General features: G+C 47.8%; 4 protein-coding genes across 19 annotated transcripts; 2 read left to right on the top strand and 2 right to left on the bottom strand.

Moving 5' to 3' along the window:
• Window positions 1-40,425: 40,425 nt before the first annotated feature.
• Window positions 40,426-53,021, top strand: VWA5B2 (von Willebrand factor A domain containing 5B2). Of its 8 annotated transcripts, none has more exons than XM_044004784.1 (21): window positions 40,860-40,987; window positions 42,068-42,239; window positions 42,377-42,550; window positions 43,324-43,534; window positions 43,812-43,969; window positions 46,847-46,978; window positions 47,157-47,281; window positions 48,113-48,268; window positions 48,432-48,542; window positions 48,892-49,100; window positions 49,183-49,294; window positions 49,477-49,662; window positions 50,161-50,329; window positions 50,405-50,724; window positions 50,798-50,987; window positions 51,210-51,554; window positions 51,633-51,770; window positions 51,853-51,921; window positions 52,006-52,063; window positions 52,150-52,261; window positions 52,347-53,021. In XM_044004784.1, the coding sequence occupies exons 2-21, from the start codon at window positions 42,101-42,103 to the stop codon at window positions 52,887-52,889; spliced, it is 3,657 nt and encodes a 1,218-aa protein (XP_043860719.1). In that variant the 5' UTR covers window positions 40,860-40,987; window positions 42,068-42,100; the 3' UTR covers window positions 52,890-53,021. The 8 variants fall into 8 exon arrangements, with proteins under 8 accessions (XP_043860712.1, XP_043860713.1, XP_043860719.1 ...); XM_044004782.1 differs by having other exon boundaries at window positions 50,402-50,724; XM_044004781.1 differs by having other exon boundaries at window positions 43,324-43,546.
• A 187-nt stretch (window positions 53,022-53,208) lies between these two features.
• On the bottom strand, window positions 53,209-56,577 carry ALG3 (ALG3 alpha-1,3- mannosyltransferase). Of its 3 annotated transcripts, none has more exons than XM_044004791.1 (9): window positions 56,348-56,577; window positions 55,548-55,647; window positions 55,292-55,439; window positions 54,839-54,999; window positions 54,379-54,499; window positions 53,973-54,178; window positions 53,798-53,874; window positions 53,564-53,708; window positions 53,209-53,468 (listed from the first exon to the last, which is right to left on the bottom strand). In XM_044004791.1, the coding sequence occupies exons 1-9, from the start codon at window positions 56,556-56,558 to the stop codon at window positions 53,297-53,299; spliced, it is 1,341 nt and encodes a 446-aa protein (XP_043860726.1). In that variant the 5' UTR covers window positions 56,559-56,577; the 3' UTR covers window positions 53,209-53,296. The 3 variants fall into 3 exon arrangements, with proteins under 3 accessions (XP_043860726.1, XP_043860727.1, XP_043860729.1); XM_044004792.1 differs by having other exon boundaries at window positions 55,548-55,685; window positions 56,348-56,476; XM_044004794.1 differs by having other exon boundaries at window positions 55,548-55,685; window positions 56,385-56,475.
• Window positions 56,578-59,314: 2,737 nt separating this feature from the next.
• LOC122755870 (endothelin-converting enzyme 2) lies at window positions 59,315-112,505 on the top strand. 6 transcript variants are annotated; one of them, XM_044004790.1, is made up of 20 exons: window positions 59,315-59,498; window positions 65,118-65,401; window positions 79,375-79,461; window positions 82,009-82,144; window positions 85,694-85,915; window positions 90,040-90,164; window positions 90,335-90,481; window positions 90,647-90,712; window positions 100,904-101,092; window positions 101,589-101,731; window positions 102,557-102,671; window positions 103,215-103,325; window positions 103,468-103,566; window positions 104,620-104,697; window positions 105,280-105,383; window positions 105,537-105,647; window positions 105,807-105,874; window positions 106,636-106,826; window positions 106,978-107,073; window positions 111,498-112,505. In XM_044004790.1, exons 1-20 carry the CDS (start codon window positions 59,321-59,323, stop codon window positions 111,672-111,674), a joined length of 2,727 nt encoding a protein of 908 aa, XP_043860725.1. In that variant the 5' UTR covers window positions 59,315-59,320; the 3' UTR covers window positions 111,675-112,505. The 6 variants fall into 6 exon arrangements, with proteins under 6 accessions (XP_043860725.1, XP_043860724.1, XP_043860721.1 ...); XM_044004786.1 differs by lacking the exons at window positions 59,315-59,498; window positions 65,118-65,401 and adding an exon at window positions 77,056-77,450 and having other exon boundaries at window positions 111,498-112,504; XM_044004788.1 differs by lacking the exons at window positions 59,315-59,498; window positions 65,118-65,401 and adding an exon at window positions 77,058-77,404 and having other exon boundaries at window positions 111,498-112,504.
• CAMK2N2 (calcium/calmodulin dependent protein kinase II inhibitor 2) lies at window positions 67,096-70,379 on the bottom strand. 2 transcript variants are annotated; one of them, XM_044004796.1, is made up of 3 exons: window positions 70,223-70,379; window positions 68,734-69,183; window positions 67,096-68,180 (listed from the first exon to the last, which is right to left on the bottom strand). In XM_044004796.1, the coding sequence occupies exons 2-3, from the start codon at window positions 68,900-68,902 to the stop codon at window positions 68,110-68,112; spliced, it is 240 nt and encodes a 79-aa protein (XP_043860731.1). In that variant the 5' UTR covers window positions 68,903-69,183; window positions 70,223-70,379; the 3' UTR covers window positions 67,096-68,109. The 2 variants fall into 2 exon arrangements, with proteins under 2 accessions (XP_043860731.1, XP_043860730.1); XM_044004795.1 differs by lacking the exon at window positions 70,223-70,379 and having other exon boundaries at window positions 68,734-69,343.
• Window positions 112,506-112,772: the final 267 nt, after the last annotated feature.

Raw genomic sequence — 112,772 nt, 5'->3', positions numbered from 1 at the left:
ATTGTAATTGATCCCACAGGAATCAATGTGATCACCAAAGAACAAAGCTCAGCGAGAAGAGGGCCTGGGACAGAACCTGGAGGTAGATCGCCACTTAAGAGGGTAGAAGGGTGATGAGCCAGGAGAGGAGACTTAGGTAGGAGGAAAGCGAGGAGACTGTGGTGTCATGGACAAAGGCAGTGGGTCAGAATCCAGGAGGGAGGGCATAGTGACAGGTGAAGGTGGATGAGGATGGAGGAAAATGAAGGGTATTTGGAATTAACAGCTGAGAGATCATTGGTAACTTGTGGGGACAAATAGAGGGGTCAGAGTCACGAAGATTTGGATTCAGGCCCTGCCTCTTCCACATCCTGGATTTCGACCCTGGAAAAGTCACTTAACCTTTCTCAGGATCCCCAGAGAACTTTAAGATGAGAGCCAAGATAAATGAGGAAGTAGATCATGAAGGAGGGGTGGGTTTGGAGTGCAAAGGCCCTTTGTTTATATAACCTAAGGCTCAGCTTTCACCTAAGACCAGACCTAACCTTAAGAGACTGACCTCTTAAAAGGTCACGTTTTATTCTCCGAAATCTCCAAATATACTTGTGTCTGTTTCTACAAACATGGGTAATAAGGTAACCAGTTGCCATCGAAAGCATTCAAAGAAACACGAATTGGGAAGAAGCCAAGTTCATGCAGACTCATAGGAACCCATAGATTGAGACAGGAAACTCATAAAGCATAACAGCACTTTATAAGAAGGGGATGGAGCTGGGAGTCGCCAAAGTGGGAACACTGACATTCTAGTGAATTTGTGGTTGTACACAGGCAGCAGGCTCATTGTTTCACCCTCTGGTACTGACTCTCCTTGGGAGGCAAACACTTGGGTGCTCCTAGAAAGACAACCCTCTTCCTACTGAAACTGCACAGCCTAGCCACTGGCAGGGGGGACAAAGCAGTACACACCTTCTCTGCCCTTTTATGCTTATTCCTTCCCTGATCCCCATCTGCAAGGGTCACATGGATCTTTTCCCATGGGGCAAACTGCTCAGGAAACACTTCTTTTGCCTAAGATGGCCAGACTCCTGATCTTTTTAGACATTAAAATTGTCATTTGATAAAAATCTGTTTTTTCCCCAACTTCCCTCATTGAAAAAGGAAGAAAAACAAACCCTTGTAACAAATATGCATAGTCAAGCAAAATAAATTCCCACATAGGCCATATCCAAAACCTTTTATGTCCCAATCTGCACCTGAGTCCATCCATCACCTCTGTGAGGAGGTGGGTAGCATGTATCATCATGAAACCTCATTGCATCGACTGGGGTTTTTTAAATCTTTCAGAGCTGTTTGTTTACCTTTTACAGTATGGTTATTATATTGAATTGTTCTCCTGAACATGTTCACTTCACTCTGAATCAGTTCATTTAAATTTTTTTCTAGATTTCTCTGAAACTGTCCCCTTATGTCTTTTTTTAACAGCACAGTAATATTAAATTACGTGAATATACCATATTTTGTTCAGCCATTCCCCAATGGATGGACACCCCCTTGGTTTCCAGTTCTGTGTCACTTGCTATAAATATTTGTGTGCCTGTAGATCCTCTTACTTTGATTTCTTTTTGTGGGGGAGGGAGATAATAGAACTGGTAGTTGTATGGCTGGGTCAAAGGTTACATATTGGGGTCAGAGTTCCATACTGCTTTCCAGAATGACTGGACCTTTTCACAGCTTCACCCAACAGCTTTCCCATACCCACTCCAGCATTTGGTATTGTCCTTTTCATCAATCGGATGCATGTGATAGTACCTCAGAGACGCTTTAACTTTCATTTCCCTGAATAGTGATTTGGACGGGTTTTTTTGTTATCGATAGTTTGGATTTACTCCTTTGAAAACTGCCTGTTCAGGGACAGCTGGGTGGCACAGAGGATAAAGCACCAGTCCTGGATTCAGAGGACCTGAGTTCAAATCCAGCCTCAGACACTTGACACTTACTAGCTGTGTGACCCTGGGCAAGTCACTTAACCCTCATTGCCCCACAAAAAAAGAAAACTGCCTGTTCATATACTTTGCCTGGGGCAGCTAGATGGCACAGTGGATAAAGCCCTGAAGTCAGGAAGGCCTGAGTTCTAATTTGACCTCAGACAGTAGCTATATGACCCTGGGCAAGTCACTTCACCCCATTTGCCTCAGTTTCCTCATTTGTAAAAGGAGCCGGAGAAGGAAATGGCAAACCACTCTAGTATCTTTACTAAGAAAACTTCAAAGTGTATCACAAAGAGTAAAAAGCAACAATCCTTTGACTATTTCTTGGGAAACAGCTCTTAGTCTTACAAATTTGTTTTGTTTTATTTTTGTTTCTTAGTGAGGCAATTGGGGTTAAGTGACTTGCCCAGGGTCACATAGCTAGTAAGTGTTAAGTGTCTGAGGCTGGATTTGAATTCAGGTACTCCTGACTCCAGGGCCGGTGCTCTATCCACTTCACCGCCTAGCTGCCCCAGTCTTATAAATTTGAATCAATTCTTTTTTTTTTTTTTTAGTGAGGCAGTTGGGGTTAAGTGGCTTGCCCAGGGTCACATAGCTTGTAAGTGTTAAGTGTCTGAAGTTGGATTTGAACTCAGGTACTCCTGACTCCAGGGCCGGTGCTCTATCCACTGTGCCACTTAGCCACCCTGAATCAGTTCTTTTTAATGTTTTGGAAATGAGATTTTTATTCAGAGAAACTGCTGTGGGGGCAGCTAGGTGGTGCAGTGGGTAAAGCACCGGCCCTAGATGCAGGAGGACCTGAGTTCAAATCCTACCTCAGACACTTGACACTTACTAGCTGTGTGATTTGGGGCAAGTCACTTAACCCTCATTGCCCTGTAAAAAAAAGAAAAAAGAGAAACTGCTGAAATATTTTAACCTTCTGGATTGATTTTGTTTGTGCAAAATACTTTAAATTTCTTTTATTTTTGAAATTGTCCTTTTGAATTTTCTGTTATCCTGTGACCTGGCCTTGCTTTTATCTTCTGTACATTTCTTTTTTCAAAAGAAGAATTCTAAGCTATCAGCAGTTTAGGGGGAAAAAATAGATAAAAGCAAGTTAAAGCATTCTGAGGTTCTATCTGACACCAATTAGATTAGCACAGCACCTGGCATATAGTTAGAGCTTAATAAATACCTGTTTCCTTGTCTTGCCCCTCTATCCCTAAACTTTTTTTGTGTGGGGGGCAGTGAAGGTGAAGTGACTTGCCCAGGGTCACACAGCTAGTACTTGTCAAGTGTCTGAGGTCAGATTTGAATTCAGATCTTTCTGAATCCAGGGCTGGTGCTCTATCCACTGCACCACCTAGCTGCCCCTGAACAATACAAGGCTAGCCAGGTGTGGTTACAATCTAATTAGCTTTAAGTAGGCTAATCAGTAAAATCAATCACTTTCACTTAATTTAATCAGTTTAGATTAATCTCCAGGTGGGGCCTTCGAGTATCTGCCAAATCCCATTATTATTTTCTAGCAGAATTTAGGTCTTCCTGAATCCAGGGCCAGTGCTTTATCCACTCTGCCACCTAGCTACCCCCATCCCTAAATTTTTGAACTTGATATATGACCAAAGGCTAGAGGCTACCAGGGAAATTGAGATTGCTGTCCCAATCTTCCATAAAGTAGGCTATGATTCAAGAACATTGTCCATGAACTCCCTTCTAGGGTCAAGTAGGTAAGCACATATGTACTACAATTCTATGTTTCTGCAAGATAATCCTCAGCTACTACTACCTCTTGAGCTAGGAAAACCCACTCTTAGCTATCTGGGTTTTGACCTATGCTCAAAAAGTAGTAGGTAAGCACATGTAACTCTGATGAGCTTCTTCCCCAAGGCATCCAGTAATCTCCCCATCCCCAGCCAGGGGGAAGGAAAAGATTGTGCACATTTACAGACTTCTCCCCTGACCACAACTGCCAAACTCAGGAAACAGATACATTCTGCTGATCACAACCCTTCCATATCTCATCCTGTGGAAATCTTGTTTATATCCTTCCAGAAAAGCTCCATAGAGGCTCTACCCCATGTGCTGAAGGCTTTCCTCTAGTTCTTTTTTTAAAAATTGGCATATTTCATCCCCCTTCTTCCTCTCAGAGGCCATCCCTTGTAAAAGGAAAAATTAAATAATTCAGCAAAACTCATCAAGACATCCAAAAAAAAAAATCTGATGTTCCATGAATTGCTCCACAGTCATGGATATGGACCTCTGTAAAGGAGCAGGAGGAAGGGTCTTTTCTTATCTCTTCTTTGGGTTTAAGTTTATTCTTGGGGCCAGTAGATGGTAGAGTAGATAGAGCGCCAGGTCTGGAGTCAGGAAGACTCGTCTTCCTGAATTCGAATCCAGCCTCAGACACTTACTGGCTATGTGACCCTGGGCAAGTCATTTCACCCTGCTTGCCTCAGTTCCTCATCTGTAAAACGAGCTGGAGAAGCAAGTGGCAAACTGTTCCAGTGTCTCTGCCAAGAAAACCCCCAATGGAGTCATGAAGAGTCCAACATAACTGAAAAGTGACTGAAGAGCAAACTTCTTTATAATTTTACAGCATCCGGTTTCCATTGTTTTTCTTTCCATCCACATTGTCCTGGTTAGTCATTGTGAATATTGTTTCCTTGGCTTGGCTGACTTCATTTTGCTTCAGTTCATGCAAGTCCATGTTTTGCCATAGTTACGTTTGCCTTGTCTGATTGCCCCATATTATTCCAATATATTTGTGTACTCAGGTTTATTTAGTCATTCCTCGATTGATGGCCATCTACTTATTTCCAGTCCTTTGTTCTGCCTCTCTCCTTTTTCTCTGTCTCTGTGTGTCTCTCTGTTTCTCTCCATGTATCTCTGTCTCTGTCTCTTTCTGTCTCTGTCTCTGTCTCTCACACACACACACACACACACACATACACATAGCCTTTCTTTTTTGTCAGGGTCCTCCTTAGGGTGTATGACTAGCAACAGGATCTCTGGGTCAAAGGGCATGGATGTTTTGGTTACTCTAGCTCTGTTAATATTTCATGGGCACTCTGCCTTTCCATCTGTTACTTTCTGCTTCCACTATATGACCAACTCATCTTTTTTTTTTTTAACGTCACTTTTTGTGTACAAGTCATCATTAACACTTTAAACAGGCGGGGCAGCTAGGTGGCACAGTGGATAAAGCACCAGCCCTGGATTCAGGAGGACCTGAGTTCAAATTCGGCCTCAGACACTTGATACTTACTAGCTGTGTGACCCTGGGAAAGTCACTTAACCCCAATTGTCTTGCCAAAAAACAAAAAAAACCCACTTAAAACAGGAAATGTGATGGTGTTCAAAGAGTTATTACAGTAGTTCTCAGACAATTTGCTTTATGAACAAGAATGACAAAGGACAGAGGATCTTGCTTCCAGAAAATATGAAGAACAAGGATAGAGTGAGTCTTTATGTCATGGCCAAATAATTGTTGTTGTTGTTCAGTTATGTCTGACTCTCTATGACCTCATTTGGGGTTTTCTTGGCAGAGATATTGAAGTGCTTTGTCATTTTCTTCTCCAGCTCATTTGACAAATGGGAAAACTGAGGCAAACAGGGTTAAGTGACTTGACCAGGGAAATCGATTCAGTAAGTGTCTAAGACTGGATTTGAACTCATGAAGTCTGAATCTTCTTGACTTGAGGCCTGGTGATGCTCTCTCTACTGATTATCTGTGCACAGAGCTCAGGCTGATTTCCCTTCTCAAAGAGGAAGTAAAAGAGCTGAAGGAACCTTTTCTACTTACGAGGTTATCAAGGAGAATAAAGTGGATTCTTTTTTTTTAGTGGATTCTTTAAAAAATAAAAAGCTTTTGATAAAATGTGATGTTGATGTATTACAACTGTCCCAGTGTACTGCTAGCTGAAGCTTTCCCAACGTATCACTCTGTAAGGGCTAAAATTCTAGCTATACTGTCTATAATATCTAATAAGTGGTTGCCAATAAATTATAAGCTTTAGCAAGAGTTAGACTTTTAAGCATTTATTAAGGAGAATAAGAATTTGGTGAAGAGAAAGAGAAAGGCCTAGATTCATCTATCTATTAAAGGGAGAGTGCATTTCTAGCTCCGCTCTCCACCAGAGTCCACACGAAAGAGAGTGAGTCAGAGCGCCAGCCTCCCCCTTCTTCCTCCCACAAGCCAACATCACTTCCTGACACCAAAGAAAGCCGAATGGTCCTGCCCTCAGAGGCCCTCTCCTCATGTTGGAGCTTTCCTACTATAAGTCTCCAGCAGGTGGCGTCGTTCCAATGGTTACAACTCTCAAAAAACAGTTAAGTAAAATAACCTCAAAGAGCGACTGCACCAAATGGGTTTGGAGCCGGAGGCAGCAGGTTGAAATCCAGATGCAGCCATTTCCTACTGTCATGATCTTGGCAGTTTCTTCTCTCTGGGCCTCTGTTTCCTCACCTGTAAAGTGGGGTGGTTGGATTAGATGACTTCTGATGTCCCTTCTAGCCTTAAATCTATGGTAAGCCTGTGATAATACAGGCAACCTCACACAAGAATAGTTTCATATTTGCTCAAAGATAGGATAGGTATAGGGGCAGCTAGGTGGTGCAGTGGACAGAGCACCAGCCCTGGAGTCAGGAGGACTTGAGTTCAAATCCAGCCTCAGACACTTGACACGTACTAGCTGTGTGACCCTGGGCAAGTCACTTAACCCCAATTGCCTCACTAAAAAAAATAAAATAAAATCACAAAATTTGCTAGATCTACATGACTTCCTGCCATCTACTCCAGACGATAGCAGAAAGGAACCACTACAGGAGAGCAGACAAGCTGTCACCCAGTCTCCAAGGAGGAGGAAGCCATCACCATCACTCAAAGCAAACCATTCTTCTCTGAGCTTAAAGTTTTAGAAAATGTTTCCTGGCACTGAGTAGAAATAGGATGCTTTATCGGGCAGCTAGGTGGTTCAGTGGATAGAGCACCAGCCCTGGAGTCAGGAGTACCTGAGTTCAAATCCGGCCTCAGACACTTAACACTTACTAGCTGTGTGACCCTGGGCAAGTCACTTAACCCCAATTGCCTCACTAAAAAAAAAAAGAAAGAAAGAAATAGGATGCTTTGAAACATCCACACCACTGTCCTGAGGTCTTCTGGGCCCAAATAGAATAAGGCTGAACCTCCTTCAGAGACTTGAAGAGAGCTCGCATGTTCTTCCTAAGTATTCTCCAGACTGAAACATGCCCAATTCCTTCAACTGGCCATCGAATGTGAATGCAAGTCCATTCACCATGCTGGTTGCTTTCCCCTAGACATCCTCCAGTTTAACAACATTCTCCTTTAATCACAGTATCTAGAATGGAACACAATACTCCAGATGAGTCCAGTAAAGGTGGAGGAGCATTGTACTATCACCTCCCTATTCCTGAAGTCCATGCCTCTCCATGCCACCCAAGATTTCATTAGCTTTGGTGGCTACATTATATCCCCAAATCAGATGGAACTTGTAGTCCCCTAAAACCTCCAGATCTTTTTCAAAATAGCTGTTGATCAGTCATACCTCTCCTATCTTATGTTTGTGAAATAATTGATTTTTTTAGGGGTACCAAAGTGTAAGACTGTATTCTTATTGTAGTTGGGTGGTGCAGTAGATAAAGTGCTAGGGCTACAGTAAGGAAGACCTGAGTTCAAATCCTGCCTGAGCTACTTACTAGCTGTGTGACCCTGGGCAAGTCATTTGACCTCCGTCTGCCTCAGCTTCCTCAACTAGAAAATAGCGACAATAACAGCACCTGCCTCCAAGGGTGGTTGTGAGGATCAAATGGGATGATATTTGTGAACTGCTCAGCACAATGCCTGGCACATAGTAGGTGTTTAATAAGGGTTTCTTCCCCTCCTCTCTTTCCACTGTTCAAACCTGTTAAGCTCCTTTGGATCCTGCTTCTGCCATTCTCCATCTTAACTCTCCATCCTTGCTTTGTGCCATCTGCGTGTCTGAGAAGCCTGACAACTCCAGGTTCTTGATAAAAATGTCCAGCAGGGGGCGGCTAGGTGGCACAGTGGATAGAGCACCAGCCCTGGATGCAGGAGGACCTGAGTTCAAATCCGGCCTCAGACATTTAACACTTACTAGCTGTGTGACCCTGGGCAAGTCACTTAACCCCAATTGCCTCACTAAAAAAAAAAAAATGTCCAGCAGCACAGGGCCAAACGCAGATGGACAGGATACGCTGCTGGAGACTCCCTGTCACACTGACATGGAACCACTGACCACTCTGCTTGGAGTCCAGCCGTTGAATCAGTTCTGAATACATGTAATAGTGTTATCATCTAATCCTTGTCTCTTCACCTTCCTCGCAAGAAGGGTGAACTATATTATCAAAAGCTTAGTTAAAATTTAGGCAAACTGGCCCCATAGCATTCCGTTTATCTCCTCCATGGCTCAGTGGATAGGAAGCAGATCTGGAGTCAGGAAGACCTGAGTTCCAATCTACCCTCCAACCCTTACTAGCTGTCTTGATTGTTTGCCATCTTTTCCAGTTTTATAAGTTTAAAGTGATCATTACAGTTGCTTTCATTGATATATTTTCCGTTTAATTGTGACTTTTCATGCATTTTAGGTAGCTGTTGATAGTTTGCATTTCTTTTTATGAGAAGTAATTTGTCCTTTTGACTGTTCATCTGTTAGGGAATAAATCATAACCTTAGAGACTTGCAACAATCTCCTATTAATTTTGACTATATGATATGGGTTTTTTGGAGATATTTTGTGCAACACCTTTTTTCAGGGCCTATTTCTTCTTCTCTTAGCTGAACTTGTTTTATGCATTCAAAAGCAAATACAAAATCTTATATATTTTAAATAAAGATAGAAATAGAATGTTTATATAATTTTCTGTGCTTATAATTTGTATAATATAATTTTATGTAACTACAATTATAATATTTACATAATTTAAGTAAAGATAAAAATGGCACTGAAGTGAGCAAAAATGGGAAAAGGCAGCTAAAATAGGTCTGGTGTTTATGAGAAAGGTCTATGCTTAAGATGACACAATTGTGAGAACATTGAAGAATCGAGGCATAATGTACCTGAAGGAAGAGAAATTACCAAAAAATAGAAAAAAGTATCAAATCCTCCTGATACCAAAAAAAGGCAACGAGAGAATATCAGGAATTACTGAACTGGACAGGCAGCAGGCCAGCACACAGATAGAGCCCTGGCCCTGGAGTCAAGAGTACCTGAGTTCAAATTCAGTCTTAGACAATTACTAGCTGTGTGACTCCAGGCAAGTCAATGAACCCCTTTTGCCTCAGTTTACTCATCTGTTAAATGACCTGGAGAAAGAAATGGCAAATTACTCCAGTATCTTTGCCAAGGAAATCCCAAATGGAGGCACAGAGAGTAGGACATGACCAAAGTAACTCAACAATTGACCTGAAAAGGTCTCCTTTCCCATTTACACATAATTGTATTGAAAATCACCTGTTCTCGGGGCAGTTAGGTGGCGCAGTGGATAAAGCACTGGCCTTGGATTCAGGAGGACCTGAGTTCAAATCCAGCCTCAGACACTTGACACTTAAGTAGCTGTGTGACCCTGGGCAAGTCACTTAACCCTCATTGCCCTGCAAAAACAAAACAAAAAACAAAAATCATCTGTTCTCCTATTAAGGGCATCCTCAATGGGGAACAGGCAGGCTTTCACAAGTGATAGTCTACAATGGACTATATATTTACCATCTTCCAATTGGCTGAAAGATTTAGAGGATACAAGATGTCGAGGCAGCCGTGGATAGAACACCTGGCCTGCAGTCAGGAAGACCTAAGTTCAAATCTGGCCTCAGACATTTCCTAGCTGTCTGAACCTGGGGGAGTTACCTATCCTCTTCCTGCCTCAGTTTCCTCCATTGTAAAATGAAGATGATGATAATAACACCAACCTCACAGGGCATTGTAAGGACCAAATGAGATGATATTAAAATATAAATATTGAAAAAATAAGTAAGAAACAGCACTGTTCCTGGCACATAATCGATGCTTTTTTTTTTTTGTAGTGAGGCAATTGGGGTTAAGTGACTTGCCCAGGGTCACACGGCTAGTAAGTGTTAAGTGTCTGAGGCCAGATTTGAACTCAGGTACTCCTGACTCCAGGACCGGTGCTCTATCTGCTGTGCCACCTAGCTGCCCCCATAATCAATGCTTAATAAATGCTTGTGTGTTCATGATTCGGTCACACAAAATGTAGCCTTAAAGACTCTCTTTCGGGAAGGTGTTTACCATCCACAGATCAAAGCCATCCAAGCATCCTGGACTGAGTCTAACAATGGATATAATCTTGTTGAGTAACTATAACACGGGGTGAAGTGTAAAATAGGACACCATAAATGTCCAAGCTCTTCACGACTTTAATGGATGAGATCCAGTGAAGAGTCCAAATTGACCAGGGATTCCCTGTGGATGAAAGGACCTCCAGATGTTCCTCTTTTCAGTACCATTGGCATTAAGCCTCACAACATTGCAGAACCTTCTGAACAAAAGATCTAAAACCTCTTAGAAGAGATTGACCTGACCATGCACACAGGAAAAAACAAGTAGATGGACTTTGGGTATGTGCCCAGCAGCAGACTAAATCTGCTGTCCAAAGACCAGCCTAAACCAAGAGTGAATGGTATTCTCACCAGGTGTTGAACTATTTGGCCACTGCAACTCAGGAAGCACAAGTACAAGACATCTCCGTCTTATGCTTGCAGTGCCCGTGTTAGCTTGGTGGAAAAGAGGGCAGAGGAGACTAAGAATCAGAGTTTCTTCTCTAAGCATGAACATAATTGTTTGGGGCACTTTAAAGATCCAGTGACCAATGCAGGACTAGAGAAATAGAAAACACCCGATTTGTGTATTCTAGCTATATATGGAGCCAAGAGATAAAAAGGCAAGTGAGCTCAATAAATGGATGCCTCACGAGCAAATAAAGGAGTTATTGGAGTTGATTTTTATCGTGCATCCCAGGGCAACAAGAAATTATTTTCTTGGGACATCTGGTCATCTCACATTTCAGGACTCATGATAAGCATCTGCAAGAAGAACACCATGAAAATAACTGCAGTGTAAGCTCAAACCTTTGTTACAAAGAATGAGAAGGCAGAGAAATTCTCTGAAGCATTTGATAAAATGGTCCAAATGAAACACAATCATTACTCTTTGGGGCCAATCTTTCAGCCACTTGGGAATGCACTTGATCGTTCTATTATCTAGCTCATATCTTTCTATTTTGTCCATAAGGATAGCATGAGAAATACCATCAAATTCTTTACTGAAATCTGGCACTGTCTTCTCTCTAGTCTTTTGACCTAAAAACCTATCATTATGAAGGTGGGTACAGTGTAGGAGCCACAGCAGCTTCCCCTTGCCTTTTTGTATTGCTCAGTCCAGGGATCAGGCCTGGTAGTAGACAATCACTTGTGTAAACAGCACTTGGCACCTGTTGCTCAAGCCAAATGTTTTCTATAAATGATCATTGGTCTAAAATAAAGCCACAAATCCCCACAAGGGGGCAGAGCACTCACCTCTAATGGGGACCCTAACTTACAGGAAGTAAACTGCTGGTACCAGCAATTGCATCCTTGGAATTCCAGAAATTTATGGGCAGGGGAAGCAGCTGCTGTTGCTTCTGGCCATCTTGAGAAAGCTAACTTCACCATGTGTGTGTGTCCTAAAATAAAACCTATGCAAGCAAATGGCGTCCACTCCCCTCGTCAGACCAGGACAATCCTGCAAATCTAGTAACTCATACTCAAATATCTATTAACCTTATCTAAAAGCAAAATGAGATCAGATCTGATCTGGCATTTAGTGATCACCACATTCCTTTCTAAGGATCCCTTTAATGTTACTGTCTAGCATATTACCAGAAAGAGAAGTGAAAATCGCTCACCTATAATTTGAAGATACTAACTTTTTTTAAAAAAGTATTTACTGTTATCTTTTATTTAATATACCATGATATCTCATACATCCTTCCTCATTCTCCTCCCCCTGCCAGAGAGCCATCCCATAGGACAAATAGTGTTTTTAGAGAAAAAAAAAATCAGTACAACTGATCAATACATTGAAAACATACTATGTGTAACACTTACAGACCTTTCACCTCCATGAAGGGCTGGACTGGCGGTGTCCTCTCCTATCCATTTGAGTCCCATTTGATCTTTATAATTTTGTTACATTTACTTATGATTTTTTGGTGCATCAGTGCTTTTCCCATTTACATTGTTGCAGTCTAATACATATAGACATATACACATACATATATTGTTTTTTTATTCTGCTCACTTCTCTATATCAGTTCATATAGATCTTTCCATGATTTTCTATATTATATACATTGTTTCTTTTTTTTTTTTTTTTTGCGGGGCAATGAGGGTTAAATGACTTACCCAGGTCACACAGCTAGTAAGTGTTGTAAGGGCCTAAAATTCTAGCTATGATGTCTAAAATCTAATGAGTGGTCACCTTAAATTAGAAGCTTTAGCAAGAATTTAGACTTTTAAGTATTTATTAAGGTACATCAGAAGTTGGTGAGGAGAGAGAGAGAGAGGTAAAAGGCAAACTTCCTCTATCTTTTTTTTTTTTAAGTGAGGCAATTGGGGTTAAGTGACTTGCCCAGGGTCACACAGCTAGTAAGTGTCAAGTGTCTGAGGCCGGATTTGAACTCAGGTGCTCCTGACTCCAGGGCCGGTGCTCTATCCTCTGTGCCACCTAGCTGCCCCTTCCTCTAACTATCTAATAAACCCCAGCATCCGACCCACCAATTCGAGGTCAGGAACCCCAAAGACCCCTCCTCAGGGGCTTCTCCCAGAATCCCCCTTGTGAAACCAGAAACAGGGCCATCCACACACACACAACTCCAAGCTAATTGGTTGGTAGCTCTGATTGACAGGTCCCACGGGTGGTTCTATAGATGTAACTTCCAGACGCTGGGCAACTTCCGGACAGTAAAGTCACATGGTTTCTCTTCATGGCAGAGCTTCCCTGCAAGATCTCTCCCAGCAGGGGGTGTCATTCCAATTCTCACAGTGTCAAGTGTCTGAGATCAAATTTGAACTCAGATCCTCCTGAATCCAGGGCTGGTGCTTTATCCTCTGTTCCACCTACCTGCCCTCCACACATTGTTTCTTACAGCACAGTATTATTTCATTACATTGATGTAGTACTATCTATTTAGCCATTGACTAATTGGCATCTACTTTGTTTCTGATTCTTAGCTAACAAAGAAAGTGCTGCTATAAATTTTTGGAGTAATCAGGGGGTTTTATGTTTTCTTTTGTTTTTTTAAATCAATGGCTTCCTTGGGATATAGGACCAATAAAGGACCAGAAAAAGTTCAAAGGATATGGACATTTTAATCATATAATTTTCATAATCCCAAATTGCTTTTTTAAATGGCAGCTCCACTAACAATGTATTGCTATCATTCCATAACCCTCCACAATTCCTCCAACATTGGCTTTGATATTTTTTTTTGGTCATTTTTGCAAATTTTCAGGGTATAAGGTGAAACCTCAGGGTTGTTTGATTTGTATTTCTCATATTTGGAGTGCTCTTTCACGTGGTTGTGAATACTTTGTGTTCTTTTGAGGACTCTTTGCTCATATCCTTTGGCCATTTATCTACTGAGGAAAGGCTACTGGTCTCATATATATGTATTGGCTATATATCTTGGATTGTTGTTATTGTTTAGTCTCTTGAAGTTTGTCCATGCTCATGTTCTTTGCTTCCATGACACTGTCTGTCTATCTCATCCTCTGCCGTCCCCTTCTCCTTTTGCCTTCAATCTTTCCCAACACCAGGGGATTTTCCAATGAATTTCATCTTCTCATCATTAAAGTTTCAGCTTTAGTGTTTGACCTTTTGTTGAACAGCCTGAATTAATTTCTTTACTATTGGCTGATTTGATCTCCTTGCTGTCCAAGGGACTCTCAAAAATCTTCCTCAGCATCAAAATTTGAAAGTGTTGATTCTGCAGTTCTCAACATTCCTCATGGTCCAGCTCTCACAGCCATACATTGCTACTGGCAAAACCATAGCTTTGACTATGCAGACCTTTGTTGACAAGGTGATGTCTCTGCTTTTTAGTATGTTATCTAGATTTGCCTTGGCTTTCCTTCCAAGGAGCAAGCATCTTTTAATTTCATGGCTGCAGTCACCATCTGCAATGATCTTTGGGCCCAAGAATATAAAATCTGACACTGCTTCCATTTCTTCTCCCTCTGTTTGCCAGGAAGTGATAGGACCAATTGCCTAGATCTTAGTTTTTTTGATGTTAAGCTTCAAGCCAACTTTTACACTCTTCTCTTTCACCCTCAACAAGTGACCTCTTAATTCTCCACTTTCTGCCATCAGAGTGGCATCGTCTACATATTTGAGGTTGTTGATATTTCTCTCAGAAACTATAATTCTGACTTTTGATTCCTCCATGCTGGCATTTCACATGATGTATGATGCATAGAAGTTAAATAAATAAGGTGACAATATATAGCATTATTGTATTCCTTTACCTGTTTTAAACCAATCAGTTGTTCCATATTTGATTCTAACTGCTGCTTCTTGACCCACATATGAGTTCCTCAGGAGACAAGTAAGATGATCTGGTACTCCCATCTCTTTGAGGACTCACCACACTTATCAGATTGGCAAATATAACAAAAAAGGAAAATATTGGATTTTGGGGAAACTAGGATGCTAATCCACTGTTGGTGGACTTGTGAACTGATTCAACCATTCTGGAAAGCAATTTGGAACTATGCCAAATGGGCTATAGAACCATGCATATTTTGATCCAGCAATACCCCTGCTAGGTTTACATCCCAAAGACATCCCCCAAAAGAGAAAAAGACCTATTTGTGGTATATGATTGTGATGGAATATTTATGTGCTACAAGAAATGACAAGCAGGAAGATTTCAGAAAGACCTGGAAAGATTTATATGAACTGGTGTATAGTGAAGTAAGCAGAACTAGGAGAACACTGTGTACAGTAACAGCAATATTGATTGATGAAAAATGGTGAATGACTTAACAATGATCCAAGACAATCCCAAAGGATTAATGATGAAGCATACTATCTTCCTCCCAAAAAAAAATTATGTTCTTTTTCCCCCAATCTTAATAATATTTAAATTTTTCCAGTTACATGTAAAGATGATTTTCAACATTTGTTTTTATATCATCTTGAGTTTCTAATTTTTCTCCCTCCCTCCCTTCTGTTCCCCCTCCCCAAGACAGAAAGAAATCTGAAATAGGTTATATATGTACAGTCACATTAAACATATTTCCAAATTAGTCATGTTGTGAAAGAAGAATTAGAACAAAATGATACTATTTCTACTTTTTTGGGTTTTTTTCCTTTTTTGTGGTTTTTCCCTTTTATTCTAAAAAACTGATGTTGATTGAACACAGACTGAGGCATGCTATTTTTCACTTTCATTTTTTTATTCAAATTTTCTTGTACAAAATGACTAATATAGTAATGTTTTACATAACTACACGTGTATAACCTATATCTGATTGTTTACCACCTCAGGGAGGTAGGAAGGGAGGGAAGGAAGAAGGGATAGAATTTGGAACTCAAAACTTTAAATAAAAATGTTCATTTTAAAAATTAACTATAGAATACTTATTCTAGCATAATCTACTTTTACCATACCCACCAGTGTTGCCATGGAAATTTAGGTAGTGAGAAAGAACCTGCCTATTCTTGAGCAGATTGCCCAGAGTACCTGAGGTTCCTATATTTTTGGCCCTTAAAACAGACATCTGGGGGCAGCTAGGTGGCACAGTGGATAAAGCACCAGCCCTGGATTCAGGAGGACCTGAGTTCAAATCCGGCCTAAGACACTTGACACTTACTAGCTGTGTGACCCTGGGCAAGTCACTTAACCTCAATTGCCTCATCAAAAAAACCCAGACATCTGGGAAGGAGAACACCATGATGGGTAACTTCAGGGAAGTCACCATGTGCATCTGATCAAGAAACAGAACAGAGTAGTCAGTCAATAAGCATTTATTAAGTGCCTACTATGTGCCAAGCACTGTGCTAAGCTCTGGGGATGCAGAGAAAGGCAAAAAACAATCCCTGCCCATTAGGAGCTCACATTCTAATTCCAGTGGGAAGGTCGGCATGATGTACCACAGAGGTGATTGTTTCAGGAGCTAAAGACAAATTGGGACTTTGGTTGGGGACCAGGTATGAGCTGGGAAGCCCGGCCAGTGAGTGACTCCTCTACTCTTCCTCCCACCATAAAGAAGACTAGTGTCTGGAGGCACCTAGGTGGCACAGTAGATAAAGCACTGGCCTCCGGTTCAGGAGGACCTGAGTTCAAATCCAGCCTCAGACACTTGACACTTACTAGCTGTATGACTGGGCAAGTCACTTAACCCTCATTATCCCCCTCGCCCCCCCAAAAAAGAAGAAGAAGCTTAGTGTCTGCAGCTGCCAGGTCTACTTTTCACTATTCTCGATTGTCCTTTCTTGGCTACATCAATTGGCATTTCAAGTTTTTGTTTCCCTCCCTTATTGCATTTTATGTTTATGCTATTTAATTAGTTACTATAAGTAATATCAGCTTCAATTGTCTTTCCCACAGAGACAAATGATACTCTTATCCTAAAGAGGTTTGGGAATCTAGAAGACTTACAAGTTTGTCATTTGATGAAGAATGTGTGAGCACTTAACAATGATTGTAATGAATCACCTCCCATGGCTAAAGTAAGACACAAAGAGAAAGAGAATGAAGGGAATTTCTTTGCTAAGATGACTTTGTATCTTACAAAGAGACATCAAGAGAATTCTTGAGAAGAGGCTTTAATTGGTATCCTAAGAAAACCAAATGGTGAATCTACTCCTTAATTGAGGGGAAGCCAGAAGCTATAGAGATTGTTAAATATGAATTCACCTGCGCATTTTCCCCAATAAGAGAACACACTGTGAGTAATCATTCATGTGTCTGTTTTATCATTGATAAACCCTCAATAACATTGTAGAGGCATTAACCTTGATGTTTATTTAAGCCTAGGAGATCAGAAACAGAGACAGATTGAACAAGATGGGGGAGAGGGAAGGAGGGAGAGAGAGAGAGAGAGAGAGAGAGAGAGAGAGAGAGAGAGAGAGAGAGAGAGAGAGAGAGAGAGAGAGAGAGAAATGAGCAAAGACATGGAAAATAAGGTGTGGTTATGGGGAAAAGGTATGGGAGTCCTTGGGTATTCTTCTGTAAAGAATTATACTCTCACACACAGTCTAATTAGGATTAAAATGGTCTTTTATTTGGCACTAGAGAAAGTGCCTGAGAGGTAAGTCAGACTTCACCCCTGGGGAGGAGATGGCTTAGAAACATCTTCCTCCCAGAACAGAAGGAAGGCAAAAGCTTTTATAGAGGATAGATGGGGTCATCACCTGAAAGTGGAAAGTTCCTTTTGGGGGTGGGGTGGGGAAAGCTTAGATGCTTTAAGAAAGATGGTCCTGGGGGCGGCTAGGTGGCGCAGTGGATAAAGCACCAGCCCTGGATTCAGGAGTACCTGAGTTCGGGTCGGCCTCAGACACTTGACACTTACTAGCTGTGTGACCCTGGGCAAGTCACTTAACCCCCATTGCCCAGCAAAAAACAAAAACAAAACAAAACAAAACAAAACAAAACAAAACAAAACAAAACAAAACAAAAAAAGAATGATGATCCTGACCTCTAGAATTAACTCTGTCTCCTGACTCCAGTCAGGTATTAGCCACGCCTAACTGACTCTCCCGCTATAGAATGTTATCTCCCCAAACTTCTTAGGTGTGTCCTTCCTGATATCTAGTTGGCCAGCTTAAACCTTAATAGTCCCTTAACTCCTTGTTATGTCTTTCCTGTTATCTGGTCATCCTAAACCCCATGTCAGTTATTAAATAAATAAAATTAAATGAACTGGGATAGAAGTTCACAGCTAAATTATTAGGAAGAAAGATTTTGCAATTTAAGTAACTAATTGAAAACACCAGAACATGTCCTTTGATTGTCTTAGAACTTTGAATGAGAATAAAAAAGAAAAAAATAGGGGGTGGCTAGGTGGCACAGTGGATAAAGCACTGGCCCTGGATTCAGGAGTACCTGGGTTCAAATCTGGCATCAGACACTTGACACTTACTAGCTGTGTGACCCTGGGCAAGTCACTTAATCCCCATTGCCCTGCCCCCCCCCACCCCGAAAAAGAAAAAATATCTAAAGTAAGGCAAGTGAGAGGAACATACTTTTTTTTTTTTTGGTTGCAGGGCAATGGGGGTTAAGTGACTTGCCCAGGGTCACACAGCTAGTAAGTGTCAAGTGTCTGAGGCTGGATTTGAACTCAGGTACTCCTGAATCCAGGGCCGGTGCTTTATCCACTGTGCCACCTAGCCACCCCGAGGAACATACTTTGTCTAAGTTACACATGGAAAGGCTGGATCCTAAATTCCTGTTACATATTAAAATCCCCAACCTATTGGCCAAAAACAAAAACAGAAAAACTAAGTTCTTCATTATTGAATTGCATAGAGAAGGACAGAGAGAAGAAAAATCCCCTCCCCTTAATGTTTTAAAAGTTTTTTTTTTAAATTTTAAACTTAAACACCAAATAAAAGAAGAACATAGTAGAGCAGAAAGAGAGGGGTGTATGGAAAACCACAAATCAAAGTACAGCTTGCCTGTCTTTTCTGAATGTGTAATAAATTCAACATGGCACTGGCAAAGCTGGCCTTATCTTTAATTCTTTCTGGTCTTCCTTCTGTTCTCTTCTGTGCATGTAAAAATGCTTCAGTGATCCTCTTTGTTTTCTTCTTTCCTCTCTTTCTTCCTTTTCCTTCCCTTCTTTTCTTCCTTCCTCTCTCTCTCTCTCTCCTCTGTCACCCTTCCATCCTGGTCTGATCTATTTTTTTTTTTGTGGGTCAATGGGGGTTAAGTGATTTGCCCAGGGTCACACAGCTAGTAACTATCAAATGTCTGAAGCTGGATTTGAACTCAGGTCCTCCTGAATCCACGGCCAGTGCCTTATCTATTGTGCCACCTAGATGCCCCCCTTCCATCCTTCATTAGGGAAAAAAGTGCTCTTTGAACAAATATGCAATCGAGAAAAACAAATTCCAAGCCTACTAGGTGGCACAGTGGATAAAGCACTGGCCCTGGATTCAGGAGGACCTGAGGTAAAATTTGACCTCAGACACTTGACACTAGCTATGTGACCCTGGGCAAATCACTTAACCCCAATTGCCTCACAAAAAGAAAAAGAAAGAAAGAAAGAAAGAAAGAAAGAAAGAAAGAAAGAAAGAAAGAAAGAAAGAAAGAAAGAAAGAAAGAAAGAAAGAAAGAAAGAAAGAAAGAAAGAAGCAAAACAAATTCCCACATTGGCCACATAAAAAATGTTTGTCTCATTCTGCATCCCAAGTCTACCACCTTTCTTTCAGGAAATATGGTATGTTTCATCATTGGTCCTCTGAAAATCTTTCTGGTCACTATATTTATTGATCAAAATTCTTGTCTTTCATATTTTTCAGGGGGCAGATAGGTGGCGCAGTGGATAAAGCACTGGGCTTGGGTTCAGGAGGACCTGAGTTCAAATCCAGCCTCAACCACTTGACACTTAACTAGCTGTGTGACCCTGGGCAAGTCAACCCTCATTGCCCTGCAAAAAAAAAAAAAACAAAAAACGTAACAAAGTTATTTTTCTTTACAGTGTTGTTGTTATTGTATAAATTATTTTCCTGGTTCTGCTCACTTCACTCAGCATTAGTTCATACACTGCTTCCATTTCTTGTGTCAAAATAATATTCTATTGATGTAGGAGGCAAAAACCAGGTTAACAGAAAAACCTAAGACCGAAGTTCTAATTTAGATCTGAGTTCTAAGAAGGATTCAGACCCCAATTAATGGATAACTTAAGATTTGAGTCTTCATTAATACAAGTCCCACATTAATCAGTACCCATAACAAGAACATACAGAGACAGGTCATAAAGACCTTAACTATAACAATGATACATAGACAGGGCATAGAAATTCTACTGATAAATGAAAATATTTTGAAACTAGAAATGGGAATCAAAAAGTGACATGTGCAGAAAAGGCCAAATTTGTCCCCAGATTCACATTATGGGTATAAACCCCCAAAACACACCTCCAGGGAAAAGGTACCCACCTTGGGGGTTGGCTTAGGATCCCAGGAACTCCAAATTAGGATAGGTCCTCCCCTGTACCTCCCTAAGGTGGAGATGATTATAATGAAACTGATAATCAATTTATCCATACTATAAATATAGCTATCTTTTCTTTGCTTATTTGAGAGATACCTTTCTACTTTTTTTGGTTCTCTCCCTGTGGTCACTCACAGTATTGCAATAAAACTTGGGAAACTGAGTCACTGAGTCTTTTTTTTTTTTTGGTGAGGCAATTGGGGTTAAATGACTTGCCCAGGGTCACACAGCTAGTAAGTGTTAAGAGTCTGAGGCCGGATTTGAACTCAGGTCCTCCTGACTCCAGGGATGGTGCTCTATCCACTATGCCACCTAGCTGCCCCCGAGTCACTTTTGGGATGACTTATGAACAATTTGAGCCTAATTCCATCCCACATCACTATTACATTCCTATCCCATGATATATCCAGCCATCCTCTAGCTGGTAGACACTCCCTTTGTTTCCATTTCTTTGCTATAGCAGAAAGAGCTATCATAAATCATTTTGTACACATGGACGCTTTTCTTATTTCTTTGATCTGTTTGGAATATAAGGCTAATACTGATGTTTGACTGGGGTCGAAGGGGATGCATAGTTTAGTGACTTTGAGAGCATAGTTCTGAATTGTTTTCCAGAATGGCTGGATCCTGTCACAGCTCTACCCACAATACATTGGTATGCCTATTTTCCCAAAGCCTTGTCAACATTTTGGTCATATTTGTCAATCTAATATATGTGAAGTAGAACTTCAGAGTTGCTCTAATTTGTGTTTCTCTAAGTATTAGTTATTTGGCTCATCTTTTCATATGGCTGTTGCTTGGATTTTTTCCCTCAAAAACTGCCTGTTCCTATCATTTGACCATTTATCTAGAGACTCCACCTGTTTAAAGGGGAAAGGGGAGGCTGCTTTTCTCTCAGCAGAATGTGGGGGGATTGGAGTGGGGGGGGGCAGGGAGCAATGCTCCTTCAAAGTCAGCTGAGAAGAGGGCAGTATTCAGGGAAGCCAAGGGAGAGAAGAGTATCCAGGAGGAAGGGGTGGTTAATGGTACCAAATGTTACAGAGAGGTCAAGGAGTATGAGGGCTGAGAAAAGATAGTGAAGAGAGGTAATTGGCAACCTTGGAGAGAGCAGTGTCAAGAGTGGTGAGATCAGAAACAAACATGGGAGGTTGAAGAGGGGTGAGAAAGTGGAGGTGCAAGAGTAGATAGTGGTACTGTCTGCTGGATATTTTGCTTTTGCTATGACTTTTTTCAGCTCAGGCAAAGGAGAGAAGAAATGCTATCTATCCCCAGACACTTTAGTGATGACTGGTGGTGGCGCCAGCGTGAAGGTCAATGAGGTCACATCTCACTAATCATCTTAGGTAGAATGTAGAGAGGTGCAAGTCTAAAGATCTGTGACAAGATGGAGTCTATTTTGGCAGCCAGGGAGGAGTCTTCTTTTAACTCTCCCTTTTGCATTTGCTTTGTTATGATTTAATCTTGCTCTTGCTGTTTTCTCAATTTCTTTCCAGGGCTCCCTCCAGTCCCTGATTACAGACATCAGCAATGTCACCTGAATGTTCTTTTTTTAAAAAAATTGTATTAATGTCCTTTAGAAATGCATTTTGTTGATTGGGTTTTTTTGTCTTTACAAATGTCTGCCACCATTTCCACCCACCTCCTTCCAGATTGAATATTCCTGTTTGACAAAGAAACACCATTAAGCAAACATCTGATACAGTCTAGAAATATCTGCAATCTTCTGCCCTTTTAAAACAGGAGCTTATTTCACCATTTGTTCTCCATAAACTTCAGTGATTTTCAATTTCATAAGAATTCCACTTCCTTTTTGTTGAATCTTTTCATTTACGTTGTTGCAGTCATTATTATTGTCTTGTTTTCTCCATATCTGCATCAATTCATACAATCTACCCACATTTCTCTCAATCCCTCATATGGGTCATTTTTATTGCACAATAATATGCCGTCAGATTCACCCATCTTAGTATGTTCCCTAATCACTGGGGACCCACTTTGGTTAAAGTTTTTTGCTCCCATGAGGATCACCACTGTGAATATTTCGGTATTACTCTACTGGATGGTTGTTCTGTCTTTGACCTTCATAGCAGCCAGTATTAACTCAGTAGGGACACTGCTGAGTCAAAGGGTATGGACAGTTTAATCATTTTTCTTGCATAATCCCAAACTAGTATCTCATATAGATGAACCATAATTCCACCAACAGTATATACTTGTCTTTTTTTTTCTTTTCTTTTTTTCAGGGCAATGAGGCTTAAGTGACTTGCTCAAGGTCACACAGCTAATAAATGTCAAGTGCCTAAAACCGTATTTGAACTCAGGTCCTCCTGAATCCAGGGCTGGTGCTTTATCTACTGCACCACCTCGCTGCCCCTCTTGTCTTTTCATAATCCTACCCTCATTGACCATTCCCATTTTTATTATCTTTGCCAATTTTCAGGGTGTGTTGAAATCTCAGAGTTGGGTTTTTGTTGGGATTTGGTTTTTTTTGGTGAGGCAATGAGGGTTAAGTGACTTGCCCAGGGTCACACAGCTAGTGTTAAGTGTCTGAGTCTGGATTTGAACTCAGGTCCTCCTGACTCCAGGGCCTGTGCTCTATCCACTGCGCCACCTAGCTGCCCCTCAGAGTTGTTTTAATGTACAGTTTTAGGAATATTAGTGATTTGGAGCATATTTTCATGGTCTACCTTTTGTTGTTTTCTTTCCCAGTATTTGTCACTAAACCCTCTCTTCTTATAGCAAAGAAAAACAAACATAAAAGACTACTTCTAACAGTGTAAGTCACACTCTGCTCCCATAACTCTCCACCTATGGAAGCAATGACTTGGAGTCTTCAAACTTTTCAGGGTACAGATCTAATAGTCCTATGGCTGGGTCAAATAGCATGTACAGTTTAATAGTTTTTTAGGTAGGGGGCAGCTAGGTGGTGCAGTGGATAGAGCACTGGCCCTGGAGTCAGGAGTACCTGAGTTCAAATCCAGCCTCAGACATTCAACACTTACTAGCTGTGTGACCCTGGGCAAGTCACTTAACCCCCATTGCCTCACTAAAAAAAAAAATAAATAAATTTTTAAAAAATAGTCTTTTAGGTAAAAATCTAAAGTGTTTTCCAAAAAACTCCACCAACAATGCATTGGTATACTTATTTTTTTATATCCCTTCATGCATTCGTGATTTTATTTTTTTGTCTTCTTAGCCAATCAGATAGGTTTGAGTTAGTATCTCAGAGTTGTTTTAATTTGCATTTCAAAGATCTTGCATTCTGAATGAAGAGAGAATACATATAGGGGAGTGGCCAGCAGCATGTATAGAGCACTGGTCCTGGAGTCAAGAGGACCAGAGTTCAAGTCTTACCTCAGACACTTACTATCTGTGTGACCCTGGGAAAATCACTTACCCCCAATTGCCTTAAACATTGGGGCCATGCCCAGTACTGATATATATCTTGCCACTGGTCCCAGATGGCTCTGGAGGAGAAATCGAGGTTGGCAAATGAAGGACAAACAACAACAACAATAGGGGAGTGGCCAAGGGGCAGGGGAGTAAATCCTGAGTTTAAAAAAAAAAAAAAGGTGAGTTCAAGAATGGAGCAGTACATGAATCTGCCCTTCCCAGAGGCAATGGTAATGGAAAGTTGATTATACTTCACAGAGAGAGAAGTAGAGGGGGTGGGGACAGAAAAATACTGTAAAGAATGGCAGGGGGGGCAGCTAGGTGGCACAGTGGATAGAGCACCGGCCCTGGAGTCAGGAGGACCTGAGTTCAAATCCAGACTCAGATACTTGACACTTACTAGCTGTGTGACCCTGGGCAAGTCACTTAACCAAAATTGCCCAGCTCCCCTCCCCCCCCCCAAAAAAAAAGAAAAAAGAAAGGCAGGGATGAGGATCAAGATAAGGATGAGGACCCGCGATCCTTAGGAGTGCAGAGTCCAGTGCTCCTCCCAGACAGAGAGGGCCTCTGACAGTCCTCTGGGCTTAGAAGAGATAGAACCGAGAGAGCCTTGTTCAGTACTGGGTACTGTAAGGTTGTGTGCCTTAACAATTGTTCAGTTGTTCAGCACTCACAATGGGTATTCTGAATAGCATTCTCTCTCTCTCTCTTTTTTTAACATCACCAAAATTTCCCCAGTATTTCCCAGAGAACCATTCTGTATAACTGATAATATTTTTAAAGAAAGAGAGAAAATTATCAGCAAAATGGATAAATACATTGAAAATGTCTGAAAATATGTTCAGTATCACCCATATTTCTCACCCCTCTGCAAAGAATTGGGGTGGGGGGGTGTCTTCTTATTTAAAGAAATATATCAATGAAATTATATGAGATAATCTTTGTAAAGTGCTTCTTCATTCTCCCTGAGCTGCCGAGTCTTGTCGATTCTACTTCCATAATGCCTCTCCTGCCTGCCTCCTTCTCTTTCCTCACTAAAGCCCTGCCCTAGTTCAGACCCTCATCACCATCAGTGGAAGCCCTGACTCCCTTCAAGGCTCACTATTTTCTTCAGGAGATCTTTGTATTTCCTCCAGTCTTCACGTCTCTCCAAATTATTTGGAACATTTATATCTACTTAATCAGTGAACTTGTCAGATCTCCCCTCCCCAATAATGTCTCACTTTTTATCTGTATCCATAGAACATCTAGAATAGTGCCTGGCACTTAGGAGGTGGGTTTTTTTTGTTTTGTTTTGTTTTGAGGCAGGGCAATGAGGGTTAAGTGACTTGCCCAGGGTCACACAGCTAGTAAGTGTCAAGTGTCTGAGGTCAGATTTGAACTCAGGTACTCCTGAATTCAGGGCCAGTGCTCTATCTACTGTGCTACCCAGCTGCCCCAATCTCAGCTATATTCTTTTTTTTTTTTTTTTTGTGGGGCAATGGGGGTTAAGTGACTTGTCCAGGGTCACACAGCTGGTAAGTGTCAAGTGTCTGAGGTCGGATTTGAACTCAGGTACTCCTGAATCCTGGGTGGGTGCTTTATCCACTGTGCCACCTAGCTGCCCCCTCAGCTATATTCTTAAGCATCATCTTCTTACTTGGCCATTTTCTTCATTATAGTGAGTGCCTTTCTCTGTTGATTATTTCCAGTTTCTCCTGTCTGTATCTGGTTTGTACATAATTGTATACATGCTGTCTCTGCCCCCCCCCACCTCCCTTACACTGTGTGAGAGCAGGAACTATCTTTTACCTTGCTTTATATCCTCACCACTTAGCACAATGCCTGGCACATAGTAGGCACTTAGTAAATATTTATTGACTGACTAACTTCCCAAATCTGCCCAAATCTTCTGAAGCCTTTTTCTTCAGTTAGCATCAATGATGAAAATACTACCAGGGGCAGCTAGGTGGCACAGTGGATAAAGCACCAGCCCTGGATTCAGGAGGACCTGAGTTCAAATCCAGCCTCAGATACTTGACACTAACTAGCTGTGTGACCCTGGGCAAGTCACTTAACCCTCATTACCCTGCAAAAAAAACCCCAAACAAACGAAAATACTACCTGGCTCCTTAAGGTTTCTTGTTCAAGACTCTTTTACCTAGGGGCAACTAGGTGGTACAGAGGATAAAGCACCAGCCCTGGATTCAGGAGGACCTGAATTCAAATCCAACCTCAGACACTTGACACTTACTAGCTGTGTGACCCTGGGCAAGTCACTTAACCCTTATTGCCCTGCAAAAAACAACCAAAACAAAACAAAAAAACCCTCTTTCATCTTTAGTAAATCTTTACCGATTCTTATTATTTTTGAAAATAATTGTATGTAATTCACTTTGTGAAAACTGAGAAAACTTATGTGTTCTGTGTATAATTTTCTGAGCAAGTTTCTCTTCATTTATTGTTCCTTCCATCATTCTATCTTGCAGTGAAATGATTATATTTTTCATTGATGACATTAATTGTTAAATTGTCCACAAATGTTTCTAATCTAATCACCTTGTTCCTTAGTCACACCCAGTTCCTTCTTTATTTCACCTCATAATCTTTGGGCAATTTTCTTTCTCTAATGCCTTTACTATGGTTCTTATCCATTTTACTGTCTCCTGAGAAAAGACTAGATTTGTATCTGGTGCCTCCGTGGGTGTTATTTAAGTACTTTATCTTCTGCCACTTGTTCATCTACTTATTTTCACCCATAATACTTTTTAATTGTGTCAGAAAACATTTATTTATTTAGTCAGGTTTTTTTGAGTGGATTTTTTTTTCTGAAACCAGCTTTTAAGGGTTTCTGGCAGTTGTGCCTCTAGGGAGATTCTATTGTTTTCTTCTGAGGTTTGTATTAGGAAGTCAGACTCTTGCAAGCTTCTCATCTGCTTTCTCCTCAGAAATCCTGTATAATATCTGCAATGGAGGTTTTCTGGAATTTATGGAGACTGGGGCCATGATCCACACTGGCAAGGTGTAAGGTATGCCACACCGGTATAAGAGGTATGAGGTCTTCCTGGCTGTGTGACCCTGGGCAAGTCACTTAACCCCAATTGCCTCACTAAAAAAAAAAAAAGGTATGAGGTCTTACTAGCTGTGTGACCCTGGGCAAGTCACTTAACCCCAATTGCCTCACTAAAAAAAAAAAAAGGTATGAGGTCTTACTAGCTGTGTGACCCTGAAAAGTCACTTAACTCCAATTGCCTCACTAAAAAAAAAAAAAAGGTATGAGGTCTGCATCAGTAAGACCCCAGATCTATTGACAGATAATGATCATACTTCTGGTCCTCTTAGATACATGTGAAAATAAGCCAGTAAGCCTGACTCCTAATACCTGCACATGTTACAGTGGGCCCTTTACCCTGCACAGACATTTGCCATTGGCATATGCAGGGGAACCTTGGAGAAAGGATATTCTGAAGAACACTGGGCTCTTTTAGCAAACAGCAGTCCTAAGCCTGGCATCTGCAGAGCTTACAAGGTCCACTCCCTTGGCTGGTGCTAAGAGGAAGTCCTAGACTCTTTCGGTGAAAAGTAGTCTCAGCTAGGCTCTACTTCTGTTGATTTCTCAGCTCCATTGACTTCTGTGTTCTGATGGTATCTCAGCTTCTGAAAAAGGATTCCTTATTAGCTTTTCCTCATTAGCTAATTCTCTAGCTTCTCACTGACTCATCTCCCTCAAGTCTGTCTTAAGTTGAGAAACTCCCAATCCATATTTCTGTCAGAAATGACGAAAATAGTCAATATAGAATTGTCTCCCAGACCCCACAGAGTTCTTTGATTCATAATCTTCCAGCAATAAATACCCAAGTCCTAAACAATAATATGTCAATGTTTCCCCTCTGAGGGGCTACTTTCACTCAAGATGTCTCAGAACTGTCAACTTTCCTTGGCACTTTTATTTGAGGAGCCATTTGTCTCTTATGATGTTTGTCCTCGAGAAGTTTGGCTCTGTGTTTCCCACACAAATGTCATTTTCCTGCTCTTTTGGTAATTAAAATATCCACATGAGAAAGGGAGGGACTACTTAACATATATATTTTATAAATCTATTACAGTGTCAGCTTGGACCTCACTCCCAGCCCAGATTACGGTCTGGGGAAATGTCCAGATGCAGCTCATATCTCATGTCCTATTAAGGGTCTCACCTTCTTCACCTGATTTTGCTTGACTCAAAAAAAACCCAACAAAAACAAACCACAATTAGAAAAAATTAGAAAAGGAGTACAGGGGGCAGCTAGGTGACACAGTGGATAGAGCACCTGCCCTGGAGTCAGGAGTACCTGAGTTCAAATCCAGCCTCAGACACTCAACACTTACTAGCTGTGTGACCCTGGGCAAGTCACTTAACCCCAATTGCCTCACCCAAAAAAAAAAAAGAAAGAAAGAAAGAAAAGGAGCACAGTATTAAGACAGCAACCCTTCTCTGTCTCCCCCCCCCACAGCCAACCCCCCCACCCCCACACACACGGCAAGCTGCTTCTTACTGTTCTTGGGGTGTGTGAGAGAAAGCAACAAGCATCTGCCAGCCCTGCAGCAGTGGTTGTGTAAGTGGTTGATTTCACACATTTACTCTTCCCAAGAAAGCTGCTGGGATAGCAGTCTGGATTCCTCCCAAAGGAACCAAGGGTCCCAGAAACTATTGGCAAATGGAGACTACCATCCATTCTTCCCTCCAATGGCAAGATCAGAGGAAGGAGGAAAAGGACAGGCTTACCTCACAGTCTGAGCTGTAGCCCCACTCCCATTCTTGCAGATGCACCCGACAATCAGAAAGTCTTCAGACTCCAAAGATCCCTAAGGTGCCATCAACATCTTCTGGTGCCACCCTGAAGTCTCATGAAGTCTCACTGCAAGCTTACTCTCTGGGTACCAGCAACAACCAACAGCTGGGTACTTCAGCAACATACAGCTGGCAACAGTGGAGCAGAAAAGGAGGGGGTAGCTTTCAGAGATTTGGTGTACAGCACTGCATTTACTCATCTGGGCCAGAAGGCAACATTTAACTTTATCAAAAGTGAAATGCAGGGGGCAGCTAGGTTGCACAGCAGACAAAGCACTGGCCCTGGATTCAGGAGGACCTGAGTTCAAATCCAGCCACAGACACTTGACACTTACTAGCTGTGTGACCTTGGACAAGTCACTTAACCCTCATTACCCTGAAAAACAAAAAACAAACAACAACAACAAAAAAGTGAAATGCAAGTGAAGCTTGAAGAGATGTAGGATTCTTGCCTCAGTAAGAAGGCAGCTGAAATTCCATTTTAGGGGCAACTAGGTGGCAGAGTAGATAAAGCACCGGCTCTATCTACTATTTATGGGTCAAAGACCTATGATGCATTTCAACTACTCAGTACTGATGGAGCCACATTGATTAGTGATAAAGACATGCATGATCCTGGAGAAATGGGCTGAACATTTCCATAGCATTTTCAACAGACCATTATCAACCAATGCTGAGTCCATTGACCATATACCTCAGATTGAAATCAATCCCTCTGTCGCTGAACTTCCAACTGGAAAAGAGGTATTAGGTACCATTAGGCTCCTCCCATGTGGCAAAATGCCTGATGCAGATTCTATTCCAGCCAGGGGTCTACTGTTGATACAAAACCTGACAGAAATCTTCCAGGTTATATGACAAGAGGAGGTTATCCCCCAGGAGTTCAAGGATGCCTCCATTTTCCATCTCTATAAAAGAAAATGAAATGGGTTGTCCTGTGACAATCACAGAGCGGGGAGGCCTCTCTCTTAGTCACTGATGGCAAGATTCTTGCCAGAGTCCTCCTTAATAGATAGGCTGTTCCTCCAGCTGGAAGATGGTCATCTACCTGGGAGCCAATGCAGCTTCAGGAAGGGCTGAGGAACAGTCAGTACAGTGTTTGCTGCATGAACAATTCTAGGAGAAATTCCAGGAGTGGAACAGAGGTCTATACACAGCTTCCATCTGGACTTGTGGAAGACCATGGCAAAATCTGGTTGCCTGGAGAAGCTCATCAGTATTGTAAACTAGTTCCATAACAATGTGCTTGTACAACTTTGGAATAATGGAGGATGCTTTCCAGTTATCATGGAAGGCAGCAGGGCTGGGTGCTTGCTCCCATGCTTTTTAGCATGATGTTTTCAGCAATCTTGGCAGACACCTTCAATGAGGATGAAAATGGCATCAAGGCCAGCTACCACACTGGTGGTAAATTATTTAACTTGAAAAGGCTATAAGCCAAGACTAAAGTGGGGGGAGAGTTGGTGTATGACTTTTTGTTCACAGATGATCATGCACTCAATGCAGCCTCTTAAGCTGAGATGCAACAGAATGTGGATCAATTCTCTTTTGCTTGTGCTCATATTGGCCTGATGAGTAACACCAAGAAAATGGAGATTCTCCACCAGCCAGCACCATACCAACCATACATGGAACCATCAATTGCAGCAAATGGAGAAGTTTTGAGTGCTGTGGATGAGTTCACTTGCCTGGGCAGTGTATTTTCCAAGGATCTACATATTGATAAAGAGGTTAACACACACATTGCCAGAGTTAGCTCAATGTTTGGGAGTTTCCCAAAGAAAGCATGGGAGAGAAGAGGTATTAGATTGCCTGCCCACCAAACTGAAGGTCTACAAAGCTATTATACTGACTTCACTGTTGTATGCCTGTGGAACCTGCCAGTGCCATGCCAGGAAACTGAATCACTTTCATTTGAATTGTCTTAGAAAGATTCTGAAGATCATCTGGCAATATAAGGTACTAGAAACTTAGGTCTTTTCTCAAGTTAAACTGCCAAGCATTCAAAGTCTACTGCAGAGAGGACAACTCTGATGGGTTGGCCACATTGTTCTAATGCCAAACATACATTTGCCTAAAAGACTTTTTTTTTTTGGTGAGGCAATTGGGGTTAAGTGACTTGCCCAAGGTCACACAGCTAGCAAGTGTTAAGTGTCTGAGGCCAGATTTGAACTCAGGTCCTCCTGAATCCAGGGCCGGTGCTCTATCTACTGTGCCACCTAGTTGCCCCTAAAAGACTATTTTATGGAGAACTCACACAAGGCAAGCACACATGGAGGCCAGAAGAAGTGATACAAGGACATTCTTAAGGTCTCAATGAAGAACTTTGGAATCAATTGTGGGACATGGGAGACACTGGCACAGGACCACCCAGCATGGAATGCCTTCATCAGAGAAGGTGCTGTGTTCTATGAGCAAAGCAGAATTACAGTAGCTCCAAAGAAATGGGAGATGCACAAATTTAGAGCCCTCCCCACTCCAAATGTACATACGGACTATTTGTGTCTGTGGTAGAACATTCTGAGCTCATTGGTCTGATCTGCCCCAGTCAGACATGCTGTACCTTGACCCCAACATAATGATTGGTTTTGGTCCTATCTGAGAATGAAGGACAACAACCAACCAACCCCAGCAGCTCTTTTCTATTGGTTCCCATACAAAGAAACTGAGACCCAGAGAGGTTGTCATTTGCCAATGGCCACACAATTTAAAAGCATAAGTAGTAGAATTTGAACCCAAGTCCTCCTGACTTCACTCCCTGGACTCTATCCACTATGGCCACACCACTTCTCATTTCCAGTATGTATGGAGAGGATCATGTATTTTGCCAAGGCTTGCACTGACTGTATAGTGTTTGTATTTCTGCCACCACCAAATGACTTCTATGCATGCCCAAAGAGCAGGCTGATGTCCCTCCTAGGAAGGAAAGTATAGGGACTCGAAGAAGGCCTCTCCATACTCTAGATTATGAGGGAGCAATGGAAAGTGGCTTTAAAAATGGATGGCAGGGGGCAGCTAGGTGGCACAGTGGATAGAGCACCAGCCTTGATTCAGGAGGACCTGAGTTCAAATCTGGCCTCAGACACTTAACACTTACTAGCTGTGTGACCCTGGGCAAGTCACTTAACCCCAATTGCCTCACAAAAAAAAAAAAAGGAAGAAAGAAAAGAAAAGAAAGTAAAAATGGATGGCAGCTTCAGGGTGCAAAGAAGAAGAAAGGATGTGAAGCAGCAAAATGGATGGGAACTGGTAGCAAGAGTCTGAAGAATGAACAAATAGCACACAGGAGAAGGAAGGAAGGAGAAGAAGAACTAAGGAAGCCTGGTGCTAATGTAGAGGTTCTTCCTGAAGCAGAAAGAACTGGATGCCTTAAGGAGGAAGCAGTCCTGGGAAAGCAAATCTATCCACCAGGTGAGAGAGCACCAGTCAGGGCCAAAGGAAGAGGAGGAGGAGGGTGGGTATATGATAACCTGCTGAGTGACTAAAGATGGAGCTGTTTGGTCCAGTGACAACTGTGATAGAGAGATAGCTCTTGTTTACCAGGGGGCACATATCCAAGATGTGAAAGAAAAGCTCTCAGCTTGTCCAAAGGCATGACCACTGCCCACTTCAGGTGATTCTTGTGGTCACAAAAAATATTTCCAAGCAATGCCTGAAAAGCAACACCAGAGATAGCCAAGTCTTGGGCAAGAAACTGAAGACAACATGGGCACAAGTGCTGTTTTCACCACAGCTCTCCATAACAGGCAAGGGATGGAAAGGAGAAAAACCGACTTCAGAAGTGAAGCATGGGTTAAGATGGTGTCTGGGAATGACTTTTGGGTCACAGCTTAAACTATAGGAATGGTAGACTCCTGCAGATAGAACATACTTTAACAAGGAATGGTGACAGTGTATTTGCCTGATGCTTTGCAACTCTAAACAAAAGGACCTCAAATCAAAAAGAAAAGGAGAGTTTAGAGATACCCACCAAACTAGATACTATGAAGAATGGCTATAATGTAGAAAGCTGAGACACACAGAGAGACATATGAGAGACAGTATCCCCAAAAAAGTAACCAGTAAGGAAAGCCTAGGAAATTAGCTAAACATACAAATACTTAGAAGCACAGACCACCTGTATCCCAGAGATCAAAAAAGGGGAAAGGACTCACATTTACAAAAATATTTATAGCAGCTCTTTCTGTGGTGGCAAAGAATTGAAAATCAAGAGGATACCTATCAACTGGGGAGTGGCTGAACAAGTCGTCATATATGAATTTATATCCTGTTTTAATATTCATTTTTAAGAATTTTGAATTCCAAATCCTCCCCCTCCCTCAACCTTCCCCCCTACTTGAGTAGGCAAGCATTGAAGGAAAATTATACAGATGAAGTCCCACAAAATGAATTTATATACTATTGTGTAATAAAATGATAAACAGGTAAATTTCAGAAGAACCTGGAAAGACTTATATGAACTGATACAAAGTGAAATGAGCAGAACCAGGAAAACATTGTACACCGTAATAGCAATATTGTGTGATGTTTAACTATGAATAACTTAGCTCTTCTCAGCAATACAATGATCCAAGACAATTCCAAAGTACTTATGATACCTTTATATCTTCTCTGATTTTTGTTTTGCTACCAATTTGGATAAATGGATTTTCTTCGATAATAATGTGTTCTTTGTAGAACTGGTAGTTGGAGGTGTAAGAATTGGAATGATGCCACCTGCTGGAGACTTACTGTAGGAAAGCTCCACCATGAGGAGAAGGCGTCTGAGGGCAAGCCATATGGCTTTTCTTTGGTGTCAGGAAGTGACATTTGCTCGTGGGTACTGTCTATCAAAACTACCAGCCAATCAACTTGAGGAGCCTCCCTTTTCTGGGAGGGGGGACACAAAGTAGGAAGCAGACAGAGGGGTTCTGCCTCTTTTGGTTCCTGACCTTGCCATGGCGGGTCAGATGATGGGGTCTCTTAGAAATAGTGCCTAAACTCTTGGTGAATTCATCAGTGATTTTAGCCAGTTTTCCCCCAAAACTGGCGGGGGGGGAGGACAGATTAGAACCTACATTTAGATTTTTTTAAACAACACAGAGGGAAGGGGATCAAGCTAGGGGTCCTCCTGCTTCCCCCAATAATGAAAGTGATCAGAAGTTATCTTGAACCTGATCCCTCCCCCTAGAATAATTATATTTGAGGGAGAAGATAGATATCATTCTACCCCACTACCCCACCCCCACCCCACCAGGAGAGCAGAGCAGCCTCTTGTCCCAACCTCCTGCTTCCTCTCTTGATAGGAATTAACGTTTCCCTTAGAGAAGGATAGGGGGAGAGGAGATTAGAGATATATACTATGTCTCCCTTTGAGCCACACAATGACATCTCCATACTACATGTGGAGAACAATCCTTGTTACATAGCCCCTTGCTGCACATGCTTGAAAGTCCATGTATATGTGAGTTTTAGCATTTCTTTTGTGTGGAAGAAACAAATAGCTGTCCTATACCTGACATATTGCACATGAGTGCCTTTTTGCATTCCCTTTTTCTCCTTTAAATTATTTTTTCTAGGCTGGAGGAGTGGAAGGATGGAGGGATGAAGAGTCAGACCTTTCTCTTTAGGGGTCAGACTCTCCCAGGACAGAACTTGGTCCATGCTTGTATGGATTCAGAGATGAAAAGGGTCCTTAGTAGGAGAGGGACAGGCAAAAACCATGGACAGTTATTCCAAGAAGTAACTTTTAGTCTGAGAAAAAAAACAAACAAACAAACAGGTAAGAAACAGGTTCTAGAAAAGCAGACCCAGGGACAATGTCCAGAAAAATCAAATAACTCAGGAGCACACTGCCCCCCCACCTCCTTTCCCAGATTTAGATGATGTAAAAAGGAGAAAGGAGCAGCCTTATCTCCCCCCATATAGACATGACTCTGATCTTGCTTGCATCTAGGGTTGGATTCCAAGCCAAGAGGTCATTTTCATGAGGTCAGGAAGAAGGTGCCTTTTTATGAGATGAGGTGGACAAGTCCTGCACCCCTATGTGGACTGTGGACAAATAGACTTAGGACCTTTCTCATGACTTCAGTGTCTTCTAGGATTCCTGATAAGGCCAGGATATCAAAAAGGCTTCAGAATGAGAAAGATCTGTTCCACTCAGGCCCAGGCATGGGATGGAAAGGGGAACCAGAATTAGATTAAGCAGCCAACCAACCACTCACTCATTCACTCACTCATACCAGGTGAAGATTAGTAAGAAAAGACAACTCTCACTTGTCTCTCGAAAACTTGGGTGTTTGGGTTCTTTCAATCTTGCTCTAAATGATGTTTTCTTTTCCCATATCATTGCGAGCCACAGTTGGACATGCTGTACATGAAGCCAATACTGTGATGTCATTTTGGCCCTCTCGGGTGTAAAGGATGAATAACCCTGCTTATCTCCTTTACTACTTTTCAATTTTTAAAATTCAAGTGGGAAAGCACATTCTATAATCTATGTCTCAGGTGCCACCTATGGGAATGCAATCCCCAAGGCTATAACCAAAGTACCACCATCTCCTTAGAGGCCACTTAGCTGAATTGAAAGAACAGTCAGTACCTATGGGGAAAGAAGCTTTGGAGAGTCAGCTTTGCAAGCTCGAGCCTCTTAGGTTTTTCTTGTTATTTCATCGCTTCCTATGTGTACCCAGTGAAGATGGGAGTTTCTACAGGGCAGAGACCTTCTATTACAAATGACAGAGTCACAGACTCTTGAGAACTGAAAGGGATCCCAGAGGTCCTCTACTCCAACCTATTACTGAATGGGAATCTCCTTCCCTATGACATCCCCCGACAGATAATTGTCTAGCTTTCACTTGCAGACTCCCAGAGATGGGGACCTCTCTACCTTCTAAGTCAGTCTGTTCCATGTCAGGACAACTCAGGTCACTAGGAAGTTTTCCTTTATATTAAGCAGAAACCTGCCTTTTCTTCAATTCCCCCCCCCCCTGTTATTCAATTTGCCCTCCTAAGTCAAGCAGAAACAACCTTACTACCCCTCTTCACACAGCTGTACACTTGTCTCTCTCTCTCTCTCACACACACACACACACACACACACACACACACTTAAGCCTAGGCTTAAGTAGATGAATGTCAGTATTATAAGGAGCAGGAAGGCAGAGTTACCTAGAGGACAGATTGGACCATAATAGAGTAGCTGAAGGTTTTAGAGTGCTTGTCCATATTCACTCACTACTCAGAAATGACCAGTGGTTCCCTCTTGTCTCTGGGATGAAAAATCTCTGCCCCCACCTCTCAGCTAAACAACAGAAAGGCAGGCAGAGAAATGGGTTTTGATTTCCCTGTCCTTTGCTTTTGTCATGGGGAAAATAGGTGGGGGGTTTGGGGTAGGGGTAGGGGTTTGGGGTCCTTAGGAATTCCTCTTTAAAGAATTACACCCTCTTGCACACAAAACCAATAGAATAAGATAGTAGTTTATTTAGGGGCTGGGGAAGGGAAACCAAGAAAGAAATCCTCGGACTTCTTCTCATGGGGAGAAAGGCATGGCATAGAGCATGGCTCTGAGATACCAATCTCCTTGAGCAGGAGACAGGCAGATACTTTCATAGAGGTCCGATGGTGGTCTGATGAGATGATCGTCTGACTGTGGAAAGTTCCCCTTTTGAGGGAGGACCATCCCCCACTGGTGGTGACTGGGGGAATTGGGTGAGGGGTGGCTTCGGATCTCTCAAGCCATCTCTCTCCTTCTCCTGGCACAAAGGCAGCAGCCACACCTAATCTTATCTCCCCAGGGGTGAGGGAGACTGGAATGAAGGGTGGTAGTCCTGAAGCTAGCTCCCTTGCATCTGGTTCCACTTATCTCTTTAGGTGTGTCTGTCCTTTGGTTTAGTTTCTCAAGGAGAAGGTTCTTTGATGTACCCTAGAAGTGGGGTGCTCTGGGCCCATAACACTTTCATCATCTGCATTATTCAAAATGCTCCCATAAATCCTAGCGGCCATTAATACTGACTTTGGCTTGGCCGCTGTATGCATAGTGTGAGAGAGAAAGAGGAGTTTCCTCCTTTTAACTCAGAGAGCTTTTTTTCCCCCTCAGCTAAAGAAGGCTGAGGCCAGGACCAAAGAAAGAGAGAGTGCTCTTTATCATGGGAGTCTTGTCAAAATACCCATGACTAATAGAGATGCCCCCGGGGACTATGAGCCAAGAAGAGGGCCAAGCAGGGAGCAAGGCCTTCCCACAGGTGCCCTTGGTCTAAATTGGGTGCTCACACTACAGAGGTATCAGCTTTATTTAGCCAGAGATTAGCAGTCTTGACGTTGTAAAGCCTGGGCCCTCACTGACAAGCTCCCTCTGGTGGCTAGACTTGCAACACACCTCCCCAAAACCTGTTGCTCTTGTTAAGACATGTTTGACTCTTGGTGACTCCATGGACCATAGCTTGCCAATACCGTCCATAGGATTTTCTTGGCAAAGATACTAGATTGGTTTGCCATTTCCTTCTGTAGTAGATTAAGGTAAACAGAGGTTAAATGACTTGCCCAGAGTAAGTGTCTGAGGCCAGATTTGAATTGAAGTCTTCCTGATTGCAGGGCTAGTGCTCTAACCACTGAGAAAACTAGCTGCCTCAGCAGGGACCCTCAAGCTTCTGCTGTTTTGAAAGGGAGGTGTGTTGCTTCTTCCCCAAGGTCTGTGTTAGAAAGCTACCTTTGGTGGAGCCAAGATAGCGGAAGAAAGGCAGAATGCTACCTGCAGGATATCTCACTCCTAGAATAAGGAGGAAAGTAGCAACACTTTCTTTTCTTTCTTTCTTTTTTTTTTTTGGTGAAGCAATTGGGGTTAAGTGACTTGCCCAGGGTCACACAGCTAGGAAGTGTCAAGTGTCTGAGGTCAGATTTGAACTCAGGTCCTCCTGAATCCAGGGCCGGTGCTCTATCCACTGCGCCACCTAGCTGCCCCTGTAGCAACACTTTCAACAAGAGCATCCCATTTGGGCTACTTGACTTTGTTGAATGCAGACCACTGGGTTCTGGCATCACCAAGAGCAGGATGTCCCTATTTTTTTGTTGTTGTTCAGTCATGTTTTAGTCACATCCAACTCTGTCACCCCATTTGGGGTTTTCTTGGCAAAGATACTGGAGTGGTTTGCCATTTCCTTTTCTAGCTCATTTCACAGATGAGGAAACTGAGGCAAATAGGGTGACATGACTTGGCCAGGATCACACAGCTAGTTGTCTGAGGCCAAATTTGAACTCAGGAAGATGAGTCTTCCTGATTCCAGGTCCAGTACTCTATCCACTGTACCACCTAGTTGCCTGTCTCCCACAATGAGTGCCCAGAAAAATCTACCCTCTCTGGCTAGAAGGCTAGATTCCCGGATCTTGCTGCTGTGGGGCAATTCAAAATCTCTGCTCCTGCACATAGTATTTGGGATGTATGAATACTGTTAATGAACCACACCCTCAGACTTTATGGATATATCTCCACCTCTGCCACATGCTTTTGCAAGAAGTTGGTACCAGGGCAGCTAGGTGGCGCAGTGGATAAAGCACCAGTCCTGGATTCAGGAGGACCTGAGTTCAAATCCAGCCTCAGACACTTGACACTTACTAGCTGTGTGACCCTGGGCAAGTCACTTAACCCTCATTGCCCTGGAAAAAAAAAAGAAGAAGAAGTTGGCACCAACCATTCCTGGGGGGAGGAATCTGTGTATTGGTCACATGCACCCCCTCCCTAATGCAAGTCTGCTCTGCTGCTTGATGATCTGTCTCTTCAAAATGAGAAAGGAGGCAGATGGATAGTGGGACAGACAAACACAGATGGACACAGAAAAGAACAGATACAGACATAAACCAGACACGGAGAGGAGGGAGACAGAGGGGAGAAGAGGGAAGAAAGTGAAGACAGGACAGGAAAGGGGAAGGACAGCAGATTATTCTTCCTAAAAGAGCTTATTTCCGTAAATCAGCCAGAAATTCTCTGGGTCCTATGGAAGACCAACCAGAGCATGGCCACATTCCTTGGGGATGTTAGATGTCTCCAAACAAAGGTCATCATTAGCTGAGGAAACCCATGAAATTGGTCAGAGACTCCGTAGTCAACCCTGCCTACACTACATGTGTATCCCTCAGTAGAATATAAGCCTCCTGAGGGCAGCAACAGTTATATTTTTGTCTCCATGTCATCATAGCCTCAGTGATTAACACGGTGTTTGACACACAGTAGGTGATTAATAAATGTTTGTTGAATTGAACCAAGCGTCTGGTGGATAGATCACTACCTATGACTTTAGACGGCTAATCTCTGGTTCTCTCTGCTTCAATCTCCTGATCTTTAATAAAATGGGAATATTCAACATTCTGCAGGAGGATACTTGATTGAGGACCACCATCATCATCATTAATAGACGCTTACTGAGAACCTATTCAGTTCATGGGGATTTAGACAAAGAGGCCTAAGATTGAGTTGCCATTAGGGCTTTACTGCCTAGTTGGAAAGACAGGACAGATACATAAAGATCATGTAGCTGTGTGACCCTAAGTCAGTCTGAGCCTCAGTTTCTTTACCTGTTGAATGGGGACACTACCTATTTCACAGGGCTAGAGAAGCAGGAGAAAGTAGAGAGAGCATCCAGGAGGAAAGGGTTTGTGGGAGTTTATCAGCTCTGCTTCCTCTGGTGACTTGGGGTGAGAATTAAAAACCCAAAGGGAGAGAATGCTGAGAGAAATGAGTGACTTGGGGAAAGTAGGTGGTGTGGCACAGTGGAAAGACAAGTGATGCTAGAGTCAGCACTGGAGAAGGAAGAGGAGGGGGAGGAGGAGGAGGAGAGGGAGGAGGAGGGGAGAGAAGGGGGAAGAGGACAGGGAGGAGAAGGAGGAGGAGGGGGAGAATGGCAGCACTGAAATTTTATTTGGAGATTTATACATGTATACTCTTTCATCTGATACCCCTCTGGGGCTGCTTGGACATCACTTCCCTCTTGTGAGCCTCAGTTTTGTCCTCTCTAAAACCGGGAGATGGACCCCATGGCCTCTGAGGTCCTTCCAGCTCTGAGTCTCACATATGAGGAAAGGCAGAGGGTACTGGAAGCTCAACTCTTCTGACTTGTTGTTGTTATGCTGTCTCTGTGACATTGGGGCAAATGGGGCAAATTCACATTGGGTGAATTTAGGTACCTAGGGTATCAGAGGCTATGAGTCCAGCCTGACCACACAGATAGTAGGTGGCAAAGACAGGATTAAAAACCAGGTCCCGGGGGCTGCTAGGTGGTGCAGTGGATAGAGCACCGGGACTGGATTCAGGAGGACCTGAGTTCAAATCCAGCCTCAGACACTTGACACTTCCTAGCTGTGTGACCCTGGGCAAGTCACTTAACCCCAATTGCCTAACCAAAAACCCCCCAAAACCAAAAAACCAGGTCCTTTAATGCCGGGTCCAGCAAGAGTTCTGCTGCATCTTTTGTGATGCAGCAGAAGACACTTCATCTGTCCTAGCCTCAGTTTTCCCATCTGTGAAATGGGGTGAGGGCATATTAGGCTTTAAGACTCAGCTCACTCAGCACCTTCCCCATGAGGCCTTGCCTGCTTCTCACTCCCACCCCACCCCCCAGAACTGCCTTGGGTTTATCTGTACACAAGTGGTCTTTCCCAATAGAATGTAAGCCCTTTCCCAGTCCCACCCTCTGACTCTCCTTCAGGGCTGGGGGTATGCTGCTGGTGGTGGTAGGGGTCCTCCATAGCCTTGGAATGAATCCTACAGAAAGGACAGGGAGGCCTCACCAGGCTCACTACAGCCAAAGTAGTTAAAAGCATTGGCCCAGGAGGCAGAAGCACTGGGGCCCAGCTTAGTCACAATGCACCATGCATCCTTGGGTGAACCCCTTCCCAGCCCTAGGCCCCAGCTTCCTCAGTGGGAGGCCAAGAGCCCTCCAGTCTGCCATAGGGGGCTCGTGCCATGGAATGGAAGAGTTGGACCTGAGGGGGTGTGGGGGGAGGGGATTCCAACTTCGAGGCGAGGTAGGTCAGCTCCCTGAGAGTGGCAGAGAAGGGAAGGCAGGGCTCAGGCGATGAGGAGATGGGCCCGATCGTGAGCGATCACTGCAGAGCTGGGAAGCGACTGCTGTGTCCCAGCCTCACCTCAAGGTTGAGGGGTGGGTGGGGATCCAGGCTTCTAGGGTACCGGCTCCCTGGGACCTCAAAAGCAGAGGGAGAGGGGGAGGGAGGAGGAGAACAGGGCCCAGTGAGCCCGCGGGCTGGCCAACTTCCCAGCTGCGCTGCGGCAGGAGGAGCTGGGAGGGGGAGGGGAGGGTCCAGGAGAAGAAGGGGGAAGGGAAGAGGAGAAGGGGGAGGAGGAGGGTCCGGGAGGGGCAGCGAGCCACGCCTGCCTCTTGGTTGGGGTCTCCCGGGAGAATGGGGACGGGGGCGTGGCCAGGCATCATCCTGGGAGAGGGAGGGAGGAGGGAGGGCGAGCGCGAGCGCTGCAGGGACAGAGAAAGACAGAGACAGAGAGGGAGAGGGAGAGGGGCAAGGGAGCCCGAGCCGGCCCCGCGGGAGAGCAGCTGCAGCCCCGGAGACTGAGCGGGCGGGTGGGCAGAGCACCAGGTGATAGGGATGGGGATGGGGATGGGGATGGGGATGGGGACGGGGACGGGACGGGACGGGGATGGGGATGGGGATGGGGATGGGGATGGGGATGGAGGTGGGGATGGACTTGGGAGGGCCCGGGAGGTGCTGGGGAGATGGGGAGGCAGAAGGGGCAGGACTGAAGAAACGGGGTAGGGCAGGCGCGGAACTGAGAGTATCCAGCCCCGGGACTCTCTCCCCGCACCCTCACCCCAACTCGGGGACTTCTCCGTCGAGAGGGGGAAGGCGTCCACACGACGTCCCCTCCTTGGGTGCCCCCAGCAGCTCCGCTCTGCTGTGTGGCAGGGGAATGGCCAGGGCCCTGCTTCTCTCTCCTCGAATCCTAGAACTAATCCGCACCCCACCCCATCTTGCCAACTCGGGCAACTCCCGAGGCAACAATGAATGAAGCAGCCCCTCCCTCCTTTCTTCCCCGCTTTCTTTCCCTTCCCTTTGGGGGCTCAGGGACCGGGGCTGACATCCTCCGCTGCCGAGACCTGGAGAGCCCCAGAGGACGGAGCATCTGCTTGGGGATGCTCGTCCTTTCCTACTCCCCACCCCTCCGGCCCCAGGCCGGTCTGGGCCAATAGTCTGGCCCCCCACTTCCTCTTCCAACAGCTGGCAGCCGCTTGGGAGCCCTGAGGGACCCGGGCAGGTACAGGGAGGGGCGGGGTTGGAGACCTGGGGACAGTTGTAGGAGACCCCCCCCCCCTGCCCATCTGGTCTTCCCTCCCCTGCTCCCTCTGGCTAATCATTAACCCTGTGGTCCCTGGTTACCAGGAGATGTCTCCTGGCCTCTCAGTTCCCAAGGTAATAGTGGGGAGAACAGGTAAGCAGATGTTTCTCACTTGTGGGCTGTTGCCTGGGTCCCCCCACCCATCTAGATCAAGGAAACACGTGAGTCCCACACAGTCTAGCAACTTCTCCTAGGGTTTGGCTCCCATCGAACTCCAAGGCCAGTTTCCCCGCCACAAACCCCAGTGGATAGCTGCCTCTCCTATCTCTGGAGCACTGTCTCTCACTGCTGCTTCACCTCCTCCCTCCTCCAACCCTCCACAGCTGAGCCACAACAGGCCAAGAGGCAGGACCACCATGCCTGGTCTCTATTGTCCATCCACCTGGACTCCTCTGCCCCTCAAGGACTCCTGGGTCCGGGCCTGTGTCAATGGCCCCTGCTTGGGCCTCAATGCCCGCCTCACTTACCACAACCCGGCACCAGAGCCTGTGGAAGGTGAGACAAAGGTGTGGTGGTTGGAAACCTGAGACAGTGAGTGGGAATGGGAAATGAAACGGACTTGTGAGCGTCTGGGGGAGCAGGGCAGATGGGTATGGGTCAGCCCCCTATCTGAAGTCTCCCTACCACCACAGGGGTGTTTGTATATCCGCTGGCTGAGGCAGAGGCCGAAGTGGTGTCTGGCTTCGAGGCAGAAGCGGCCGGAAGGCGGGTCTCCTTCCAGGTGCAGAGCCGTCACAGGAGTGCCAGCGAGCCCTGCTGCAGGGAGCTGCGTCCAGAGGCCGGCCTGCCCCGCCGCTGTGCCCAGGGTGAGGGGAAGGCTCAGGGACAGAGACAGGGACACACATCCAGATATGAGCAGAGACGGGTGCAGACGCAGAGTTGTATGCACACAGATTCAGACATCACAGAGAAAAGCACAGAAACATCTGTGCAGACACAGTGTGGGCTCAGAGGCTGCATGGAGCCTTGAGCTGTGGTAGATGGTCCCATTTCCCCATCTGGAAAACAATGTACTTGGATCAGACGATGTCAAAGGGCCCTTCCACTTCTGGGCCTCCGGGGATATGGGCACCCAGCTGGGAGGGAGCCTCCCAACATACCTCTGGACACTTCTTACTCCCTCCTCACCTCCCACTGGGTCCCACGGTCAGCCCCCTGGCCCTGCTGCTCCCTAAAGGAATAAGGTTGTGGGCCAGGGCAGGGACACGACGCTGCGATGGGTGAGAAGGGGCAGCTGGGGGATTTAGAGTCCAAACCCAGCTCTGCCCCCGTCCCTGGGAGGAGCCTGAGGGGAAACGTAACCGTGGTGGGTATGTGGGCCCTGGCCAGAGGTTCTGGGGCGGCGCAGTGGCCCACTAGTGAGCCCCCCTTTCCTTTACCCTCTGTGATCAGTCATCACCTTCCCCAAACTTTCCCTTCCAGGGGTCACCCCTTCCCTAGCAGCCATCCCACTAGCAGCCACAGTCCCAGGGCATCCCCCGATTCTCCCTGGTACTCCCCAGCCTCCACCCACCAACGACTGCTCCCAGGCTCATCTTCACCCTCAGGACCTCTCTTATCTCTGATCCCCCCAACCCAGGTCATTTGGTTCTCCATCCAGCCCAGGCTCGCTCCACACTGGTACTGCCCACAGGCCTCATCGCCCCTGAAGGGACCATCACTGTGTCGTTGAGGAGCAGCCGAGAGCTTCACACGAGGCCAGACGGGGCGATACGGGTGGCCTTACCCTCCATCCTCACCCCCCTGGCCCAGTCCAGCCCAGCCAGACCCTCTGGCCTCTGTGACGACAGGTTGGGCCTATGGTGATTCTCCCTCCCTCCTTGCCTGGGCTTCTCTGGGCCTCCCTGGGGTGAGGAGCAGTCAGCCGAGAGAGGGCAGGCCTTGGAGCAACAAGGGGCACAGTGAGAGGGAGGGGGGAGGGACAGGAGGAGAAAGGGAAGGGGATGTGTTGCCGGTGAGCCTCCAGAGAAGCTGAGTGAAAGCCTGACTCCTTGGTGTTGGGACAGCAGAAAGCAGGGAGGGAGTCAAGCAGGGTTAAGAGTGATATTGCCACTTCATCCCTTCCAGTCCTACCAGCTGCTTTGGGGTGGGCACTCCTGAGGATGAGGGGCCTGCCCAGAAAGACTCACCAGCCCCCAGGGACATGTTCTGTGGCCCTGCCCGGTGCCCAGGTCCTTACACCTTCTCCTTTGAGATGCTGGTGACTGGACCGTGCCTGTTGGCAGGTGAGTACTTCTCACTAGGTATAGCCAATTGGCAGCAACAGGTTGCCCCGGCATCTGTTCTGCCCCGGGATGTCCCTGGGCTCAGGCAGGCACCAGCCAGCTATGTACTGTGGACCGGCACTAGATTGCAGGAGAGACAGAAGAAAAACCCCTTCCCCCCTGAGAAACCCCATGAAATGGGAGTGACAAGACAGTAAACCCCCTCACCCCCTACCAAAAGATAGGCTCCAGAAAAGAAACTACCCAAGGAACAAGGATGACACTTGGATGCAGCGATGCACAGCCTCTATATGCACTCACCATTTGTGGACGGAATTAGCCAATAAGCACTAATTAAGCACCTACTGCATGCCAGGCAGGGTGCAAGACATTGGGGATACAAAACTCACAATGAAAGTCCCTGCCCTCAAGGGCCTTCCATTCTATCAGGTGAGACAAGTAGGTATAGAAGTATATTTAATACGTATGTGCATATATTTCATACACATACATATAAAATGTGTGAAGGGCTCAGTGTTTTTCATTAAGCACCTACTACAGGCTAAGCACTTTGCAAATATTATCTCATTAGATGCTGTTTTCATCCCCATTTTATTCAAATTCTGGTCTCCTAGCATTGTATCTGCTTCCCCACCTAGCTGCCTAAATTGGGAAGGCTAAGTAAAGGGGTAGGCTGAGATACATGAGTTGAGTCTTGAAGACAACCAGAAATTCTGACAGATGGAGGTGAGGAGGGAAAACAACAGGCATAAGGCACATGGAAATGGGGGATGGAGCATCTGTTGGGTGAGGAAGAAACCAGTGTGTCTGGACTAGAGAGCATGGAAAGGGGCAAGATAAATACTATGACTAAAAGGTCTTGAAGGCTTTTAAAAGCCAGATCAGTGGAGTTATATTTAATCTTAAAGGTAAGAGGGAATTCAGTGAGTGGGAGAATGCCAGGCAGGACTGCATATGAATGGATGGGAGGGTGGAAAGATGGACTGACATATGAATGGCTGGACATGCATGAAGGGATGAAAGCATGAAGAGATGGACTGAAAAAATTCCTGACAGACAAATGGACAGAACTGAGTGCCTTTAAGTGTTAAAGATGCTTGGGATGGGGCAGGTTGATGGGGAAGGGAGGAATGCAACAAGAAGCTGAGATCTGGGCAGGGTACTGCTCCCTCCCCCTCTGCTTTTTACCCAAAGTCCTTTCACCTGTGCTAAAAGCCTATCTATTTCTCCCACCTGGGCCTCATATATGACCTTGGGCAAGTCACTTAACCAGTGAAATGAGTATTTGGTCTCTGAGGTTCCTTCAAGCTCTGTATCTGTGGGCCTAAGACCTCATGATCTCTTATCCTGTATCCTATATGCCAGTTATCCAAGCATTTGCTCAATGTCAGCTCCTTGGGAGCAGAGCCTGGCATCAGTTTTTACCTCTATACCTCCATCAGAGAGACAGAGGCTGTGCCCAAGAAAGTTGGGTTGAAGCACTGGCCTGGATTCAGGAGGACCTGAATTCAAATCTGGACTCAGACACTAGACACTTACTAGCTGTGTGACCTTGGGCAAGTCACTTAACTCTCATTGCCCCACACAAAAAGAAAGAAAGAAAGTTGGGTAGATCTGAATGTCTAATGAGTCAGGAGGGAAAATGAGTCTGAATCCAGCTCTGGTCACTTACCAGCTATCCTGCCTTTGAGCCTCAGTTTCCCCATCTGTCAAATGGGGCTGATCATAAAACTATTAGTCCTGACTTTCCAGCACTGTTATAAAAATCAAATGAGGGGCAGCTAGGTGGCATAGTGGATAGAGCACTGGCCCTGGATTCAGGAGGACCTGAGTTCAAATTCGACCTCAGACACTTAACACTTACTAGCTGTGTGACCCTGGGCAAGTCACTTAACCCCCAATTGCCTCACTAAAAAAAAAAGAAAATCAAATGAGATCAGGTATGCAAAGGGCTTGGGTCAGTGGTGCTGCTGCTGCTGTTTGGTTTTGTGGTAGGCACAGGGAGGGTGAGAAAGTTGCCCTGGACATGAGCTCTTGCTATTTCCTAACACCCCATCATAGCTTCAGGATGGCCCCAGGGTTCTCAAAAGGTCTCAGCTGAGCACAAAGTGGGGCGGGGTCCTAGCAGGCAGGAAGGGCTGTGAGTACCCATCCTTAACTGGACTGTGCAACCTTCCATCCAAGACTCAGCTCCCATGATGGTGGGACAGCTCATCACTCCAGTTAATCTCAGGAGGATGAAATCTTTTTAGTCCCAGAGCTTCAGTTTGCATCAGTGGAGGGAGGCACATATGGCTGCAGCAATAATAAGATTATAGATGCTGGAAGTAAGTATTGAAAGTAACACATGAGGGGGCAGCTAGGTGGCGCAGGGGTTAAAGCACCGGCCCTGGATTCAGGAGTACCTGAGTTCAAATACGGCCTCAGACACTTGACACTTACTAGCTGTGTAACCATGGGCAAGTCACTTAACCCCCATTGCCTAAAAAAAAAAAAAAAAAAAAGAAAGTAACACATGGTCCTGCCCTCAGAGAATTTACAGTTGGGCAGCCTCAGTGTGCAACATGCATATTCTTCTTTTCTTTTTTGCAGGGCAATGGGGGTTAAGTGACTTGCCCAGGGTCACACAGCTAGTAAGTGTCAAGTGTCTGAGGCCAGATTTGAACTCAGGTCCTCCTGACTCCAGGGCCGGTGCTCTATCCACTGAACCACCCAGTGGCCCCCTAACATGTATATTCTTGATCCTTGGCCTTGGAGCATCCCTCACTGACTCATCGGGGGTTATCTGTGTGCACTAAGGAGCAGAAAAGGGGGGTGCTGTGATTCTCCCTCTCCAGTCTCTGCTCCCTCCCTCCCCTTTCCCCTTCTGTCCCTCAGGTCTAGAGAGTCCCTCCCATGCCCTCCGAGCAGACGCCCCACCACATGCCAGTTCTGCAGCCACTATCTGCATCACCCTGGCTGAAGGGCACCCCTGCGACCGGGCTTTGGAGATCCTGCTGCACCCCAGTGGTGAGGGCCGAGAGGGGAGGGCGGCTGGCTCAGAGCTTATCACAGTAGGGCTTGCAGAGCTCGGCTCAGGGTGCATCCTGGGATCTGCTTTCAGCATGAAGCAGAGCCAAGGGAGGTGGGCGGGAGGAGGCCAGCAGCTCTCCCGGTGTGGCATCCTCCCGGATTCCATCCCCACTAGAGCCTCACCGACCGCACCTGATGCTGGAGGCAGGCGGGCTGAGTGCCGCAGAGTACGAGGCCCGAGTGAGGAGCCGAAGGGACTTTCAGCGTCTCCTGCGAAAAGACAGTGATGGAGATCGCCAGGTGATGGGGCTGGGGCAGGTGGGATACCCCAGGGGAGGAGGAGACTGGGGAAGAGTGGGCATCATGGGGGCGGGGGAGGGGGGGGAGGAGACGGCTCAGACATCCCGCATTAAACTGTGGGAAGGATAATATGGAACATGGCATTACTGGCCAAATCCCAGGAGGAACAGAGAGCATTTCTGTGGGTGGGGCTTTCAGGTCCACAAAGCACATTAGAAGCATCATCTCATTTTGTTTGCAACGATGTGAGGGAATCCCATTTTACAGACTGAGGAAGCTGAGCTCAGAGAGAGCCAGTGACTCGTCCCACGATCCTACCCAGGTTTCTCCTGTCAATGATGCAGAATCAGAGATGGATTTCTCCTAACTCACTCCAGGGATCACAGGTGGAGGACTGGGAGGGCTCTTAGAGGTCATTAGGTAAAGCCTTGTTTACAAATGAGGAAACTGAGGACTTGTGGCAGGTCACTCGGCTAATTAGTGTCTGAAGTGGGAATCGAATCCCACTCTTTCTGGCTTGGAGTCCACCGCTGATATTGCAGCACCAGAACTAGATCAGGGCTCCCTTCTCACTCACAGGAGGTTACAAAAAGCAGCACTCTAGGCTAGCAGCTAACGGGCTGCCTCTTGGCAGGCTAGGTGATTAATGAATGGAGAGAGCTCCAAGAAAGGGACAAAGATGCAAAGCCTTCTGGGAGCTATTTAAAAGTCCCCAGGCACCCGGTGGTTGTTCCTTCAGAAGCTGCATGGAGTTCCGAGGTACCCCTGTCGCTGAGGGGCCCTGACCAGGCTTCCTCCCGGCATGACTCAGTGAGGCTGTCTGGTGTCTAGGTGTGGTTCCTGCAGCGTCGTTTCCACAAGGACATCCTCCTGAACCCAGTGCTGGTGTTGAGCTTCTGCCCAGATCTGAGCTCAGGGGCCCTGGATCCTGGCTCAGCCACGAGGGAGTTTCTCTTTCTGGTGGACGGCCACGGGGCCACTTACAAGGCCAGTGGGGATGGGGCCGAGAGCTGAAGCTGGGGGTTGGGAGAGGGGATGATGAGTTTTGTCTCACCTTCCTGCCACAGCCAAGGTGGCGCAATGCCCCGTTCCCCAGACCATCATGGCGGGTGGCCTGCAGGGGCCCTCACTTCTCCCAATTGCTCCTCAGGAGGCCCTGCTCCTTGCAGTGAAGTCTCTCCCCCCTCAGACACTCATCAATGTTGCTACATTTGGCTCCTCTGTACACCCGCTCTTCCCTGCCAGCCAACCCTGCAATGATGTGAGTCCTAACCTCCTTCCTAGAACGAGGCACTGCCCGAATCCTCCAAATGGGGACCCCCAGGGGACCTTTCATCAGCTCTCCCCGAGGCTGAGTAGTTCATGCCTCTGACACTGTGAGACTTTGAACAGCTGCAGAGATCCCTTGACCTTGGTTTCCTTAATTGTAAGATGAGGTTGGATGACCTACATGGCCCCAGGTTCCTTCCATCTCTCAATGTATGGGGACCACATGGTCCAAGCCACCCCACCCCTTTGCAGTGACCTGCCCAAACCCAGAGTTGGGCTGGGACATACACCTGGGGCTTCAGCTCCCGGAGGCCCCAGTTCTCCTCCCTTCTCTCTCCCAGCACACCGCGCAGTTGGCCTGTGAGGGCATCGAGGCACTGCCGACAGGCTGGGAAAGGCCTGATGTGCTCGCTGGCCTTCGCTGGGCCCTGGAGCAGCCGGGCCAACGAGGCCACCCACGACAGGTGTTCCTGCTCACGGCAGCAGCTCCTGCTGCTTCCGCCACCCACCACACTCTTGAGTTCATGAGACACCACGGGGGGATGGCCAGGTACGGATCTTGGGTTTAGGGCTCGTGAGCAGTCACTGGGCTGGACTCACTTGGGTCCACTTTTCTCCTGTCGGACCTGCAGGTGCTTCTCCTTTGGCCTGGACACTGCCTGCCACCAGCTGCTCCGGGGTCTGTCCACCTTCAGCCGAGGCCATGCCTACTTTCTGGCCCCTGGGGAGAGGCTGCAGCCCATGGTGAGCTTGAGGGGTGGGAGCCTGCCCCTCACCCCGCACCCTGCTTCCCTGCCTCAGCCATCACCTAGCCTTTGTTCACCTCTATCCCTTGGTGGCTGGCTCTCCCCCAAGCGCCCTGGAGGCGCAGAGGACCATGGGCCAGCCCAACTCAGTGATGCCTCTTCCTCTCTGGATCCCTGCAGCTAGTGCGAGCACTTCGGACTGCACTGGAGCCGGCTCTGAGTGACATTTCTGTGGACTGGTTTATGCCTGACACGGTAGAGGCAATGTTGACGCCTAGGGAGATCCCCACACTCTACCCAGGGGACCGACTGATCGGCTACTGCTCGCTCTTCCGTGTAGAAGGCTTTCGACCCCGTCCACCTGTGGTAATCACAAGATCTGGGGGGCAGAGAGAGGAAAGATGGGAGAAAAAATACCATACCCTGCTAAGCCAGGGGTCCAGTGCCAACTTCTTGCTGGAGTGTCCGTCTCAGTCAATTAGATTTTAAAGTACCTACTATAAGCCAGATAACAATCAAACAGCCCCTGCCCACAAGGAGTTTCCATTCTATCAAGGGAACAAAAGATACACGTGGACTGGAGGGAAAGGGGAAAGGTGTATGGCACCTGGGCCTCAAGTGTCCCTGTCAGCCTCTTCTCCTGCCAGATTCTCAGCCCTTCCTTTATTCTAATGAATCGATAAGGATTCAGTGCAAGGTGCCTACAACCCCTGCCGGTAAAGGTGCTCAGTTTAGCCAAGGGAACAGTGGGTGTAAATCCAAACGTAACGGGCTCCCTCCCTCTGCTCCTGGCTGCTGGCCTTGGCCTCTGGTTCTCCCTAACACACACAGCATTCGGGACCTTCACACTTGCTCCTTTCTCAGGGTCAAGAGCACGGATGGAGGAGCTCAGGTGGTTCCGTGTTCCCATCTCCAGAGGAGCCATCAGCCACTAGCCACGGCACTGAGCTGACAGGGGCCACAGACCCACCAGAGGCAGGCACCGCATCTGCCGGCCGATCCAGCCACTATGGGCCAGGAGACTCAGAACGGAGTGAGTGTGGGTGGGAAGGCCCACAGGGGATAGGGAAGGAGAAGCCGGGGGCCTACTCTTCCATACTCCCAGCAGGTGCTGACCCCACTACAGATCCAGCTACTGACCCTGGGCCAGACCCCCCATCAGATGCAGCAATCTGGCGGCGGATCTTTCATTCCTCCTACATCCGTGAGCAATACATCCTGACCAGATGTTCCACCAGCCCGGAGCCGGGCCCTGCTTCCCCTTGCAGCAGTGAGTCCCCAGGATCCTGGGGCCCTGGCTCTCCCGAGAATAGCGCCCCGCCAGTTCTCCCTTCTCAGCAGGGCCACCGAAGCCTGGCTTGGGGAGATCCTGCCACTGCTGCCGCCACCAGCTACTCCTGCCCACTGCCCTTGTCGGCCCCATTCACGGTAAGGGGAAGAGTCTTCAGAGGGGAGAGGATTCCCCAGGATTGGTGCTAAGCAGTCACCTCCTCTTTGACAGGCTCCTCCCCTAGCCGTAGAGACGCCAGGGCGGCTTCCCAAAACAGCCTTCACAGGGCGCAGCCTCTCAACCCCCCAGGGTGGAAAAGACCCCGTTTTCCATCCCCGAAGGAACCAGTCCTTGGGTGGAGAGTTGGATAAACCAAGCCCAGAGCAAGGGCAACAGCTACGAAGAAGTCTCGATGACTCAGGTAGGAGATGGCGTGTGGGGAGATTCACCTGAACCCCTAGAAAGGAGATCCGATAAGAGGGGAAGCGACCGGGCTGGAAAGTAGCATGAGACGGAGTATAAAGCCCTCGCGCGCTACTGGGGAGCTCTCAGTCGGCTTCTCTGTTAAATGAGATTTTCAAAGTCTCCCACCTCTAAATGCCAACATCCAATCCGCTCTCCTCTCCCTTCATCCCCCACGTAGGAAACCTGCTCTCCCCAACGCCTCTGGAGTGGGACATGTTGGTGGAACCCCCCTTCATTTTTGCCCCCTCACCGGCAGCAGAGGATTCTGCCCCCTCCCCCACCGCCCCACCTCCCCCACCGCCCCAACCCCCGAGGTGTCACGTGGCAGTCCGGGCCCTGCAGGATGGGCAGCCCGTGTGCTGGGAGGTGGGCGCTGGCTTGGAGCCATTCCTGGGGACCCCAGAAGAGTCTCTGCCACCATCTCCTGAGAGGGGAGACGCCTGGGACCAGACCCTGCACCGGCTGACAGCAGCTTCTGTAATCCGGGACAATGAGCAGCTGGCCCTGCAGGGGGCGGAGCCAGGTGGGTGCAGGGGAAGGCTGCAAGGTGGCTGGGACCGGGTTCCCAGGCCCTCTCACCTCTTGGCCCCGTGTCCTGCAGGCCCCATCCGCCGATTCCGGCTCAGAGCCCTACAAACGAGCAAAGCTACTGCGGCCACCTCCCTCTTCACCTACCCAGTGGCTGTGGACGCCGTCACGCGCGAAGCCCTCCCGGTGGTGCTCCAGATTCACAGCTCAGGTAGCCCCTCCGCGTGCTGTTTTCACTCGGTCCGGCCCAACCCAGCCCACACTACAGGGCATCCTGGCCTGTGTCTCTACAGAAGCAGTGCTGCCCGTCCCAATGCCTGCCTCCTGCGCGGACTCTCCCGAAGGCCCGGCTCACCCGGATGGTAACACCCTGGTTCTTAGTGGGACGGCCAGGCTTGGGGGCCAGATGAGGGGGGATTGCTGATTTATCTGTCAGTCCGTTACAGGGCTTGCAGACAATGCCTCGGCCAGCTCCCGGGACTCTGAGAACAGTGCCGGCTCAAGGTGAGAGCCGAGGGACAAGCGCAAGCTGGGGGGGCCCTAGACCAGTCGGAACGTGCAGGGGGGGATCACTGCCTTTCCTTCCCCAGGCTCAGCTGGAGGAGGTTTGGTTCTGGCCGAAGACTCTACACCCCTGAGCCTGAACGGGGCCCGGCGGGAGAGGGTGACAAGGAGAGCAGTGACCACAACTACCTCCCGTTGGTGAGGGCACCGAGGGGCATGGTGAGATGCTTGGGGAGGGGAGCACAGAGCCCGGGCCCTCGCCTGATCCCGCCCTCCCTCCTAGGTGCGGCTGCAGGAGGCTGCCGGGTCCTTCCGCTTGGACGGCCCCTTCTGCGCGGCCGTGCAGATCCCCCACGAGAGGCTGTGCAGGGCCTCGCCCTTCCCGGCACACCGGGCCACCCTCAGCCCGGCCTCTGCCTCCTCACCTTGGGCTCTCCTTGGCCCGGGCTCTGGGGACAGGCTGACAACTTCGGGTAGCCAGTCCCCCAGCACGGGCTCGGAGGGACCGGGCCAGGTGGACAGCGGGCACGGGTCTGACACAGAAGCCTCGGAGGGTGCGGAAGGGTCGGGGGGCCCCGACCTGCGGGGCCGGAGCTGGGCTACGGCCGTTGCCCTGGCCTGGCTGGAACACCGCTGCACGGGCACCTTTGGGGAGTGGGAGCTGGTGGCGGCCAAGGCCGACAGCTGGCTGAGGGCCCAGAGCCTGCCCGACCGGCTGGACCTGGCTGCCCTCAAGGCGGCAGCCCGAGGCCTCTTCTTGCTCCTTCGCCACTGGGACCAGAACCTCCAACTCCGCCTGTTGTGCTACAGCCCCGCCAATGTCTGAGCGCGGAGCCTGGAGCTGGGCGGGCTCTCCGGGCCCCGCCCCCTCCACTGTAGAAATCCTTCTTCCGCCACAGAAAGTGCCTGCTCTCCTTCCCTTCATCCACTCCCTTCCCTCCAAGACAGAAACCGCCTCTCGGGCTGGGGTCTGGGGGCCAGAGTGAGGCCTCCACCCTCTATGGCGGCTGCAATAAAGTGCCTCTGAGGACCATGGGAGCTCACATCTCTCTTTAATGGCTGCCGGCTGCCTGGAAGGGTCTGGGCCAGGCCAGTGGGGGGGACCCCTGGGAGGCTGACAGAGCAGGAGGCAGGCAGCACAGGGCTGGGGTTCAACCAGGTTTATTGGGGCGGGGGTGGTTTTACAAGGATCAGAGTCTGTCGGCAGCCCCGAGAAGCTTGGGTGGCAGCAGCTCAGGGGGCCTTCTTGCTGGGTTGAAGGGGTTGGGAGGCCTTGGGGAAGGCCTTGGAGCCCAGCCACAGCTGCAGCAGAATGACAGCGTGGCACAGGTGCAGGGCCACCGAGCTGCAGCACGTGGAAGGGTAGGTGTTCCAAGAGAGCTCAATGAGGCCAAGCACCAGTAACCTGGGGAGAAGGGAGGGAGACCGTGGGTGGGTGGGTGGGCTTGGCTCCCTGAAGGCCACAAGCCGCCAGCCCTCCCAGCACAGGGCTCTGCCTACCTGAGCAGGTGAGTGAGCCAGCGGGAGGGCGTAGCCCAGAGGAGGTAGGGCAGCGTGTGGAAATACCAGACGTAGAACTGGTAGTGGAGGGATCGGCTAAAGCAGATGCCAATGAAGTTGGAGGTGAAGAGCACAGACACTATCTGTGCAGGAGGTCAAGGCCAAGGCACTAGAATAGCCCCACCGACACCCCCCCCCCCATGGCCATCCCACCTCCCTCCTGGCAAAGGATATGATTCGAAGTGAGGGGCTGGGCCGGGGTTTTCCTCTTTGAGGGGTCTTTCAGGAGGGACAGGATACTTTCTCCTGACCTGGGCAGGGGAGAGAAGACTTGAGTTTACCATCCCTCTACTCCTCCTTTACCCACCCCTGAAGGGAACCCAGGGGCTCCAGCCCCACCTCTGCCCACCTGGGCCACCTGCAGAAGGCAAAGAGTGCCAGCAGACTCAGGTGAGCAGCCAGCAGGGCCAGGTGAAAGGTGCGATTCAGGAAGAGCGCCTCGGGCAGGAATCTCCAGTTCACAGTCCAGCGGAAGAGGAACTGCCGACCCAGGTCAAAAGATCGGGACAGGTAGCCGGCTGGGTTCTCCAGCAGGAAGGGCAAGCCCAGGACGAGCTGGGGACAGATAGAATGCCACATGGCCACCCCAGTGGCAGCAGGGAGTGAGGACAGGGCTGGCAGTGTCCGTCTGGAGGAGACCAAGAGGCCAGAGGACTGTTTCTTACAGGAGAATGGGGAGGCATAGGGCAGAACATCTTGCTAGAGGGACACAGGAAAGAGCCGCTGTCCCTGAGAACAGGTGGTTAGTTGTGTACCTGGAGCAGGGCACAGATGCCCAGCTTGGGAAGGGTCCCACGGAGGCCAAATTGAGAAAGGAGAAGAAAGAGCAGCCCTGGAGCGAAGAGCAGCACGTTCATCTTCACTGATACTGCCAGACTGGTGCCCGTTTGCAGGGAGAAGAGAGTTCAAGTCAGCCTCAGGCCCCCAGGGGCCTCCTACGTGGACAGCTGGCTGAGGGCCCCTTCCCCTACAACCCCACAGGAAGTATTACGGAGCCCTGCAGCCCACAAACAGGCGTCAGGCTCCATTCAGGGAAGGGGCTTGCATTTGCAGCTGGGCTGGAAAGAGTCTTAATCCCCTACCCCACTCCAGGCCCATGGGAGAGGATGGGGAAGAAAGGGAGGCTGGGGTGCTCCGTACTCTGAAGCTCCCTGCAGGAGGAGGGGCAGGGGTGGGGAGGGGGCAGGGCAGGATGAGCCAGGGAGAGGTCTGGACCTGAAACAAGCGCATCCCCAGCCCCAGCGCTGGGAGAGCAGCAGGTTAATGCTGAGGAAGAGCAGCGCCATGGCCACCGGGTCATTGAAGAGCCGCAGCACGAAGATGGAGTGCACCCGATAGGAGGCGCAGCACATGAAGAAGAAGACGAAAGGAGGCACCTGGAGGGGACGGGAAGAGCTCGGACCAGGAGTCAGGACCCCCTCCCCTGCACTCAGAGACTCCTCCCTGTCTAAAATAAGGGCACAACTGTCCTGCCTGTCCTGCAGATTAAGGAGTGTGTGTCTGTGCGTCTGAGTGTCTTTGTACATGTGAGTGTGTAGGAGCATGCATGCATGCATGGGTGCGTATGCCCTGCGTGCATGTGTAGGCGCTGTGTTAAATGCTTCATAAACCCTGCCGTGCAGTGTGAGGAGCAAAGCAGAAAACAGCCCCAGCCTGGCGGTGGCTCACCCTCCTCGTACGACTGTAGATCCGGAAGACTAGCAGCAGGGTGGCCAGGTAGAGGACCAGAAAGATGTGCTGGGCCAGGCGGATGTCGGTCCCTCGGCTCGTGGCATAGTAGAGCCCCATGAAGATGTACACAAAGCCTGCCGGGTAGCTGGGGGAAGCGGCAGACACGACCCGAGTGAGCCCTGCCAGCTGCCGCCCGGGGTTGCTCACCTGCCCACCCTGCTCGGCCCAGGCCGGGCCCCTTGCCCAGACTCACACGAGGGGGCCGGTGTCGCCTCGAAGCTGAGTGTAGTCATAGGTGCCGTTGATGACCCCCTCCACCTCCGCCATGTAGGCCTTCCAGTCAATCTCTGTGTCTAAGAGCACAGGGGTGAGTGAAGCTGCTCAATCTGACCTGGAGGTGAGAGGGACTGGAGTCTGCACGACCCCTCCACTTACAGGGCAGGAAACCGAGGCCCGAGAGGGGCCATATCTCTTCCTCCCAAAGACCCAGAGCGAGCGGGGGAGGGAGGTGGGGGGGTGGGGTGAGTCCGTCCTGACTAAGGACAGCCCGAGGCCGGGGAGGGGAGAAGCCCCCCTCCCCCCAGCTCCCTCCAGCTTGGTCAGGTACCGACTAACATCCATTCTGGGGTCCCCTGAGATTTCCCCTCACCCCGCGAGAGGGCCTGGGCTCGGACAATTAGCATCTCCTCCACAGCCTCTGCTTCCTCCCTGTCCTTCAATGAGATCCCTTTCTCCAGCCCTTTGGGGCTGGAGGGTATGCCCGAACCCATTTGGCAGAAGTGGGAAACTGAGGCTCAGAGGTTGAGGGGCTTGTTTAGAGCGACACGGATCGTGTTAGAGTCAAGATCTGAATCCAGATCTCAAGGGACTCCCCGCACAGCACGGGCATCCCGGCTCTAAATCCCTGGAGAGCCTAAAATTCCTCTACCTGGCCTTGGCCCCGCCCCATCAACCTCAGGCCCCACCCCTCACACTACCCTCCCCAATCCTAGCCTTCAGCCCAGCGTTAGGCCCCGCCCCTCCGCCCTAGGCCCCTCCCCTCCCGTCACTCACAGGCCACCCTGCGTATGACCCAGTGGTTGATGCCCACCTCCGCCAGGCAGAGGCAGGCAGCCACGAGCGGTGTGTAGCGCGGCTCCAGCAGCAGCAGCCACCGCTCCTGCCAGGCCCGCTTCAGCGGCGCCGGTCCCAGGCCCAGCCCCCAGCGCGCGCCGGAGCCGGCCCCGGTCCCGGCCGGGCTCCGCTTCCGCACCCCCGCCGCCATCTTGTCGGCGCCCCGCCTAACCGAGTCCTCCCCTGCCGCCGGAAACCAGAGCCCGCCGCATCCAGGTTCCGGAACACCCCTTGAGACTGCGCCTGCGCCTCGCCCTAAGGGGCCGAGCCCCGCCTCCTGATCCTTAGCCCAGCCCAGAGGCCGTAGAAGGCTCCGCCCTCCGCATTGCCCTTTCCCCCAGCTCTAGGGGAAGACTCTTTCAAGGGGTCTGGGGGGAGGGAGGTCTGGGTTCAAGGTCAGACTCTGCCTGTCTTGGGGGTAGCTATGTGACCTTGTGCGACTCTTCAAACTCTCTGCCCTAGGTTCCTCATCTGTTTAAAAAACCTCAACTTTCTCGTGCTTTTCTACTTTTGTTTCGCTACGTGATTAATGTGGAACTTTAACATGATTGTACTTATAACCTCTATCAGACTGCGTGCTGTCTTGGGGATGGAGAGAGGGAGGAAAATTTGGAACTCAAAATCTTTTAAAAATAAATGTTGAGGGCAGTTAGGTGGCGCAGTGGATAAAGCAGTGGCCCTTGAGTTCAAATTCGGCCCCAGACACTTGACACTAGCTGTGTAACTCTGGGCGAGTCATTTAATCCTCATTGCCCCGCAAAAAATAAAATAAAAATGAATGTTGAAAACTATCTTTACGTGTAACTGAAGGAAAAAAAAGAGCTGCAAAGTCCCCTCTATTAGGTAAATAGATCCGTCCCGCTGGCCCTGGAGGGTCCCAGCTGTCCCGAGGCCATTCCTTATCTATGTATCTGCTGGCATTTAGCTACTGTAGTTTCTCCCCAGAGAAAGTAAACTCCCGGAGGGCAGAGGCTTTCATTTTTGTGCCTGGGGACATCCGAGATTATAGTCTGCCTTCCGGCATTTTTGGTTTGCCCAAAGCAAGTTACTGGAGGACTGGGAAGGGGTTTGCTTTACTTTGTATCCCTAGTGCATAGAAGGGCCTGGCACTGGATGGGTGGATGGGTGGATGGGATAGACTAGATGCACAGATAGACTAGCTCGGTAGGTAGATAATGATAGACTACTAGATTAATAGGTAGGTAGATAGATACAAAGAGAGAACACGTATTAAGCGCTTACTGTGTGCCAGGTAAAAATGGTGTATGTAGGAGGCAAAAAAGGGATTAAAAGAAAAACCTAAAACCCAAGCTCTAATTTAGATCTGAGCTCTAAAAGGGATTCAGACCCCAGTTAATGGATAACTTAAGACTTGAGTCTTCATTAATACAAGTCCCACATTAATCAGTACCTATAACAAGAACATAAAGAGGCAGGGGCAGCTAGGTGTCACAGTGGATGGAGCACTGGCCCTGGATTCAGGAGTACCTGAGTTCAAATCCGACCTCAGACACTTGACACTTACTAGCTGTGTGACCCTGGGCAAGTCACTTAACCCCCACTGCCCCTCAAAAAAACAAAAAAAAAAACAAAAAGAACATAAAGAGGCAGGTCATAGAGACCTTAACTATAACAATGATACACAGACAGGGTATAGAAATTCAAACTGATAAATGAAGATATTTTGAAAACTCGACATGGGAATCAAAAAGTGACATGCGGGGGCAGCTAGGTGGCGCAGTGGAGAGAGCACCGGCCCTGGATTCAGGAGTACCAGAGTTCAAATCCGACCTCAGACACTTAACACTTACTGTGTGACCCTGGGCAAGTCACTTAACCCCAATTGCCTCCCTAAAAAAACAAAACGAAAAAACAAACGAAAAAAGTGACATGCGCAAGAAAAGGCCAAATTTGTCCCTAGATTCCCCTTATGACGTGTAAACCCCCAAAACCCACCTCCATGGAAAAAGGTACCCACCTAGGGGGTTGGTTTAGGACCCCAAGAATTCCAAATTAGGATAAGCCTTCCCTTGTACCTCCCCAAGGTGGAGATTATTATGAGACTGATAATCAATTTATCCCTACTATAAATATAACGATCTTTTCTTTCCCTATTCGAGAGATACCTTTCCACTTTTCCGGTTCTCTCTCTGTGTTCACTGACAGTATTGCAATAAAACTTGGGAAACTGAATCACTGAGTCTTGTAATTCTTTTGGGACGACTCACGATCAATTTGACCCTAAATCCATCCCACATCAAAAGTGCTTAATAGATGCTTTGCTGAATGAATGAATGGATGAATGAACGTTGATTTACATATGGGAAAACAGTCGCAGAGAAAGGAACTTTCCCAGGGTCCTACAGCTAGACAGTACGTAGCAAAACCAATTCTAGATCTTGTTTGTATACAGTCCATTAGAAGGTGGGTTTCTGGGGGTCCATGGCTGGTTTTGCTCTTTTTTATAAAGAAGTCGAAAGTCTAAACCCGCGCTGGCCGACTGGCTCTGGAGACCGCAGTGCGGCTCCAGCGCCAGCAGCTGCATTTCCCTAGTTTTTAAGCACGTGTCATTTTCTATGAAAGGGCGGTGTTCGGCTAGAAGCGGTAGCTGGAGACTGGGAAAGCGGTTTCCAAGCCGGCAGGTAGTGCTTGTAGCACCTTTTCTAGCACGGAAGTTCCACGTGGTTTCTGATGAATAAGCGTTTGAGGAGGCGGAAGCTAGAGGCGGTGACTCCAGGCCCCAAACTCCAATAGACAGTGGCTGGGCTAGGCTCCGCCCCATTCGTAGAAGTTCCGCCTCGGGAACGCCGTCTCTGACTCCAATTGACTGCGGCTCGGCCCACGCCCCGCCTCCTCTCCACTCCAATTGGCTACTGCCCACTCCAGGCTTCTTAGCCGCACCCCAACCGTAGCATGGCTTCTTCACCGCCGCTCCCCGGGAAGAACTCGGAGTACCGGGAAGCCCAGTACTGGGACGAGCGCTACCGGCACGCGCTGGACACCGCCCCCTACGAGTGGTTCGGCGACTTCGAGGCCTTCCGGGACCTCTTGGAGCCCGAACTGCAGCCGCAGGACCGGATCCTAGTGCTGGGTATGCCCCGGCGCGGCTTCCAGGCGGGCGGGGCGAATGGGCGGGGCTTGTGTAAACTAGGAGGCGTGGTTAGGTCTAGTGAATAAACTATTGTATAGAAGGGGCGGGGCCAAGCGGAGCCGGGGTGGGCTGAGCCGGTGGGGCGGGGCCAAGGGAAATAGATTAGCTAGTGAATGAGACTGGGAAGGGCTAAATTAAATCAGGGATGATTGGTGGGGACAAGGGGCTAAGGGAGGACGAAATTAGATGGAAGCTGGCTTGGAGGCCAAAGGGTGGAGTTGAGGGGGGCGGTTAGAAGGGGACAGGGATTAAGGGAGGCTTGAGGGAGGTTGTCAGGGAAGAGGGGACTAAGGGATCAGGGAGGGTTGAGGGGTCAGCTAGGTAGGCAGTGGATAGAGTGCCTGCCTGGAGTCAGGAAGACTTCATCTTCCTGAGTTCAAATCTGGCCTCAGACACTGTTTCACCCTGGGCAAGTCACTTAACCCTGTTGCCTCAAGTTTCCTCTTCTGTAAAATAAGCTGGAGAAGGAAATGACAAGCCTCTCCAGTATCTCTGCCAAGAAAACCTCAAATGGGGTCATGGAGAGTCAGATGTGACTGAAATGACTGAACAGCAACAAAGAAGGGGACTGAGGAATCAGGTAGTGAGGGAAGTTTGAGGGGAGTCAAAGAGGAAGAGGGATTGTAGGAGTTCAACAACTAAGGAGGTTGAGGAGGGTCAGGGAGAAAGGGTGTTTGGGAGGAGTCAGGGAGGGAGGGGGCTCAGGGGTGTCAGGGAAGTGAGAAGGACTAAGGAGTGGTCTGGCATGTAGGGGAAGACGGGAAGAGACTGAGATGGGCTGGGGGAGAGATGAAGAAATGAAGTCAGGGAGGGGAGGAAGGGGAGTAGTTCTATTTCAGGAAGTTCTTTGGGGGTTGAGGAGGAAGGCTGAGGATATTGGTTTGAACTTCCCCCAGAGCTGGCAGTAAAAAAACTTGTAATCTACCTAAGGTTGGGCCCTAGGGAACTCCACTGGCAGAAGCAGATACCTATTGGAGCCTCCCTCGGGTAGGGGAGACCACCCCCACTGACCCAGTCTCTTTAAGAGAAATGAGAGCCCTTCTGCCAGGCCCCAGCCAGAGAACTTAGATGTGTTCAGTTCTGGGCCTCACAGTTGAGGAAGGATGTTGACAAACTAAAGTGTATCCTGAAGAGGGAGCCCAGCATGGTGAGGGCCACAGTCTAGACCAGTTGAAAGCAGTGGTGACATTGAATCTGGAGAAGGCCTAAAGTCCCAGACTTGAAGGGAAGGTCAGAGGTCATCTGGTTCAAACTATACCTGAATAGCTATCCCCAAGACAGAATTCTTGAAGAGGCCCCAGTCAGAGGGAAATCACTCCTCAGGAGACAGCCTGTTTGTTGTAGTGCGTGGACAGTGTGCTGGTCTTGAAGTAGAGAAGAACTCTATCATGGCCTTAGTTTCCTCATCTGTAAAATGGGGAAGCTAAGTGGTGTAGTTGATAAAGTGCCTGGAGTTGGGAAGACTCATCTTCCTTAGTTCAAATCTGGTCTAAGACACTTAATAGCTGTGTGACCCTGGACAGGTCACTTCACCCTGTTTGCCTCAGTTTCATCTTCGAAATGAGCTGGAGAAGGGAATGACAAACCACTCCAGTCTCTTTACCAAGAAAACCCCAAATGGGGTCATGAAGAGTCAGACACAACTGAAATGAAGGAACAAAATGAGAATAGTAATTGACTCAGAGCCTTCCTTACAGGAGAGACATCATGATACTGTAGAACCTGAGTTCAGCTTCTCCCCCTGATGATGAGGTGGTCATTTAACCTCTCAGTGCCTCTATTTTCTTATCTGTAAAGTGAGACAGTTGGATTGGATAACTTCTGAGGTCCTTTCCAGTTGAATGTATGAGCCTTTGCATCTCTGTTGCCAGAAGCTATTCCGGGCCTCTGTTTCCCTGTCTGCTTCACCACATTCGTCTACTGTACTTGCTCATTTCTACACTTTTCTCTGGGGCTCCCAACATGAGAGGCTCAGCTCTCTAGTGTTTGTGACCCACAAGTGGTTTCCTTTAACTCCACCTTCCCTAGCATCGCTTAGTGGATGAAGTGTACTAGATGCTGAAAGCCAAGCATGGCAGGAGCAACATGATAACAGCCCGCCCCCATTCAAGTTGGGCTAGTTTTTCAGATATGTATAACACTTCCCTGATATACCAAGTTAGTAACAGGAAAAAGAGATAGGAAGAAAGGAAGGAAGGAAGGAAGGAAGGAAGGAAGGAAGGAAGGAAAAGAAGGGAGGGAGGGAGGGAGAGGGGAAGAAAGAAAAGGAAATTGGGTTATTTTAGCATGACCCTTTCACAATATTCCCAGATCACTCACACACAGACTTTTGGGTTGTTGAAAGTTGGAACATTTTTGCCCTTCCTCAGTCTAGTGGCCTTTTTCCTGTGACATTTCAAGGATCTGCCATTAAGCACCCTAGTATATTTTGTCTGGACCTGCCTGGTCACTAGAACTCATTGTACTTCCTTGCCATAGCCTCACTTATCTTAAATTTTCATTCTTTATTAGCCATTATCTTTTGTTTGGACCTTGAATTTCCTTCCTTCTAACAGGTAAAGGAACTCTGTCTCCCAATGCAGATCAGCCGTTGTTCTGCTACACAGACTCAGGAGCCTTTGCTGTAAAGGATTAAGTGATTTTGCCCAGAGGCACTGGGACAGTATGAAGCCACTTGGTCTAGAGAGTTGCTGGACTTGGAGTTAGTAACACCTGAAAATGAATCCTATCTCAGATGCTTACTAGCTGTGTGACCCTGGGCAAATCACTTAACCTCTCTGTGCCTCAGTTTCCTCAGTTGTAAAATTGGGGTAATGAAAGCAAATTCTTTACAAAATTGTTAGATAACACCCATAAAGTACTTTGCAAACCCTAAAGGTCCACACAAATGTTAGCGATTATCATTCGTATGTGTCAAGGATGGGACATAAACTCAGTTCTTTCTCACACTGAGGTCACCTATTAACTAATTGTTTTGTTTTTTTTCCCCTCAGCCAGGCAATGAGGGTTAAGTGACTTGCCCAAGGTCACACAGCTAGTAAGTGTCAAGCTTCTGTGGTCAGATTTAAACTCAGGTCCTTCTGAATCCAGGGCTGGTGCTTTATCACTGTGCCACCTAGCTGCCCCTAAACTAATTTTTTTTTTCATTCATTTTAGTTCATTATCCTTGGCAGAGAAATCAGATAAAAATGAGGGTTCTGCCCTCTTATCCTCATCTTTTATTTTTACCTCATCTACCTTTAGTCGCACAAAGCTTCTTAAACTATGGGCCATAACCACATGTGGGGATCACAAAAAATTTGGTGGTAAATGTTTACCTTGTATACCTATTTTAGATATCTATATACCGGGGGTCGAGTAAAAATTTATTGAGTGAAAAAGGGTAGAGAGTGGGAAAAGTTTAAGAAGTGCTGCTTTAGGATACTTTATCCCCTCTTTGATCTTCCTCTTGCCTCCAACATTTTTCAGTGTCCATTTATTGCCAGTCTCAGCTCATTCTAGGCCTCGTGTTTCCAGAACTATTCTGAGAGGACTGTATTCCTGACTCGGGGTGTTCATTCTCTACTACTGTCCATCGCTTCTTTTCTCTTCTATTTTTCTATCCTAGTGTCTGTCTGTGGATACCTTTGAAATCTGACTTTGCTGATGAATCTCCTGAGTAGCCTCAGTGGACTCTTCAAGTGGCTTCCTGTTTTCCTCTTCATCTGAATGATTTCTATCTGTTTTCAGAGTTTCCTTTTTAAACACTTACCTCCCATGTGGGCCAATGTCCCCTGCAGAACTGTAGGCCTTTAGATCCTAGCCAGCTTTCTTCTGAGTCTTTCTGAAACTGTTCCTTCCAAATTGCTGGTGCATGTCAGGCTGGGCCCAGCTCTCTTTCCCTTCTCTATCATGGACTTGGTGGTTCTTGTTGGTCAGAATCAAGTCCAGAATAGCTAGCCCTTTCATCATTTCTTTTTATTTTTTTCCCCTTCATCAGTTCTTCCACCTTTTGAAACACGTGGTTATCATTATGCAAGTCAAGAATTTATCAGCCCTCCTGCATTGGTCAGAGAGAGCACTTCAACTGTAACCTGTATAGCTGAAGCCCCCCACCTTGATAGTATCATACCTCCGGACCAGATCTCCTGCTGTCCAGGCATGCCCTCATCTACTCAAAAAATGTTATGGTGGGGCAGCTAGGTGTTGCAGCAGATGAAGCACCAGCCCTGGATTCAGGAGGACCCGAGTTCAAATCCAGCCTCAGACACTTAACATTTATTAGATGTGTGACCCTGAGGGTTACTTAACCCTCATTGCCCCACCCCCCCAAAATGTTATGGTACCTCTTCCTTCCTGAGCCCATTCTTACCAACATCATCATCACCGCCAACACCACCATATAGCACTTTAAGGCTCACAAAGCACTTTACACTTTATGCTCATTTGATTCCCACAACAACCTTGAGAGCCAGGTGCTATTATTATGGCCATTCTACAGATGAGGAAATTCAAGCACCAAAAGGTAAGTGACTTGCTCAAGGTCACCCAGCCAGGAAGTGGCTGAATCAGGATTTGAACTCGTGTCTTTCTGACACCAAGTCTTAGCTGCCTCCCACAATTCTCTACCATGTTCCCTGACCCCTTGTGTTCCTGGATTTTTTTTTTCATTAGAGCATACATTCTAGAATAGAATGTTCTAGAGAAGCAGAGACCTAGGCTCTGTTGAAGGAAAAACTTTCAAACAATCAGGGCTGCCCTCGGAGGGGCCAGGGGGGTGTGGTAGAGGGGAAATCCTGCTTGTGGGGAGAGTGTCGCTAAGATCTTCTGAGATCCCTTCCAACTCAAGGCCCCATGATCCCAGTCCAATCTCTGCCTTCATTCCCCCCATGTATTACTCTCCCTCAAATCACCTTGTATTTGCTTAGCTTTGTATATGGAATGTCTTTTGGTAGATTGTAAGTTCCTTGAGGGCAAGAACTGTCTCATGATATCCCTGGCACCTAGCTCGGTGCCTTTCATATAGTGAGCACTTAATAAACGGTGAATGGATTCTCTCGAAAGCTGGCACCTGGGCTGGCAGAGGGGGTGGGGGGCGGGGCTGGGGAGGCTGGCAGGGGTTGGAAGGTGGTGCTTCGGCGTTCTTGTATCAGGGCCCAGTCGAGCATCCCCCTCCCCAACTCTAGTACTCGAAGACAGAAGGTAGTAGTTGTGTTTCCCCTATGTCTTCCTTCCCCCAGGAGGCCCAGAAGAGAGTTCTTAGACCGAGTACTGGCCTTTTTTCTGAGTCCATTCAAGCTGGGGTGGGCTCCAGAGGATTAGGGAGATACCCAGAGCTGATCCCTTGAGCCTGTTACTGAGGCTAATGCTGATTAAAGGAAACCTAATCCCTACGAGACAGGGCTGGTGAGAGACCTCTAGCTTGGAAGAGGGAGCAAGTGAAGCCGAGAACCTGCCCTTGGGGGGCCCATCCCCACCTGCTAAGGGCCAGGAGTACAGCCAGAAAGAGGGACCCAGGGTCTGAGCAGGACGTGATGACCATTTCCTCTCCCCTCCTTTTTTTTTTCTCCTTCCCTGTAGGCTGTGGGAACAGTGCACTGAGCTATGAGCTTTGGTGTGGGGGCTTCCCCAATGTGATCAGTGTGGATTACTCTCCAGTGGTGGTGGCCGCCATGCGGGACCGCTATGCCCACGTACCCACGTTGCGCTGGGAAACAATGGATGCCCGAGCTCTCAGTTTCTGCGATAGCACCTTTGACGTGGTGCTAGAGAAGGGTACCCTGGATGCTCTGCTGGCTGGGGAACGAGACCCCTGGACGGTGTCCCTGGAGGGTATTCAGACTGTGGATGAAGTTCTCAGTGAGGTGAGATTAGGTAGAAGTAGTGAGTGTTGGTCTAACAGGGGTAGGGATTGTAGGGGAGCAGAATAAGGGTGTGAAAGAGAGAAGAATGTGACTATGCAGCATAAATAGGGAAGGGAGAACGCCGAGGAAGGAACCGGAGTGTCTGGATTCCACTGTCTCCCTCCTGTTAAGCAGCTGGGGCACCTTAGGCCAGTCTCTTCCCTTCCCTGGGTCTCAGGGTCCTCATCTGGAAAATGGGGGGAGCAGGACATGATGACTTCGGAGGTCCCTCAGCATCCCAGGGTAGAAAAACGTTAGAGAAGCTTAGAGCCACAGAGGTTGGTTCTGTAAACGGGGAGGGAGGCCCCGGGGGCCTCACTTGTTCAGGCTGAGCCCTGGATCTGTGGGTGGGGACAGCTTGAGGCTTGAGAATCAGCCCTTCACCACCCTTCCAGCCTCCCAGACAGCTTCTCTGCCTCCAAAGACACTCTCTTTGTGGAGAGGCCGGGATGACAGGAGATCCCTGGGGGTCAGAGGGGTGGGAAGAGGAAAGAACTATTGGGGGTGGGCAAAGCTCAAGCCCACTGACTGCTCACCCATTCCCCTCTTTAGGTGAGTCGTGTGCTAGCCCCCCAGGGCCGCTTCATCTCGCTGACGGCAGCGGCCCCCCACTTCCGTGTCCGGCACTACGCCCAGCCCAGCTATGGTTGGTCTGTCCGCCATGCTTCCTATGGTAGCGGGTTCCACTTCCAACTCTACCTCATGCACAAGGGGCGGGAGCTGAGTCTGGCACAGCAAGCCTTGGGGGCCCGGCTGCATGCCCCCCCAAGCCCCCCACCTTCGCCGCATTTCCTTCAAGACTCTGACAGGGAAGACTTCCTCAGTGCCATAGAGCTGTAAGGGCTGATTCTGGGCCAAGGAGACTGGGGGCACTTCCCAAGCTGAGCTGCCTCTGCCCTCCATGGCTGACCCTGAATTGGCATCTACTTCAGGTTCACATCTCTCCCAGGACCATCAGCTGACAAACCCAGAGAGGGCACAAGAAACAGTTGGTCCTCCCTCTTGGGCTCCTCTCTGATCTCTCAACCACCCCCCCCCCCCAACTGCACACCAGATCCCTTCTAGTAATCACTGGCTTCTCTCTGGGTAACAGGGCCCTTCCCCCAGCAAGACTTCTACCTCCCCAACATGGAAGGCCAAATGAGATCCCGGGGAATGACCTGTGTCACCTCTGCTGCCCTCTCCAGCAGAGTCAGGCCCAAATCTGATCTTTGGTACCTCCTGGCTGTGTGAGCCAGAACTAATCCTCAGTATGCTCCTCTGTGAAATGGGGATGGGAATACTGTAGTCCCTCCTTCACAGGGTTGTTGTGAGGTTCAAATTAAGATCATGTCTGGAAGTCCCTGGGCAAACTTTGAAAGAAAGAACTGTGGATGTCCATTCTTCTGAGGTTGGTGGGGACCCCTTGGGGCTACAGGCTGGCAAGCCAGCCCAGTGCTGTAAGGCTGAGGTGGTGTGCTTTTCCACTACCCACTCTGACTCACTCTGACTCAGACCCTGGGGCCTTGAAGGCAGTGGCTTTCAGAGCCTAGCCAACAGGGTGGGTGTTATGGTGAGGCATCCTCCTCACCTGCCCACTCCCCCGCCCTTTGACCTGCCTGAGCTCTGGAAGGGCAGGTGCCCAAGCCGAGGCCGATCCGAGGCAGCAGCCAGGCTATGTACAGGTCTGTGTTTATTCACGAACTCCTGGTACAGTGAAGATGGGAGTTGGGGGGCGGGGAGCATTTACAGCGGTGCATCCCTGGGGCCCCTTTGGCATCATCCCAGAGGCAGTGCATTCCCCAGGGACTGGGGGGACTGGGGGCCAAGGGGGGAAACAATGGGGACCCTCCTGAGGCTGAACCTGGGGGGGCGGGGCGGGGCTCCGGGACTCATCTCGAGGATCCGGACCGACTGGCCGTGTGGGTACCAAGGGGAAGGGGAAAGGTTCCCGAAGTCATTGCCCAAGGGTTGAGACCATCCGCCAGGCGCGGACTATCTGTGGCCCAGAGCAAGGTGGGGGGGGGGGGCTTCTAGGAGATCCAGTAAACAAAGAATCGGATATAAAAATACAAATGTGCTAAGGCAGAGACACCTTAGAAAGAGGCTGCAGATGGGGGACCCGCCAGACGCAGGGAAAGGGAAGGGGGAGTGCCTAGGTTGGGCTGGGGATGATGATACCCCCGGCTGGGCTCCGGAGGGGAAGCTCATGCATGCAAGACGCAGCCAAACGTCCCTGGGAAGGGCGGCACGGAGGGGCCGTGTCCGGCTAGCTGCCTAGCTTGCAAGCCGGCCGAAGGGAAGGGGCCGTGCGGGACAGGGCGCGGGGAATGAGCAGCGACAATGACATGTCCGCGGCACCAGGTGCCACGCGTTTCTGTGTCCGTTTCTGTGTGCGGGGTGGGGCCGCGGCCCGAGTCCTAAAGTGCATGAGCGGGGCGGGCCGGGGGCCGGGCGCTACAGGGGCTCCTGACCGGGCCGCGCCGCCACCTTGGTGCTGAAGCGGACAGCTCCGGAGCAGCGAGCAGCGGCGGCGGCCCGGGCGGAGCCGCTGGGTCCTGAGGCCCCGGCCCGCTGGGGCTGAGGCTGGGCCGGGAGCCCGGGCCGGGGGCGCCGGCAGCTTCATCGCCGTCCTGCGCTCCGGGCCGTTCCGAGGCGGGAACGGGAGCCCGCGGACCGAGCCGGCGCGTCTACACTCCCGACGGCGGCTTCTCCCCCATTCCCTTCAGCACGTCATCTATCCGATCATCCTCGATCACCACTGCGGAACAAACAGCGCCTCAGTCCCGCTCGGGCTCTGAGGCCTCGGAGCCCTCTTTCCCTCCCTCCCTCCTTCCCCGTCTCTGCAGCCATAGGCGCTCGCTTCAGCCGTCAGCTCTCGGCATCCAGCTTCCCAGCTGCCGACCCAGGATCCCTGGCATCCCAGGCTTCGCTCTCCCTTCCTACCCGTACGCATCCGACCCTGCTCCTCCCCGCCCCCCAGCCAGCTTCCAATCTCCCAGCTAGCTCACTGTCCCTCCCTAGCTAAGCAAGGCGGCTCCAGGAGTCGCAGAGAATGGCGAAGGGAATGGGGGCACCGAGGGGATAGTGAAGGGCGCAGAACTGCAGATGGGAGAGGACCCCTCCGCGCGCCCCGCTTCCCTCTCCCAGATGCAGACCCCAATCCCTAAGAGAGCCCTGGGTTGCGGCAGAAGCAGCCCTGCCTGGGGGGACGGAGTAGGGTTGGATAGGAATAGGAGCCGACTGAATGGGGGGGGGGGGCGTAGCTGGAGGCTGGTTTCTGGGTCAGGCGGGTGGGTCCCAGGCCTCCCTACCTCTCTTGGCCCGGCCGATCTGGCCCAGCTTAGGGGGCCGTTTGGCTTGGTTGCCCGCAAAGAAGGAGTTGGTGTCCTGGAGGCGGCAGCTGAAGGAGAGATCGGAGCCCTCCGGGTCGGCGCCGAAGCGGCCCATCTTGTCCTCGCTGTAGGGGAGGATTTCCGACATGGTGCAGGCTGGCTGTCAGGAGGACTGAGCGAAGACCACTGTGGGGTGTGTTGCGTGTGTGTCTCTGTGTGTGTCTCTACGTGTGTGTGCGTATGTATGTGCGTGTGTATGCGCGTGCTTGTGTGTGTGTGCGTGTGTGCGTGTGTGTATGCAACGCGGAGCGGAGCCGGGGAGCAGCCCGCCGTCTAGCTGGGAGCAGCGCCTTCTCGCCAGCCCTCCTCCTTCTTCTCTTCCTTCTCCTCCTTCTCCCAGTCCACTGTGAGCCTGGGGCCGAGGGAGCCCTACATCATAAGGAGAGCCGGCGGAAGGATGAAGTCATGCAGCATCCGGGCCTGAAATGGGGCACCTGGGCTTGCGGACCCTCCCCTCGCAGCCCTCAATCTCCCCAGGCTGCTGGGCTGTCTGAGCGGACTGAAGCTGGCGAGTGCCTAAGCAAGGGGGCGGGCGGGCGGGCAGGCAAGTGGGGGGCACAGCGAGGCGGAGGCGGAGGCGGTGGGGGCGGCGTGTGCGCGAGCCGAATGACAATGAGAGGCCGGACTGCGGCAGAGCTCGGCGGGAGGGGCGGGGCCGGATAGGGAAGGCCGGCAGTGGTGGTGGCGGGAAAGCTAGGGGGGGGGGGGGGGGGGGGGCGCGCAGCTGGGGAGACCCGAAGACAGGGATCGAGGAATCACAGACAGGGAGAGGACATGGTGAGGCCGGAGCCCCTGAAGGCCGAGCCTGGGTACAAACCCCACCACAGAGGGAAGGGGGGGCGTTCGCCGGGAAGCCGCGTTGACGCCACAGTCACCGCCGCAGCCGCAGCTCGGACCCTAAGACAACCCTGCCCCCTCCCCGCCGGCTGAAGTCCAGACAGATTAAGCCCGGTGTGGAGCTAGAGGGCCTGGCTGGGGCGCAATGGTGCAGGACCTTGGTCGGGGGCAGGGCTGGGTTGGGGGCACGGGGAGGGGTGGGCATGGTCCTCCCTTCTCCTGTGTCCCCATCCCGAAAGCTCCCTCTTCTCTCCTCCCCAGGGGCCGTGAGGGGAGGAAGAGTCTAGGGGGGCAGTTAGCCCTCCCTCCTCTTGCTGAACTACGGCTATCCTCCCTTGTCCCTCCGTTCCAGGAGGATTCCTCTCAATGGCAACGCAGCAGGACTCACGCAGACCGCCAAATCACCGTTTCATTGAGCTGGAGGTGGGGGAAGGGGCGGGGAGCGGCGAGGAGCTCGCAGCACTTGAGGTGGCTTCCACCCTTCCCTGGCCTCCCCCCGTATGCCCCTCCCCCGCCCCAAGCTCCTTCCACCTAGCCTAAGTAGCTGTTCACCGTCACCGGAACTGCTTACCATGCGTGGCACGCAGGTGTGCACGTGGGGGCTAGGCCTCTGGCGTCCTCTGCCTGCCCACCTCCTCCCTACAAGCGTCACATCCAGCGTCCCGCTGCCTAGGACACGCAGATACACTGTGTCCCAGGCACAGGTCCGTTGTTATTACAAATGATAAGAACAAGAACACAGTTCTAGGCAGCCTTCAAAGCAAAGCGCTTCCTACTTCCACTCAGTTTTTATCTTCAGCTGCCAGCCCTGGTTGGGGTGGGGGATGGGAAAGACAGACATTACAATGCCCATTTCTCAGCTGCAGAAACTGAGTCTCAAGGAGGCCCAACCATTTCTCAGAGGATCATAGCATTAGAGTTGGTGTTTCCTTAGGGACTATTTAGTCCGACCTTTTCCTTTTACAGATCAAGAACCTGAGGTTCGAGAAGGGGAAGAGCTTGCTTGTGGTCATTTAGCTCGGTATAATCCAGGTCGACTCTGGATTGTGAACCTGTCTTTCGACCCCAAAGCCAGTGCTCTTTCCACCAGTGTCACCTTTCTATGGTTCCCACAGTAAGATGAGAATTTGGTGTAGTGGAGGGGTGGAAGACTTGGGTCCCATTACTGTCTCTGGAGCTTCATGAGCTGTGTGACCCTGGGTTTCTCAATTTCTTTGAGCCAAAGTTGTCTCATCTGGAAAATCTACCCCTCACAGGATCTTTGCAAAAGAAACTGCATTAGGGGGCAGCTAGGTGGCGCAGCAGATAGAGCACCAGCCCTGGAGTCAGGAGGACCTGAGTTCAAATTCCACCTCAGACACTTAACACTAGCTGTGTGACCTGGGCAAGTCGCTTAACCCCAATTGCCTCACAAAAAGAAAAAAGAAATATTTAAAAAAAAAAAAAAAGAAAAGGAAAGGAAAGGAAACTGCATTGCAAAGTGTAGAGACAGACCCTGGTTGAACAGGTCTTGGGAACCAAGAGCAGATTCATAGTCCTGAGTTAAGCCTGTTCCCTCTAGTTTCTGCCCCTCACCCAGAGCCTCTGGGGTACCATTGGCCACTCTTTCTGCCTGTGGGTACGGAGGTTAAGGCCTTTCCAAAGCCTGGTGCCCCTCTGAGGCTTTCTCAGGCCAAGTCTCCCCCACCCCAAGTCAGGCCACTGACTAGAAATCTGGGTCGGGGGGAGACTAGTTGGTGAAGAGAGCTTCACCATCAGGTGGAAGAAGAATCTGGGCTATGGGAGACTGGTTGAGGAAACAGGCTGGCAGAGGGGAAGACCTTTTAGGAAATGACTATTCTGCTAGGGGCAGTCATATTGGAGAAGAGTCTACCAAAAACTGGCCCAGGTCTTTCCTTTTTAAAAGTGTTCATTGCTATTCTTTTTTTCTCTTTTAATCTCAATCTCACTTTCCCATGGCTTCCCCCTTTCTATAACAAGCATAAGTCAAGTCTATGGACAGCTAGGTGGTACAGTGGATAGCACACTAGCCCTGAAGTTGGGAGGGCCTGAGTTCAAATCTCACCTCAGACACTTAATAGCTGTGTGACCCTGAGCAAGTCACTTAACCCCAATTGCCTCAAACATCCAGTTGTCCTGATGTATATCTTGCCACTGGACCCAGATGGCTATGGAGGAGAGAATGAGGCTGATGACCTTGTACAGCCCTCCCTCACTTCAATTCACTGCAAGTCATGACATCACCCCAATGTCATGGTTTTCTTCTAGAATGGAGGACAGAACAACAAACCAAGTTTGAAATGTGTGCCTTACTCTGTACTTGTAGTCACCACCTCTCTGCCAAAACAGGAGACACAAAGGCATGAAGACAGGGGAAGGCAAGTGCCTTCACTTCATTTCCCTTGTCTTTATTTTCCTGCTCACTCAGGACAGAGCACACTGACTAATTGCTCTAAGGATCTACTCACCACCTCTGTGGCTTCCCAAACCAAAACTCCTTACCCTGGCCACCAATCCCCTAGAAGTCTTGTGGGCCGCTATTAAACTTCTGTTTTAGTACAACACCAGCATTGAGTAAGCACCTTATAAATGCTTGTCAGTTCATTGCTTGGTCCATCATTCATTCGATTATGTTCCGCTCCCACCCCCTCCAGTCCGTGGCCAATTTCTGAGCCTTATTCCTTCATTTGCGGCCAGAGCTCTTTGAAAACATCCCAGAATTCCTTCGCTGCTACAGAATGACCAATAATGGATCCTGCTTTCTATAGAGAATGTATAAACTACATGTATTCAAACACATATAGGTACAAACCCAGGAATGTGACAGTCTTTCACTAGAGTATGAGTCCAACTTTGCCATTTCCTTTCTATGTGACCCTGAGCAAGTCACATACCCTTTACTGGCCTGTTTACTCATCTCAAAAGGGGATTGGGGGGGGGGGATGAAATGATCTCCAAATAACTTCCTGCTCTAAATCTATGGTGCAGTAGCCAAAGAAGAGGCAAGACCTGCATTAAAGTGAATGTGGATGATCATAAATGGACACTGGCGATCAAGCAAAACTGCCTGAGGAGGAACAGTCAGACACGTAGGAGGAAAACTAAGGGAGCTTGGTGTCAGGAAAACCAACAGGAGATAGTATCCAAGAGGGGACGGTGGTCAGATGGGCTACAGAGAGGTCAAAGAAGGTGATGACTAAGAAATAGTCATGGTGTGGGCTTGTTTTAACTATTTATTTGTTTTGAAAGAGGTTTCAGGGTGGGGGGCAAAGTGTATTAGGGAATAATTGACAAAAATCCCAAACCATTCATCAAACTTTTTTTTTCTTTTTTTGGTGGGGCAATGAGGGTTAAGTGACTTGTCCAGGGTCACACAGCTAGTAAGTGTCAAGTGTCTGAGGTCAGATTTGAACTCAGATGATCCTGAATCCAGGGCTGATGCTTTATCCACTGTGACACCTAGCTGCCCCTAAAACTTAAAAAAAAAAACCAACAACAACAAAAAGGAAGAGTAGGCATTCATCAGGCAAAGTGGTGGAGGCCTCCAAAGACCAATTTTGAGAGAGGATGGAAGGAGTAGAATATGGGTGAGATCACTGAAGGTCAATGAAGCTTAAACACCGAAGAGAAGAATAAAGGACCTCATACAGATAGCCTCAGTCACTTCTGTAGGCTAAAGGATGATGTCTGTTGAGGGTTGTTGGGTTGAAGGGAGAAGAGAAGATTTAGAAGACCTGCCCTGAAGAATGTGAAAAAGAATAAGTAAAGACTGAAAGAAAGGATTGGTTGCCCTCCAGCTAATCTCAGGGGATCAAAGGCAAAAATGTACCCCAAACCCAGCCAGGAATTTCCTTCAGAAGCAGCTGCTCCCTTGAGATGCATGTAGAGAGCAGATATAGACCTTGCGGTGAAGGCCAGGGTGGGAAAGGTCTAAGAGGCAAGAGCTTCAAAGGGTCATTCTGGAACTACAGGTGACTAGAACTGGGCACATAATGTTAGACTTCGTTGATATGTTGGTTGGTTTTGCTGAAGTTTTTTCTTTTTTGTCCTTTGTTATAAGGTAGATATATAGATATATAGATATATGTATGTGTACATATATATTTAGGAGGGAAAATGGGGAAATTGAGGTAATGAAAAAACAAAAGATATCAATAAAAGGTGGTTTTAAAAAGAGATCTGTCAGAATTTGTCTTCCCAGGGGCTTGCTATTACCAATCAATCAACATGGCTGAGTGGCTAGTGGGTTGGGCTATGAGTCAGGAAAACAGGGTTGATCCTGACTCTGACACTTACCACCTGTGTAACCATGGGCAAGTCATCTAAGTTCTGAGTCTCAACTTTCTTATCTATAAAATGGGAGTAATCATAGCACATACTTCAATCCAAAGACATTCATTAAGCGCCTCTGAGTGCTCAGTACTGTTTTAGGCTCTGGGGAAGTTCTCATAGGAGTAATCAATAAGTATTTATTAAGGGCTTACTATGTTTCAGGCATCGTGCTAATCACTGGAGATATAAAGAAAAATTGCAGACATCTCCTGCCATCAGGCAGCTTACACTCTAATGGGGTAGATCGCATAGAGGAAGGTGATCTTAGAGGAGAAGACTAGAGGACTGGAGGAGGTGGTAATTGAACCCAGTTTGAAAGGGAACCAGGAATTCTAAGACATGGAGATAAAGAAAGAGCATACTTCCTCCTGGGGATGGCATGGGAGAGAGCCAAAGGTATGGAGAGGAAAGATGGAGTGTTGTGGATAAGGAATGGCCAATGTAGGCTGGTCATCAAGTCCAGCCCCTTCATTTTGCATAGCAGGAAGCCAAGGACCAGAGAGGTTCAGGTATTTGCCCAGGGTCCCTTGGTAGTAAATGGTGGGAGCAGGACTCAAACCTAGGTCTGTGATTCCAAAGCCATCATTTTTCCCTATTGTGCTACCCTGCCTCCCTCTAGAACAGGGGCTCTTCGTCTTTGTGTGTATGTCTTTCCCGGAGATCTTTATGAGTAACACAGAAAACCATGTGCCTATGATGTGCTGGGGGCAGATCTGGACTTGTGGGGAAACCTGAGAGAAACTCTGGGGACTCCTGGAGGATTTCTAAGCCTATTTCTCTGTTTAAGTATTTGGAAATGATCCAGACAGTCATTAAGGGCCAGGAGAAATAAAAACAAAACATTCTGAGTCCACCATTGCCCTTCCTTGGTCATCTGGGTGTTCTGTGCCAGGAACAGTTTGTAAAGAAATGGGAACAGTAGAAAGGCCGGGAAAAGGGACATAAATTGGGTCGTCATTCAAACTCCTGGACTTCCCTTGCCAAATTCTTGTACCCTGTTAAAAAAAGAGACAGAAATAGTGCATTAAAAGAAAAAAAAAAAGAAAACCAAACCAATTCATTGAAGGAATGACAGGAGATGCCTGTATACCAGCTCCAGCTGCAGTAGCTGGATCTGTGATTTCACTAGGGTAGGGGACTTAGTCCCTTAGTCCACAGTGTGGACCCTGTGGCTTAAACTCATGGGGGGGGGCAGGGCGACAAGGGAGCTCCTGGCAGATCTTTCCAAGAGTGAGGATCTGCAACTGCTTCTTAGTTGTCTGGGGGCACAGCCAATCTAAGGGAATGGTCCAAGGGCACAAAGTTCATATGTATCAGGAGCAGTAATTGTGGCAAATATGATGTAAGGCCTTAAGGTTTGCAAAAAACCAAAAATACCCTTTGCAGAGATCATCTCCTTGGAGTCTAATAAGCATTCTGGAAGGTAGATTATTATCCCTATTTTAAAGATGGGAAAACTGAGTTTGAGAAAGATTGTGTGACTTAGGGTGACAGGATCGTTGCTTTAGAACTGGAAGGAAATTTAGGACTCAGCTAGTCCAACTCCATTCATTTTACAGACGAGAAAATTGAGGAGCAGCCAGGTGATGCAGTGGATAGAACACAGGCCCTGAAGTCAGGAGGACCTGAGTTCAAATCCAAGCCTCAGACACTTACTGGCTGTGTGACCCTGGGCAAGTCCCCTAACCCTGATTGTCTCAAAAAAAGAAAGAACAAGAAAACTGAGGCACAGAGATTAACTGATTTGCTCAGGATCACACTTCTAGTGAGCGCCTAAGAGAGGGATTCGAACCCAAGTCTTGTGCCTCCAAGTCCACGGTCTTATATGCATTACATAATTGGCCTAATGTTACATAGCTAATACCTCTCTGAAACAGGATTTGAAATCAGGTCTAGGTCTTCCTTAGCTGTATTCAGGCAAGCATAACATTCAGAGTGAAGGAGAACATAGATTTGACCTTGGCCCAGGTCAAATCACATCTGGAGTGTTGTTTCCAGTTCTGGGTCTAGCATTTTAGGAAGGATATTGACAGACTGGAATGAGTCCCAAACTGAGTGGGGGTGGTGGTGGTGGTGGTGGGGTGTGTGTGTGTGTGTGTGTGTGTGTGTGTGTGTGTGTGTGTGTATGTACTGGAAATTATGCCTTGAATGAATCAGTGGAAGGAAATCAAATGTTTAAAGCTTGTACAAAGGAAGTAGATGGAGAGGGGACATGACAACTGTCTTCAGGTAATTGCAAGGCTGCCCTGGTTAGATGTGTTCTACTTGTCCCCTACAACTAGGAATGAGTAAAGAAGTTGTAAAGGGGCTAATTTAGATTTGAAGGGAGGAGAACATTCCTAAAAACTGGAGTGAGCCCAACATGAAAGGGGATGCTTGGAGAGCTGCTGGTTTCTCCCTTAGTGAAGGTTGTTAGGAAGAGACTAGATGACCATGTGCCAGTGATGGGGCAGAGGGGATTCTTGGATAGGAAGACCTCCTAAGTCCCTTCCAACTCCAATTCTGGGACAATAGATTCACTTAAAAGGGCAAGACCTGGGGGCAGCTAGGTGGCACAATGGATAGAGCACTGGCCTTGGAGTCAGGAGTACCTGAGTTCAAATCCGGCTTCAGACACTTAACACTTACTAGCTGTGTGACCCTGGGCAAGTCACTTAACCCCAATTGCCTCACTAAAAAAAAAAAAAAAAAAAAGGGCAAGACCTGTTTATTTTTCATCAGCTTCAGGGCATCTCAAGTGATAATACATATATATATATAGAGAGAGACAGAGAGACAGAGAGAGAGAAGAAGAAGGAGGAGGAGGAGGAGGAGGAAGAGAATGAAGAAGGGAGGAGGAGGAAGGGAGGGAGGGAGGGAGGAAGGAAGGAAGGAAGGAAGGAAGGAAGGAAGGAAGGAAGGAAGGAAGGAAGGAAGGAAGGAAGGAAGGAAGGAAGGAAGGAAGGAAGATTGATTGGTAGATCCTTTCTGATACATACCATCCTCTGTGCTGAGTTCTGGAGATACAAATAAAAAGCGAAACAGTCCCTGTTCTCCATGGAGCTCACACAGATATCAGAACACTTGGTTTTAATTTAATGCTTTAAAAAATCCCTGAGGCAAAAATAAAATATTTTGCGTTCCCCCCAAAAGAAATGTTAGCGGCTCTTCTGAAAAGGTAGCGTTTAGCACAGGCCTGGCACGGCACATAGCAGGCCCTTCAGAAATTCGAGCTGATTGATATGACAAGAGATGGCATAGAGGGTCTGTGTGCACACACCTCCTGCAAGGTCCTTCTCCGAGGCTCTGCCATTCTTTGAAGGCTCAGAAAGGAAAGACCGTCGGAGCTGTTTCTACAATGAAGGATGGGTGAACTTGGCCTGTGAATCTATCAAATGCAAGCGCGCTGAGTGCAAGCCTCTTGTGCGTGTAAGCTGGGTTGGTGAGTCGAGAATGGGCCACCAGTCCTAGAGACGATGGGCACCGTGGTAAGGGGGCGCTTCCGGGACTGGCACGAAAGCCCCAGTGATTTCGTTTGTTTGTTTGGGTGGGGGTGGGGTGGCATTGTGAGGTCTATTGTGGGAGGATCTGCCAGTCTGACCGACGTCTGCAAACAGGCAACAGAACTTGGGGTGGAGTGTGGGGGGGAGGGGGAGGCGGGGTGGCGGCCAGCGAACCTTTAACTCCTGGGAAGATTCTCCAGGGTGAGTGGATGCACCCAGAAAGGGAGAGGGGTGCTGGCTTTGTAGGTCCGGGGGCTCAAGGGAGGGAAGAAGGAAGGGGTGACTTCTTGGGGGATGGAAAGAAGAGGCTTGGAGGTCGATGGCACGGAGCGGGTGGGCTCTGCTGGACTGGTGGGCAGAATGGGACTAGCGGAGCCCTGGCGTAGCGGTCTGTGGCCAGGGCCCTCCTCCTTCCCCCAAACCACCCACTCACCTCCCCCACCCCCGGCTGGGGTGCTCCCCAGCCGCCTGTGCTCCGCCTCCCACGTCCCCTCCCCCAGGTCCGGCGCTCAGGGAGGGGGGAAAACCTGGGAGGGCTGGGGCTGTGGCGCCGGCTGCTACTGCTGCTGCTGTTGCTGCCGCCGCTGCTGTCGCCGCCGCCGCCACCGCCACCACCACTACCCCTGGAGTTGGCCTTGGCCATGGCGGGTGGAGGAGGAGGCGCTGGGGGCCCAGGCCGGGCAGATTCAGCAAGGGGGCCACCAAACCTAATCTAGCCTAGCCTGGGGAGGTGGCCATCCCCAGCCCATCATGAGCTTGGCCCTGCAGGAGCTGGGCGGAGGCGTGAGTGTGGGGCTGGGAGCCAGAAACGTGGAGGCAGGAGGGCGGGAGGTGGGAGGCTGGGACCCTGGGTCTGGGGTAGGGTGGGGTGAGGGCGCTGCCAAGAGGCTCGGGACGAGGGGAGCGGAACAGAACGTAGAAAGCCATCTCTGGGAGGGTGGGGGGCAGGAGATGCGATCCAGAGCCCATCTCCCTACCTTTCCACCTTCACCGCTACTCAACCCTAGTCTGGCTCCTGCCCCTGCGCATCCAGAAAAGACTATTGAGTGAGCGATGCCCTAGAAGGAAAAAGCAGGGGGGGATGGGAGGGGGATGCGGGGGGGGGGGGAGCTGCCCTCACCGCCTCCTGCCTGGACTTTCAGTGAATACACTGTGTAGATCCTACCTCCACACCCTTACCTCAGCCGTAGGCTGTGCCCTGCTTCAGGCTGACCAGTAGGCAGTCTTGGGAGCGTCATGCGGAGGGGAGCCCCAGAGGGGAGCTGGCTGCAGCCCTAGCAAAACCAGCCAAACAGACAGACATACAAACAAACTGCGGCCCAGTGGGGGGGGGGGAGGTGGAAATGCGGGAGGAAGAGGCCCTGCCTTTACCCCCTCTGCACCTTCACCTCACCCCTAGTCTGTGACTTGGCCCAGGTCCTCTCGAGAGCTTTCCTGCAGGATTGTTGCACTTGAAGTTGGGGTTGGGGGGGCGGGGGAGAAAAGAAATGGAGGGGGCCCTTTTCCTTGGACTGTGGAACAGGAAATCTGGGTGGAGAAAGAGTTGGAGAGCAGGGGGAGGAGAAAAAGCTGACAATAACTAGTCCCCTCTCTCCTACATCTGTCCAGTTCTTCCTTTGTGTGCTTGGACAGCCCCTTGCAAACTGCCGTAGGGCAGGGACCATCTCCTCTTCTACCTCCCCTATCCCACTACGGTAAGGGAAGCTTTCTGAGGGCAGGTCCATTCCCAGATCTCTGCCCTCCCCCCATTCTCCATACATAGGAAATGTGTAGTGAACGACATTGGTTGAACAGACACAGGCATTCTAGGGACCCAGCCAAAGCAGGTGGGAGAGAAGGAGCTGGGGGCCCTAGAGAAAGCAAATTCTCCCTCACTCTGACACCTGTTTCTCTGCCTACATCTCTGCAGATGTTGGAGTATAAGCGAGCTACCCTTCGGGATGATGAGGCTCCTGAGCCTTCACCAGATGGCATTGCCTCTCCTGACACAATGGAGGTCTGCATGATCTAAGGGGGGGGTGGTCTTGGGGAAGAGGATATTGCCCTGCAGTCAGCTCTCTTCCCCTGGCTCACCTTTTAGTTGTGGGAGGCAAGAAGATGCAGTGGACCTGAACTGGAATCCTGGCTCACACATTTACTAGCTGTGTGACCTTTGACAGGATGGGGGGGGGGGTGCTGGACCAGATGATTCAGCTCCAGAGCTTTTAATCTGTGACCTCTCTAGGCCTCAGTTTCCCCATCTGTACCATGAGGAGCGTTGGGCTGGGGGACCTCCAAAGTCCCCCAAGTTCTGAATCTCTAACCCTTCTTACTGTGCCAGCCTGACCCCCCATTTGTGTCCACTCTCCCTGAACTGAGAAGCCAGCAGGCCAAGACTGCATAAATGGGCTGGATGCAACGAGTTGTTTGTAGCTCACTGATCGGAGCTAGCCCAACTGATTACTAATATTAGGCTGATATTCACATATAGTCCCATTTACAAAAGATTGTCCACACCTTCTCATTTGACTGTATCAATGACAGATCTGAGGCAGCATGGTTTAATGGGAAGAGGGTCAACCCTGGAATTAGTAAGACCCAGGTTGAAGTATAGACTCTGATACTTATACCAACTGAGGGTCCCCAAGCAAGTGACTTACCATCTCAATGTCTGCGACAAGCTCTAAGACTGCAATCAATCAACGTTGGTTAAACAACTACTATGCGCTAAGCTGCAAATACAGATAAGCTACAAATCTGTGTTGGTGGAGTTCCCTACATGGATGAAATCACAGGTCTGGACTTTCCCCCACCCCACCTACAAAAATTAATAATTACCTGACTCAGCTTACATCCCACTTCAGAAGGGGAAGCTGGCTATAGCTGAGAGTAGAAGCTCATCTCTCACATGGGCTGTATGACCTTGGGAAAGTCACTGAAGTTCCCTAAGCCTCAGTTTACTTCTCTATAAAATGGGGGTTCTATTTATAATATTTAATCCTATTATGATATAACTGCCCAGGGTCACACACTTGGTCTAGATCAGAGTTGAACTCAGGTCTTCCTGACTCCTCTTCCCAAGATACCATACAGCTTTTTCTTTATCATGATTTTAGTCAGGCCAGAAGGAATGACAAGTATTTCACAGACAGAGTAGTATATAGTATTATAAGAGTTATAGTATTCCATTGAGTGTGTCCCACATGAGGCGGTGGGGCATACCATTGGCATCAGGAAGACCTCAGTTCTAATCCTGCCCCCCTGCTACATTTTGCCTGTATGATACCAGACCACCTTTCTGTGCCTCAGCAATTCTCTAAGACTATAAGTTGTAGAATAGTGGCTGGGCTTCATCAGTGAAGGGAGTTTTCACACTAGAAGGACCCTACACTCATGGAGTCACATGTGTGGACCCCAAACTCCTCAACCCATTTCCTACCGTTACTGTGAAGATCAAATGAGATCAGTTATAAAAAGTGCTTTGCAAACCTCAAAGCACTATACAAATGAGAGGGGTGAGACAGTGGATAGAGCATTGGCCCTGGATTCAGGAGGACCCGAGTTCAAATGCAGCCTCAGACACTTGACACTAACTAGCTGTGTGACCCCAGACAAGTCACTTAACCCTCATTTCCCTGCAAAACAAAACAAAATAAAACAAATGGGAGGGGTTAGAATTATGATTACTTAGATATATCTGCCCCTTGACTTTCCTTTCTAGTTTTCCATCAGCATTATTCAGAGGAAAAGAGTGATTATTAGTATTATTATTTTTTGCTGGGCAATGAGGGTTAAGTGACTTGCCCAGGGTCACACAGCTGGTAAGTGTCAAGTGCCTGAGGTTGAATTTGAACTCAGGTCCTCCTGAATCCAGGGCCAGTGCTCTACCCACTGCACCACCTAGCTGCCCTAAGAGTGATTATTATAGAGTTAGAGGACATGGGTTAAAATCCCATGTCTGATGCTCACAACCTCTATGACCTTGAACAAATCAATACTTAGCTTCTCTGGGCCTCAGTTTCCTCCTCTGTAAAAGGAGCAGTTGGGGCTGAATAACCTCTGGGGTCCTTTCCAGCCTTAGATGTATGGTCCCAGATTACTTTATCTTCCTGGGCTCAGTTTCCTTCTACCCTTCGTTCAATGATCCTATGATCTCATAATCTCCATTTCCCTTAGAGAACCACAACCCTGAGAGTGTCACTCAATTAGGTTGTGCAGTGGTTAGCGCATTGGGTCTGAAGCCAGAAAGACCCAAGTTCAAATCCTGCCTTAGCCATGTACTAGTGATGTGACCCTGGGCAAGTCACTCAACCATTATCTCCCTCAGTTTCCTTATCTGTGAAATGGAGATAATAATAGCACCTACCTCCCAGGGTTGTTAGGAAGATCAAATAATATCTTATCTGTAAAGTCCTTAGCATAGTGCTTGGCACATAGTAGGTGCTATATAAATACTAGTTGTCACCATAGTCGTCATCACCACCACCACCACCATCATCATCATCTTCTTCTTCCTCCTAGTTTATAGCCCCTTCCTCTCTTTCTCTTCACTTTGTCCCCCTAGGTGGGCTTCCGGAAAAGGTCAGGACATCTCCTGAGCTCCCGAACACAGCTAGAACTGACTTTAATGGGCATCTCTCTGCTGTTGGGCATCTTGCTCTTGGTCTGTTCCATTACCCTGGGGATCCAGTACAGCCAAGGTAGGTGAAGCCCAGGCTGCCACACACCCATACATGCACACACCCTGCCTTTGAGGGCCAGCACTAAAAATGCCCTGCGTCTGGAGGCAGAAGCCTAGCTTCGAATCCCAGTATAGCACTTAGTAGCTTCATGAGCTTGAGGATTGGTACCAAGAAAAACATCCCGAGGAGATCATAAGCTTTTTGGGGCAGCAGCAATCGTTTCATTCTTTTCCTTTGTAGCAATGCTCAGTGCCTGAGACAGGGCCTCACACTCAGTAGAGACTCACCAAATGCTTATGGAATGAATGAAGAATGAGAAATGTTCCCACATGGAATGGGTTGCCTCTGGAGGTAGGGGGCTCTTCCTCCTTGGAGCTCCTCAAACAGAGGCTGGAGTACTAATTTTTGGGGATGTCATAGGGAAGACTCCTTTTCTCATACTTGGTCACTACTGAGGCCTCTTCCAACTCTGAGATTTTGTTATGTGACCTTGGACAGGTCATTGGATACAATATGGTACAGTGGAAAGAGTGCTGCGTGTAGAGTCAGATGACTGGGTTCAAATCTCAGTCATAGAACTGAAGTACTTGTCTGACCCTGAGCAAGGTATCTAACTCTCTGGGCCTCAGTTTCCTCATCTGTAAAATGCCAGAGGTTGCCCCAGATAATCTCAAAGGTCTCTTTTAGTTCTAAATCCTAGGACCCTCATTCCTAAGATCTCTTCTATTCAGTTTAGGGAGGTAGTTGAGGAGTGAATTCATGGTGGAATACCTAGGAGGAGTGTGTATGGGGGGATGGGGCCCTTGAGTTCTTCCTGCCTTGGTACTTGACTTCTTTCCCATTAGAACAGGGCTTCTTAAACTCTTTCTACTTGCTACTGTTTTTTGCCTGATCAATTTTTACTTGACCCTGGATATATAGATATATAAAATATATACATAACTTTTTACTGTGGCCAAATTTTTCACAACCCCCACATTCAGTTACTCTACCCCATATGGGGTTGCAACCCACATTTTAAGAAGATTTGCATTAGACTATGAGCTCTGCAGGGGCAGGGACTGTCTTTTGCTTTCCTTGCGTCTCCATATAGCATAATGCCTGGCACATAGTAGGTATATAATAAATGTTTATGTGACTGACTGGCTTTCCTCCCAGGTTTTCTCTCTTTATGGCTTCCTTACATCTATGGCTTCCTCTGTGCTTCTTATTTTCTGGGGGAAATGGTTCAATTTTCCTCAAATAAAAAAAGGAATTGAACTAAGTAAACTGTAAGGTGCTTTACAACTCTAAATCTATGAATCCATGATTACAGCATGTAAATTCCATCAGCCGATCGATCAACAAGTATTTACTAAGCACCCACTCCCTGTGTGTCAGGAACTCTTTTAGATACTGGAGATTCATATATAAAAGTGAAACAGTCCTTGCTCTCAAGAAGTTTATATTCTATTTGGGGTATATACGGACAATTCATAGGCAGGTGGATAGAGAATGTATACAAAATAAATACACAATGATTTTGAAAAGACTGACAAATGGGGGGTTCAGAAAAGGCCTTTTGAATGAGGTAACACTTGAGTTGAGCCTTGAAGCAAGCTTGGGGTTTCAATAGGCAAAGGTGAGGAGGAAGAGAATTCCAGGCATGGGAAACTGCTTGGGCAAAAGCTTGAAGGTAGGAGATGGAATGTTGTGAAAAGGCAACTTCAAACATTTCAATTTGTCTGGTACTTAAAGTGAGAGAAATTAAGGTGTAATTATCGTGGACTGATAGTCTAAAACCACATTATAAAGGGCTTTAGAAGCCAAACAGAAGACTTTATAGGTTGTCCTCTGTTGGTGGGCAAACAATAAAAATTCTTGGGCATTAGAGTGATAGTCAAATCTGAGTTTTAGGAATATCAATTTGCAAGCAGAATAATAAATAAAACTTATCTTAAAATGCTAAGTAGTGTGTATGCAAAATCAAGAGCAAGTATTATCTATAATAGGGATAAATCAGAAGCCTTTCCAATAAGATCAGGGTGAAACAAGAATGTCTATTATCACCATTGTTATTAAATATTGTACTGGAAACATTCATTGTAGCAATAAGATAAGAAAAAGAAATTGAAGGGATGAGAGTAGGCAATGAGGAAATAAAACTCACTTTTTGCAGATGATATGATGGTACAGTTGGAGAACCCTAGGAATCAACTGAAAAACTGGTTGAAACAATTAACAACTTCAGCAACGTTGCAGGATATAAAATAAGCCCACACAAACCATCAGAATTTTTATGTTACCAACAGAACCCATTAGGAAGAGATATAAAGAGAAATTCCATTTAGAATAACTATACATCATATAGAATACTTGGGAATCTACCTGCCAAGACATACACAGGAACTATCTGAACACAATTACAAAACACTTCACACAAATAAAGACAGAGCTAAACTATTAGAGAAATATTAATTGTTCATGGGTAGACTGAGCCAATGTAATAAAATGGCAATATTACCTAAATTAATTTACTTATTCAGTGCCATACTAATCAAAATACCAAAGAATTTCTTTATAAAGCTAGAAAAATAATAACAGAATTCATCTGGAGGAGCAAAAGGTCAAGCATTTCAAGGGAATCAATAAAAAAAAATGTAAAGGAAGGAGGTCTAGCGGTATCAGATCTCAAACTATATTACAAAGTAGTAATCATCCCTCAGACACTTAATACTAGCTGTGTGACCCTGGGCAAGTCACTTAACCCCAATTGACTCACCAAAAAAAAAACCCAGAAACAAAACAAAACAAAAAAGTAGTAATCATCAAAACACTAAGAAATATAGTGGTTGGTTAATAGACTAGATAAGGGACCCAATATACACAGTAACCTTATGGTTGATAAGCTCAAAGATCCCAGATAATGAAGCCAGTACTATTTGACAAAACTGCTGGGGAAAGTGGGAAACAGTCTGCAGAAACTAGGCATAGATTAACATCTTGCACCTTTTGTCAAGATGAGCTCCAAGTGGGTACATGATTTAGAAGCAAAAGCAAATTAGCAGAGCATGGAAGAAATTACCCATCAGATCTATGAATTGGGAAGGAGTTCATAACTAAACGAGAGGGGGGGGCGGTTCATGGAAGGTAATAATTTTGATTACATAAAATTTAAAAGTTTTAGCACAAACAAAACCAATACAGCCAAAATTAGAAGAAAAGCAAGAAACTGGGGGGAAGTCTTTGCAACACATTTTTCTTTTCTTTTTTTTGGCAGGGCAATGAGGGTTAAGTGACTTGCCCAGGGTCACACAGCTAGTAAGTGTCAAGTGTCTAAGGCTGGATTTGAACTCAGGTCCTCCTGAATCTAGGGCCAGCACTTTATTCACTGCCCCCACAACAAGTTTTTCTGATGAAGGTCTCATTTCCACTTCTCTTTGAATTCCCAGCCCCTTGAATAGATCCTGGCACAAAGAAGGTGCTTAATTAATGTTTCTTGCTCGATTTCTTCACCCTATTCTTTGGGTATCAGGTTTCTCCTCCCTTGTTGTTGAAGGAGGATCTTTCTCCCTCACCTTTTCTCAGCCACAGTCTCCTTAAATAATACCTGCCTGAGCGAAGCCTGCATTCGGGTGGCTGGCAAGATCCTGGAGTCCCTGGACCGTGAGGTGAGCCCCTGTGAAGACTTTTACCAATTCTCCTGTGGTGGCTGGATGAGGCGAAACCCACTCCCTGATGGCCGCTCCAGATGGAATACCTTCAACAGCCTCTGGGACCAGAATCAGGCTGTGTTGAAACATTTACTTGGTGAGCCACCTGGGTTCTCTAGAGAATGAATGGGGAGGGTCAGACCAGAGGCTAGGGGCTCCTCAGGGAGGGAAAGGCAAGTGGGGATCCCAGTGACAAGAGAAAAGCAGGCGGGGCCACCCAAGCAGGGTAAGCTCACAACAAGAGGCCTAATGGCACAGGTCAGCACAGACTTTAGTATGTGATCAAAGCTCACCTCACGATTACTACCTGCTTTGTATAAGACACTTTACTGGGGGCAGCTAGGTGGCACAGTGGATAAAGCACTGGCCCTGGATTCAGGAGGACCTGAGTTCAAATCTGGCCTTGGACACTTGACACGTACTAGCTGTGACCCTGGGCAAGTCACTTACCCCTCATTGCCCCACCACACACACAAAAAAAAAAACCCAAATAAGTAAATAAAAATAATTTTTAAAAAAAGACACTTTACCTTAATGGGCCTCAGTTTCCTCTTCTCTAAAGTAAAGACTTCGACTAGAGGGTCTCTAAGATCTGGGATCTGTGCTACCCAGAGTGGCTGGACAGAGCAGAGCAATGGGAAGAGTCTTTACTTGAGAAGTAAAAGAAAAAGATTTTAGACTCTGCTCTGCCCTTACCTTACTAAGGGGACCAGCCAGTCCCTTCCCGCACTGGACCAGTTCTCTCAGTCAATTTGAGAATGAATCAGATGCTGTCCAAGGTACTGATGTGAGTTAACATTCTATAATAATAATAATAACAAATGATTCAGTCTCTAAAGTGCTATAAAGATTACAAAACCCTTTGTTCACTAGTACCCTCTGCAGTGTGGAGGTCAAGGATTGTCATCTCTATTTCCTTTTTTTTTAAATTTCACAATGATTTCTTTGGTGTTGTCCAGTAGTGTCAAACTGAATCCCTGCAGGTGCAGTTTGACTTAGAAAACAACATAGGAATATTATTTGTGTTTTGTTATATTTTGATTTTGTTAAATATTTCCCAATTATCTTTTTAAAAATTTATTATTTTTTTTTTGGTGAGGCAATTGGGGTTAAGTGAATTGCCCAGGGTCATACAGCTAGTAAGTGTCAAGTGTCTGAGGCAGCTAGGTGGAGCAGTGGATAAAGCACCGGCCTTCGATTCAGGAGGAACTGAGTTCAAATCCAGCCTCAGACACTTGACACTTACTAGCTGTGTGACCCTGGGCAAGTCACTTAACCCTCATTGCCCCACCAAAAAACCAAACCAAAACAAAAAAATGATATAAAAGGGGTAGCTAGGTGGCGCAGTGGAAAGAGCACTGGCCCTGGAGTCAGGAGTACCTGAGTTCAAATCCGGATTTTATTTTTTAGTGAGGCAATTGGGGTTAAGTGACTTGCCCAGGGTCACACAGCTAGTAAGTGTTAAGTGTCTGAGGCCGGATTTGAACTCAGGTCCTCCTGACTCCAGGGCCAGTGCTCTATCTACTGCACCATCTAGCTGCCCCCCAATTATCTTTTAATCTGGTTTGAGCAGCACTCAGGAGTGTTGTGGACCAAATGCATCCAATGGGCCTCTTATTTGATTGACATCTCTAACAGTTTTAGAGAGCCACCTAAGGGCCCAGAGAGGGTCACACAGTGAGTACATATTAGTGGTGGGACTTGAACCCAGGTCTTCCTAACTTTGAGGCCTGAGTGCCTCTTATATTGTTGTCCATTTTCTGGGTGAAAAAACTGAGGTTCAGAAAGGCAAACTAATTTGCCCAAGTTCATACAACTTAGAGATATTGGCGCCAAGATTTGAATAGAGGCAGCTGGTAGCACCAGAATGCATAGAGCATTAGGCCTGGAGTCAGGAAGACCTGAGTCCAAATCCAGTTTCAGACACTAGCTGTGTAGCCCTGGGCAAATCAATTAACCTCTGCGGCCTCAGTTCTCTCACCTAGAAAATGGGAATAATAACAGCCCCTACCTTCCAGGGTTCTTGTAAGGATTAACTGAGGTAATAATTGCATAGTGTTTAGTACAGTGCCTGGCATATAGTAAGTGCTATATAAATGTTGGCTATTATTTTTCCTTACTGTAGATCCAAGGCTCTTTCCGCTAAAGCAAATTACCTCTAGGGTTCTAGGAAAGGAATTAAATTGGAGCCCAGTAAGAGTTCCCACCACTTTTTTGACACTTAGATCACAGTATTCTCCTCCATTTATTTTCTAGTTTAGCCAAATCAGTCTTCTTCTTGTTCCACAGACTCTATACCTTTTCCAGGCTACTTACCTGGCCAAGAACCCTCAGTGGCTCCCTATTGCCTCTAAAACAAAACACAGATTTCTTTTCTTTATTTATAAAGTACTTCCCAAGCTTTCTCTAGCCTATCTTTCCAACTCTGTTCTTCATCACCTCCCTTCACATACTCTACCATCCAGTCCAATTGGCCCACTTACTGTTTTCAGACCATGGCATTTTCTGGGCTCCCTCTATGCCTTTGCCTGGAATATACTCCCTTCTCACCTTTTCCTCTCAGAATTCTTCAAGATCAGCTCAGGTGCCTGCAGGTGCCACCTGCTATGGGAGGGCTTTCCCAGGCTCCTGGCTGTTTGTTCTTCCTTCCTCCTCAGAAAATATTTCTGGTCAAATAGTTATTGTATTTATTTATGTTTCATTTTTATTTATTTAATTTATTTACCTGCTTAAATATGCAGATGCAATTAAGCTCCTTAAGCTCAAAGACTATTTTGCCCCTTCCACCCCCAGAGCCCAGCATGGAAACCTATGTGCAGATTGCAGCCCATTTATCACTGAGTAGATACATACTGTGAAATTGTGGTGCAATGGAAAGAGAAGAAATCCTGGGTTCAAATCCCAGCTCTGCCACTTCCTACCTGACTAACCTGAAACAAATCACCTTTACCTCCCCATGCCTCAGTTTCTTTTTCTGTAAAATGAGGGGTTTGGCTTGATGACATCCAAGATCCCTTCCAGCTTCCAACTCTAGAGTCTCTGATTTTATGTCCTTCTTAGAAGCTACCTTCTCCATAAGGCCTTTCTCAATGCCCCCAGCTACAAGAACTTCTCCCTTGAATTTGTTCTATACATAGAGCTAGAGGTAGACATGACCTTAGAGGGCAGCTAGACTAACACACTCCTTTACAACTGGGGAAATTGGGACTCAGAGACATTAAATTACTTGTCTAGGGTCATACCAATAGGAAGCCCTGAGCTTAGGTATATATTGGGAGGCACAATGAAAACATCTGTCTTCATTTTTCCCTGGAGGATAACTTTCCTTAGTCTTCTGTATCCATAGAGCATTGGCCCTGGAGTCAAGTGAACCTGAGTTTAAATCTCGCCTCAGACACTTACTAGCTGTGTGACCCTGGGCAAGTCACTTTACCACAACTGCCTCCACACTCACTCGATCACTGACATACTCACTCACACATACACACACTCACTTTCTCACACACACAAATCTTCTATAAATATCATGCTGATGGATCAAGCATAAAGCCCATAAATATTATCTCCCTGACAGACTGACCCTAAGCCCCTTGAGGTGAAGGACTGTTTTGCTTTTGTCTCTTGCAGTCCACTGACTAGCACAGTGCCTGCCGCATATTAGGTCCTTAGCTTTTTGAGCCCAAATCATCTAAGACATGAAGTGGAGGGTCTGCAGTGACTTGTCCAGCTAGTATCAGGCAGCATTGAAACCCAGGTCTTTTTGTCACCAACCTCTCTCTCTACCCCACACTGGCTTCCTCAACAGCCTTGAAAAAGTTAGAGACTGATTAAATGATGAATGGATGAAAGAATGTGTAGTCCTGGTGAAGTGAGTATCGAGAGATCTTGTGGTGTCCAGGTACTCCACAGGGATTCTCTGGATGGAGGTTGAGAAGCCAAGGCTCGCCTTCCCTTCAGAGCTCCCTATGGGTAATGGCCTGGTGAGGCCAAGAGCAAGCAGCAGCAACAGCCCCCTCACCTAGATCACTGGCTATTGGCAGTATATTCTACCTCCCCCTGACATATTGGCAGAGAGGAATCATGGGATCCCAGATCTGGGGCTAGAAGGGATCCTAGAAGACAGAGAGACTGGGTAACTGGCCCAGGGTCACACAGCTAGTCAGTGTCTGAGGCAGGATTTGAAGCCGGGGATGGTGACTTGGAGCCCTCTCCCACACACAGAGAATGAGACCTTCAACTCCACCAGCGAGGCAGAGCGCAAGACCCAACGTTACTATCTCTCCTGCCTCCGAGAGCAACGAATTGAAGAGCTGGGGGCCCAGCCCCTCCGAGACCTCATCGACAAGGTGGGACTGGACCCGGTTCAGGAATGAGGATGTGGGGATTGCTCATGGGAAAAATGGAGGAGAAAGAGAGGGTCAGAAGGACGTTCCTGGCAGGGCCTTCCTTCTTCCCAGGGCCAGAGGAAAAAGCGAGTTCAGGAGCCAGGGATACTCTTGGGTTTCCTCTCTTTTAGATTGGTGGCTGGAACATCACAGGACCCTGGGCACAGGACAACTTCATGGAAGTGTTAAAGATGGTGTCTGGGACCTACCGGGCCAGTCCATTCTTCACAGTATATGTCAGTGCTGATGCCAAAAGCTCCAACAGCAACGTCATTCAGGTGAGAGGCTGGGCAGGTACCGGACCTGGGCTGGGAGGAGCCCTCCTTGGACAAAGTGTGCCCTTGGATCCCTGGACCAATAACAGCTGCTGGAGGGAAGCTCACAGGGATGCCTCCTCCCCACTGCTCTGGCATCCAAGACAACCCTTTTCCCTTCTGCTATAGGTGGATCAGTCTGGTCTCTTTCTGCCTTCCAGAGATTACTACCTGAACAGGACAGCCAATGAGAAAGTAAGGAGCCTCCCTATAGGCTGCCCTGTCCTCTTTTTTTTTCCTGTCCTCTTGTTTCCTCTGTTCATGGGGGGTTGGGGCAATCCCACCTAGCAACACCTAAGTTAGTTTATTGTCATTCATTCAAATGACTAACATTTTCTGAGCCTCGATTTTGTTTGGAACACTGGCCTAGGTACTCTGAGTGGTACCAAGATGTGTAATATTAGATAGTTAGAGCTGGAAGGGACTGTGGTGGCCAGTGAGCCCAACCCCCTCATTTTACAGAGAGGCTTTGAGAGGGGAAGTGGCTTCCTCAAAGTCACACACCTGGTAAGTATCTGAGGCAGGATTTGAACCCAGGTTTTCCTGAGTTTACAGTCTAATTGGGAGAAGGGAGAAAAAAATAGATACAAAGGAGAAGGTGAGTGATGCTATTTTAATGGTATAGTAGTGTAGGAATTTAAAGGGAACAGAGATGACAACCACAGAATTTTAGAGCTGGAGTCCACCATTAAGCATGTATTATCTACTGTATGCCAGGTACTGGTGGTACCAAGTAAAAATGAAATAGTCAAGGGCAGCTAGATGGTGCAGTGGTGAAGTACCGGCCCTGGATTCAGGAGGACCTGAGTTCAAATCCGGCTTCAGACACTTGACGCTTACTAGCTGTGTGACCCTGGGCAAGTCACTTAACCCCCATTGCCCTGCAAAAAACAAACAAAAAGAAATAGTCTTTGCTGTCAAGGAACTTCTATTCTTTTGAGGACCCCCTGTTGGAAGGGACCTCATCCCCAATCTTGTCCAAATCATTGTTATTATTCAGTCATGTCCAACTCTTTGTGACTGCATTTAGGGTTTTCTTGGCAAAGATACTGGAGTGCTCTGCCATTTCCTTCTCCAGCTCATTTTACAGATGAGGAAATTGAGGCAAACAAGGTAAAGTGACTTACCCAGGGTCATACAATCAGCAAGTGCCAGATTTTAACTCAGAAAAGATGAATCTTCCCCATTCCAAGCCCAGCACTCTATCCACTTTACCATCTAGCTGCCATTGTCCAAATCATACCTGAAAAAAAGTTCTCATGACTGCAAACCTGAGAAGTGGTCATGCAGCCTTTGGCTAAATACCCCTCATGAGCCTTTACTAGCATCCAAAGCAGCCCTTTCCACTTTTGCATGGCTCCAATTAATGGGAAGCTTTTTGCAACATCAAGCCCAAATCTACCTCCAAAACTTTCACCCATTGCTTTTTTTTTTTGGTGTGGGGGGGGGGTGGCAATGAGGGTTAAGTGACTTGCCCAGGGTCACACAGCTAGTGTCAAGTGTCTGAGGCTGGATTTGAACTCAGGTCCTCCTGAATCCAGGGCCAGTGCTTTATCTACTGTCCCACCTAGTCCCCGCCCCACCATTGCTCTTTCTAGGGCAAAGAGACCAATTCCAATCCATTTACTATGTAGGACAGCCACTGTGTCATGTCCACCCTCTCTCCCGCCCTTCTCTGCATCCCCCAGCCCAAGTCTCCTCCTTTCCTTCAATCAATCCTTAAATGACCAGAGCTCAAGGCCTTTTACCATCCTGGCTACCCTCTTGGCAAGCCCTCCAGCTTATCAATGTCCTTCCTATACCCTGACACCCAGAACTGAATAGGGGACCCCAGATGTGATCTAACCAGAATTAGTTAACTATTACCTCCTTGTAATTAGTGTCTATGATCATTAGAGATGAGAGACTCTATTACCTCCTTATTTCTGGAGATGATGCCTCTTAATGTCGCTTATGATCACTATACTTTTTTGGCTGCTGACTCATTTCATGCTTGGAGTTCATTGATCCCTCAAGAAACCTTATGTCTCACCATACCTCCCTATCTTGTACTTAGAAAGTTGATTTTTGGACCCAAAGTGTAAAAGTTGACATTTATCCCTATTGACTTTCATCTTATCAGATTTATCTCAGTGTCCCAGCTAACTGAGATCCATTAGATATTAGCATTACCGGCGGGCAGCTAGGTGGCACAATGGATAAGGCACAGGTCTTGGATTCAGGAGGACCTGAGTTCAAATCTGGCCTCAGACACTTGATGCCTAGTAGTTGTGTGACCCTGGGCAAGTTACTTAACCCCCATTGCCCCACAAAACAAAAAACAAAAAAAACACGTTACCTGCTAGATATTAGCATTACCCCTAGCCCAAATTATTATTACCCTTTAGCTATTGTTCCCCTCCACCCCTCAGCTTTGTGTCACTTGCAGATCTGAGAAATGGTCCATCCTTGCCTTTATAAGAGTCACTGGTAAAATGTTAAACACAGGACCTCACTCAGATCCTTGGGGCACTCCACTGGAGACTTCCTTCTCACTTGACATTGGATCATGACTCTTCTTTCTTTCTTTTTTTTTTTTTTAGTGAGGCAATTGGGGTTAAGTGACTTGCCCAGGGTCACACAGCTAGTAAGTGTTAAGTGTCTGAGGCTGGATTTGAACTCAGGTACTCCTGAATCCAGGGCCGGTGCTTTATCCACTGCACCACCTAGCCGCCCCATGACTCTTCTTTCAACCAGGTCTGAATCCATCTATTCCATCTAATTATACAACCATTTCTCTTTCACAAGAATAACTAGAAATACTTTATTAAATGCTTTGCTAAAACCTAGGTAACCTATATCTCAAGTGGTTTAACATCTATCAAAAATAAAAAAGGAAATGGGATTAGTCTGCCATGACCTGTTTTTGATGAAGCCAACCTGTTACCTTGTGATCACTGCTTCCCTTTTCAGATGTTCACCAACCATCCCTTTAATGATATGTGCTAGAATTTGACTGAAAATCAAAATCTAATTAACTGACCTACAGTTTGAAGACTCTTCTTTTCCCTTTCTTGAAAACCAAAACAATATTTCCACTTCTCTGGTCCATCATTGCTTCCCCAAATCTCCCACATCTTTCACCCACCACTGAGTTATTCAACAAGTGTGTGGAACTGTTCTTATTATTTGACTGTAATGACTAATAAAGTGAAAGACCCATTCATATCCTCATGGAGCTTATATGCCCCTTATAATATGCATTTTTAAAGAGTAAGGAGTTGGGGCAGCTAGGTGGCACAGTGGATAAAGCACTGGCCCTGGATTTAGGAGTACCTGAGTTCAAATCAGACCTCAGACACTTGACACATACTAGCTGTGTGACCCTGGGCAAGTCACTTAACCCCCATTGCCCCACAAAAAAAAAAAAAGAAGAAAGAATAAGGAGTTAAGGAACAAAACTGGTCCATATTTTCCCAAGCATTTTTGTGTATAATAAATGACCAACCTAATTTTTTTTCACATGTCACTGAGAGTGATTCAATAATCTCACCTCCAATCCTTTCAGAATACCAGAATATAGATTTCATTTGGGCAATAATTCATTAATGACAGGTAGGTTGTCTCTTACTCTCTTTTTGTTTATATTGGGTATTGATTGGATAGTAGCCATTCTTGTTCTTTCCTTTCCTTAATCATATGTAAATCTAATCCAAAGGTCATTCTCCTTAGCAGAGAAAACAAAGACGAGATCCCTGCATTCTTTCTGTCCAATTGTTATTATCCCACCCAGCCCAGGCAGTAGTCTTGTCTCTTCCTGTATCCTCTTCTTTCCCCCAAAATTGTTTTAAAACAAATACCCTTTTGTTGTCCTTAACTTTCCTTGGGAGCCTTACATTATTCTGAATATTAAGACTCAAACTAGTGTTCTTACAGAACTGAGTCATACTTTTGTGATTCATTCCTGGTTTCCTGTTCTTCTACCTTCTGTACAGAACTTTTAAAAAGGTGGGGGATGATGTGTGTGGAACACTGTGTACAATATTAAACTTTTTTTTTATATGTTGGGTATTTTTGCTGAACTGTTCCTCTTCCTTTTTATTCTTTCTCATGGAGGATGGTTCTCTGGGAGGGGAAGAGGAAACAAGACCTTGGAAAATGTAGATGATGTAGAAACAAAAGGTATTAATGAAATTTTATTTTTAAAAATCTAAGTTGGTTGAAGAGTTCCCTGTGTATCCACATCCATCTTTTTAGACAACTACCCTTTTTCTTCTTTGTCAGAATTGTTTCCATGTGTGTTTCTAGATTATCACTCTTGAAAGTTTCCCAGACTTTCTAGGCTAACTTACCGTGGAGATTTTTAGTCCATGAGATTCCATCTTTTCCCCGAATCATTTGAAATCAATCTCCCCCAATCTTGGGTGCATGTCAGGCTATTACCGATATAACAAACTATTAAGGGGTTAGCATTCACTATAACCTGCCCAAAGTTCTCCCATTTTCACCCCAGCAAAATGGCCAGTAGTTTCTCTCCATGACTGAGAATCAGATATAAAATAGAATTTGCTCTTCCACATCAGTCCCTTCACTTTTTTTTAATGCTTTTTTTTTGGGGGGGTGGGGCAAAGAGGGTTAAGTGACTTGCCCAGTATCTGAGTCCAGATTTGAACTCAGGTCCTCCTGAATCCAAGGTCGGTGCTTTGTCTACTGCGCCACCTAGCTGCCCCCAAACCAAAAGTCCCTTCACTTTTGAAGGATAAAATGATTGTTTCATTCTTCTTTAAAGTCAAGAAATCAGCTGCTCTGCTTTAAGCTGAAAGTTCCATTATCTGGTTAACTGAAACCCCCATCACTAGGTGGCGCAATGGATAAACTGATGGGCCTAGAGTCAGCGAAGACCTGAATTCAAATCTAACTTCAGATGCATATTAGTTGTATGGCCTTGGAAAGGTCACTTAACCCTTCTTTGCCTCAGTTTCTTCAACTGCAAAATGGGGACCTGCCTTGCAGGATTGTTATGTTGATCAGATGAGATACATTTGAAAAATGCAATGTCTTGTGCATAGTTGGTACTATATAAATGCTAGCTATTATGATGATTATATTCATGCCTATATATGCTAAGTTTGTGATCAACTCTTTATCAATTTCCTCCTTCTGTCCAGATACTCTAATAACAAAATTTCTTCTGATTTTCCTTCCATTGATCATCACCCAAGTGTTTTCTACTCATGCTTGAATTTCCTCATGTGATTATATCTTCTTAATAGACAATGCTACCACTGCCTATCCTAACCCTACTGAATAAAGTAGCACCAGTCATGTTCCAGGCATGGATTTCATCTGAACAAGTCTCAATGACACCTAGATGATCAAAGTGACTTCTTTGTATTAGGACATCTTGTATCTCTTGCTTGTTGCCGAATATTTGAGGGAATGGCTTTTATTTCTGGTTGCTTTCTTGGAGTTTTTCTCCAGTGAACTTCTGGGTGTTTTGACTGCTCTTCTGCATTCAGTGTCGTTTTTTTTTGCAGGCGTCTATCAGGTTTTTGACAGGCAATTTATAATTTATAATTTTATAATTTATTTATAAATTTATAAGGAAATTTATAAGGAAATTTATAAGGAAATTTATAAGGAAATAACAAAGGATGAAGGAAGGTTGGAGTGGTAGGGAAGGACAGTCCACTTGATGCCGATGATGATGAAAGGAAAGGGAGAGGTCAGATTTGTAGCTTGATGAGGTAGCAGAGTTTATGGGGGTAGCCTGAGTTTATCTTGATGGAATTCCCCATACTAGAGGGCAGGGCTCATTGAGATTGGATTTTCACCTTTGTTTCTCTTGGAACCAGAAAATGCTAAGTAAATATTTGTTAGATTGAATAATGAAGATGCAATCAATTTATCATTCAGTAAATATGCATTTGTTAAGCCCTAATGCCAAGCCCAGGAGCAGCTTGGTGGTACAGGTCTGAAGTCTCAGGAACATTCCTTTTCCTGAGTTTAAATCCACCCTCAGATGCTTTCTAGCAGTGTGACCCTGGGCAAGTCACTTAATCCTGTTTGCCTTGGTTTCCTTATCTGTAAAATGAACTGGAGGGGCAGCTAGGTGGCACAATGGATAGAGCACCAGCCCTGGAGTCAGGGTAACCTTAACCTCAGTTGCTTCACTAAAAAAAAAAAAAGTAAAACAAACTGGAGAAGGAAATAGCAAATCACTCCAGTATCTCTGCCAAGAATACCCACAAATGAGGTCCTGAAGAGTCAGACAACTACAAAACAACTGAATAGCAACAACACAATACTAGACCCAACCAAAAGAAAAAAAGCATTCCTGCTTTCCATTTGCACTCTGAGGAAGTCTCCCTTAGTATCTTTTTTTTGTTGTTGTTGTGGGGCAATGAGGGTTAAGTGACTTGCCCAGGGTCACACAGCTAGCAAGTGTCAAGTGTCTGAGGCTGGATTTGAACTCAGGCCCTCCTGAATCCAGGGCTGGTGCATTAGCTGTTGCACCACTTAACTGCCCCCTAAGCATTCCTACTTTAAAGAAGTTTACATTCTATGAGGGAGATAGCAGGTTTATATGTGAATATATGCAAAATATATACAAAGTAGAGCAGTTAGGTGGCTCATTGGATAGAGCTCCAGGCTGGGAGTCCAGGAAGACTCATCTTCTCTAGTTCAAATCTGGCCTCAGACATAGCTTTGTGACCCTGGGCAAGTCATTTCACCTGACTTGCCTCAGTTTCCTCATATGTAAAATGAACTGGAGATGGAAATGGCAAAGCACTCCAGTATCTCTGCCATGAAGAGTCAGACATGACTGAACACAGGCACATACAAAGCAAATACATCCCATTAGAGGAGTAAGCAGGAGCAGCTGGAGCTATCCAGGAAGGCTTGTTCTTGAGCTGAGTTTTGGAGCCATCAAGGGAGTCTAAGATGCGAAAGTGAGATTGGGGCACAGTCCCTACAAAGGCCCCACAGCAGGGAATGGAGAGTGTTGTGTGAGGAATAGCTAGATGGCTGGTTTGACTGAACCATAGAGTTCCTGTAGGAGGAAGAGTGATGTATAATGAGGTTGGAATGGTAGAGTGGGGCCAAGTTGGGAAGGACTTTAGATGCTAAGAAGAAGTTTACACTTGGTCCCAGAGGCAATAGGGAAGCATTGAATTTTATCGGGCAGAGGAGTAAACTTGGGGATGGTCAGTGGAACAAGGGTCAGGAGAGGATGGGACGGGCAAGTCAGTCTTGGCGATAAGTGTTTGTGGCAGGATTTGAGGCGGGAGAAGATATCATGGGGAAGAGTAAAGGGAAGGGATTGACACCAAGAGAGATGTTTTCAGAGAGAAAAGAAAGGAGAAGGCTCCTAATGGAAGACCTCAATCTTCTCAATATAGTGATTTGTATGAACAGAGAAGGGACAGAGATAGGAGGGAGAACTTGAGGAAGGTGGTTGATGTGGAAAGTCAACATAGAATGAGACATTTGCTGAAGAGCCCAAGATTTAAGTCTTGAAGGGGTCTTGGTGATCATCTTGGAGAAGCACTGCCTGCCCTGGCTAGGCCCCTGAACCTGGACTCAGGAAGTCCTGGGAACCCCTTAACCTGTGTGGGCCTTAATGCCTTCATCCATAAAATGATGAGGCCTCAAGGCTCCTTTCACTTCTAAACGATGAGCTAGTTCAACTATCTTACAAATAAGGAAACTGAGTCCCAGACAGGTGACGTGATCTGCCCATGGTCACAGTGCTAGAAAATGAGGATTTCCCAACTTTTAGCTGTGTGAGCTCCTACATTTGGTGGCCAAGGCCTCTCCAAATGAGAAATTACGTGGCCCCTCAGAGCCCTCACTAGGGGAAAAGGCAAAGGAAGGCCCATGGGATCTAGGTGTTCAGCCCAAGATTTGTTGAAGGATATTCTGCAGAGCCTATTGAGGCCTCAGGAAGGCCGGAGATGGGAATGGGATACTGACAGCTCCTAGCTTATGGTGGAATCAAGATGGGGGAGGGGGTGACAGCTCAAATGATGACTTCCCATCTTTTCCTTCTCTGTCCAGAAAAAGTCCCATCTCTGACAGGTGTTTGAGAAGTCACTCCCTACTTTGCAGGGCTGTCAGGATAGTGAATGGTGAGAAGCAAGATATTCTTGGCTGACTACTCTGATATTGACTCTTTGGGATCTCTGATTGCTAAGTGTAGAATGTGCTTTTATTTGCTCCATTTTGGTTAACAAGAGGCATATGTGAACATCTTTGTGATGTTGGGCTCTACAAGGACATCAGAGCCCAGATGAACAACTTATTCTTGAGGTGCTTCTGAGCAAAAATGGGGAAGAACTTCTCAACTGGTTTTAGGCACTAAAGCAAAAAGCAAGGCTCATTTAATACTCAGCAGATACGTATCGTCTGTGGTGTGAGCATCACAGAGAGTTCAGTTGTGAAGGTCAAGAGAACAGCCTTGAGTTATTGTCTGAGTGAAGAGCCTTGGGATCTTAGACAATTAAGGCTTTTCCCCCTTGGGATTCTGCAGATGAAATCCTCACTCAGAGTTCACAGGAGTGAAGCAATGAGCTTCCAGTACGTGCACCTCCATCCCTACAGGGGAATATAGGCTTCAAATTATGAATTCACTAATTCTATAACATAGCTATCTCTTGGTGTGTCTATGCACAAAGAGAGATGGAAATGGAGTCCATGTTGGCGGTCTACCAGCATGAGACAGGGGCCATGAGTTGGCTTGAGTCAGGAGGGCCCCAACTCTGCTTTTGCTCTGCAAGACAGACACTCTCAACCTCAGTTTCCTCAACTGTAAAGTGAAGACAACAATGACAGCTACTTTCCAGGGTTATTGTGAGGGTTTAATGAGAATACACACAAGCACATATATATATATATATATATATATGCATATACACACACACACATATACATACATATATGTAGATTGATCCATCCATCCACCTATCTATCTATATCCCTTTGTAGACCTTAAAGGACTTTTGTTTTGTTTTGTTTTGTTTTGTTTGTTTGTTTTTGTGGGGCAATTGGGGTTAAGTGACTTGCCCAGGGTCACACAGCTAGTTAGTAAGTGTTAAGTGTCTGAGGTCGGATTTGAACTCAGGTACTCCTGAATCCAGGGCCGGTGCTCTATCCACTGCACCACCTAGCTACTCCTTAAAGGACTTTTAAAGGGATTTAAAAATATTATTATTGTGCCCTTAAAAGTGTTTTCTTGATGTTATTATCTTTTTTACAATCCTATCCTTCCCCCAAACTCCCTCCTCCAACTGAATGCTCCCCTCTACCCATCGATCCATCAATAGGCATTGCTCAAGTTTCTACTTTGTTACAATCTCTGCATAGTGGGTTGGGGATACCTAGAGGAGAAAAAAAGTCTTTGCCCCAAAGGAACTTACATTCTATGGTCTGAGAAGGAGAGACTACACACGTGTACACACACATACACATGCACACATACATACACACACCCAAACAAGAATGTAAGGAGGACTACAGTGTAACTTCAGAGGAGGCATTAGCAAATGAGAGATTCAGAAATGGTCTCATGGAGGAGGCTGTGTCTGATCTGACCTCTGAAGGGAGCTGGGTAAGGAAAGAGAACATTCCAGGCCTAGGGGACAGAGAGCCTTCACAATCATGGGCATGGAACAAATGGATGGATGGTAGGAATAACCCCATGTTGAGTTGCCTCGGGATTGGAGACAGGAAAGGCAGACATGGCAAAAGCTCAAGGGAGTCAGGGGTAGCTGGGTGGCACAGTGGATAGAGTACTGGGCCTAGAGTCAGGAGGACCTGAGTTCAAATTTGGTCTCACTAGCTGTGTGACCCTGGGCAAGTCATTTAACCTCCATTGCTTCCAAAGGGGGGGAAAGAAAAATCAAGTGAGCCAGGAGGCTCGAGGAGGTCAGAGAAGGTAAGTTACAATAATTACCTGACTTTGTCAGTAATGGCTGACTCAGGAGGCATGGGCAATTAGAAGAGGACTGATGGGTTAGGAGGCTAGAGAGACTTCCAGAGATTGTCAGAACCTAAATCAAGAACCACCTTGTTTTATAGCTGAGAAACTAAGGCACAGGGAGGTTTTGACTTTGCTCAAGGTTATGCAGGTAGGGTAGAGCAGGGACCTGCTTTAGAACCTGTGCTCTTTCCCCCAGAGTAATCAAGGGACTTGCCCAAGGTCACACAGCTAGAAAGTCAAAGAGCTAAGGTTCAAACCTACATCCTTTGACTCCAAACAAAAATCTCTTCCCACTGAGCCACACTGTCAAACCTGTGCTCATTGGGGAGCACTTTGGATATGGAGATCAGGTTCAGCGGCCAGGGAAGGAGACAAGGAGGGTGTCCCCAGGGCCTCCTCCTACAGTTGCTTGGGGGCTGTGGCAGGTACTCACTGCATACCTGGACTACATGGTGGAACTAGGCACCCTGCTGGGTGGTGACCCCGACTCTACCAGGGAGCAGATGCAGCGAGTGATAGAACTAGAAACCGAGCTGGCCAATGTCACGGTACCCCAGGATCAGCGGCGGGACGAGGAAAAGATCTACAACAAGATGAGCATCGCTGAGCTGCAGGTGGGAGAGCCCGGAGGAGGGGCAGATGGGGAGGGGGCTCCGAGAGGCTTCCCAGTTATAACCTCCTTCATCGATATGGCGAGGCTTGTCCACCACACTCTGTTGGGCTCTCCAAGAGACCCCGACGGAATCTCCGGGCCCTGGGGGGAGCCAAGTAAAACAGGCGTTAAACCTGGAGGCGAGATTTAAGGACCTCCCTTATGGTCTCCTCCCATTGGCTGCTTCCCTTCTTCCCTGGCTGCTGCCACAGCTAAGCATCGGTTGTGACTGCACTGAGTCCATGCTGGGGGAGAGGGATGATGTCCCAGGGGTTCCTGCCCCTCCCCCTCTGCCCTCTGCAATTTCTAAGCAACCAGATGCTGTTGTTATGGCAACAGGACAGGATCTCAGGGTCTGCATCAGAAGCTGAAGGGCCACGGTGAAGGACTTGGCCAGAGCTTAGGGCAGATGGAAAATCTCCTTGACCTCATTCTCCCTTGGCTCTCCCCACTCCTAGGTCCTGGCCCCCTCAGTGGAATGGCTGGATTTCCTATCCTTTGCCCTGTCGCCCCTGGAGCTGGGAGATGCAGAGCCCGTGGTGGTATATGGGACCGACTATTTGCAGCAAGTGTCGGAACTCATCAATCGCACAGAGAGAAGGTGGGGGGAGGGGGGCCCTCAGGGTGCAGCCCCGGGGAGCAGAGATGGATCAGGCGTGTGTGTGTGTGTGTGTGGGGGGGGTTGCAGAGTGTGTCCAGGGGCTCCCTGAGCTTAGTGCAGAAGCTGGCCACCCAATTTGTTTTGTTTTTTTTGTTTGTTTTCATTTTTGTGGGGCAATGAGGGTTAAGTGACTTGCCCAGGGTCACACAGCTAGTAAGTGTCAAGTGTCTGAGGTCGCATTTGAACTCAGGTCCTCCTGAATCCAGGGCTGGCGCTTTATCCACTGTGCCACCTAGCTGCCCCTGGCCACCCAATTTGGAATTTAGAGAAACCCTAGATGATGTAGGCAAACACAGCCTGACCTGTCCCTGCACGTGCTCAGCTCCCCTCTCCCCTTCCTCCCCCCCACTCCCCAATGCCAGCAGCCTGGAATGAATGTCAGACAGAGCTGGTGTTTGTGCTCCCTGGCAGTCACCCCCAGCCTTGTGTCCTCGTCCTCCTGTATCTGCTCATGGATGAGCTTTGCAGCATCGCTGTGCACGGATGCAGTCACATCCTTCTCTACAGGCTGGAGTCATGTGCTAGCCCTAAGAGCTGACATTTACATAGGCTGTCTAACTCAGTTCCCCCAACCCTTTCTGGAGGTACCAGAGGAATTATTGTCTCTTTTCACAGACAAGAAGTTAAGTGACTTGCCCAGGGTCACTCATCTAGTAGGTGTTAGGGGAATCTGAACCCAGGTCTCCCTGCCTTCCAACCCAGCCCTCTGTCCATTTGTGCCTTGCTGTGTCTCCTTCACTCCCACTGCCCTTTCTTGTCTGCCAGCATTCTGAACAATTACTTGGTTTGGAACCTTGTCCAGAAGACCACCTCCAGCCTGGACCGACGCTTTGAGTCAGCACAGGAGAAGCTGATGGAGACTCTCTATGGCACGAAGAAGGTGACAGTTTTGGTCTCCTAGTTGCTGCTGACCTCTGGGTTCATGGCTCTTCCTTCCCTGATATGGTGCTAAGCAAAGACATTTGTCGGGGGCTGGGGGGTGGGGGGAGGCCGGTGGGCTCCAAGGAAGTCTGTGGATAAGACCAGCAAGGCCAGGATACCTCTAGAGGCTTGATCAGGACTGGGGGGCCTCATGACACAGTGTAGTACCCAGACTCCCAGTTCAGGGCTCTTGGATCTGCCACTCACTTGCCCAGACTTTTGGGTAAATCCCTTTCTCTCTGGGTCTCCACTTTCTCATCTGGAAAGTGAAGAGGCAGACTAGATGGCCTCTGGGTTTTTGTGTTTTTTTTTTAATGGCTCTGCCATGCTATGCCCTGGGGGAGGGGGAGAAGGAGCACTTCTCATTGGATCCAGGTTGGAGAGGCAGGAGTTATCGAAGTCTTCCATAGAGGGCTGGCACTGCCCCAGAGGCAGAGGCAGAGATGGATATTTTCGGCCCAAAGAACGAGTCTGGGGAAGGATTTTTCTTTTTTCTCTCCAGTCTTGTACACCCCGGTGGCAGACCTGCATCTCCAACACTGACGATGCTCTCGGCTTCGCATTGGGATCCCTCTTTGTGAAAGCAATGTTTGACAGAGAGAGCAAAGAGATTGTGAGTGTCCAGCCCTTGGGCCCATCCACATCCTTGGGAATGGGGCAAGCCCTGGTCAGCCTAGCTGGGGTAAGGGTGGGAAAGGATGGAGTCATAGGAACCTGAGTTCAGGCTCCTTTCCTTTTCTCCCTCCCTTCCCCAGGCAGAGGGGATGATCAGTGAGATAAGGGCAGCCTTTGAAGAGGCCCTGGGGCACCTGGTGTGGATGGATGAAAAGACCCGGCAGGCAGCCAAAGAGAAAGTAAGGGGGGGGGGGATGGGGAGGGAGCCAGAGGTTGAGGAGGATGTGTGTTGTCTAGCAGTATGTCCCTGAGGTAGCTCTAGCCGTCCAAACCACTAATCAATTTCCCCCAAAAGCCACACCTTCCCGAAACTTGCCTCTTTCCGTGGAGGTCACTACCATCCTCCTAGAACGCTAGGTTCCAAACTCAGGCATTCGAAAGTCTACCTTCTCCCTCACTGCCCACATCCAGACACTTGCCAACTCTTGTCAATTCTACTTTCCAAACATCTCTCATTCATCTCCTCTCTACCCGCCTCATCACCATGAATGATTACAGTGGCCTCTTTACTGGCCTCCCTATCTCCCATCACTGCCCTCTCCTATCCATTCCCCTAACAGCTGCCAATTTGCTATTTGTGCTTTCATCTGGTTGTGCCTCTCTCCTTCTCGAGAAGCTTCAGTGGCTCCCAATTAACCCTTGGATCAAATACAAATCCTCAATCTGACATCTAAAGCCCTTTCATGGTCTTTCTCCAGCCTATCCAATCTGATGGGATCCATCTCTTTTCATTAACTCTTTGTTCCATCCAGACTGACCTGCTTACTGCTTTGCCAACCTTCCACCTCCTGCCCCCTTGGTACAGTCTCTCTCCTTCCCTCCCAAAATGCTTAGCTGTCTTCAAGGCTGATCTCAAGGCTAGAACCCCAAGAGCACAGGAGGGCAGTGCTACCTCCTGCACAAGATCTTTGTTGATGCCCTTTGCCCCCCAGTTACCACTTTGTATCTTTTTATTCGTGGACATTGTATCATTTAAGAAGTTTGAGAGACATAGTTTCTGGGTTATCAATGATCAGTTCTCTCACTCAGCCTGTTGTACCCCTCCTCAGTACAATGAATTCTACTTGAGGCCAGGACAGTTTCATTTTGGTCTTTTGGTCCTCAGAACCCAGTACAAAGGACAGGGCCTGGCACACAGTAGGGTGCTTAATGAAAAAATGTTTGTTGAATGCACGAATGACTAAATGAATTGTCCGAGAAATTCAGATCCCTTAGAATTCTTGTCTCTTCAGGCCGATGCCATCTACGACATGATTGGCTTCCCTGATTTCATCTTGGACCCTAAAGAACTGGACGATGTTTATGATGGTGTGAGTATCCCCTGCCTCCCCTTGACCAACAGCTATCTCGCCCTGAGACTGAGTCAGGGTCCTCCACACACCCCATTCCCTGAGGAAAGGCTTCAGATTGGCAGGTGAAGGCACTGACTACGTCTGTCATGGCCAGGAATTGGGAACCAGAGGTGGAGCATTCTTTATTAGGCAATTGCTGTATGCCAGGCACTGGGCTGAGCCCTGGAGATACAAATAAAAGTAAAGAAGATAGCCTCTCCCTAGTCTCAGGCCACTGACATTCTAACAGGGGAAGACAAATCATAAAAGGTAGAAGTGCTAGAGACATAAAGACCCTGCCCTCAAGGAGCTTCCATTCAACTGAGGGGAACCTTATACACAGATGAATAAGTAAAACCAAAACACAACAAAGTAACAACCCTTGTGGGAATCAGGAAAGGCCTCATAGGAGCCGGCACCCAGCCTTGGAGGGAGCTGGTGATGCTGGGAGGCACAGGGAGGAGGAAGGGCACTCCAGGCAGGTCGGAGGGCATGGACAAAGGCAAGAAAGGGGGAGATTGTAGCTCATGTTTAGGGTTCTCTTTCTTCCTTGTCTCCTAGTATGACGTTTCAGAAGATTCCTTCTTCCAGAACATGTTGAATCTGTACAACTTTTCTGCCAAGGTGATGGCTGACCAACTTCGCAAGCCTCCCAATCGGGACCAGTGAGAGTGAAGGGGGCTCTGGGAAGATGGAGTGGGGCTGTTTGAGGGCAGAGGGGAGGAGCCTACAAACCTGGGGGTGGGAAGGACCTCGTGGGCCCACACCATTATGGTTCTACCCAAATGAGATGCATCCTCCCATCCCTCCCTGTCCAGATGGAGCATGACCCCACAGACAGTGAACGCCTACTATCTTCCAACGAAGAATGAGATTGTCTTCCCGGCTGGCATCCTGCAGGCCCCCTTCTATGCCCGTAGCCACCCTAAGTGAGCCTCGGGGTGGGGTTGGAAGCACTGGATAAAGGCATGGGAAAGGCTGGCAGGGGGCATGGGGGAGAAGAGGTTGGAAGCAGGGCCTCTTGGGCCAAGGCACACTAAGTCCCAGGACCCAAGGGTCCTCATGAGTCATGTATTAATCTTGTTTAGGGCCTTGAACTTCGGAGGTATCGGTGTGGTGATGGGTCATGAGCTGACACATGCTTTTGATGACCAAGGTAGGGACCCAAGGATGGGGCTGGCTAGCATTGTAACACCCCTCCACTTTTATGGGCATAGGGCAAAGGCTAGTGTGGGCATTCCTGTTTTTCATCTTTCACTTTGCAAGGCTTTGAGATCTGGGTCTAAGAGGAGGGTAATCCTGGGGGCCAGGTCCCTTTCCTTAATTTTTCAATTAAATATCTTTCCATGAAGGACAGAGTCAGAAAGATATAAGTTCTAATGTCCCTTCTGACATTTACTAGCATTTAGTGCCCCAAGCACCTCTCTCAGATGATAAACCACAGAGCAAGTACTGAGCTGCATTGGAGAAGGTGTTTCCACTCTGGGAGTTCACAAACCTAATGAAATTGCAAATCCAATTTTAAAATGCTAAACAATACAACTGATTTGCTTAGCTGAGTGCCTGGCACATAGTAAGTGACTGATAAATGTTTGTTGACTTGAACTAAACTGGCTTAGTGACTTTCAGTGAACACATCACAATTTCCCCCATTGTTGAGCATTTGAGTTGCTTCTATTTTTTTAATTACTAAGATGTTTCTATGAAAATCTGAACAGATTAGCTCTTCTTTTGTTTTTTTTTCTTTACATAATCCTTTTACATTAATTTCCCAGCAATGGAATTGGTGAAGGGGTAGGATGATTTTTGTGACTTTTACAGTGTACTGCCAGAACATTCGTCCTTCATGAAAGAGTCTGTGAAACTGCAATTTTACCAATAATGAACATGTATCTATTTATTCTACCACCTGGTCAGGACGGGAGTATGACAAAGAAGGGAACCTCCGACCTTGGTGGCAGAATGAATCCCTGGCTGCGTTTCAGAACCACACCGCTTGTATGGAGGAGCAGTATGGGCGGTACCAGGTCAATGGTGAGCGACTCAATGGACGGCAGACTTTGGGCGAGAACATTGCTGACAACGGGGGTCTCAAGGCTGCCTATAATGTGAGTGAGAGGTCCTCCAGGTCTTCTGCCCTGCACATTCCGCCATGGGTTGGGAGGCAAAAGAAGCCAGGCGGGCTTTTGAAGTGGAGAAGGGATGCTCCAAAGGGATGGATATGTAAATATGGTGCTGGGTGTGTGTGCTCGGTCCTAGGCTTACAAAACATGGCTGAGGAAGCATGGGGAGGAGCAGCAGCTCCCTGCCGTGGGATTTACTAACCACCAGCTCTTCTTTGTGGGATTTGCCCAGGTACAGTCACCTCAGGGGCTGCATTTCACCCCGGGTCTTTTCCTGTCCCTTCCCTCTCTGTCTCTTTCTGCCTAATGTCGTCCTGGGAATATGGTAGAAAGAAGAAAACAAGGGGGTTGGGAACTGACTCTACCAGATCATGCAGACATTGGGCTAGAGAACTGGACAATCCAAAGCCAACCTGGACCCCCACCCCTTAGAATCTCCTATCAGGTTTTTTTGGGGGTTTTTTGTGTGTTTTTTTTAGTGAGGCAATTGGGGTTAAGTGACTTGCCCAGGGTCACACAGCCAGCAAGTGTTAAGTATCTGAGGCCGGATTTGAACTCAGGTACTCCTGACTCCAGGGCCAGTGCTCTATCCACTATGCCACCTAGCTGCCCCTCCTATCAGTTTTTATTGCTTCTCAGACCCTAAAATCATCTAACCCCAGGAGTGCAGCCACTGAAGGTCTAAGGAAGAGATGAGTAAATCCAGCCTCATCATTTGACAGAAAAGGAAACTGAGGGGCAGCTAGGTGGCATAGTGGATAAAGCACTGGCCCTAGATTCAGTAGGACCTGAGTTCAAATCCAGCCTCAGACACTTACCACTTACTAGCTGTATGACCTGGGCAAATCACTTAACCTTCATTGCCCTAAAAAAAAAAAAAAAAGAAAGAAATTAAAAGCTAATACTAAAAACACAAACAACAAACAACATTACCAAAGTTGGTGGCTAAAAAAAAAAACCACAAAAACACGGGTTTGTTTTGGGGGGCAGCTAAGTGGTATAATGGATAAAGCACCGGCCCTAGATTTAGGAGGACCTGAGTTCAATTCCAGACTCAGACGCTTGACACTTACTAGCTGTGTGACCCTGGGCAAGTCACTAAACCCTCATTGCCCCGCAAAAAACAAACAAACAAAAAAGTAGGTAGATTGAAAAGGAAACTGAGGCCCAGAAGGAAAATGATCAATGTGAGGTCAGGATTTGAATTCAGGCCACCTCACTCCCAAACCCCCTTTCCCTTCCTCACCCTCCTTTGACCAGACTTGGGCCAACAAGGGGACAGTTCAGAATTTCCCAAACTTTCTTGGCTCACAGTGTCCTTAGTGAGTCAATTTTTTTTTCATGCCCCACCCAGGTCAAAAAAATACCTAATAGTTGTGTATTAAGTAGTTAGTTTGAAAACTTGAATATTCCAAGGTGTCCATGAGGGGGCTGCCAGGCACAACGTAGGAGATGTGGATTGAGTGAAAAGATCCAGAGCCACAGAGAGGCACTGTCTCTGGGCCTTGGTTTCCTCTTCTGTAAAATAAGAGGATTGACCTGGATGGCATCTGAACATCTGTGATCTTTATGATCCTATGTCCTGGATTCTAGTCCCACTTAGATCCTTACTAGCTAGCTTGAATAATTTCTCCTATTTTCCTCATCTGTAGAATGGGGACAATGGTATGTATAAATCCACTACAAATACAAACAAAAGTATTAAAAGTCCCGACTACTAGGGACTTATGTTTCTTCTATGCTAACTCACAGGGTGTCTTGTGAAGACGATTGGTCCTTGCAAATACACCACCCTCTACAAATATTTTCTCCGCTGGACTAGCCAGCTCCTTTTCGCTGGCTTCCTCATCTCTAAAGAGGGGGTGATGCCCTCCTGATCCCTGATCTCTCAGAGCTTTTGAGAGAATGAAATGATTGGAAAAAGAGCTCAATAAATGTCATGTATTATTCGGGGAGCATCCCCTAACAATGGGGAGCTGAGCTCTAACCCAGGTGAGCCTAGGACCGCAGCTCAGGTAACAGGTAAGATCTTTGAAGTTTCGGAGGCAGGGCTTGAGATCCTAGGGACTATGGTGGTTAAGCCTAAGGGGCAGGGGCTAGGGAGGTGAAGGTGAGCAGGGTGTGTGTGTGTGGGGGCATGGGTGGGGCCAATCATTCTGTGATTCTCCAGAATACACAGGTATGATTAGCTTATAATGAATGCATCAGGCAGTCTGGGAGGTCCTGGCTTAGAATGGGGACCGGGAAGCTGCTTAGAAACAAAGATTCTTTCATTTTTGTTTTTTCTTCTTAGTTCCCAGAGGGCCAGGGGCTGAACCTGGGATTGCCCAGGCATAGGTACCCCACCCCCACCCCAGGTGCGCCCCTTCCAGCCTAGAACACTGAGATATCAAGGGGGTGGGGGGACTTCCCATTTTCTTGGCTTCCAGCACTAGAATATGCTGCCTCTGGATGCCTGACCCAAAGTAGGCACTTCATAAATGCTTAATCATTGGTTGATGAACTGGAGTTGTAGTTATGGACAGAAGCACCTCTTCCTACCCGGGTCCAAATAGACCAGGACACTGCTCCACATGCCAATGTCCCAGGAGGGGCCTCCATTCCCTCCTCTGGGGCATTGTGCGTGCCACCCCTGCCCCAGGACCCCAGGTCCTCCTATGTCCTCACTGGGTAGGGTGGACTCTACCCTCCATTTGATGCCTGACCTTGGGGTTTGGGGGTCACAGATCTTTAGTTTGATCAGCAGGAGCTGCTTAGGTCATCTAAGTCAGACCTCATCTTACAGACAAGGAAACTGAGACCCAGAGGAGTTCAGTGACTTGCCCAAAGTCACAGCTGTATTAACAGACGCAGGATTTCTGACTCCAAAGCCAGTTTTTCCTCCTCGGTATCTCACCTTGCCTGCTCCTTTGCCCCCCAAGCAGCAGGAGCCACCAACTTGGGTCCCACCCAGTCTCCGTTCCCCATGATCCCTCTGGAGCTTTGCTCTGTATGATGGCACTGTGGGGGAAGTTTTAGGGTTTGGAATCCTTGCTCTGACCCATGTGACCTCAGCTACTCACTTTCCTAATCTGGGCCTCAATTTCCTTACCTGTAAAATGGAGGGAATGAGGCTGATGACCTCCTTAAGGTTCTTTCCTGCTCTGAATCTGTGATCCTTGCTCTCCTCCTCTCCTCTCCCTTCCATCATCTAGTGCTCACTAGAACATGGCTTTTATCTCTTTGGCGTCTGATCTATGGGTTCAGGAGTAGGAGCTAACTTGTCTACTCTGTGAACCTCACTGAATTAGCTAGCTGTAGAAGTGGATAGAGAAGGCTGGGCCTGGAGTCAGGAAGATCTGAGTTCAAATCCAGCCTCAGATATTTACTAGCAGTGTGACCCTGGGCCAGTCACTTCACCTCTGATTCAGTTTCCTCAACTGTAAAATGAGCATAATAACAGCACCCACTTTTCAGGATTGTTGTGAGGATCAAACGAGAGAATATTTGTAAAGTGTTTAGCTCTGTAAATGCCCCCACCCCCAGTCACTCAGCAGCCCCCTCTTTTTTAGTTTTTTTTTTTAAAGAATGTATGGGGGGGGCAACTAGGTGGTGCAGTGGATAGAGCACTGGCCCTGGATTCAGGAGGATCTGAGTTCAAATCCAGCCTCAGACATTTGACACTTACTTAGCTGTGTGACCCTGGGCAAGTCACTTAACCCCAATTGCCTCAAAAAAAAAAAGATAAAAAGAATGTATACCTTGGGGGCAGCTAGGTGGCACAGTGGATAGAGCACTGGCCCTAGATTCAGGAGGACCTGAGTTCAAATCCGGCCTCAGACACTTGACATTTACTAGCTGTGTGACCCTGGGCAAGTCACTTAACCCCCACTGCCCTGCAAAAAAAAAAAAAGAGAGAGAGAGAGAGAGAGAGAGAAAAAAGAATGTATACCCTTTTTTTTTTTTGCAGAACAATGAGGGTTAAGTGACTTGCCCAGGGTCACAAGCTAATAAGTGTCAAATGTCTGAGGCCAAATTTGAACTCAGGTCCTCCTGAATCCAGGGCTGGGGTTTTATCCACTGTGCCACCTGGCTGCCTCCAGCCCACTCTCTTTTAAAACTCCCCAACCCTTACTGCTATCACAGACAGACCTCCAGACCCCTCTCCCTCCTCTCTAACAAGTGTCCTGCAAACTTGTGTTGGGCAAATGAATCCTCACAGACCTTGGGCTGAATTTGAGTTCCTCTGCCCAGCTCTAACCTAGATGCTGGCCAGCCCCAAACCCTGGCCTCACCCTGGGGGAGAGAAATGGGATTAGGATGAGTCACTGGACCATGGATTTTAAAAGCAGAATGGAATAATCCCTTCCTTTTAGGAAAGAGGAAATTGAGGCCCAGAGAGATAAGGAACTTGCCTGAAGCCATACAGGGAGGAAATGGAAGAAGCAGGTTTTGAACTCAGTTCCTGAGTCCAAATCTGGCCTCTTTGCATTGTGCCTCATTGTGGAGATGAAGGTGGAGATCTGAAGAATTTCAAATTCGAGGACTGAGGGGGGTGGGGAAGGGTCCTGAATAGGAATTGAATGGGATTAGCAAGAAGAGAGAAGGGTTTAAAACCTGGAGGGAGGGTCAGTGAGCGGAAGGAGCCTCAGATAGCCTCTTTGTCCTGGCCCACAGGTGTGGTGCTCCGTGCGCACCCCCGAGAGTTCACATGAGGGCCTGGTGACAGACCCCCACAGCCCTGCCCGCTTCCGAGTGCTGGGAACCCTCTCCAATTCCCGGGATTTCCTTCAACACTTCAACTGCCCCCTTGGTTCTCCCATGAACCCTGGGCAACTCTGTGAGGTGTGGTAGCAGCCCGGAGCACACAGTGCCCTGGGACTGCCCTTTCCTGCACCCAAGTCCCTTTCCCCTCCCCAGGGGCCCTGGGCTTTCCTGCAGGGGAGCCAGATGCTGGGGGTGGGGGGCGGCCGTGCTGGGCTGTTCTCTTCCCCGAGATTAGGATGCAGCTGAAAGCCCAGGCCCTGCTTCCTTCTGCTGACTGTGATGCCATATCCCGAGGTCCCCGGTCCTTACCTATCCCCCTCAACCACCGCGATGTGCCACTGGTTGGAGGAGGCTCCTCTGGCTTGAGCTGAGCTCCTCCCTCATCATTCACTGTGACAGCCCCCTCTTCTCCGGCCTAGATGCTAGCCAGATATCTGGGGGTGGGGGCAAAGCCGACCCAGCAAAGGGGAGCTCAGCATAGGATGTAGGGATCTGTCTGCAACAGGATCTGGTCCCTTTCCTGCCACATTAAAGGAGTCATCCCACTGTAGAGACCCTTGCACTGGCGGTCTTGGGGGTCAGCTTGCCAGTGAGCCCCGTCTGATCCAGCAGGGGCTGGGGCTTGGTAGCTACATGCGGATGACATTTCAGGGCTGTGATGGAGCAGATAAAAGTAGTCCCTGGTCTTTCTGGCATCCCGGGAGAATCAGTGCCCTGCTTGGGAACCCAGACAACCTTGGATCCCTGTTGCAGCATTGGGAGCTGAGCCAGAGTGGCTGCTCCCAACTGCTGCTGTCTCTCCCCTGCTCTAGGGTCAGCTTTTAGTTGGAGCTTCCACCCAAAAGCCTTTGCCCGATGACATTCTCCATTCCAGATTCAAGCTGTGCTGGGGGGTGGGGGGGAGGTAGGAGGGGATGTAGACAACTACCGTGTGTGTCTTACGGCTCCAGGCTTGGGGGGTCCCCCAGAGAGCAGGGAGAAGAGGCAGGAGGGGAGGGGGGAGGGGCAGAGTTTATTTTTACATGGATGGTGGGAGGGGAAGAAGGCGGTCTCCTTCCTACTCTGACACTATGCCAATAAACAGTTGTAAGTCAGACTGACTGCTTCCTTCTTTGTTTGTCATCAGCCCAGGCTCCCCCAGTGGCATCCTCCCCTTTGCTGCCACCCTTTCCAACAAACATTTAT

This window comes from Dromiciops gliroides, chromosome 4, assembly GCF_019393635.1.
Source record: "Dromiciops gliroides isolate mDroGli1 chromosome 4, mDroGli1.pri, whole genome shotgun sequence".
Taxonomy (NCBI): Eukaryota; Metazoa; Chordata; class Mammalia; order Microbiotheria; family Microbiotheriidae; genus Dromiciops; species Dromiciops gliroides.
This window is presented reverse-complemented; position numbering and strand designations above follow the sequence as displayed.

Bases quoted from the DNA above. Each gene is read 5' to 3' on its own strand.
- VWA5B2 (XM_044004777.1), top strand. From the start codon at position 42,101: ATGCCTGGTCTCTATTGTCCATCCACCTGGACTCCTCTGCCCCTCAAG. The intron at 42,240-42,376 runs GTGAGACAAAGG...CTACCACCACAG, and splicing joins GGCACCAGAGCCTGTGGAAG to GGGTGTTTGTATATCCGCTG. The intron at 51,922-52,005 runs GTAACACCCTGG...AGTCCGTTACAG, and splicing joins AGGCCCGGCTCACCCGGATG to GGCTTGCAGACAATGCCTCG.
- ALG3 (XM_044004791.1), bottom strand. From the start codon at position 56,558: ATGGCGGCGGGGGTGCGGAAGCGGAGCCCGGCCGGGACCGGGGCCGGC. The intron at 55,440-55,547 runs GTGAGTCTGGGC...CGCTTCCCCCAG, and splicing joins GGCGACACCGGCCCCCTCGT to CTACCCGGCAGGCTTTGTGT. The intron at 54,179-54,378 runs GTACACAACTAA...ATCTGTCCCCAG, and splicing joins GCATCTGTGCCCTGCTCCAG to CTCGTCCTGGGCTTGCCCTT.
- LOC122755870 (XM_044004790.1), top strand. From the start codon at position 59,321: ATGGCTTCTTCACCGCCGCTCCCCGGGAAGAACTCGGAGTACCGGGAA. The intron at 104,698-105,279 runs GTGAGTATCCCC...CTTGTCTCCTAG, and splicing joins TGGACGATGTTTATGATGGT to TATGACGTTTCAGAAGATTC. The intron at 107,074-111,497 runs GTACAGTCACCT...CCTGGCCCACAG, and splicing joins TCTTTGTGGGATTTGCCCAG to GTGTGGTGCTCCGTGCGCAC.
- CAMK2N2 (XM_044004796.1), bottom strand. From the start codon at position 68,902: ATGTCGGAAATCCTCCCCTACAGCGAGGACAAGATGGGCCGCTTCGGC. The intron at 68,181-68,733 runs GTAGGGAGGCCT...TTTGTTCCGCAG, and splicing joins GATCGGCCGGGCCAAGAGAG to TGGTGATCGAGGATGATCGG.